The sequence below is a fragment of the Nomascus leucogenys genome, chromosome 19 (assembly GCF_006542625.1).
Source record: "Nomascus leucogenys isolate Asia chromosome 19, Asia_NLE_v1, whole genome shotgun sequence".
Classification (NCBI taxonomy): domain Eukaryota; kingdom Metazoa; phylum Chordata; class Mammalia; order Primates; family Hylobatidae; genus Nomascus; species Nomascus leucogenys.
The window spans coordinates 55,156,514-55,300,692 of record NC_044399.1 but is presented as its reverse complement, the minus strand read 5'-3'; the positions used below and the strand labels follow the sequence as shown (position 1 = coordinate 55,300,692).

General features: G+C 38.9%; 1 protein-coding gene across 1 annotated transcript; it reads right to left on the bottom strand.

The window, feature by feature from the left end:
- Positions 1 to 37,870: 37,870 nt before the first annotated feature.
- Positions 37,871 to 93,931, bottom strand: SRD5A2 (steroid 5 alpha-reductase 2). The gene is made up of 5 exons (XM_003262706.4): positions 93,611 to 93,931; positions 45,269 to 45,432; positions 43,008 to 43,109; positions 41,342 to 41,492; positions 37,871 to 38,297 (listed from the first exon to the last, which is right to left on the bottom strand). Exons 1-5 carry the CDS (start codon positions 93,889 to 93,891, stop codon positions 38,231 to 38,233), a joined length of 765 nt encoding a protein of 254 aa, XP_003262754.3. The 5' UTR covers positions 93,892 to 93,931; the 3' UTR covers positions 37,871 to 38,230.
- Between the last annotated feature and the right edge of the window lie 50,248 nt (positions 93,932 to 144,179).

Here is a 144,179-nt window from a genome sequence, read left to right as displayed (position 1 = left end):
GTTCCAGTCCAAGTCCAAAGGTCTGAGAACTTATGCAACTGTGTTAGTTCCAGCCCACGTCTATGTCTGAAGGCAGGAGAAGACTGATGTCTCAGCTCAAAGACAGTCAAGCCAAGAGTGGATTCTCCTTTACTCCACCTTTTGCTCTACTCAGGCCTTCAGTGGATTGCATAAGGCCACCTACACTGGGCAGGGAAATCTGCTTTACTTAGTCTACTGATTCAAATGTTAATTTCATCCAGAAACACGTTTGCAGACACACCTAGAATAATGTTTAACCAAATATCTGGGCACCCCATGATCCAGTCAAGTTGGCACATGAAATTAACCATCAGAGCCATCTTTTCTTTGTATCTTCTCTTGGTCTTCCTTCTGTACACGTCTGTGTCCAAATTTTCTCTTCTTATAAACACATCAGTCATACTGAGGTAGGGCCCACTCTAGTGACCTCATTTTAACTTAATCACCTCTTTAAAGACTGTCTCCAAATACAGTCACATTCTGACATAGCAGGGGTTACACCTCAATATGTGAACTTTGGGGGACAGAATTTAGTCTATAACCCCAGAAGGAGCCCATAGAAATCTGCTTCACAACTCACTCTTTCTTACAGGAGACTGTGCTGGTCTGAGTTCCATCTCCACAGGAGTCTGCACAGCCATTCAAAGGCCCCTGGAATCCACACTCACTAGAGTCCAGGCTTCTCTCTCTCTCCATGCTGCTGTGCTCTTTCTACAGGAAACTATTACCTCTATTAATGCCACTAAGGTGCATGGGAGCCAACAGTCAGTGCTGTCATAAGTGAGATCACAGCCCATGGCATTCTGGAACCACCTCCATGGCCACCACCAGTGACTCTGCTGGAGACTCCATCACTGCCAAAAATGGGGTAGCTTCTTTCTCCTTGCTTGTAATCTTGCATGAGTGTCTCCCTTGGCAGAATGTAGCTGCAAGTCTACTGGCAACAGAATCTGACTTGCAGCCCCTGCAACACAGGAGAGATATGGGCACCAACAAGGAGTGTCTGGCACAGAAGCTTTCCCAAAAACATAACATTTGAGCAGAAACCTGAAGAACAAAGGAGCAAGCTGAGCAAGATACAAAACTAGAGCATTGCCAGCAGAGGGGCTAGCAGTTGCAAACCACTGAGGTAGAATCAGTCTTATTAATTTAAGAAATCCAGAAGACTCAAACTAGTGTACCTGAAATGGAATGGACAAGGAATAGTAGTAAGAGATTAAATCAGAGAGATAGTTGGGGGACCAGACCATGAAAGCCTTGTAACTTGAGTGACAATATAATTTATCATACAAACCAAAACATTTTGAGAATGAGAATGAAGGAGGTGGTACTACTAATAATTATACTGGGACAACAGGCATAAAACAAATTATCCCAGACCAGTCAAGACATAACCACTCTACTTATAAGCCATTGTAAGGATTTCTTTTCTTTTAAGCTGAGTGACAAGGGAAGACATTGGAGGTTTTAACAACAGTGATATGATCTGACTTACATTTTTAAAGAACCACTATGAGTTTTATGCTAAGAATGGGCTGTAAAGGGGCCAAGGATCAGAGCAGTTAGAAGCTTACTGCAATCATCAAGGTGAGCGGTCATGGTGGCTGGAAGCAGGGTGATAGCTGGGGACGTGGTTAGCAGAGGGATTTGTTGATGAATAAGATACAGGGTACAGGAGGAGCAATTCTTAACACAAAAGCTAGAGTGGCCTGGGTCCATGAACCTCTTCTCTTCTCTCTCTACACTCATACCCATAGAGATATCACCCAATTTCATGGATTTCAATGCCATACATTTCTGTATATTTACCTCTGCTCATGATATCCAACTCATATATAGTATCTCTAGACTTGTAGATCCAACTCTCTTCCCAAATGTTTTACTCAAATAACTATATCAAAGTTATTCTACTTCAAACTGAACTTGTTTCTCTTCTACTTTTTCAAAAGTTTCCCTCCTCTGATATTCCTCCATAACAGTAAATTGATAGTCTTTCAATCAATTGCTCAGGCCAAAAAAAGTCTTGACATAATCTTTGACTTCTCTCTTTTTCTCACATATAACACCCAACCCATCAGCAATAATATTAGCTCTACCTTAAAACATAATCTAAATCCAACCACTTTTTATGCTCTCCATCACTACCACCACCCTGCCTCAACTACCACAGCCCTATCTTTCTGGCTGATTTCCTTAGTTCTACATTTGAGCCCTGGTTTTCTACTGTCCACACAACAAGCAAAGGCATTCTTTTAAAACAAAAGTCGGCTCATGTCTGGTGTCTTTCCACTCCCCCTCCTTACTGTATAGAACATATTGCCTTCTCCATCACTCACCATTGACATCTGTCTAAAGCAAGGAACAAAAAAACGAGGCTTCTAAACTCTTCAAAATTATCAAAGCATAAGCCTTGGCCTTCAGGAGGTTTGCAGATCTCCTTGGGCCCCAGATTTGATTATCAGACTTTTAAACAGATATTTCTTAGCCCTTCATCTTCTTAGCCTTTGAACCCCACACCTCCCTTGCACCACTTTCTCAACAGACCCCTGAATTGGTCATAATTCTCAAACTTTATGGCATGAAATATGATAAGATATACAAATATGTGATTATAGTCAGTTCTCCATAAATACTTTCTTGTTTCCTTCCCTACTCCCTTCCCCTAATATTTATTTACTTTTTCTTTCTTCTTATTTTATTCCCCATTTCTTCTTGGATCAGAGTCAACTTTGTGTACATTCACACAAAGGAGACCTTGTCCAAATAAAGTGAAAATTGAAGTACATGCCCAAGTTGTTTAGAGACTCTCAAACCTTACTTTTAATGATGTGAATGGAGACTCTCAGGTTAAAGCAGCACATTGTGCTATTTGAGGCCAGCTTGATTCTTTGGCTTCTCTTGAGTTGAGGAGACCTAGTTGGTATTCCCCTACCTGTCCAGCCTAAGTTAATATAAGGTGACCAATTTCTTCTGTTGCCGAAAGAAATGAGATCTCTAAAATCGGTCGCTCAGAGAGGGGAATTCAGTGTGGAGCTGATTTCATTTGATAAGATACTTAAATTTCAGTGCCTGCAGAGAAACTCTATTTTGTTGAAATAGAAATGTATTTGGCTCACACCATATATTTATTTCTGTAATATAGCTTAGTATAGTGGAGAAGAGAAAAAAATACTATATGTGGACCTTTTAAAAGAAATCTATTCTTAAAATGTGTTCCTCCTTTTATGATAGGAAACTGGGGAGCAGTAGGTAAACTTTGGTAAGGGAATGAAGACCTGAAGAAATTAGGTTCCTGGAGACCTTTGTATCTAGAAACTATGATTGTAACTATAACCAGGAAGTTGAAAGCAGACATGGTTGCTGGGGTGATTTGCATCCTAGTTTTATCAAAGTGGAATCCTGATTACACCTGTAAAATGTTATCAGGGAACTGAGGGATTAAACAGATCATCTACCATTTAATAGCAGTTTTCTTCTTTTATAATCTATTCCTACATGTTATTCATTCCCTGATTTAAAAATATAATAATTTTTTGTTTGGGGTTTTCAAAAACACAGTTTTCTGTTTTGTTCAGGCTTAGATTGTGTAGCCTTGGGGTCCCTGTTATAGGAAAGGCTGAGACTGCCAAACCATAATCAATGTTTCTAAAGCCTGGCACCATCTCTTCCCTGCAGGCACAGATCAGGGAGGTGATGAATCTCCAAGAAAGATGAATGACTGCTCAGTTTTCTCAGGGCTTGACTGTACTCCCACTAGAATAAGTCTGTGGTGTAGAACAGTGACACATAGTTCCTATCAAAACTAATGACCTGCAGAGCTTTGTTCAGCAACAACTCATCTGACTCAAACAAATGAGCTGGACCAAGAGAGCAAAAATCGCTGTGCATATGTGGGTGACTCAATAATTGAGCACCCATGGGGTTTTTCCATGGTCCTTGAACTAAATATTTTCTAACAAAGCTGTCTTTCTAAACACTGTGTAAGTACAAACTAATCAGACAGCTTATTTTCCAAGTTGGTAATTAACAACAGCAGGGGACAGAGAGAGCTACCAGAGATACTAAAAGGAACCAGTCTTCAATCGTGGGGAACTTGACTTCGTTTTCCTGTACTTAGAGGTTGATTTGGAGAAATGTAAAGTCCACACTTTCTATACTATCACAATATGTATCCATGTTTTTGGTATATGCAATGAATAATTCTGCAACATTTAAAAAATCAGCATGTTAACTCTAAGGCACACCTTACTACACAGTCTGTGAGAACAACAAAAAAGCTAAGCATGCCCCTGAAACCCCGAAGTTGGGGAGCAGCTGTGGTCCCATACCAGTCACTGACATGGTCAACACAGGAGCACAAAATATCAAAAAGGGAGTATGAATTTGCCTTGGGGCCACCAAGTTTTGGAGAGAAAACGAGTAACTCAAGGACATTTTCCTGGGGGTCACACCAATATTTGGGAGGCAAATAGGAAGAGGAGTGGAGACTGAGAATTAATAGTCCAAGAAGTAGAAGGCAAACCAAGAGAGAGAAAAATTGGACACCAAAATAGAAGAAGGGGTTAAGGAGGAGTGATCAGGTGAGGGAACATGGTTTTCCAGAGGAAGTGGTTCTCTAGCCCCACTTGAACTTTGAGATGGTTGTAGTTCCAACTGGCAGCTTTATTGCAAGCTTGTGAGAAACCCTGAGCCAGCACCACCCAGCTGAGTCTCTCCCAAATTCCTGATCCCCAGAAAATGTTTGTTATTGTAAATTGCGAAGTATTAGGGGTAATTAGTTACATAGCAATAGACACCTAATACAGCAACAGCCATTTCAGTAGAGCAATGGAGTGGAATCCAAGACACATTGGGCTAAATAGTGATTTAGAAAAGAGGAAATTGGAAAGCGAAATTTAGAATTCTTTCGTAAATCTTGACTGTGAGGAATTTATGAGTAATGACAAAAATAGCAAGGATTTGGCACCAGGGGAAGAGTTTGTTTTTGTTCTTTAATGGGAACCATATTTTTATTTTGAGAGGAAAAAGCCAATAGATAACAGGGTTTGAAGATAAGGATCCTGTGGGGATCTTGATGCTGATGCCATCACAGTGATGAGGAAGGGGATGGAGTGGTGCAGGTTACTGAAATAGTAGGAGGGGAAGAAGTGAAACCCTAATGGCTCCAGCATTTATAACTCTTATCTTTTGCTGGCTCTAGGTCATTCTGTAAACACCCTATCTCTAAGTTGCCTAGTCTTTTCAAATTCCAAGAACTCTTAGGTGCTCCTAACTGTCCAGCCAGGGGCCTTGGATATCAAACTGTAAGACAGGAATGAACTCACAATATGGACAATTTGGTTATGTTTTAGGCATTTAATTTCATCTGATCAAAGCTAGAATTTCATATGGTCTAAGAGCATAAGTGACATGCTGTTCTGGGGTGGTTTGCTACTGAAGGTGGAAGGACCCTATGGGAACTACAATTAAGTCCTTCAGTAAAAGTTATGGGCCCATGATTCCAATGCCATCAATTCGGATTTTAGGATAATTCCCTCCCAGCCTGAGCTTTGAATCTTTTCATGCTTTTGCTTAATGTTTTCCTCCACCTGGTATGCTAGGCTCTGCATGGTCAAACTGTAACCAGTTCAGAGGTCACACACTTCATTCTTTGTTTCCTAATGCTGCCTACTGGTTTTGACATCTCTTTTCTTTAATTCCTGTAGTGTTTTCTTTTTGACTCTTAATTTTTGTGTTGTGCCTTTTTTTTTAAGTCACTTATCTTCTTATAATAATGCCCCAGTTGCTCTATCAACACCTCTGACTCAGAGGCCAAGCTACATTGACCTCAGTATTCTTAATACTTGGCATAGCACCTAGCATATAATACTCTGTCTGAGACATGGTATATAAAATGCATTTGATGTAGTACTTGATGGATAGTAGGTTCTCCTTGAACTTCTGCCTTCCCTTTTGATTGGTTGGAAGGATGAATGACTGTTTGTATAGACGGATGTGTGAGCTGATCAATGGAGAAAGACACTCTGGCAGTTTTGCCTGTCCTTGAAGCACTCAAGTAAGTAAAATGCTATATACCTTAGGAATATGTTACTTCATTTTTTCATAACTGTAGGGAACACTTGGGACTAAACAATTGCACTGAAGATTATTTTCAATATTATTAAAAATTATTTTCTGACAGTTAGCTGTCATGATTGAGAACTGGTTTAAGGCACTCTAATTATGAAGATCCAGTATGTCTGCAGTTTCAGTTCCTGGTTTCAGAGACCCCTGTGGCTGGGCAAGTGTTCATACCATAACACAAAAAAGCTTTGGTTAAATTTCATTCTGTGAAACATGTATATTCATTATGTTGGTAGCCTTTCACTTTTCTCAGAAACAATTACTTGTGTTTATAATTTTGTTCTTATTCAGACAGTTCTCATTTTTTAGCTTTGAAGTAGGGGAGAAAGGCACAGAGTACCTAGAAGTTCTGAGGTATAAAAGGAAGGGAAGGAAAACCTGTACTAATGAACATAAGCCTACAGTTATGAAGTGCCAACTCTACCACACACTTGGCATCTACAATGTCACTTCGACCCTCATCCCAACACCGTAAGGCAAATATTGTGATCCTTATTTTACAAATGTAAAATCTAATGATGTTGAGTTATTTGCTGAAAGTTACGTAGCTAAAGAGCAGCTCAGTTAGGATCTGAATCTTTGATATCTTACTTCAAAGCTTCAGCCTTTGCCACTATACCAGACTGTATTTGTAGCTCATGGGTATGAGTAGAACACCTTCCCTGTACTTTTATTAGATTGCAATATATTTACAGAGCCTTTGAAACTCAGTCTTTTAAAAAAACTGTCTCACAAATGTAGTTTTCTCATTTACTTTTTATGATGAATTATTTTTAACTTAGAGAAAACTATAGAGAATAACACAAGCTGTATATCTGCATACACATCGACAGCTTTAACAAAGTCTGACAATTTACCATTTTTGCTCCCAAAATGTGTCTCAAAAAAAAAAAACACAGCTAGATTGAGCCTTTCATCTCACAATAATTGTACATTCAGTATTCCTATTCCATGAATTGCCTATTCAAGTTCTTTGCCATTTGGAATTATCAGTTTGTAGGAGTTTTGGACATAGGTATTGCAAATAGGTCCTTTCAGACTATGGCTTATGTTTACCTTCTCTATGGTATTCTTTTTTCTACAGAAGCTTTTTTTTCTTTAAAGATAGTGTTATCAATGATATCCTTTCTTGTCAATTTTTAGTGATTCTTGAAAGAAATTCTTGCATATCTTTTTTAAAAATCTTTTATTTTAGGTAAATGTGAATGTTTGTTATACAGGTAATTTCATTTCATGGGGGTTTGTGGTACAGATTATTTCACCAACCAGATATTAAGCTCAGTACCCAATAGTTATCTTTTCTATTCATCTTCCTCCTGCCATCTTCCACTCTCAATTAGATCCCAGTGTCTGTCGTTCCCTTCTTTGTGTTCATGGGTCCTCATCATTTAGCTCCCACTTATAAGTGAAAACATGCAGTATTTGGTTTTCTGTTCCTGCATTAGCTTGCTAAGAATAATGGCCTTTAGCTGGACCCATGTTCCCAGAAAAGAAATGATCTCATTTTTTATGGCTGCATAGTATTCCATGGTGTATATGTACCACATTGTCTGTATCCAATCTGTCATTGATGGACATTTAGATGATTCCATGTCTTTGTTACTGTAAATAGTGCTGCAATGTACATTCATGCACATGTAGAATGATTTATTCCTCTGAGTATGTACCCAGTAATGGGATTGCTGAGTCGAATATTAGTTCTGCTTTTGGCTCTTTGAGGAATTGCTATACTGCTTTCCACAATGGTTGAACTAATTTACACTCCCAGCAAGTGTATGTGTTGTCTTTTCTCTGCAACCTGGTCAGTATATGTTTTGTTTTGTTTTTACTTTTTAGTAACAGCCATTCTGACTGGTGTGAGATGGTATCTCATTGTGGTTTTGATTTGCATATCTCTAATGACTAGTGATGTTAGTATTTTTTTCATGTGCTTGTTGGCTGCATGTTTGTCTTCTGTTGAAAAGTGTCTGCTCATATCCTTTGCCCACTTTTTAATGGGGTTGTTTGTTTTTCTCTTATAAATTTAAGTTCCTTATAGATATTGAATATTGGACCTTTGTCAGATGCATAGTTTGCAAATATTTTATCCCATTCTGTAGGTTGTTTGTTTATTCTGCTTATCGTTTCTTTTGCTATGCAGAAGGTCTTTAGTTTAATTAGATCCCACACGTCAATCTTTGCTTTTGTTGTGATAGATTTGATGGCTTTGTCATGAAATGTTTGCCCATTCTTATGTCCAGGATGGTATTGCCTAGGTTGTCTTCCAGGGTTTTCATAGTTTTGGGTTTTACATTTATGTCTTCAATCCAACTTGAGTTGATTTTTGTGTATGATGTAAAAAAGAGGTCCAGCTTCAATCTTCTGCATCTGGCTAGTCAGTTATCCCCGCACCATTTATTGCATAGGAAGTCTTTTCCCCATTGCTTGTTTTTGTCACCTTTGTCGAAGATCAGGAGGTCATAGGTGTCTAGCCTTATTTCTGGGCTCTCTATTCTGTTCCACTGGTCTATGTGCCGTTTTTTGTACCAGTACCACATTGTTTTGGTTATGGGATCCCTGTAGTATAGTCTGAAGTTGGGTAACATGATGCCTCCAGTTTTGTCCTTTTTGCTTATGATTTCCTTGGCTATTTGGACTCTTTTTTGGTTCCATAAGAATTTTAAAATAGTTTTTTCTAGTTCTGTGAAGAATGTCATTGGTAGTTTGATAATAACATTCAATCTGTAAATTGCTTTGGGCAGTATGGCCATTTTCATGATATTAATTATTCCTATCCATGAGCATGGAATATTTTGTCATTTTTTTGTGTTTTCTCTGATTTCTTTCAGTGGTGTTTTGTAATTCTCATTGTAAAGATCTTTCACCTCCCTGGCTAGCTGTATTCCTAGGCATTTGTTTCTGTGTGTGTGGCAATTGTGAATGGGATTGCCTTCCTGATTTGACTCTTGGCTTGACTATTGTTGGTGTATAGGAATGCTAGTAATTTTTGTACATTGATTTTGTGTCCTGAAACTTTGCCGAAGTTGTTTATCAGCTGAAGCAGCTTTTGGGTGGAGACTATGAGATTTTCCAGATATAGAATCATGTCATCTCCAAACAAAGATAGTTTAATTTCCTCTCTTCATATTTGTATGCCATTTATTTGTTTCTTTTGCCTGATTCCTCTGGCCAGAACTTCCAATACTACGTTGAATAGGAGTGGTGAGAGTGGGCATCCTTGTTTTATGCCAATTTTCATGGGGAATGCTTCCACCATATGCTCATTTAGTATGATGTTGACTGTGAGTTTATTATAGATGGCTTTTATTATTTTAAGACATGTTCCTTCAATACTTCTTTTATTGAGAGTTCTTAACATAAAGGGATGCAGAATTTTATTGAAAGCCTTTTCTGTGTCTATTGAGATAATCATGTGGTTTTTGTCTTTAGTTCTATTTATGTCATGAGCCACATTTATTGATTTGCATATGTTGAACCAACCTTGCATCCAGGGGATGAAGCCTACTTGATTGTGGTGTATTAGCTTTTTGATGTGCTGCTGGATTCAGTTTGCCGATATTTTGTTGAGAGTTTTTGCATTAATGTTCATCAAGGATATTGGCCTGAAGTTCTCTTTTTTTTGTTGTGTCTCTGCCAAATTTTAGTATCAGGATGGTGATACTTTTACCATTGGTAATATCCTGTTACGCATATATGGTATGCAAACATCTTGAGATTTTTGTCTATACCTATAAGTTGACTATTTACAATTTTAATATCAAGGTTATTCCAGCCTCATAAAATGAGCTATGTAGCATTTCATTTGAAACAATTTGCATAAGATAGAAATCACCTGTCCCTTGGAAGTTCAGTAAAACTTACCTGTAAATCATTCTGGGTGCGATATCTTTTGGGTGTGTTGATTTTAACTAGCAATTCATTTAAATAGTGGTCATTGCTAGTGTTTCAGCTTTGGCCATTATAAACAATGTAACTATATTAATCATTCTGGGCCTCAGTTTCATCATTTATACCTACTCCACACCATTTTTATTTTTTATTTTTATTTTTATTTTTATTTATTTATTGAAACACAGTCTTGCTTTGTTGTCCAGGCTGGAGTGCAGTGGCACTATCTCAGCTCACTGCAACCTCTGCCTCCTGGGTTCAAGCAATTCTGCCTCAGCCTCCAAGTAGCTGGGATTACAGGTGCACATCACCATGCCTGACTAATTTGTTTGTATTTTTAGTAGAGATGGGGTTTCACCATGCTGGCCAGGCTGGTTTCAAACTCCTGACCTCAAGTGATCCACCCACCTTGGCCTCCCAAAGTGCTAGGATTACAGGCATGAGCCACCGCTCCTGACCTATTATTCATTTTTTTTTTTTTTTTTTTGAGACGTAGTCTCGCTCTGTTGCACAGGCTGGAGTGCAGTGGCACAATCTCAGCTCGCTGCCACCTCCGCCTCCTGGATTCAAGTGATTCTTCTGCCTCCGCCTCCCAGCTAGCTGGGAGTACAGCCGCTTACCACCATGTCCAACTAATTTTTGTATTTTTAGTAGAGACAGGGTTTCACCATATTGGCTAGGGTGATCTCAAACTCCTGACTTCATGGTCCGCCCACATTGGCCTCCCAAAGTGCTGGGATTACAGGTGCGAGCCACCACACTTGGCCCCTATTATTCATTTTTAAATGTTTCTTTTTGAGAAAATTTTGATTTTTTTATTTAAAATTTTTCGTATTTATTGGCATAAAAGTTTTTTGTTATTTGTCATATTACTTTTTTATTTGTAACTATGTCTCCTTTTATTGTTAAAAAATATACATATTTTTGCAAGATGGCCAAATAGGAAGAGCTCCAGTCTGCGGCTCCCAGTGAGATCAATGCAGAAGATGGGTGATTTCTGCATTTCCAACTGAGGTACCTGGTTCATCTCAGTGGGACTGGTTGGACACCAGGTGCAGCCCATGGAGGGCAAGCTGAAGTGGGCAGGGGGCGTTACCTCACCCAGGAAGCACAAGGGGTAGAGGGATTTCTCTTTCCTAGCCAAGGGAAGCTGGGACAGACTACAACTGGAGAAACAATACACTCCTGATCAAATACTGTGCTATTCCCATAGTCTTAGCAACTGGCAGACCAGGAGATACCCTCCCATGCCTGGCCGGGCAGATCCCATGCCCACGGAGCTTGCTTACTGCTAATACAGCAGTTTGAGATCAACCTGTGGTGCTGCAGCTTGACAGGGGGAGGGGCATCTGCCATTGCTGAGGCTTGAGTAGCTCACAGTGTAAGCAAAGCACCTGGGAAGCTGAAACTGGGAGGAGCCCACTGCAGCATAGCAAGGCCTACTGCCTCTCTAGATTCCACCTCTGGGGGCAGGGCATAGCAGAACGAAAGGCAGTAGACAGCTTCTGCAGACTTAAACATCCCTGTGTGACAGCTCTGAAGACAGCAGTGGTTCTCTCAGCATGGCGTTCAAGCTCTGAGAACAGACAGATTGCCTCCTCAAGCAGGACCCTGACCCCCGTGTAGCCTGCCTGGGCGATACCTCCCAGTAGGGGCCAACAGACACCTCAAACAGATGGGTGGCCCTCTGGGATGAAGCTTCCAGAGGAAGGATCAAGCAGCAATATTTGCTTTTCCGTAGCCTCCACTGGTGATACCCAGGCAAACAGGGTCTAGAGTGGACCTCCAGCAAACTCCAACAGACCTGCAGTGGAGCGGCCTGTTAGAAGGAAAACTAACAAACGGAAAGGAATAGCATCAACATCAACAGAAAGGACATCCACAGCAAAACCCCATGTGTAGGTCACCAACATCAAAGACCAAAGGTAGATAAAACCACAAAGATGGGGAGAAACCAGAGCAGAAAAGCTGAAAGTTCCAAAAACCAGAGAGTCTCTTCTCCTACAAAGGATCGCAGCTCCTCACCAGCAAGGGAACAAAACTGAATGGAGATTGAGTTTGACAAGCTGACAGAAGTAGGCTTCAGAAGGTCAGTAATAACAAACTTCTCCGAGATAAAGGAGCATGTTCTAACCCATTGCAAGGAAGCTAAAAACCTTGACAAAAGGTTAGACAAATGGCTAACTGGAAGAAACAGTGTAGAGAAGACCTTAAATTACCTGATGGAGCTGAAAACCACAGCACAAGAACTTCGTGACACATACACAAGCTTCAATAGCCGATTTGATCAAGTGGAAGAAAGGATATCAGTGATTGATGATCAAATTAATGAAATAAAGTGAGAAGACAAGAATAGAAAAAAAAGAGTGAAAAGAAACGAACAAAGCCTCCAAGAAATATGAGACTATGTGAAAAGACCAAATATATGTTTGATTGGTGTACTGGAAAGTGATGAGGAGAATGGAACCAAGTTAGAAAACACTCTGCAGGATATTATCCAGGAGAACTTCCCTAACCTAGCAAGGCAGGCCAACATTCAAATTCAGGAAATACATAGAACACCACAAAGATACTCCTCAAGAAGAGCAACCCCAAGACATATGATTGTTAGATTCACCAAGGTTGAAATGAAGGGGAAAAAATGTTAAGGGCAGCCAGAGAGAAAGGTCGGGTTACCCACAAAGGGAAGCCCATCAGACTAACAGCGGATCTCTCAGCAGAAACCCTACAAGCCAGAAGAGAGTGGGGGCCAATATTCAACATTCTTAAAGAAAAGAATTTTCAACCCAGAATCTCATATCCAGCCAAACTAGGTTTCATAAGTGAAGGAGAAAAAAAAATCCTTTACAGACAAGCAAATGCTGAGACATTTTGTCACCACCAGGCCTGCCTTACAAGAGCTCCTGAAGGAGGCACTAAACATGGAAAGGAACAACCAGTACCAGACACTGCAAAAACATGCTAAATTGTAAAGACCATCAACACTATGAAGAAACTGCATCAATTAACAGGCAAAATAACCAGCTAACGTCATAATGACAGGATCAAATTCAAACATAACAATATTAGCCTTAAATGTAAATGGGCTAAATGCTCCAATTAAAAGACACAGACTGGCAAATTGGATGAAGAGTCAAGACCCATCGATGTGCTGTATTCAGGAGACCCATCTCACGTGCAAAGACACACACAGGCTCAAAATAAAGGGATGGAGGAAGATCTACCAAGCAAATGGAAAGCAAAAAAAAAGTAGGGGTTGCAATCCTAGTCTCTGATAAAACAGACTTTAAACCAACAAAGATCAAAAGAGACAAAGAAGGCCACTACATAATGGTAAAGGGATCAATTCAACAAGAAGAGCTAACTATCCTAAATATATATGCACCCAATATAGGAGCACTCAGATTCATAAAGCAAGTCCTTAGAGACCTACAAAGAGACTTAGACTCCCACACAATAATAACGGGAGACTTTAACACCACACTGTCAATATTAGACAGATCAATGAGACAGAAGGTTAACAAGGATATCTATCCAGGAATTGAACTCAGCTCTGTATTAAGCAGACCTAATAGACATCTACAGAACTCTACACCCCAAATCAACAGAATGTACATTCTTCTCAGTACCACATTGCACTTATTCTAAAATTGACCACATAATTGGAAGTAAAGCACTTCTAAGCAAGTGTAAAAGAACAGACATCACAACAAACTGTCTCTCAGACCACAGTGCAATCAAATTAGAACTGAGGATTAAGAAACTCACTTAAAACCCCACAACTACATGGAAACTGAACAACCTGCTCCTGAATGACTACTGGGTAAATAACAAAATGAAGGCAGAATAAAGATGTCCTTTGAAACCAATGAGAGCAAAGACACAATGAACCAGAATCTCTGGGACACATTTAAAGCAGCATGTAGAGGGAAATTTATAGCACTAAATGCCCACAAGAGAAAGCAGGAAGATCTAAAATTGACACCCTAACATCACAATTAAAAGAACTAGAGAAGCAAGAATAAACAAATTCAAAAGCTAGCAGAAGGCAAGAAATAACTAAGATCAGAGCAGAATTGAAGGAGACAGAGACATGAAAAACCCTTAAAAAAATCAATGAATCTTTATAGCAGCAGGATTTATAATCCTTTGGGTATATACCCAGTAATGGGAAGGCTGGGTCAAATGGTATTTCTAGTTCTAGATCCTGGAGGAATCACCACACTGTCATACGTGTTTATTGTGGCACTATTCACAATAGCAAAGACTTGGAACCAACCCAAATGTTCAACAATGATAGACTGGATTAAGAAAATGTGGCACATATACACCATGAAATACTATGCAGCCATAAAAAAGGATGAGTTCATGTCCTTTGTAGGGACATGGATGACGCTGGAAACCATCATTCTGAGCAAACTATTGCAAGGACAGAAAACCAAACACTGCATGTTCTCACTCATAGGTGGGAACTGAACAAAGAGAACACTTGGACACAGGGTGGGGAACATCACATACCGGGGCCTGTCGTGGTGTGGAGGGAGCGGGGAGGGATAGCATTAGTGATATACCTAATGTAAATAATGAGTTATTGGGTGCAACACACCAACATGGCACATGTATACATACGTAACAAACCTGCACATTGTGCACATGTACTCTAGATGTCAGAATAAGTCCTGTCTGAAGCTGAGCGATCGGCCCAGCTCACCAAGTATTTGAGAGAAAAACTGGAATAGTACATACAATGTGTTTGCCTGGAGTTTTTCTCTGCACAGTTACCTGTGATGGTCCAAGTGACTAACCAGGGATCCTGGGAGCTGGCAAAAGGTCATCACAGTCGAACAAATAGCTGACCTATAAATTGATTCTCATTCCCTAGTCTCATGTTCATTATTACAATACAAACACCATGAAGACAAAAATGCCATGCCCCAAGCCCCTTAGAGTTGTCCAGCTCTCTTCCCAAGCACTTTTTTTCTCTTGTCTATGCCAGAAGGCACTGGATTAGGCAGTCTCTTGCCCATTCAAAAAGCCCTAAACTGACCCTTCTGAAGAGGATCAACTAGCAAACCAGCATTAGACTGTAATCTTTATTTCAGGCTACATCAGAATGAGGCATCCATTGACAAATGGTTATGATCAAAAGAAATAGTTGGAGAATCAATTAGTTGTCCAACTGATTATATAATTTTCTTTGCACAAAATATGGATTCAATTTCTGGTATTGAAGACCAACTCAGTAGAAAGAAGCCTTAGAGGGTTATGTCAGATTTCCCTTTATTAGATCCTTTGCTCTCCTTTGGTCTTCACATAAGCTTCAGATATATGCTGGAGAAAACCTTCAGTAAGCCATGAAGTGCCCTTTGAACATCCGTCCCTCCTGGTTGCAATATTCTGAGCAGATAAGACAGGCAATTAACTTGGTACAGAGATAAAGTTGGGGCAGGAAGCCCGGCATGATTTTAGGCTCTTGGTGAAGGAGAAGGTCAAACAACTCAGCTTATAGAAGAGAGACAACATGTTACAAGAACACACATAACCCCACTCACTACCCCATTGGGTATAGTCTTTTTCAGTCCTACATTTCTAGAAGGGAACAGCTCTGCTGTTTATACCTGTGGGAAGCATTCTGGGGCCTAGTCTACCACAGGTATTAGATCTACATGTGGTTAGCAGGAAAGTGTCCATAAATTTGCAAATCCTTCAGGAATTCACCCTATGTTTACACCTAGAATTTAGAGTTGAGTTCAAAGCTGATGAGTATAAGTTTAGCCCAAATTCAACTGAACCTAAGATTATGGATCCCGCCCTAATTTAAGGGTAAGAAAAAGAGAAGAGCAAAGATCAAGAGAACTAGAGTGAGTTTAAGGAATTCTGGAGCAACCTATCAAATTAACAGTATTTACTTAGCCTTGTGTAGCTCCACACAATGCTTTGTGTTAAAGGATTCTTAAGTGTGAGACATGGGCCCTGGACCACAGAGGGGACAAGACATGCATCCATGAGAAGATCAAGAAATCATGCTAGGCAGCGCATAATTCAGGACCAAGTTGTGTGTGATTGTTGGTGAACACATTAACAACAAATCAGCAAAGGGAGGGAGTCTGTGGCCTTCCTCCAGAGATCAGGGAAGATTTAAAGGAGGGAGTGAGACTTAAGCAGCATTCTTAAAAAGGATTTGGATTAGCTGAAAAGAAATGGAGAGAGGGAGACATTCTTGCTTTGGTCGGAAAAGGAACAAAAGCTTGGGAGGGAGGAGTGAGTGCAAAACATTCACGTGACAAGAAGGAAGTAGAGAAAGAGTGAAGTAAGGTTCATAAGATAAGAGCCAAACCATGGAGGGTCTTGTAAGCTGATGAGTTTGTTTGATTTAATGTGTTAAGAAATGCAACACCGTATTAGTAAGTCTATCCATTCAGCTGCTGACAGTGCAGGGTCAAGTGAGGCACCTGAGGTACTTGTCTCCAGTGCAAAATTTAAGGGGGCACCATAAAACTCAGTAATCAAGATAAACAATATTTTAATGCAGCATTTAAAAGATAAGATTCATGTAGAAAATCTGTAATTAATAAAATATCAAGATTTTAAAGAAAGACAGCATCAGTTAACAGTGGCATGCTAAGCCATATTAAAGCCTGAGAAAAAAGGAAAACTAAGTAATACTAACTTTGTCCTCTTTTTGGAAACTCAAAACACATATTAGTATTATTAGGGGCTTTGAAAAGTACTGCAAAAAGTTCTATTCAACTCTGTTTAGTGCTACATATCCCAAATGCATTTAACCGCACGTTTTTGCAAGCAAAATCTTTAGAATATTTTTCAGGACAAGCTAATATATTTTACTATTTTTTGACTAATAAAGAAACCAAGGCATTGAGAGTCAGCAAGATCTTTCTAGTTAACTAGGAATAAATCAATGAAAAATGTTGTGAGTGTATCAGTTCTTTTCTTGTATGGATAAGTGTGGTATAATGAATAGCTTTTAACCTTTAATTATTTTTTACAAGCCTTAGGTAACTATAATTACAAATTAATTGAGAACTGTCTATGAATATGATTGCATAAATTGTAAGGAATTGTGTTAAATCTGTGCTGACTTCAAGGTAAAAACAATACTCTTCACTGTATGGGAAATGAGCATCTAAAAAACTGAACTTGCTGCAAACAGGAGTTATAAGATCTGGACAAAATACAAAAACTTCTACACAAGACTCTGGAGACTGAACAAAAGCAAGTATTTTTTGGAGGAGAACAATGTTCCTTGCTGTAAAGCCTACAGCAAGGAACACCATGGAACATAATGAGTTTTCACTTTATGTGGCTTTCCTCTGAAGGTAATAACTAGAAGATGAATCAATAAGAAGAATCCGAACAACAGGAAAAAAGTGAACAGAACCTCACTGACTTATGGAACAACTTCAAAAGATCTAGCATATGTGGAAATGTAGTCAATAAAGGAAAGGAGAAATATAATAGGACAGTAAACATATTTCAAGAAATCATAGCCAAAAATTTCCAAAATCTGGTTAATGACTTAAATTAACAGATTAAACTAGTTTCGTGAATCTCAAGCAGGATAAATTTGAAAAGAATCATACTTAGGCACATCGTGGTCAAACAGCTGAAAAGCAAAGATAAAGAGAAAATTATGAAATCACCCCAAGAAAATGACCCACTATATTCAACACTATTTGAATAATCATGGCTTCTCATCAGAAACAAAGGAAGCATACAGTAAAACAATATCTTTAAAGCATTAGTAGAAAACAACCCTACTAACTAAGAATTTCATGTTCTGCAAAAATGTCTTTTAAGAATGAAGCTGATATATATTTTCAAATAATGAAAAACTAAGGGTATTCACTGCCACCAGACTTGTATCACAAGAAATGTTATACTGAGTTTTTTAGGCTGAAGGGAAACGATACCACAGGAAAATTCAGAAAAGAATAAACATAAGGATATTTATAAAAGACTATTTCTTCTCTCAATTTATTTATAATACAGATGACTGTTTAGAGACAAACTTTTAGCATTGCCTTATAGAATTTACAGTGTATGTATATCTAATACATATAGTAACCATAATATAGAGAATGGTAGAGGCATAAATGAATAGACCTAAATAATTGCAAGGATTATATATATTAAATAAAGTGGTATAAGACTAACTTTAAATTACTAACTCTAAATTAACTTACCCTATGAAACGCTAACCATAGTACATCAACTAGAAAGATTACACCAAGGAATATTGCTAAAAATCTAACATAGAACATTAAAATTGAATTGTAAAATACATATATAATGCAAAAGAAGGCAGAAAGAGAATAGCAAAAGAAAAATGGGCAAAGAGACCAACCAAATAAATAATAAATTGGTAGGACTAAATCCAATCATTTCAGTAATTTCATTAAGTGCTAATGTACTAAGTATGCCAAAGATTATCAGAATGGATTATTATTATTATCTTTTTTTTTTTTTTTTTTTGAGATGGAGTCTCGCTCTGTCACCCAGGCTGGAGTGCAGTGGCACGACCTCGACTCACTGCAAGCTCCTCCTCCCGGGTTCACACCATTCTCCTGCCTCAGCCTCCCAAGTAGCTGGGACTACAGGCACCTGCCACTGCGCCCAGCTAAGTTTTTGTATTTTTAGTAGAGACGGGGTTTCACGTGTTAGCCAGGATGGTCTTGATCTCCTGACCTCGTGATCCGCCCGTCTCGGCCTCCCAAAGTGCTGGGATTACAGGCGTGAGCCACCGTGCCCGGCCCAGAATGGATTATTTTAAAGGCAAGATTAAATTTATGTTGTCTACAAGAAACATGTTTTAAATATGAAGACATAGACTACTATAAAGATGGACAGTAAATAGAAGAAAAAAGAAATACCATGTAAATAGTCAGCTTAAGAAGATTGAAATTGATATATTAAAATCAGATAAAACAGACTATCAGATAAAGAGTAAAAATTACAGTATTATCAAAGATAAAGAGAGCCCTTCATAATGGTAACATTATCTATTGGGGCCTTTTTATCTCAATTAATTGGTAAGATTTAATAATAAAAAATGTGTATACACGTAATAATAGAGCCTCAAAATACAAGAAGTGAAAATTGATACAACTAAGGCAAAAATAAACAATAGAAAAATTATAGTAGGAAAATTTAACACCCTTCTCTCAGGAATTGATAGAACAACTAGACAAAAAAAAATCAACAAAATGTGATATCTCATTGTACTTTTGATTTGCAATTTCCTGGTGATTAGTGGTGTTGAGTATCTTTTCAGATATTTTTTGGCCACTTTTATGTCTTCTTTGGAAAAATGTTTATTTAAGTCCTTTGTCCATTATTTAATGGGGTTATTTGTTCTTTTGCTATTGAGTTGTATGAGTTCCTTATATATTTTGGATATTCACTCCTTATTAGATACATAGCTTGTAATTATTTTCTTCCATTATGTAAGTTGTCTTTTCATTTTCTCAAGTCCAAAAAATCATTGCCAAGACGGAAACAGAAAAACAATAGAGAAAAATCAATGAAACAAAAAGCTGGTCTTAGAAGAGATTAGTAAAATTGATGACCCTGTAGCAAGATTGGCCAAGGGAGAAAAAAAGAAAACACAGACATCAAAAGAAAAATAAGAGGATATAACAGACAATTCTATGTCCAAAAATTTGATAATTTTCATAATTAGTTCAATGTCTTGAAAGATATAGACTACCAGAACTCACTGAAGAAGAAATAAATAACTCAGATAATACTATATTTATTTTAAATTGGATTTGCAATTAAAAACCTTCCAACAAAGAAAACTACAGGCCTAGATTGTTTCACTGGTGAATTCTACAAAACATTTAAGGAAGAAATAATACTAATTGTATACCATCTCTTTAAGAAAACAGGAGAGAGGCAACTTCTTAACTAATTTTATGTGGCCAGCATTACCTTAATACTCAAACTAGACAAAGACATTACTAGAAAACAAAACTATAGACCAATATCCCTCATGAACATAAATGCAAAAATTCTCAACAAAATATTAGGAAATCAAATCCAGCAATAACTACATATGATAATATATCATAACTAATAGGTGTTTATACCAGATTTGGTTCAACATTCAGAAGTCAATCAATGTAAGTCACAATATTAACAGACTAAAGAAGAAAAACCATATGATTATGTCAATAGATACCCAAAAATATTCGGTAAAATTCAACATCTATTTATCATTTAAAAAAAAACTTTAAGGAATCTAAAAAAATAAGGAAACTTCCATACTGATAGATGGCATATCACACACACACACACACACACACATACAACATACAACAAACAAACAACTATAGCTATTAACGTTGAAAAGCTAAGCGCTTTTTCCTAAGCTTAGAAACAAGGTAATGATGCCCCCTATCACCACTCCTATTCAATATTTTACAAAAACTCCAGCCAATGTAACAAGATTTTTTTTAAAGATGATTGAAAATAAATAAAACTCCCTCTGAAAACATTATTTTTCCTCTAAAACCTTCTAAAAATCAATTTTTAAAAGGTTCATAGAACTAATAAGTGAGTTCAGGATACACAATCAAGGTACAAAGATCAATTGCATTTCTATAGGCTAGCACAGAATTCCAAAAATATAGAGTTCAAAATTTACAAAACTGTGCCACTTACAATAACATACAAAAAATGAACTAGTTAGGTGTCAGTCCTACAAAATATGTATAGAATTTGTATGCAGAAAACTACAACACATTGATAAAAGAAAACAAGTAAGATCTAAATAAATGGAGAGACATACGATGTTCATGGAATGGAAGATTTAATCTTGATAAGATATCAATTCCCTCAGATTGAGCAATAGTTACAATGCAATACAAATCAAAATCTCAAAGATCTATTTCATAGATAATAAGGAGCTGAATCTAAAACTTACATGGAAAGACAAAGGAATTAATACAGCCAGAACAGTTTTGAAAAAGAAAAAGTTGGACCACCCACACTACTTAATATAAAAACTCATAAGTTTAAAGTTATCAATATATTGTGGTATTCTTAAAAAATGTACACATACAGATCAGTCATATAAAATAAAAAACGCAGAAATAGATTCTACAAATATAGTCAACAGATTTTTGGCAAATGTGCAAAAGCAAACCAATACAGAAGAGTTCCTCTTTTCAACAAATGATGTTGAAGCAATTGGATAGTCATCAGGAAAAATGAAAGAACAAAAAGTTAACCTCAATCTGTATCTTACATCTTACACAAAAATTAACTCAAAAAGCACCATAGAATAAAATTAAAAAGTGTATCTATAAAGCATCTAAAAGAAAACAAATAAGAAAATCTTTATAACCTTGAGTTAAGCAAAGTTATTTAGCTATAACACCAGAAGTATGATCCATAAAAGAAATAAATTAATAAATTAGACTCCATTTAAATTAAAATTTTTTACCTGTTAAAAACACTCTTACACGAATGAAAAGACAAGGCACAGGCTGGTAGAAAATATTTTCGTTAGATACATTTGACTGAACACTTGTATTCAAAATATGTAAATAGCTCTCAAAACTCAACAGTAGATTGACTCAGGCCCTGAATCTCAGCAGTTTGGGAGGTTGAGATGGGAGGATATCTTGAGCCCAGTTTAAGACCAGCCTGGGCAACATAGTGAGACCCTTGTCTCTACAAAAATGTTTAAAATTAGCCAGGTGTGGTGGTGAACACCTGTAGTCTCAGCTACTCAAGAGGCTGAGGTGGGAGGATTTCTTGAGCCCAGGAGATTGAGGTTGCAGTAATCCATGATTGTGCCACTGCACTCCAGCCTAAGACCCTGTCAAAACAAACAAACAGAAAATCTCAGCAATAAGAAAACAACACGATTTTTTTTAAATGAGGAAAGATCTAGACACTTCACTAATGAGGAAATATAGATGGCAAATAAGCATATGAGAAGATGCCCAACATCATTACTCATTAAGGATTTCAAATTTAAGACAAAAAATTACTACTACATACCTATTACAGTTGCTAAAGAAAAAGGCAATATCAAGTGCTTGTGAATATGCAGAACAATTGGAACTCCCATACATTGTTGACTGAAATGGAAAATTATGCAGGTACTTTGGAAAAACTTGTTGGCAGTTTCTTAGAAACATATGCATACCTAATCCAGCAATCTCACTTCTATGTATTTACCCAAGAAATTTATTTATTTATCCATGAAATGTATGCTTGCTAAAAATCTATACACAAATATTCATAGAAGCTTTATTTATAATTGTCAAAAACTGGAAACAACTCAAGTATCCATCAAAGAATAAATAAAATGTGGTATACTTTGAGATATTTAATGCAATATTACTTAGAAAAGCAGGGAATAAACTGATACAATCAATTACATGAATTAATCTTATAATTTTTATGGTAAGTGAAGGAATCCACATATAATAGAGTGCATACTTAAGATTCCATTTAGGTAAAATGCAAACTAATACAAGAGGGAGTTGAAAAGTTTGTGAACAAAATTGAATGAAAAGATAAAATAGAAAATGTGAACTTTATTTCTCAACATAAGTTCCATCAAAGTCATGACACATTTGTATGTGATGGCATCAGACATTTAGTTCATCCCTAAAGAACTGAACGTCCTGGGAATTTAAACAATGTCAATACTGTGTTTTGTTTTGTTTTAACACTGTTAGCTGAAGAAAAATGGGTATTCTTTACAGACTTTTTTAAGATTAGGAAACAAAAAGAAGTCCGGAGCCAAATCAGGACTGTAAGCCTAACGATTTCCCATCAAAACGCTTGCAAAATTATCCTTGTCGGATGAGACGAATGAGCAGGAGCATTGTCGTGGTGAAGGACTCTCTGGTGAAGCTTTCCTGGGTATTGTTCTGCCAAAGCTTTGGCTAACTTTCTCAAAACATTTTCATAATGAGCAGATGTTACCATTATTTGACCCTCCGGAGAGTCAGCAAGCAAAATGCCTTGAGCATCCACCGAAAAACCATTACCATGACCTTTGCTCTTGACTGGTCCAATTTTGTTTTGACTGGACCATTTCCACCTGTTGGCTGCCATTATGTTGCTTGTCCTTTGTCTTTAGGATCATATTGGTAAAGCCATGTTTTACCTCCTGTTATAATTCTTCAAAGAAATGTTTCAGGATCTTGATCCCATTGTTTAAAATGTCCATTGAAAGCTCTGCTCTTGGCTCCAGCTTATGTGGGCATCTTTCAGTCAGAATATGTAAGCTGAACCAATTGAGATGTCTATGGTGCTGGCTATTGTTCATGCTGTTAATCATCGGTCCTCTTCTATTAGAGTGGAACAAGATTATTTTTTCCTGACAAATTGATGTGATGGTCTGCTACTGCAGGCTTCATCTTCAATATCATCTTGTCCCTTCTTAAAATGAGCTACCCATTTGTAACTGTGGATTTCTTTGGGGCATTGCCTCCTTAAACATTTTGTGAAGCATCAATGATTTCACCCTTCTTCCACCCAAGCTTCAGCGTCAAGTGGATGTTCGTTCTTGCTTCAATTTTAGCAGAATTCATGTTGCTGTGATAGGGGGTCTTTCAAACCTATGTCTTTCTTATCCTTCTTAGTGCCTCAAACTAGATCCTGTTCAGATATGTTATAACTACCTAGTACAAGTTAATTTTGGCACAAAAAATATTTTAAATCCATCATAGGTTTTCCATACTATGCATTTTCTGTGAATTATTTTAAGACTCCGCATATATACTGAAGAAAAGAAAATCAGTGGTTGTCTATAACCATGGGTGAAGGGGAGAATGGACTGTGGTATGAAGAAGTTTTTGAAGGTAAGGAAATATTCTGTATCTTGATTGTAGTGGTTGTGACATGGGTGTATACAACTGTCAAACTCATTGTATTGTATACTTGAAATAGATGCAGTTTATTGTAAATAAATAAATTCTTATCAAATAGATTAAACAAATTTCTCATATCATTTTTCTCTCTTATGATGTTTTTCTTTCTCCTAAAAGTAAATGAAACAGAAAGTTTTTTCTGTCTAATGAAGTGATTTGCATAATGAAGTCACTGATATACGACCCTTCTAGAGTTTCTGACCAGCCATTATAGTTTCATCTTTTTTCCCCCACCTGCTTCCTTGAATGTGAATAAAGTGTCTAAGCATTGACCCCATTTCTGTAAGCACTGTCCATCCCCCTACCACAAAGAGCCAGCGCTCCCCAAAGATGCTTCCTTGTGTCGCCCAGGTGATTGTTCACCACACTTGACTCCTAGAATAGCTGTGGCCCAGAATTTGGAAGTTAGTGCTCCAGGAGATACAGTTTTCCTTTGATTTGAACTAAACTTCTTGAGTCCTGTATTTTTTTACTGACTCATATTCAGATGTTATTGGCTCTGCCTCGGAGCTTAATGCAACTGAATTATTAATGCCTCAGAAAATTCTACACAGACCTGGATTGATTCCCATAAACCACATGAACCTACAGTCCAGGTTGGCCCGGGCAAACTGGTGAACCAGGAATTATATATTCAATGCCTGGCACTTAGAGTTATAAATCTAGAAGGAGGCTTAGAGAGCCCAAGTCCAAACTCAGGCCTCTGTTCAACCTGAGCTTCCCCAGCAAGTCATCCTCCAGGCTCTCTGGAACACTCCAGTAATGAGGAGTTCACAATCAGATGTGTTGTCTTCTTTGCAGTTAATTAAATATCTCTCCTCTGAAGTTTACTCCTAGTTACCTTCCTGGGCTCCCCAGTGTCTGGGGTGCCCAGAGTTCAGACCTCAATCCCACCTGCTCATGTTCCCATCTGTGCACCTAAGCAGTCCCTACTACCAGAGGGCACCCCAAGTACCACTCAGCCCCTTCCCTCTGCAGCCTTCTCCCCTGCTTCTGTTTCCTCACCTTGTTCTCTGCCCTGGGACAAGGGATCAACCAAACCATTTAATCCTTGCCAAGACACATTTAATTTAGAGCAATTTCAGGTCACCTGGTGCTTTAACTTACGTAAAAGTCGCTGTCTCCCAAAAAGTGCCAGGGTAGGAAATTTGATCCCACGGGTGGCTAGAAAGGAAAACATTTGTGTCATAGGACTCTTTTAGACTTCTTTGAATCAAACTGCAAGGAGAGGTAGAAAGTTAGCTTTTACAATATATAAGCCAACGACACTGTCCTCAGTGTTTAATGTGCATAAGAAGCATCTGGCCCACTCCCTTAATTAAGATCCATAGACAATCCCCTCTGTAATAGTCTGGCTCACACCGCTATAAAGAACTACCTGAGACTGGGTAATTTATGAGGAAAAGAGGTTTAATTGACTCGCAGTTCCACAGGCTTAACAGGAAGCATGCCTGAGAAGCCTCAGGAAACTTACAATTATAGTGGAAGGTGAAAGGGAAGCAAGCACATCTTACCATGGTGAAGCAAGAGAGAGTGAAGGGGGGTGTGCCACATGCCTTCAAACAACCAGATCTCATGAGAACTCACTCACTATCATGAGAACAGCAAGGGGGAAATCCACCCCCATGATCCAATCACCTCCCACCGGGCCCCTTTCCTGATGTGTGGGGATTACAATTCGACATGAGATTTGGGTGGGGACATAGAGCCAAACCACATCACTCTCTATGGGAGTTCCTTAAGAAAATGACACTTGTAATGAGACATTTTGTCACAAGATTGTTTCCCAATGTAGTGGAATTCTGTGTAGACTTTAAATATAAAGCTGAAAATGCAACATAATCATAGGACAGGTTGAATTTAGGCACCAGAATGAGAGTTGAAATGTGGAACTGTGCTTGTTTGTGTGTGTGTTTGTGTGTGCGTGTGTTTAAAGGGTTAGTGTATTACGGTTTTTTTTGTTTTGTTTTGTTTTTGTTTTTGTTTTTTTGAGATACAGTCTTGCTCTGTCGCCCAGGCTGGAGTGCAGTGGTGCCATCTCGGCTCACTGCAAGCCCCGCCTCCCGGGTTCACGCCATTCTCCTGCCTCAGCCTCTTGGGTGGCTGGGACTACAGGCGCCTGCCACCACGCCTGGCTAATTTTTTGTAATTTTTTAGTAGAGATGGGGTTTCACCATGTTAGCCAGGATGGTCTCGATCTGCTGACCTCGTGATGCGCCCTTCTTGGCGTCCCAAAGTGCTGGGATTACAGGCGTGAGCCACCGTGCCCGGCCGGGTTAGTGTATTACTTATGACCGAGCAGCCCAGCCTGAAGGCCTGGCCACAATTGACAAGTGGCCAACCTATGCCAAAAAGAAGGAGCCAAATGACTGTCTGTCCAAGACTGCCTGAGGCATCAGGACATGCACATCATCCAGTGGCCACTGCCAATCTTCCACCACACCTGCCACAACCTGCCTGGACACTCTGCTCTATGCTTGACTGGATGAGACCAGGCCCAGCCCCCTTGGAGATCCATACGCTGATGCAAACACCACCACCTTCTCTATCATGAGCAGGAGTCATGTATTAATTACCTAGAATGGCAAGATCTAGCCTTTAGAATCCCATTCAGCTTGACATCCTTTCTTTTATTCCTCCCAGGTCTCAGGATCGTGGGAAGCAGCATTAAAGTTTGTACATGTTTTAGCCATGTTTAGGAGTCCTTTTCTCTCCAAGTACCCCCCCATTTAGAGAAAGGAAAATTTGCTTCTAGCTCTTCCCGTAGTATAAATATTTAGTAAGCTCTCATTTTATGCCAGGCACCCATGCAAATACTGATGACACAGCAGAGGACAAAGCACACAAGTCCTTGCCCTCAGGTGGCTTATAGTCTAATGGGGGAAAGACAGAAAATGAACACATAAACTAGGAACTGTCTTGTGTATTAGATAGTGTAAGTGCTTTGAAAATCATTATAGGGATAAGGCAGAAAGTGTACCAAGGGTAGGAGTGGGGCACTATGTTGAACAGAATGGGCAGGAAAGACCTTTCTTACAAGGTGGTATTTGAGCAGGCACCTGAAGGAAGTGAGAGGTGAGCCACGTGAGTGTCTGAAAGAAGAGCATTCCAGGCAGAGGAGTGAGCAGGTGCAAACATCCTGGGGCTGTGGGGGTTTTGAGGATCTTCCAGGAAGTCAGCATGGTAGTGGACAGTGGGCCACATGGAGAGCAACAGGAGATAAAGTCAGAGAGGTAATGGAGCCCAGGTTCTTTAGAGCTTTGTAGGCCACTGCAAAGACTTACTCTTTTGCTGTGGATGAGATGGGAGCCCAAATACTGTTTTGAAGGTGATGCGAAAAGGTTTATAAGTACTTACAAAAGTATCACTCTGACTGCTTGCCGTATGGAGAATACACTATGGGGAAGCAAGTATGGAAGTGGGGAGATCAGTTGAGAAACTTTTATGACAATTCTGAGAGATAGTGGTGGCTCTGAAAAGGTGGGATAAAGTATGGTGAGAACCTGACTAAATGTCAAAGTAGATCAGACAGAATAGGAGCACCTTGGCAATTCTGATAGAGGGGTCCAGAAACCATACTTTGAAAAGCACAGCCATAGGGCAACTGTTGGAGGGAACGTTCATGGCTTTAGGTGCTCTGCTAGACTGTCTGGTGTTGGGGACTGTCACAGTCCTGAGCCTCCAAGTTTGTGCATCAGTCTCATAGAGCACAGAAACAAAATTACTGACCCAGGAAGCAGGCTCACAGCTCCAGCCCATCTCTGCCCTGTGGCTGGACCCCTTTGAGCCACAACTGAAACAATGGGTATAAAAGTCCAGCCTTCATCCTAGAAGGTTTAATGTGAGTACCACTTCAAATGATGTCTATGAGTGGTCTTACATAAGGTCTGGACCTCAAATTAGTCCCATTAGCTGGGCAGAGGGTGTGATATTTCACCATAAATTCATTAATGTGAAACTTGAAGACCTTCCATTATTATGCAAATATTCCTTCAATGAAATGCAAATATCCCCTGGATACAATCAGACCTTGTGCTGTCAACAGCTAACACAGTTTGGATATTCTTTAACAGGTAACCTCTTTCTTCTGGCATCATACCAGAAAGTATGATGCCAGAAGAAAGAGGATAATCATTTGCTCACATTAGATTTCATCCACTTCACAGTTTTCCAGATGAGGACTAACTCTCTGCTTTCTCTTTATGCACTTGCTTAAGAAATCTTCTCTCTCAGTGCAAATCAAAACCACAATGAGATACCATCTCACACCAGTTAGAATGGCGATCATTAAAAAGTCAGGAAACAACAGGTGCTGGAGAGGATGTGGAGAAATAGGAACACTTTTACACTGTTGGTGGGACTGTAAACTAGTTCCACCATTGTGGAAGTCAGTGTGGTGATTCCTCAGGGATCTAGAACTAGAAATACCATTTGACCCAGCCATCCCATTACTGTACCCAAAGGACTATAAATCATGCTGCTATAAAGACACATGCACACTTATGTTTATTGTGGCACTATTCACAATAGCAAAGACTTGGAACCAACCCAAATGTCCAACAATGATAGACTGGATTAAGAAAATGTGGCACATATACACCATGGAATACTCTGCAGCCATAAAAAATGATGAGTTAATGTCCTTTGTAGGGACATGGATGAAACTGGAAATCATCATTCTCAGTAAACTATCACAAGGACAAAAATCCAAACACCACATGTTCTCACTCATAGATGGGAATTGAACAATGAGAACACATGGACACAGGAAGGGGAACATCACACTCCGGGGACTGTTGTGGGGTGGAGAGAGCGGGGAGGGATAGCATTAGGAGATATACCTAATGCTAAATGACGAGTTAATGGGTGCAGCACACCAACATGGCACATGGATACATATGTAACAAACCTGCACATTGTGCACATGTACCCTAAAACCTAAAGTATAATAAAAATAATAAAATAAAAATAATAAAAAAAAGAAATCTTCTCTCTCAATTTCTCTCTCTCTCCTCTCCCCTCCCCCTTCTTCCCCCTCCCACCCTTATGGGACTCTAATTACACATATTTTTTTCTCTCTTTGTTTCAGTTTGGGTGAATCTATTGATCTGTCTTCAAATTTACTGATTTTTTACTGTATCCGGGCTGCTAAGCCCATTAATTCTTTATCTCTTGATATTGTGGGGAGATTTGTCAGCATTTCCCTTGGAATTTGTTTAGTTTTTGTCTTTCTGCTGACATTCTTCATCTGCTCGTGCATGTTGCCCACCTTTTCCTCTAGGTCCTTCTATATATTAATGATAATTAGTCTAATGTCCCTATCTGATAGTTCTAATATCTGGACCATTTCTTTGTCTCATTCTGTTGACTGCTTTATTCTCTTCACAGTGGATTATCTTTTTGTTTTTTGCCTTGTTTTATGTATGTGTATATGTGTTCATACTTTTTATTCAATGCCAAACATAAAGGAAGAGACTGAGGTAAATAGTATTTATACCCAGAATTAAGCTTGCCTTTTCTACCAGATCGTAAGTTGGGGGTTGGGGGAACAGGCTAGATTTGGGGTTTGTTTTACTGAATTAACTTGTAATGCACCACACTCTTCAGATTCTTTCCAAGATGAGCTGCTGCTGCCTTGTGCTTACTGTGAGGCCTGGAGGGCCAGAGGGGCTATTCCTTGTTTCTTCTCTACTCTCAGCTCTCAGCATGCCTGTGCCACATGCGTGGTTCTCTCTGTGTGCTCCCCAGCAGTAGAGACCAACTCATCCCGGTTTGTGGGGGACTTTTCCAGTTTAAGCATGGAAGGTCCTGTGTCCCAGGAAACCCCTCAGTCTGGGGCAGAACAGGATGCTTGGTCAACTGAGTATCTGAGGCTCCCAGGGATTCTAAATACTCATGCTAGGCCCCACTTAACTATCGATAATTTGTTGAAATTTCCCTTCTTTTCATCTTTGCTCTTGCTCATTATTGGGTGTGAGGTGTATGCTAGACTTAGGATAGTTCTTAGGCGCCCCTACTCCGGCCTCAGTCTTCGGTGAGTCCTAAGGGGCTGGGCCACTATGGTATGGAATTCCCAGCATTCCTGCACCATATCCCACACTCTGCAGCCAAATGCTGGACTGTGGGGGAGTCTTAGTCAGGAGGGACCCCTAGTGATGCAGACCTCTTCTTTGTAGCTCTGTAGGCTTCTGTCCTGATTGGGTTTCCTGTCCCCTCCTTGAGGACAGACAGCTTTTGCATCTGTGTAACATTGCCTGTCCCCTCCATCAGCATCAGTGTAACATTGCCTGAGACTGGGGCCATTTCCCGACGTCCATGCAGTAGCCTGCTAATGCTTGCTACTTGGCACAAGGCTCCTGGTGGGAGGTGGTGGATTTGCTGCCTGCTCCCCATCCACCCTCTTAGAAGAAATAGTTTTTGCTTCTACCCCTTTCTCAGTGACAGTATAGCAGGGGATTGGGCAGTTTCCTGAACGCCCTCTTCCCTGGTTCTTTTTTGCTTTATCCTGTCCCTTAGAGTCAGTGGAACTTTCCCTGGGTCTTAGAGAAGGAGAGTTTCGTATCCCTCTCCCAGAGGCTTGCAGCTTTTGCTTTCTATAACAGAAAGGCCTGGAAGAGGGTGGGTGATATAGTTTGGCTGTGTCCCCACCCAAATCTCAACTTGAATTGTATCTTTCAGAATTCCCACGTGTTGTGGGAGGGACCTAGGGGAAGGTAATTGAATCATGGGGGCCAGTCTTTCCCATGCTATTCTCCTGATAGTGAATAATTCTCATTTTTCTCTTGCCACCGCCATGTAAGAAATGCCTTTCACCTCCCACCATGATTCTGAGGCCACCCCAGCCATGTATAACTGTAAGTCCAATTAAACCTCTTTTTGTTCCCAGTTTCAGGTATGTCTTTATCAGCAGCATGAAAATGAACTAATACAGTAAATTGGTAGCAGTAGAGTGGAGCATTGCTGAAAATATACCCAAAAATGTGGAATTGGAACTGGGTAACAAGCAGAGGTTGGAACAGTTTGGAGGGCTCAGAAGAAGACAGGAAAATGTGGGAAAGTTTGGAACCTCCTAGAAACTTGTTGCATGGCTTTGCCCAAAATGCTGATAGCAATATGGACAATAAGGTCCAGGCTGGGGTGGTCTCAGATGGAGATGAGGAACTCGTTGGGAACTAGACTAAAGGTGACTCTTGTTATGTTTTAGCAAAGAGACTGGAGGCATTTTGCCCCTGCCCTAGAGATTTGTGGAACTTTGAACTTGAGAAAGATGATTTAGGATATCTGGTGGAAGAAATTTCTAAGCAACAAGGCATTCAAGAAGTGACTTGGGTACTATTAAAGGCATTCAGTTTTACAAAGGAAGCAGAGCATAAAAGTTTAGAAAATTTGCAGCCTGACAATGTGATAGAAAAGAAAAACCCATTTTCTGGGGAGATATTCAAGCCAGCTGCAGAAATTTTCATAAAGAGCAAGGAGCCTAATGTTAATCCCCAAGACCATGGGTAAAATGTCTCTAGGCCATGTCACAGACCTTCATGGCAGCTCCTCCCATCACAGGCTTGGAGGCCCAAGAGGAAAAAGTGTCTTCATGGGCTGGGCCCAGGGTCCCCATGCTGTGTGCAGCCTAGGGACTTGGTGCCTTGTGTTCCAGCTGCTCCAGCTATGGCTGAAAGGGGCCAATGTACAGCTCAGAATGTGGCTTCAGAGGGTAACAACTCCAAGCCTTGGCAGCTTCCATGTGATGTTGAGCCTGCAGGTGCACAGAAGCCAAGAACTGAGGTTTGGGAACCTCTGCATAGATTTCAGAAGATGTATGGAAACACCCGGATGCCCAGGCAAGTTTGCTGCAGGGGCAGGGCCCTTTTGAAGAAACTCTGATAGGGCAGTGTGGAAGGGAAATGTGGGGTCAAAGCCCCACACAGAGTCCCTACTGGGGCACTGCCTAGTGGAGCTGTGAGAAGAGGGCCACTGTTCTCCAGACCCCAGAATTGTAGATCCACCAACAGCTTGCACCGTGTGCCTGGAAAAGCCACAGACACTCAACACCAGCTCATGAAGTCAGCTGGAAGGGAGGCTGTACCCTGCAAAGCCACAGGGGTGGAGCTGCCCAAGACCATGGGAACCTACCTCTTGCATCAGCGTTACCTGGATGCGAGACCTGGAGTCAATGGAGATCATTTTGGAGCTTTAAAATGTGACTGACCCACTGGATTCTGGACTTGCATGGGCCCTGTAACCCCTTTGTTTTGGCCAATTTCTCCCATTTGGAGTGGCTGTATTTACCAAATACCTGTACCCACATTGTATCTAGGAAGTAACTAGCTTTCTTTTGATTTTACAGGCTCATAGGTAGAAGGGACTTGCTTTGTCTCAAATGAGTCTTTGGACTGTGGACTTTGGGTTAATGCTGAAATGAATTAACACTTTGGGGGACTGTTGGGAAGGTGTGATTGGTTTTGAAATGTGAGGACACGAGATTTGGAGGGGCCAGGGGTGGGATGATATGGTTTGGCTGTGTCCCCACCTAAATCTCAACTTGAATTGTATCTCCCAGAATTCCCGCATGTCATGGGAGGGACCCAGGGAGAGGTAATTGAATCATGGGGGCCGGTCTTTCCCATGCTATTCTCGTGATAGTGAATAAGTCTCATGAGATCTGATGGGTTTATCAGGGGTTGCCGCTTTTGCTTTTTCCTCATTTTTCTCTTGCTGCAGCCATGATTCTGAGGCCTCCCCAGCCATGTGGAACTGTAAGTCCAATTAAACCTCTTTTTGTTCCCAGTTTTGGGTATGTCTTTATCAGCAGCATGAAAACAAACTAATACAGTGGGCTTTTGTGACTATGCACCACCAAAGAAGGGCCCTCTCAGATCTCCTTCCCTGTCCCCAATCCACCTCATAAGCTCTAGGTGGAGGTCTGGGTAAAAGATCCGGCAAGCAGACTAAGGTGACCAGGTCATCCCGGTCTGCCTAGGACTTTCCCAGTTTGAGCACAGAAAGTCCTGTGTCCCAGGAAACTCCTCATCCTGGGGCAGATCTGGATGCTTGGTCAGCCAAGTGTCTGAGTCTCCCAGGGATTCTAAACTCATCCTAGGTTCCACTCAGCTATCGGTAATTCTGAAATTGAAATTTCTGTTGTTTTCTTCTTTCCCACTCTTATGGCCATTACCTCTTCCTCCTATACTCTGCTGAAAGTGAAACCGTTTGTGTGTTTCCTTTGAAATTCAGTTCTTCTGGTTGCTCTCCTATCTCAGTTCATTAAAAGGCTCGAAAAGTTATAATCTTATATACTATCTGGTTTTTTCTCATTTTTAGAGTAGGAATGGTTATCTGGTGACTTTCTACATCCTAAGTGGAAAAAAAACCTCCTCATCCCCTTTGCTTCTAAAGAATTGAGCTGAGGCATTAGAATGTTGTCCTTGTGGAAAGACATTATAAGAAGCTGCACAAAGTGACCCTTGCATTTATTGTAAAGATGTTCTCATGAACATAGTTCCCCACATCACACAGCGTAGAAATTTATCATGAGTCTCAGTACCAGTAATAGTTGTGTTTCCCTAGTCAAGTTGCTTTTCTTTTATGAATGTTGTGGATTTAGCAACTGGTAATTTCCTTCTGTACTTTGGAGACTCAGGACCCAATTTATGTTTAGATATAGCCACTGTACATGATCTTCCGGGGGGTATTTTTGCATTTTAACTTTATCTCTGGCTTTATTTTACTTTTTACTCCTATTTTTACTTCCCCTCACTTACTTACCTGTTCAGAGCTTATCCTGTTATAAACCATCACAAAGAATTATTTTAATGAAATAGTATCTGAAAGGCAACTTGTAACAAATGAAAGCATTAATACATTGACAAAATGTAATTGATTTTACAGTATTGCTTTCTAGTCAACACTTTAAAAACTCTTCTCTATAAGGAAGGATCCTTTCTGGGGGAGTGCATCTGCAGTAAAGGAAAACAAAGGCCTCGAAAAGGGGAACCCTGGCGGTTGCTTATTCCTCTGGATGCTCCCATCTCCCCATTGGCCTCAGCCGACTTGGATGCTGCCACACACTCTAAGAGCAATTACTTCACCGCTTTCTCACAATGTCACTACTATGCAGAACTAAAACTATCTTTATGAGGTGAGCAGACAGAAATACAATTATTTATGGTGAAGCACAGCCAAATGGCTTGTGTTTTTTAAAAGTCAGCTTCTTCTCTTATGAAATGGAGCTCTAACAAGTGTTTATTCTCTCTGTCAGAGGGATGTCTTTTCCTGAGAGGATGAAGAAGGGACCAGGCTTGTGCGGTCTGGACACAGGAAAGGGAGGAAGCCCACTCTGTCAGTGGGAGGCTCCTCTCTCCCAAGGGCCTTCCATTGCCAGCCCTCCCTTGGACCCTCGCTCATTACTCCCCTGCCTCCTCCACTTTCTCTGTTGTCCTCCTCCTCCCAGCCAGCTTGCCATGTCGGAAGGGATATTCACTATCCCTCCAACAAAGTATCTAGATTGTGACTGCATTGAGCAAAACCAAACCCTCAACCCAAAAAGAGAGGACTAAAGAAACTAACATAGCTTGGTGCATACTTTAACCTTCTCCAATTATTTATTTTATTCATCCAAATCTCAAGCTAAGGTTGATGGGGAGAAATGTGGCACAATGCAAATAACACAGAACTTTTTAAGATCACAACTCCATGGACTTGTACAAAGAATGAACAAATCTCTTACTTAGAAATTAAATCCACTCAATGGCTTATTAAATCACCCAAGAATTCACGTTGCCACCTGGCTGTATGCCTCTTTCTTTCATCATAGGATAGTGTAGATGCTGTAAAATAATCAGCATCCTTCTCTAGAAAAATTCACTTTACATTTGCCATTACCCTCCTTGTTTTCCCTGTGTGGACCTCAGCTCACAGCTTATTAGAGAACCAAAAGGCCAAGAGGGAAAGGAAATGAATATTCATGAGCCTATTCCTTCATGTGCCAAGAGCTTGCTCCCCTGCTTCTTAGTGAGATTGCCATGAGGTAACCACAAAAATCCAAGAGAGCTATTATCAAACTTCAGGGTTGTAAAACCACGGATTTATTTATTTGTTCCTGAAAGGGTCTAAGCCGCCTAAATAGCTGTTTAGTTGCGTATTTCTCATTAGAGCTCCTTTTTCCTTTTAGAATACAGTGGAGTCAGTGTTGTTCTTTATGAAAGTAAGCATTAGGGATAAGGGGGTTTATGACCTGAAACCTTTTCCCATGCTGAACACACATGTTGTCTTGACTACACCAATGAGGGAAAACTCTCTATTCTGTCAAATAGGTTTATGAAAGGGCATGAGCCTGATGCTCCCACAGAGCAAGGGAAGCCTCACACACAAACAGGCATGGGACAATAGGTGTATAAACTGAACTGTGCAACAGCACTTAAGCTCTGGCTATTTTTCTCCTGCATGAGCTCTGTAGAAATCCAGATGGCAGCCCTAAAGGCTGTGCCTTAACCAGAAAATGCATACGTCTGACCCTCAAAGGGACAAAATGAGATGGCTGCTCTGACCAGCTCTGTACCAGCTGTGAGGGGGCCTTTTAACTCTGTGGGTCTTAGTGTCACTACCTATAATATGAAGTGGTAGGAATAGCTGATGTCTGAGGTCTGCTTCAGCTCTTTAAGTCTAAATTCTGAAAAACAAACAAAACTCAACATTTTCTTCAAGGTTGGCAGGAAAATGCCTCTTCCGTGAAAGCTTCAGCAAGACCAAGATAGAGTATCTCGTGAGCTAGGACACTGTTAGATTATTTTAGCCAAAAAACACTCCATGGAAACCTCAATTAACTATAATTTTGTTGCACTCTATTTTTAAGAGTGGGAAGAAATACGTTTAGAGATGAGCACACGTTCAGACCTTTACTGTATTTAATCCACATACATATCCTAGCCCTAAACAATGACAAACTGTCATTGAACACAACGGCCCTAGAACACTGAGAATACCTGAATTATCAAGGGAAGGTTTCAGCTTTCATAGAGTTCACACTACCCTACCCTATATTCAGATTAACAAGTTCCACGATCATGCTAACTTGAAAGGTCCACCATCAGGCAACAGGACTGGGGTCCCCTCAATATGTTAATTACCTAATTAAGTCAAGGTTGGACTAAATACTATTTTAGAAGGCGCCCTCTTGTGGCAAAAAATGAAATTGCCAAATGGCAGTTTTGTCCTGAGACTGTGAGTACTGCCATTTATTGTATACTTATTTCATCTCGAGGACCGGCCTGGATGTTTTACATGGTAGTAAAATAAAGGACTTAAGCAAGGTAGTTTTGAATGTCATGGAGAGAACTGGAAGTCTTTTATGTCACAGAGCTCAAGCTACACCTGAAGATTTATTTCACCAAGTGTGTTCATTCCCCCTGTGTATTCCTCAGCACCAGGAGTGGCATCTAACCTCATGACATTTTCCTGCACCTTTATTGTACTTCCTTGTAGTTCTGAATTGTGGCTGAGAGGCTCTATAAGTCATACTTCTTTATTTCCAGCACACAGCCCCTAATTTCATGAAGAGAGAAGAGAAGAAAGGAAACGACACTACAGACAGAGTGAATGGGAATGGGGGACAGAGGGTACAGGGACGCACACCCCAATACCTTGTGAAAATCTCCAGAAGTCCCAGGATATTTTAATTCAAACAAAATTCCTTAACATCCATGATTTTAAAGGTATTTAATGAACAAAAAAAACATTTATTTATATGATTGTAATTTGTATTTTTCAGTAATCTACATCATCCTCACACCTTTCAAGTTTCCTATGTGACTTATATAGTGAGTTTCTGTACTTAGTGCCACTGATGCTCATTTCTCAAAACAGTTTGTTAAATATTGACAATGCATTCCACAAACATAGGCCTGAGAAGACAAATATTTTCATGTATTCCAATTAAAAGCATTCGGCCCCTTCCTTAGAAAGTCCCTATCTCAGCACTCATGCTGGGGTGACCCCTTCACAAGAGTTTGCAAACTCAAATGCTTACTAGCTACGTAGTTCCAGTTCTGGTGTGGAAATGTGGGCTCTGTATGCTCAGATCCTCCAACTTTTTAAATGAAACTAGAATGCCAGAGTTTTATGAAGGAATCTCCTGATTTTTAAGTTTTTGAAACTTCGTAAAAAAAAAAAAAAAAACTATATGTCTGAGCCAAACAAAACAGGTGTTCTGCCCAGCTGTGCCCCTCTGTCTGCAATTTTCAGTCTCTGCCTGCAGGTCGTTTGAGGGAGGCATTCAAGCTGCCCCTAGGAGACACCTTCTTGAACAGGTCCTGAGAACTACAAGTAACAACCTCCAGGAAAGGAAATTTGCTTGGGGCTTCTGCTGTACTTCATATTGTTGTGGACATCTGGTGGAGGCAAGCAGCATGTAACCTCATCATTAATTCTCTTTGTTTTACACTACTCATTATTTGGATATTGCCACTAGTTTCCAAAAACAGGAGAGTTTGCAATGTCTATTGTAAAACTGTTCTCTACCCTCTCAGTAGCCATCCAGGGTCATGCCTTTTTCCTTGTGGTTATTAAAACTTGGCCTTCAAGAATAGCCATACCAGTTTTCCGGGGATTGTGAAATCTTCTGGAAAACAGAGGCACTCATCAACTAAGACACTGCACAAATTTGAAATGAGGTCAATGCATCAGTATCTTTTCAGCACTATGAGGAGAGGGCTCCTGTATTCAAGGTCTACCTAATAATTTCTCATCTTTCCTAATTAACCAAGAAAAAGGAAGACATGACTGGAGTTTTCATTTGGGAGTGGGTTTGCTCTGGGTCTGTGTGGCTTCAGAGTTTAAATCTCTGCTACTCTGTATGTGTACAAAATGCATACCTTTAATAAGGTCTATAAGCACTGCCTTCAAGTCAAAAAATTCTTGATTACAGAGTTGTCCTACATTGACAGGGAGTGAGTATGAAGTCACATGTACTTGGATTGCCCGGTGAAAGACATAGGAGAAGTTTGTACTTTCTCAGAGCAATAGCTAAGAAGCAACTGTCGCCATTTGGAAAAGTGGCTTTTTGAAGCTTCAGTTGGAGATCAGGATAGGGGTCCCTGGAAGGGTAGGAGTAAACTCTAAGCAGACACCACTCAGAATCCCCAGGCCAGCTGGCAGAACACCAGGAGACCTACTATTGTATATACACACATACATACATGTATATGAAGGACTATTATGAAAATTACAGTTTCAGCAGCTTGACAGTTTTCATCAGCATTGTGGGAGCTCTGCTCCTTTTTAATTTGGTTTCTTTAAAAGATGAATGGAATAAGGGCTTTCCGAGATTTGGGGTAGTCCTCAAACATCTTGAGGTAGAACCTAAAAGACAAGAAAGGAATTTGTAAATATAATGGAGCAGTGGCTGACAGCTGAGGTTTGCTGTTACCAAATCTTTGTTACAAGTCAACCTACAGTTATTTTGGGCCTGACTATTTCGATGGTCATTTATGATTCTTATTTCCCCTTCCCACAGCCTATTTCTTGTAAATGTTGAAGCTTCTTTTGCTGGTAAATGAAAAGTAATAGGCAGAGGGTAGTGGTGATGGCTGTGCAACATTATGAATGTACCTAATGCCACTGAATTTTACAATTAAAAATGGCTAAAGTGGTAAAATTTTTGTTATGTATATTCTACCAGAAAAAAAAAATGTACTATCCAGAAGGAAGTACTTGTTTGGATTCAGCTGGGAAATACAGGGAACCAAAGACTATGGCAAAGTGAACCAGCAATGTTCCCAGGAAAATATCCTTTCATGAGGCCTGGGAAGGCCCGCAAAATATCACCATGTATCATGGGTTGAATTTTGTCTCATCAAAAGATATGTTGAAGTCCTAACCCCCAGTACTTGAGAGGGTAATTTTTTTTTTCTGGAACTAGGACCATTGCAGATAAAATTAAGATGAGGTCATACTGGAGCAAGGTGTGCCCTTAATCCAATATGACTGTGTCCTAAAAAGAAGAGGAGAAGAGACAAAGAGACAGAGACAGAGACACACAGGAGAGAAGGCCACGTGAAGACGGAGGCAGAGATCAGAGTGATGCAGCTATAAGCCACAGAACACCAAGAGTTGCAGGCCACCATTAGAAGCTAAAAAGAGGCAAGGAAGAATTCTTCCCTAGAGGCATCACAGGGGCCTGGCCCTGCCTACGCCTCGATTTCAAACTTCTAGCCTCCAGAACTATGAAAGGACAAATCTGTGTTGTTTTAAGCCGCCCAGTTTGTGGTAATGTATTGCAGCAGCCACAGGAGACGAATGCATCTTATAAGAATCCTGTCTCCTTAAGTTGCCAGGCTGTCCTCCTAATTAGTTGATGCTGGCAGCCCTCAAGGCATAATCAAGATGATACACTGTATTAAAGTATCTTAGTTTGAATTAGGGGGCAAATAATAAGTTACAAAAGGTGGCTGGTTTTCGGTACTGTGATTTGAGAAGTCTGGTGGGCTGCCTTCGCCCGTGCTGCCTCTGCTGTGAGTGCCTGGCTTTGTTTTATAGAAGCCTTCACAAAGTCCTGTTAGTCTATTAAAAACTACGCCTTCTGGCCCTTCTCCAGGAGGTCTGACATCACAGGATGAGGCCTCAATTTGGGTTTTGCTGTTGCAGCAGCTGAAAACGTCTGGTGGAATTACCATCCCTCCCCTAACCAAGCACAGTAGAGTCCACACTTCCCAGGGACCCTCCAAGTGCTGAGTGATGCCTTCTCTTCTCCCATTCCCGCTCTGCCTCTGGTGGGCAGCAGACCCAGCCTGAGATGGTAAGAACTGTTATGACTCTTTTATGGGCTGGGAACCCTCTGCCACCCTTCCTCACAGAGTCTAGGAGGTGGTAGGAATAGGTCACGAGCCGTTGCTTCATTTATTTCAGAACTGTTGTCCTCGAACAATTCTACTCAGAAAAAAGGAACTCATTCTTAGTTAAATCTTCAAAACTAGGCATTGAGTCATAACCCCAGGGTCCTGGTTCCAAGACCACTCATTCCGTGTTTGAGTATCCACAGTCTCTAGTAATTATAGGCTTTCTCTTTCCACAAAAGCTATTTTAGGGAAAGGATCTGAAATTTACACTTGGCAAGTTAAAGCCTGATAACAACCTAATATATTATCTTTCACTTCCAGCAATACTTTTAGTTAATTCTTTTGTCCGGACTCCACCCCAGGTTAGTGGGTTAGTGAAGCCTTAGGCCAGACCTTCAGAGGAAGGGTTCTGAAACACCTGCAATTCCTCGCATATCCCAGCAGATGGGGCAGTCCCAAGATTGCCCCATACATGCGATTTCTTGTCCTACCTTCCCCGGAAGCCAGGGTTGGCGTTGGTTATGATTTATAGAGGCTGGGTGTCAGGGAAGGAAGGCAGTACCAAAATAAACTCTGGCACTGCAGAGATTCCAGGGGAAATAATCCTTCTGGGGTTCCAGGGCTCTGTGATTACCTGAACTGTTAGCACCAAATCTTGTAGCCAAAAATAGCAGCCACATAGTCACCAAGATAGTACTTTTTCCAAGTGGCTCTCTAGCCTGCTGTGCCTCAGAACATCTGTGGAGGCCAGGCGTGGTGGCTCATGCCTGTAATCCCAGCACTTTGGGAGGCCGAGGCAGGCAGATCACTTGAGGTCATGAGTTCAAGGACAGCCTGGCCAACATGGTGAAACCTGTCTCTACTAAAAACGCAAAAAGTTAGCTGGGCATGGTGGTGGGCCTGTAGTCTCAGCCATTTGGAAGGCTGAGGTGGGAGAATCACATGAACCTGGGAGATGGAGGCTGCAGTGAGGCAAGATCGCCCCATTGCACTTCAGCCTGGGCAACAGAGTGAGACTCCGACTCAAAAATAAATAAATAAATAAATAAATAAATAAATATCTGTGGCGCTTTGGAAAGTGCTAGCCATGGTCCCACCTATGGAGCACACTTCCGGAAATGTGGTGGGAGGGGATGAAATTGAAGCATGGAAATGGAAGCAGCTTCTTCTGCTTCTTGAGGCTTTATCTAACCATCTCCAGGTAAGCCTGCCTGGTGGGCACAAAGCCTGGGTCAGCTAACTCATGAAGGTGCAAGGCACTTCTCGCTGGACAGCCTTCTTCAACAAGACAGGCACAGGACCTTCCCAGCCACCTCCTCAGTTGCCTCTGTTTACATGGACTTACGTTTGTTCTTAGAAAAAATTTCATTACTGCTACTCTCATCCAGCTAACTTCCAACTTCAATACAAGCCCAGTAAGTCAGAATATGCTAACCCAGATTATTGTATCAACCTTCCCTTAAAAAATTAAATATCTTCGGTTTCTAAATCTTCCTCTGCGGGTTAAAAAAGCCTGTTTGGAAAAGAAGAGAGCTACGTGAATGCTGCCACTTTTATTGAAAAGTTTACCTGTGGTGGTGAAAAGCTCGCAGCCCAAGGAAACAAAGTGAGAAAAATGCAAATGCAATTGCTGGGAGGGACCAAGTGGCCAGGGCATAGCCGATCCATTCAATGATCTCACCAAGGAAATTGGCTCCAGAAACATACGTAAACAAGCCACCTGCATGCAGAAGAATCGGAAGGTCAATCATTGCAACTGAATCATTGTGACATTAAACCCATCTGTGCTGTTCCAAAATACACAAAGGCAGCAAGAACAAATGTGGGGCTGGAGACTCCCTCCACAGTTGTAGGAGTTTGGTGGAATCCTCTTGGGGAGAAGGGGAGACAAAGCAACAACAGCCTGTTGCCTGGAGAACATTCTGGAGTCACAAAGAGTGGCCTCAACTGCTTAACAGGCTCCATCCAAATCTGTAACAACTGCTGGACCATTAGCCTTGGGTAGGACAAGGGAGAGGTGTAGGAGGTCTGGTTTTTGTTTTGTTCTATTAAGGAAGGTTTTTGGGCCACCTCTTACCTCCCCACTCCTTTCCTGGACACACACACTTTCACATTCACAGTCCCAAAATGTGAAACTGCGCACTACATTAAAATAATAAAAATCTGAACTCAAGGGAGAAGGAATTTAGATTCTCTTCTGGGATTTGCCCCTCCCCACCCTTCTGCAAAGCACTCTCCTCTGTTCATATCTAAAGTAGAGAGTAGGAGCTGCAGGTATTTGTCCTGCTGGAGGCTGGTGAAGTCGGCTTCTAGATTTTAAATGTTTTATTTTCTATCCAACCAGGTATTTCTTCCCTCAGGACTGTATCTAGAAATCAGCATATTTCTAATGATATTAAATATATCCACACTCAAATTTTATTACCCACATTAAACTGGGGATGTTTCAACCGAAACAATTTTGTTCTTTCTATAGTTATATAAAAATATTTTGTTTTAAATCATTCTCTATTGTAATTCAAAAGTTGGAAACTAATCTTGGCAACTGGTTTTTAAGCGCTTTCTCTGCTCTTATTTATCTAGTTATGGAGTGGATGTTTTTAAAATCAAAGCCCCTTAGAGTTGAATCTTTCTTGAAGATGAGACTGCATCAGTGGTTCCCAACATGTGATTCTCTAGGCCCTGGGAGGAACCATGGACCTAATGCAAAGGGCCTATAAATTGTCTATGAATACAGTAAATGGCACATCTTGACCTTCTAAATTATTTTTGTTTGATGTAGGTACTGTTAGGATATTAACAACATTCAAATTCATTTGAATATGTCATTGAATTCATAGTAACTTTGTCATTAATTTCTTAATCAATGACTAATAATGTGCACTAACATCATCTCATAATTGAGGAAATTTTTTGATGTAAATAAAGGGTTGTATTTACATCAAAAACGGTGGGTTCCAACCCTACTCAAATCTCCGACTCTCTCCCACCTTCTGGGTATTGTGGTCTCGCACCTTCCTGAGGGCTCTGGTAGCTCTCTGGAGCTTCTGGGTTCAGATTAGAAATGCAGACGTACTGTGATGGGACTGGGTTTGCAGGGGAAGTCAAGAGCAAGCTGAGAGGTATTGTATCATTCGTGCACTCACTATCCCCTCTCCATCTACTACCATAGCATCATCATCCCTGGGACAGGCTCCAGGGAAGAGTGAGAGTCTGGGGGCAGGGGAGACATTACCTTGTGGAATCCTGTAGCTGATTTCTCCAGGCTTCCTGAGCTGGCGCAATATATAGTCACTATGAATGTTGATTCCCATTCCCAAAATAAATAAGAAGACACCTTGACAAAGAAGAGAGAAAGGAGAAATTTTTTAAAAAATGTGTCCAGATTGTGGTGCTTTTTTCACAAACTAAGCTAAAATGAAAGGAGGGGCATTTAATTCCATAAAATGAAGGGAAGGGCATCTAATTTCTAAATCTAAGAATGGTCCTAAGATATGGCAGAAAGCGGACAGGGCAATGAGTCCTGGTCCTGAACGGGGAGCACTGGGTGTGCTGTTTCCTAGACTCAGGCTGAAAGTACACAGTGGCACCATCGATGGAGACAGATCAGAAAAGAGAGGAGAGCAAGAGGCAGCACCATTGTCCAGTATTTAAATAGATAAACAAATAAATGAATGGATCATAATAGTAAGCCTTTAGCTCATTCACAAACAGTCAAATCGAGATTGCATATCTCAACAGCCGATTCCAGCCCCTTTTCTTTTGCCATCCCCCACTACAGAGGTTGGACTGAGAAAGGTGGTCACGTGAGCTAGTTCCACCAATAAGATGTAAAGTGAAGTCTTGGTGGGGGGACTTCCTTGGAAATCGTTTGCTTTTCTGATAAAAGGTGCAGGCCAGACCGGTGCCCCTACTTCCTCTTTCTTCCTGTCTTGATTGCCAGATGTAATGCCTTGAGCTACAGTCAACATCTTGCAACCATGAAGTGATGAATAAGAGGACCACAGGTAAACATGCTAAGAATAGGGGAGACAGAAAGTGCCTGAGTTATTAATGGTGTCGGTAAGCAACCACAGGAATGCAGAAGCCACCTACTTCGACACTTGTTGTTAGGTAAGAACTATGAATTCTGAATTATTCCAGTCACTATTATATGGTTTTCTGAACACATTCCTGACTGAAACACCCACTCTCATGAAATAACATAAGCTAGTTTGGAGGCGTGGCCACTAACAAACTGACTTCCATCACTGCCAGTTCACACACACACACACACACACACACACACACATTCTGACATTAAAAGTAGCATACTACACACACTGTTCACATCTTTATTTATTTTACTTAGCCACATATCCTGGAGGTGTCTCTATGTGCACTATCCACTGGTGCAGAAAGGGCCCTGTTCTGAGGTGAGGACAGCCAGGATCAGGGATGCTAGATCCTGCATCCCAGAAGGCATTATTACAGCCCAGAAACACTCACCACCCCACAGAGAGGCCCAGCCCAACCTGTCAGCAAAGCACATTGGTGCTTTTCAAAATATGTCAGGCAAAAAGCAAAAACAGTTTAGTTAAAACAATCGAGTCTATTCTCACCTTATTTGATTCGATATAAAACAAGGATTTTCTACCTTGTCTAGTCAAAAGATCATTAGCCTGGAAGAAAGGGTATCGGAGGGGGGGATGGTAGGGGAGCGGGGAGGGAAGGGGGACAGCACACACAGCAGTGTCTCCAACTATTTTAGATAGGGTGGTCAGGAAAAGTCCCTTTGAGGAGGTGCAAATTGGTGGGAAACTAAATAAAGTGAGGAACCAACCCCCATGAATACATGGGGGCAAAGCCTTCTAGGCCAAGCTTGTCCAAACTGTAGCCTGTGGGCCACATGCAGCCCAGGACAGTTTGGATGTGGCCCAACACAAATTCATACACTTTCTTAAAACATTATGAAATTTTTTTAAGCTCATCAGCTATCATTGATGTTGGTGAATTATATGTGTAGCCCAAGTCAATTCTTCTTTTTCCAATGTAGTCCAGGGAAGCCAAAAGACTGGACACCCCTGTACTAGGACATCCCTGTAGAGGGAACAGTCCTATACAAAAACACTGGGGCTGGACAAGCTTGACAGCTTGTGGCACAGCAGGAAGGCCACTGGCACTGGAACAGAGAAAAGGAGGTGCAGGGAGCCAGGAAAAGAGATTGGGAAATTGGAAAGACCAAGAATATTTAGGATTTAAAGGCAGTGGGAAGGAATTTGTATTTTATTTTGAGAATAAAGGAAATCTACTGGAGAGTTTTGTGATGGGAAATGGCATGATATGTATTTAAACAATCTCTCTGGCTACCATATGGAGAAAAGACCAGGGTAGGGGTGAGGGAGGGGAAGATGGGATCATTACGAGGTCATTGCAGTAGGGAGAGGCCATGGCGATGTAGATTGTGGGAAGGGTTGTTAGCTGGGAAGTAGGTGAGAAGTGGCCAGATTCACTTACCCAAGCTAAACCGTATGTCTGTGTACCACCCATCAGGGTATTCAGCACAGTAAATCAGATAGTAGCCTTGAAGAACTCCATTTCCAGTGCAGAAGGCAATGCCTCTGAGAATGAGTATAGCTGGATAAGGCCTCCCTCGATTGAGCAGTGAGTACACAAATGTCCTGGGACACATGGGGAGGAAAGGTTAGGATTCACTGTTAAAAAAGAACATGGTCTCATCCCCACCTCTTTCTTAAGCTAACACCAGAAGGTTCAAAAACCAGGCTCTGCCATTTCGCCTTCACCCAATACAAATTATCTTCTCCAGGAGGATGTATATCACAGGCCAAAATAATTACATACCTGAAAAGTACAACCACTAAGAAATAATCAACAATATGTAATATATAAATAATTTATGTAATAAATAATGAATAACATGTACCATGCAAAGTGGAATTATCATGACAGAACAACAATTTTAAATAAGTACAATAAATATCCTTAAAGAAATGTTTCCTTCAAAGCAGAAAAAAATACTCACTTGAAAAAGAACTAAATAAAAATAATTTATCAAAAATTATAAAGCCTATTAGTGATAGAGTAAGAGCAAGATCTAGTTCTTCTGATAATCCCAGTTTTCTACATTAAACCTTTCTAATTACTCTTGAATTGGCATTTTCAAAAAGATGTACTGTCACTGTATGTGAATGAGTGATAGACTCAAAAAAGAGAATCCATAGTTAAGTAAGCTTGGGATCTATAACATCAGACAAGACCTAATATTTATTCATTGTGGGATTTCTTCAAGCCATGGCATACTAAGGATATGATGACTGTCTGAGAAGGAACCCCTAGTTTGGCACATTCATCACAGAGTTGGAGCTCCACTCCAGAAAACACTTTCCTAAACAGGGCAGATAATCCTATACACACAACTGGATCCTGAAGCTTTGAAAACTGATATTTGATTCTGTAAATTTTATATTCATTTTTCTTTCTTTGTCTCTTACACAAAAACACACACACATATGCATGCACACACACATGTACAAATGCACACGCACATGCTCATGCTAGACAACCACACACATCTCCAGAGCATTCATCTGATCTTTTGCAGACAAGAAAGAGCAGACAAGATCTGCAGATTTCACAGATAATCACAGTTGCATTTTGGATAAAAACACCTATCCTTCAAAGTCTGGGAGGTTTGTCTTAGATTTCCTTCTCAAAAACAGGAAGTCTAAGAAATGCCCTGGGCTTCATGTCAGGGATGTGGGTCACCATTTTTTTACCTGGATCATATGTGAGTGTTGCCTCCTAAAATTGCTGAGGATGCAATTATCTAATTTGATGCTTCCTATGAAGAAGCACATTTTAAACTATGGAGTGATTGGCAAAAGTATGCAGACAGGTGTTGCATTATGAGTGAGTCAATTTTTTTTTTTTTTTTTGAGATAGAGTCTTATTCTGTTGCCCAGGCTGGAGTGCAGTGGCGCGATCTCGGCTCACTGCAACCTCCACCTCCAGGGTTCAAGCAATTCTCCTGCCTCAGCCTCCCAAGCAGCTGGGACTACAGGCGCCCGCCACCACGCCCAGCTAATTTTTGTATGTCATATTTCACCACATTGGCCAGGCTGGTCTGGAACTCTTGACCTCGTGATCCACCTGCTTCAGCCTCCCAAAGTGCTGGGATTACAGGCATGAGCCACCGCACCCAGCTGAGCCAAATTTTATAAACATAAAACATCAAGGTGGTATTGAAGACCTGCACTTTCCCCCTTGGCAACAGCAGTTCCACATCTTTCCTCTCTTGGCTTAAATATTGACAATTCTGTTGGAACAGGGAGGCTGCTCAGGTGTTCTCAGGATGCCGAAACTTCTCACCTCTACCATCTGCTCTCCTGGCTAGTTAATGGACTATGAGGATCTTTAATTGTTTGTATTAAAAAGTTGAAGGCGAAGGAAAGGTTAGTTTCCTATGCTGTCTCCCTAGAAAGTAAATGCTGTCTGCTGTTTCCCTCTCCCCTTCACACCTGGACTCAGGTCTACTATGTAATCTGCAGAATGCCTGCCACCCCACCCAATCACAACAGTGCCTACAATTCATGTCTTTCAGTAAATAATTACCTTCTCTGTTTCTCACCTCCTTGAAAACACAAATACACACAACAAGGGAAAGGAAATTGAGTCTCTAATACCAGAGTGTGCATAAGTGAATTAGATTCATGAGTTTTACTTCCTTCCCCAGAGGGAAAAAGAACAGAGTGAAGATATAGTGGGAGAGCAAGTGCTCTGTGGTTAAAAAGGTCAGGCTCGAAGGATTTCACTATTTCATCTGTGATCTTGGACAAACTCCTTCATCTGTAAACTGAGGTTAATTATTAACCTCATTGGATTATGAGGTTGGACTCATTGGATTACTGTTTTATGAGAATCATTGGATTCCTATCAAATTAAATAAGATGATGCAGGAAAAAGTAACTGCTATTTGTTTCTCCTTGCATTCACACTCCATGAGAGCTTTGGGAGCCTGAAGGTGACTTCTTAAAAGGAAAGGATCCTGAAAGGCTACAGAAAGGTATTTTTTTTAAAGTTGTATTTTTGTAATACTTGTAGTAGAAGTATGTATTAATCAGGGCAGGCTCACTACTGTAACAAACAAATACGAAGTATCAAAAGATATAATAAAAGCTCATTTCTTGCTCATGCCACAGTAAGATGCTATTCAAGCTTCTGCTCCACAGCCATTCAGGACCCAGGACCTTCCAAGGAATCTTCTGCATTTATCCAGCAGGCAAAGGAAGAGAAGACAAGGAGGATTGTGTAGAAGATTTTCTTAATGGCCATGCTTCAGGCTGGAAGTGGCATAAATTTCACCCTCATTCTTCTGGCCCCACCCAACTGCAAAGGAAGCTGGGAAATGTAGCCAATTGGGTTTCCCAGCAGGAAAAAGAAGGAGGTTTGGTGAACACATGGTACAGACAGAAGACTTTGGAGAACTAGAAGTCCCGGAGAACAAATAAAGTTCATCTAATCTGAATAACTTTGCTATTGGAAAGCTAGAAATAGTTCAAAGCTTGTTTCACTGTAGAAAAAGACAAAGACAATGACGAGAAGCCGGAGAGAATCTATTAGCCCAAGAGGCTGGCAATTGGTGCTGTAGAGTTGTAGGTGAGTTTCCCCTTCAGATCCCATGCTCCACCTATGGTCTGAGACTCAGTTTCCCTGGTTTGGGACCACATCACTTTAATTACCTCCTACACCTCTAATGTAAATTTTCATTCTTTTATGTTTGTTCTTATACCGAGACTGATAAGTACTCTGTAAATATAAAGTTTTTTTTATCATTGCTAAGTAAATATTCATTTGGGGGGATTCATTGGAAAGGGTTAACTGAAATTGCAAATCCAAATTAAACCAAAGAAAAAAAGCTTTAAAATTACACATCTTGCATAGACCAACTCATATTTAACTAAGTCTTCTTCAAATATAAATGCTATTGCTAAGATTATCAAGCCAATTGAAGACTTTTCACTATATGAAATTTTAGACTCATTGTCAATCAAAATAAATTCAAACTCTATATATAAATACAAAGTTTCCATGTATATATTTAACTGTTCTGTATAGTAATTACTCCTTTCTTGACCCTGTAACCTTGTTCATCTACTACTCCATTTTCCTGCTTTCCTTTATAGCAACTCCAGAGAGTTGCCTATGCTCGCCATCTCTGTCTTCTCCTCCACTTCTTTCCTCCTTCCTCCTCCTCCCATAGAAACAAATCTTGGTGGGGCCACCAGAGACCATCACATTCCCAAACCCAAGAATCAGTTTACAACTCTCTTCTTATTTGACAAATTAATCACTCCCTCTTTCTGGAAACACTTTCTTTACCAGCTTCCAGCACATCACACTCTCTTGGTTCTTCTGCTTCACTGATCTGTTCTCATTTTCCTTTGCTGGTTTCTCCTCATCCTCCTGACCTCTAAATATGAGAGTGCCCCCAGAACTCAGGACTCTTTTTCTTCTTTATTTACAGTCTCTGTCTATGTGATCACATCTAGACATATCATTAAATATCATTCCTATAATCTGAATGTGTCCCCCAAAATTTGTGTGCTGGAAATTTAATCCCCAATGCAACAGTGCTGAAAGGTGGGGCCTTTTAGGAGGTGTTTAGGTCATGAGGGCTCTGCCAACATGAATGGATTAATGCTGCTATAAATAGGACTTGAGGGAGTGGATTTGCTCATTCTTGCCCTTTCACCTTCTGCCTTCCTCCATGTGAGAATACACCAAGAAGGCCTCCATCAGATGCTGGCACCTTGGTCTTGTACATCCCAGCCTCTAGAACCGCATGAAATAGATTTCCGCTCTTTGTAAATTACCCAGTCTCAGGTATTCTGTTACAGCAGCACAAAACGGACAAAAACAATTATTTATAGGACAGCAAGTCCCAAATTGATATCTCCAGACAGGATATCTGCAGTCCTTAAACTCAGACTCATATGGGCAACCTCCTACTATACCTCTAGTTTCATGGATATTTCCATTTTAACACAGTCAAACCCAAACCTCTGATTCCCCATTCTTCTCCAAACTTGCTCTTCCCTCAGTCTTCCCCATCTCAGTAAATGCCAAGTTTATTCTTCCAATTGCTTAAGCCAAAGACCTTAGACCATCTTTGATCTCTCTCTCTCTCTCTCTCTCATTCTCTCATATCCCACATAAAATCTGTTAGCAAGTTCTGTCATGTTTATCTGCAAAATATTTTCAGAATCTGGCCACATCTCACCAACTCCACTATTCCATCTGAGTTTAATCTCTCATTAAACCTCTCCTGGGTATTTGTAAAAGCCTCCTCCATTTGACCACCACATTTACTCCACTGCAATCTATTCTCATACAGCAGACCAAGTAAAGCTGTAAACTGGATTATATTACTTCTCTCTGAAAACCTCCTTCATGACTAAATGAAAGCCCAAATTCTTGACTGCCTTAAAGACCCTAGACAGTCTGATTCCCCAACTACATCTCTGCTCTCTTCTACCACTTTTATCTTTGTCCATCTCACTGCAGCCACTCTGCTCAAATATTAGCTTCCCTGACCACCTTATGTAAAAGAAATAACCTCCAATGCCTCCAGCACTCACCAGCTTCATGAATCTACTTTACTTTTTCCAGTAGCATTTTTTACTAACATATTCTGCTTTCTGTGTTTATTGTCCACCTCTTCCCACAAGAATGTATGCACCATAAAGAGAGGAATGTTATCTATTTTGTTCATCACTATATCTGCAATGCCTTGAACAGTGCCTGGCACACAGTAGGCCCGGAATTAATTTTGAATGAAAGAGAGCCTATCATGTGCTATAAGTGGCACACATCATATGCATGCAGAGCTTCAAATTTTATCTCACTGTATATGCATCATAACTTTTACTTCCGGGAGGGTGTGAAGTAGAGATGCTTTTCCACATTCCTCCCGCTACATATAATTGAGTCTCTGGACATTATTTAAAAAGCAAACATGAGAAGATTCTAAAAGTTGGAGAGAACAAGGCACATGGGCTAGAGACCTTAGAATTTGAAGAAAAACAAAGCAGTGTATTCCTGGGTTTTCATTTTGCCTCATATATTCCAGATTTAGAGCTGATGAAGTTGGCAACCATAAAATGGAACCGTCACAGATCAAAAAGGCCAAACAAAATCTTACTTTCTCTAGCCAAGGAATGAGAAAAAGGGAAAAACCAGAAAGACAAAAACTTTTAGAATATAGTTGCTCTGCTATAGCAAACACCACAGAAAAACTGGCTCACTCTCACCCCACCAGCAAAGTCTGAGGGAAGTGCAGAAGCCTGTGCTTCCCCCTTACCAAGCTGTGATAGGCTCTCTAACCCCTTGCCAGGCTGTGTCAGGAAAGGCTGGGTAGGGAGTCAGGAATTCCTACTGGGAAGTAACAAGCTCATCCCACTTCTCCACAGTGTTAGTAGAGACCACATAGGGAGCCAGGACTTCTTAACTCCACATCTTCCTGCTGGCCTGGGTAGTATCAGAGAAGCCCTAGTGGAGAGTTGGAATATTCACCGTTTCCCAGTGACAACAAGGCCACCTCCCCTCCTCCACTGCATTCCATGGTGTCGGTAGAAACCAGTTGGGAGGTGAAAGGAAACATTCCCAACTCTCTCAGCCAAACAGTTATCAGTGGAGGACTAACAGGGAGCCAAAAATCCCACCACCACACAAAAGTAACAAGAGGCCTCCACATTCAGGTTTCAAAATGTCCAGGTTTCAACTGAAAATAACTTAACATACCAAGAATCAAGAAGGTCTCAAACTGAATTTTTAAAAATCAATAGATGCCAATACACTGTATTATGTAATTCTAAATGTACGAAGGGGGAATATTTAAGACAATTATATTATAAATGAGGAAGAAAAAAGTGGCATTGCGGGAAGTATGTTTTCTACACCCAAACTGGTAAAATGACAACACTTTTAAACTGTGAAAAATTGTGCATATATAATTTAACACCAAGAGCAATCACTAAAAAACTATATGAAAGAGATTCTCTTGTATCAAATCTAAGGATAAATCAAAATGAAATTCTAAAAAATGTTCCTATAATCACCAGGAAGCATAAAAAAAGAAAGCACATAGAAAAACAGAGAGCACAAATATAAAACAAAAAATAAAATTTCAGACTTAAGCATTAATACGTTAATAATTACAATAAATGTAAAGAATTCAAATCATTGTAAAGACAAGAGTTGTCTAAAGACAATTAAAAGACAAGAGTTGACTAAAACATAACCAAACAATAGGTTGATGACAAGAAACTCACTCAAATATAATAATATAGTCAGAGTAAAAGTAATAAAAAGGGGAAAAGATGTATTATAGAAACATTAAATAAAGGAAGGTAGGGAGAGCATCCTGGGGAGCTGGAAGAGTAAGAAACATGAGGAATCTGTCTCCCTGCTTAGGCAATAATTGCACTGACAGAGTATGATTGATATAACTGTTTGGAAATCTGGAGTCTATTGAAGGCTTGCAACTTTCAGGGAAACATTTGGATGGTACATTGCAGTTACCTTTGATTTCAGCTCAACTCAATACTCTTAGCACAGTAACAGCTACCCATTTCCTATCCCCACCCCTGTGGCAGGCAGCTGTGCATGTATTCCTGCAGCAGCTTGCACACAGCTTGAAGGAGCCAAGATAAGCAAAAAGGATCCTGTCCTTTAAGTATCAGGCATATGTGCTTAGATTGATGATTGCTGCTTCTGATTAGACAGATACAGACAAAGAGGTGGTGGGTCTTTGCTGTTACACCTTATTCCATTGTTGCAAACCCCTCCCCATCCAGCTGAAATGACTACCAGAGATTTAAAGGGCTGGCACCCTATTTCCACTCCCTTTTTCATTTTTCTCTTTTTCTCCTTTTGGGAGCCAGATATTAAAGATAAGGACATTCACAAACAACTGAATATATGGGGAAAATTAGAAAGTTAACACACATGACCACAGAAAGATGCAAGCTCAGAGAATACTAGTAAAGACCTTATGTTTACACCTCAGGCTGATCCTTGGCACAGAGACAGCCTAAAGCAATTTTTATAAACAAACAAAACAATAACAAAAAGCAAACAACCTTGAGGAAAAAGAAGAGTCTGCATTCCAGAGTTACCACATCATTAAATTCAAATACCCAACTTTCAACAAAAAAAAATCACAAGGCATTCAAAAAAAAGAGGAAAACATAGCCCATTCAAAGGAAAAAATACTCAACAGAAACTGCCCCTGAAAAAGACCTAACAGCAGATCTACTCAAAAAAGACTTTAATAACTGTCTTGAAGATACTTTAAGAACTGGAAAAGAGGGAGGGTGGAGCAAGATGGCCAAACAGAAGCCTTCAACAATGATCCCCACTGCAGGAAAACCAATTTAACAACTATCTACAGACACAAAAAGCACCTTCGTAAAAACAGAAAATCAGATAAGCAATCACAGTAGTTGGTTTTAACTTCATATTGCTGAAAGAGGCACTGAAGAAGGTAAGAAACATAGTCTTGAATTGCCAGTGATGCCCCTCCACTATCCCTCTGGCAGCAGCCACATAGCACAGAGAGAGAATCTGTAAACCTGGGGAATGGAAAGTGCAGTGATTGTGGGGCTCTGCATTGAACTCAGTGCTGCCCTGTCACAATGGAAAGTAAAACTGGGCTAAACTCAGCCAATGCCAACACACACAGGGAGCATATGGATCAGCCCTAGCCAGAGGGGAATCACCCATCCCAGCAGTTGGAACTTGAATTTTCACAAGACTTACCACCATGAGCTAAAGTGCTCTGGGATCCTAAACAAACTTGAAAGGCAGTCTAGGCCACAAGGACTGCAATTCCTAGGCAAGTCCTAGTGCTGTGCTGGGCTTAGAGTCAGTGAACATGGGACACCAGCCAGGGTGGCTAAGGAAGTGCTTGTGCCATTCCTCCTGCAACACCAGGCAACACAGCTCACAACAAAATTTACTCCCACCATCTGCTTAAGGAAAGGAGAGCAGAGAGTAAAGAGGGCTTTATTTTGTATCTTGGAAGTGATTATTATGCACTGTATGCCTGTATCAAAATACTTCATGTACCTCATGAATACATACACCTACTACATACCCACAAAAATAAAATTTAAAAGCCTAGGCAACATAGTGAGACCTCATCTCTATTAAATTTATTTATTTATTTATCCAGGCGTGGATGGCATGCATCTGTAGTCCTAGCTACTCAAGAGGCTAAGGCAGAAGGATCACCTGAGCCATGGAGGTTGAGGCTGCAGTGAGCTAACTGAACCATGTACTACAGCCTGGATGACAGAGCAAGAACCTGTCTCAAAAAATAAATAAATAAGTAAACTAAAAGTAAATGTGGATGAAGTCAAGAAAATAATGTATAAAACAAAATGACAATACAAATAAAGATTTTGAAAACCTAAAAAGAACATCTGGAGCTAAAAATTAAAATAACAGAAATGAAAAATTTACTAGAGGGCTTCGAGGGAAGATATGAGTAGGCAAAAGAAAGAATCAGAGAACTCAAAGATAAGGCAATGGAAATCATCAAGTCTGAGGAACAAAAAGAAAACAAAATTGAAGAAAAGTGAGCAGAGCCCAAGAGACCTGTGAGACATCATCAAGGGGCCCAACATACACACTGTGAGAGTCCCAGACGAAGCAGAGAGAAAGAAAGGAGTAGAGAGAATATTGGAAGAAATCATGGTGAAAAATTCTTCGAATTTGAAAAAAGACATGAATATAAACCTCCAAGAAGCTCAATTAACTCCAAGTAAGATGAATTCATAGATACCCACATGGATATACATTATAATCAAACTTTCCAAATACAAAGGCAAAGAGAAAATCTTGAAAGCAGCAAGAGACAGAAATGACTTGTCACATACAAATCATCTGCAATAAGATTATCTACAAATTTCTCATCAGAAACTTTAGAGATAAGAAGGCAGTGGGCTGATATTTTCAAAGTGCTAATATAAAAAAGAAACTGTCAAGCAAGAATACCATATCTGTCAAAACTTGAAAGTGAGGAGAAACTTAAGACATTCCCAGATAAACAAAGGCTGAGATAGTTTGCTACACTACATCTGCCATGCAAAAACTGCTAAAGGGAGTCCTGAAGGTTAAAATGAAAGCATACTATACAGTAACTAGAATCTATATAAAGAAATAAAAATATCAATGAAGGTAAACATAGGGACATTGTAAAAGGTGGTATTATTATAACAATGTTTCTTGACTTTGTGTTCTCTACATGATTTAAGAAACTAATACTTTTTAAAAAACAATTATTAGTCTAAAAGTTAATATCACTGAAACTATGGTTTCTAACTCATTATTTTTTTCCATATAAGAGTTTAATGCATTTCAAGGAATTATTTATGTTTTGTGACACATGATATATAAAGTTGCAATTTTGTGACATTAACAATCAAAAAGAGATGGGAAGGGAGCTGTTAAAGTAGCAGAGTTTTATGTTATTGAAGTTAAGCTGGTTTATAAGTTAGAATGTTATAAATTTAGGATGTTAAATGTAATTCCAATGGTAACTGCAAAGAAAATAGCTATAGAATATATACAAAAGGGAACAAGAGATGGGGAGTTATAAGGTGTATAGAAAACGAATATAAAAATTATAGAAGTAAGTTCCTCCTTTTCAGTAATAACATACATGAAAATGTATTAAACTCTTCAACCAATATAGACGAGCAGAATGGATTTTTTAAATGATCCAAATATATGCTCTCTACAAGAGACTCATTTTAGCTCCAAAGACACAGATAAATTGAAAGTGAAAAAATGGAAGATGATATTTCATGCAAATGGAAATGAAAAAAGAGCAGATGTGGCTGCACTAACAGACAAAATAGACTTTAAATTTTTTTAAAAAATGGTTACAAGAAACAAAAAAAGTACTTAATATTAAAAGGTTCAGTATAGCAAGAAAGTAGAAGACTTATGAGCATTTATGCACCTAATGACAGACCATCAAAATAAAGACTGCAAAAACTTCAGAATTGAAGGAAAGAGAGACATTTCTGCAATAATAGTTAAAGAATTCAATACCACACTGTCAAAAATGAATAGAATAACTAGATAGAATATAAGTAATGACATAGAGGACTTAACATAATGAACCAACTAGATCTAACAGAAATATACAAAACAACCCTGACCACACCACAACAGGATAAAGTTAGAAATCAGTAACAAAAGTAAAACTGAAAAATCTATAAATATGTGAAAATTTTAAAACACATTCTTTAAAAAAAATCAACGGATCAAAAGAGAAAGCAAAGGAAAATTAGAAAATACTTAGATATGAATGAAAATGAAAACATAACATACTAAAACTTATAGGATGCAGCAAAAGTAGTGTTAAGCATGAAATTTGAAACTACAAATGATTATATTAGAAACAAGGAAGATCCTATATCAACCACCTAACTTTACAACTTAAGGAGCTAGAAAAGAATAAGCTAAACCCAAAGCTACCAGAAAGAAGGAATAATTAATATTAGAACAAAGATCAAAGAAATCAAGAATAGAAAAACAAGGGTAAAACCAATAAAACCAAATGCTCCTTCTTTAAAAAAATTTTTTTTAAATGACAATTCTACACTTAGATTGACTAAGAAAAATAGAGACAAGACTCAAATTACTAAAATCAGAAATAAAAGTGGGACATTACTACTTATTCTATGGGAATAAAAAGAATTCTAAGAGAGCACTATGAACAATTGTACCCCCCAAAATTGGATAACCTACATGAAATGTTCAAATTCCTAGAAATACTAAACCTACCAAGACTAAATCATGAAGAAATAGAAAATTTGAAAAGACCTATAACTAGTAAGGAGATTACATAAGTAATCAAAAATCAAAATCTCATAATGAAAAAAAAAGCCCTTGATCTGACAGTTTCACTGGTGAATTCTACCAGTAGTAGAAATACTTCTACCATTTGAAGAACTAACCCCAATTGTTCTCAAACTTTTCCAAAAAAAAAAAAAATTAAAGAGGAGAGAGGAGAGAACACTTCCTGACTTATTCTATGAGGTCAGCATTATCCTGACACCAAACTTAGACAGAGACACTACCAGAAAAAAAAAAATTATACAGCAGTATTTTTTATGAACATCAAAGCAATTTTTTAAACAAAATACTAGCAAACCAAATTCAGCAGCATATAAACAGAATTATAGACCATGATCAAGTAAGACTTAATTCTAGAATGCAAGGATAACTCAAGATACAAAAATCAATCAACATAATCCATAGCGTTGTCAGGCTTACAGAGGGTAAAACACATGGTCAATTAATTGATGCAGAAAAAGCATTTGAAAAATTCACTCTTTCATGATAAAAGCACCAACCAAACTGAGAATGGAAGGAAACTCCCTCAACATAATAAAATCTGTATATTAAAAACCCAAAGCAAACATACTCAAAGATGAAAGCTCTTCTTTTAAGATCAGGAACAAGGCAAGGGTGCTGCTTTTGCCATTTCCTTTTTTTTTTAATCAGTTAATAGGATCTATATTTATTTTATAGTCCATATTTTAATTATTTATTATAAAGTGGCAACAGTATATATCTGCCTCACGTATCTTGTATAAATATGAGGACAATTTGTATATTTTCTTTTTTTTTATTTTTTATTATTATACTTTAGGTTTTAGGGTACATGTGCACAATGTGCAGGTTTGTTACATATGTATCCATGTGCCATGTTGATTTCCTGCACCCATTAACTCGTCATTTAGCATTAGGTATATCTCCTAATGCTGTCCCTCCCCCCTCCCACCCCCCCACAACGGTCCCCCAAGTGTGATGTTCCCCTTCCTGTGTCCATGAGTTCTCATTGTTCAATTCCCACCTATGAGTGAGAACATGCGGTGTTTGGTTTTTTGTCCTAGCGATAGTTTACTGAGAATGATGTTTTCCAGTTTCATCCATGTCCCTACAAAGGACATGAACTCATCATTTTTTATGTCTGCATAGTATTCCATGGTGTATATGTGCCACATTTTCTTAATCCAGTCTATCGTTGTTGGACATTTGGGATGGTTCCAAGTCTTTGCTATTGTGAATAGTGCCGCAATAAACATATGTGTGTGTGTGTCTTTATAGCAGCATGATTTATAGTCCTTTGGGTATATACCCAGTAATGGGATGGCTGGGTCAAATGGTATTTCTAGTTCTAGATCCCTGAGGAATCGCCACACTGACTTCCACAATGGTTGAACTAGTTTACAGTCCTACCAACAGTGTAAAAGTGTTCCTATTTCTCCACATCCTCTCCAGCACCTGTTGTTTCCTGGCTTTTTAATGATGGCCATTCTAACTGGTGTGAGATGGTATCTCACTGTGGTTTTGACTTGCATTTCTCTGATGGCCAGTGATGATGAGCATTTTTTCATGTGTTTTTTGGCTGCATAAATATCTTCTTTTGAGAAGTGTCTGTTCATGTCCTTCGCCCACTTTTTGATGGGGTTGTTTGTTTTTTTCTTATAAATTTGTTTGAGTTCATTGTAGATTCTGGATATTAGCCCTTTGTCAGATGAGTAGGTTGCAAAAATTTTCTCCCATTCTGTAGGTTGCCTGTTCACTCTGAGGGTGGTCTCTTTTGCTGTGCAGAAGCTCTTTAGTTTAATTAGATCCCATTTGTCAATTTTGGCTTTTGTTGCCATTGCTTTTGGTGTTTTAGACATGAAGTCCTTAGACAAAAACCACATGATTATCTCAATAGATGCAGAAAAGGTCTTTGACAAAATTCAACAACGCTTCATGCTAAAAACTCACAATAAATTAGGTGTTGATGGGACGTATCTCAAAATAATAAGAGCTATCTATGACAAACCCACAGCCAATATCATACTGAATGGGCAAAAACTGGAAGCATTCCCTTTGAAAACTGGCACAAGACAGGGATGCCCTCTCTCACCACTCCTATTCAACATAGTGCTGGAAGTTCTGGCCAGAGCAATCAGGCAGGAGAAGGAAATAAAGGGTATTCAATTTAGGAAAAGAGGAAGTCAAATTGTCCCTGTTTGCAGATGACATGATTGTATATCTAGAAAACCCCATCGTCTCAGCCCAAAATCTCCTTAAGCTGATTAGCAACTTCAGCAAAGTCTCAGGATACAAAATCAATGTACAGAAATCACAAGCATTCTTATACACCAATCACAGACAGAGAGCCAAATCATGAGTGAACTCCCATTCACAATTGCCTCAAAGAGAATAAAATACCTAGGAATCCAACTTACAAGGGATGTGAAGGACCTCTTCAAGGAGAACTACAAACCACTGCTCAATGAAATAAAAGAGGATACAAACAAATGGAAGAACATTCCATGCTCATGGGTTGGAAGAATCAATATTGTGAAAATGGCCATACTGCCCAAGGTAATTTATAGATTCAATGCCATCCCCATCAAGCTACCAATGACTTTCTTCACAGAATTGGAAAAAACTACTTTAAAGTTCATATGGAACCAAAAAAGAGCCCACATCGCCAAGTCAATCCTAAACCAAAAGAACAAAGCTGGAGGCATCACGCTACCTGACTTCAAACTATACTACAAGGCTACAGTAACCAAAACAGCATGGTACTGGTACCACAACACAGACATAGATCAATGGAACAGAACAGAGTCCTCAGAAATGATGCCGCTTATCTACAACTATCTGGTCTTTGACAAACCTGACAAAAACAAGAAATGGGGAAAGGATTCCCTATTTAATAAATGGTGCTGGGAAAACTGGCTAGCCATATGTAGAAAGCTGAAACTGGATCCCTTCCTTACACCTTATACAAAAATTAATTCAAGATGAATTAAAGACTTAAATGTTAGACCTAAAACCATTAAAATCCTACAAGAAAACCTAAGCAATACCATTCAGGATATAGGCATGGGCAAGGACTTCATGCTTTTGCCATTTCTATTCAACATAGTGCTAGAAGTTTTAGCCAGAGCAATTAGACAAGGAAAATAAATCAAAGAGATACAAATCAGAAAGGAGGAACTAAAATTATCTCTGCTTACAGATGATATGATCATGTGTCTAGAACACTCTAAAGATTCTACATACATTTTTAAAAAACTGTTAATAGATGAATTAAGCAAAGTAGCAGGATAGAGAGTTGACACACAAAAATCAGTTGCATTTCTATACACTTACAATAAAAAATGTGAAAAGGATATTAAGAAAGTCTCATTTACAATAGCATCAAAAGGAAGAAAATACTTAGGAATTAACTAAACACGTGAAAGGCTTGTATAGTAAAAAATCATAAAATATTGCTGAAAGAAGTTAAAGAAGAATATAAAAATGGAAAACATTCCATGTTCATGGACTAGAAGACAATATTTTTCAACTGTCCACACTACCAACACAATCTATTGACTCAATACAATCCCTATCAAAATTCCAATGACGTTTCTTTTTTTGCAGAAATAAAACAGTCCACTCTAAAATTCAAATGGAATCTCAAGAGACATCAAAAAGCCAAAACAATTTTGAAAAAGAAGAAAAAATATTGAGGACTCACATTTCCTGATTTCAAATCTTACTAAAAACTATAGTAACCAAAGCAATATAGTACTGGCATACAGACAATAGAAGTCTATAAAGACAAAGACATGCAGTCAACCTAGATGCCCATTACTGATGGACTGGATAAAGAAAATATGTTACATATACATCTTGGAATACTATGCAGCCATAAAAAATTAAATTATGTCCTTTGCAGCAACATGGATGTAGCTAGAGGCCTTTATCCTAAGCAAATTAATACAGGAGCAGAAAACAAATACTGCACATTCTCACTTATAAGTAGGAGCTAAACGTTGAGTACACCTGAACATAAAGACATGAAGAACAGACACTGGGGACTAATAAAGTGGGAAGGGTGAGAGGGAGCTGAGGGCTAAAAAACTACCAGTTGGCTACTATGCTCACTAACTGGGTGACGGGATCATTTGTACACCAAACCTCAGCAACGTGCAACTTACCCATGTAATAAACCTGTACATGGGCCCCCTCAACTTTATCTTAAAGTTAAAAAAAAATAAAAATAGGCTGGGCACGGTGGCTCACGCCTGTAATCTCAACACTTTGGGAGGCCAAGGAGGGAGGATCACCTGAGGTCAGGAATTCGAGACCAGCCTGACCAACATGGAGAAACCCTATCTCTACTAAAAATAAGAAAAATTAGCCAGGCGTGGTGGCACATGCCTGTAATCCCACTTACTAGGGAGCGTGAGGCAGGAGAATCACTTGAACCTGGGAGGCAGAGGTTGCGGTGAGCCGAGATCACGCCATTGCACTCCAGCCTGGGCAACAACAGCGAAACTCTGTCTCAAAAAAAAATAAAATAAAAATAAAAATCTAAAAAGGCACATAGACTAATGAAATACAATAGAGAGTCCAGAAATAAACCCTAATATATATGGTTAAATGATTTTTGACAAGGGTGCTATGATGGTTGATTTTGGATGTGACCTTGACTGGATTAAGGGATACCCAGCAGCTGATAAAGTACTAATTATTCTCAATGCTTCAGTAGAAACTGATCACGTCTCCCTTCTGTAAAAGGGAAACCCAAGTGATTTAGCATTTGATTCGAATGATTGGGCTACCCCAGGTGTATCTGTGAGGGTGTTTCTGGAAGAGATTGGCATTTGAGTTGGTGGACTGGGTAAAGAAGATCTGCCCTCAATGTGGGTGATGGAATAAAAATGTAAAGGAAGGGCAAATTCTTGATCTGTCTTCTGGAGCCAGAATTCATTTCTTCTACTCTTTTCAAGTGTACATGGGCTATATACCATGGTAGATAATATCTTGCATCATGAGACAAGTTCAGATTATCTGGTCTTTGGACTCTAGGACTTTCACCAGCAATTCTCCAGGCTCTCAGGCTTTCAGTCCTGGACTGAGAATTGCAACATTGGCTTCCATGGTTCTAAGGCCATCAGACTCGGAATGAGCCATGCTACCAGCTTCCCTGGCACTCCAGCTTACAGATGATCTGTTATGAAACTTCTCAGCCTACATAATCAAGTGAGTCAATTCCCCAATAAATCCTTTCTTATATCTCCCCCTGCCTCTCTCTACATAGATAGATAGATGGATGTAGGTATAGTTAGATAGATACAGATATAGATATATATCTATCTCCTATTAATTCTGTCTCTCTGAAGAACCCTGATTAAAACAGATGTCAAGACCATTCAATGGAGAAAGAACAGTCTTTTCAGCAAATGATGCTGGGAAAACTGGTTATCTATATGCAGAATAAATAAATTGGACCCTTACCTAATACTATATAGAAAAATTAACTCAAAATTGATCAAAGACCTAAATATAAGAAAAAAACTATAAAATTCTTAAAAGAAAACATAGGACAAAAGCATCATGATACTGTATCTGGCAGTGATTTCTTGGATATGTTACCAAAGGTGCAGCCAACAAAAGAAAAAACAGAAAAACTGGACTTCATGGAGAATCTTTAAAATTGTGCATCAAAAACACTATTAATAGAGGAAAAAGGCAACCCACAGAATGGGAGAAAATATTTGCAAAGCATTTATCTGACAAGAGATTGACATCCAGAATATATAAAGCACTCCTAAAACTCAACAACAACAACAACAACAAAATTGGGCAATGGACTTGAATAAATGTTTCTCCAAAGAAGCTAAGCAAATGGCCCATAAGAACCTGAAAAGATGCTCAACATCACTAATCATTAGGGAAACTAAAATCAAAACTATAATGAGATACCATCTCCAACCAAACCAATTAAGATGGCTACTATTAAGAAAACAAAAAATAACAAGTCTTGGCAAAGATGTGGAGAAACTGGAACACTTGTGCCCTGATAGTAGAAATGTAAAATGGTGCAGCCACTAAGGAAAACAATATAGTGGTTCCTCAAAAATTAAAAACAGAATTACTACATGATACAGCAAATCTACTTCTGAATATGCATCCAAACGAATTGAAAACAGGGTCTTGAAGCAACATTTGTGCACATATTTATAGAAGCATTATTCACAATAGCTAAAATGTGGAAGCAATCAAGTGTCCATTGACAGATGAATAAATGGATAAGCAAAATGTGGTATATACTTACAATGGCTTTATAAAGGAAGAAAATTCTAATACATACTATAACATGGATGAACCCTGAGAGCAACGTGCTAAGTGAAATAAGCCAGTCACAAGAAGACAAATTCCATATGATTCACTTATATGAGGTAGTTAAAAGTAGTCAAAAGCATAGAAACAGAAAGTAGAATGGTGGCTTCCAGAGGCTGGAAGTAGAGGGAATTATTATTATTATTATTATTATTATTTGAGATGGAATCTCACTCTGTCACCCAGGCTGGGGCGCAGTGGCACAATCTCAGCTCACTGCAACCGCTGCCTCCCAGGTCCAAGCGATTTTCCTGCCTCAGCCTCCCGAGTAGCTGGGACTACAGGTGCCCACCACCACACCAGTCTAATTTTTTGTATATTTAATAGAGACGGGGTTTCACCATATTAGCCAGGTTGGTCTCAACCTCCTTACCTCGTGATCTGCCCGCCTCGGCCTTCCAAAGTGCTAGGATTACAGGCATGAATTATTTTCTTAATAGGTACAGAGTTTCAGTTTTATAAGATGAAGAGTCATGAGCTGAATAGAAGTGATGGTTGTGCAACATTAAGAATGTATTTAATGTCACTCAAAATGGTTCAAATGTTAAGTTCTATTATGTGTATTTTGCCACAATAAAAAATAATAAATGTTAAAAGTAAAAATGAAGTAGAGTTACTATACTAATTTCAGATAAAGTAGACTTTGAGCAAATAAAATTACCAGAATTAGAGAGGAACATTATATAATGACAAAATGGTAAGTTCACTATAAGGATATAGAAGTTTTAAATGTGTGTGCATCAAGCAACAAAGCTGCAAATTATATGAAGCAAAACCAAAAGGAAAAATAAATAGATCTACTATTAAAGCTGAAGGTTTCAACACCCATTTCTAAACCATAGATAGGAAAACCAGAAAACCAGGAAAACTAGAAAATCAGCAAAGATATAAAAGAACTCAACAACACTATCAACCAACAAGATATAATCAACATTTCTATTACACAGCATCAAACAACAGCAGAATACACATTCTTTTCAAGTGGCCATGGGATATATACCATGGTAGACCACATCTTATATCATAAGGCAACCCTAGACAAATTTTTAAAAAGTAAAATTATGTAGAATATGTTACCTGGCCATAATAGAATCAAAACAGAGATCAGACATAAAAATAAGAAATTCTCCAAAACTTAGAAACTAAACAGCATACTTTTAAATAATTCATGGATCAAAGACAAAGTCTCAAGGTAAATTAAAAACTACATTCATCTTTGTTTTTTGTAACCACTTTATAAAATAAACTAGGTAATTTATTTCTTAATTTTCAATATCCCCAAAATAGAGATATCCCGGTCCAGATGGCTTTACTGGAGAATTCTACCAAACATTTAAATAATTAGTACCAATTCTATGTGATTTCTTCCAAAAAATAGAAGAGCTTCTCAATTCATTTTATAAAGCTTGTATTACCCTAATCCAAAAAAAAAAAAGATAAAGATAAACCAGATAAAGACAGTGCAAAGAAGAACAAGAAAAAAATTACAGGCTACTAGTCCCCATAAAAATTGATGCAAAAACATTTAACAAACAGAATTCAGTAATTCTATATGAAGAATTATATAGCAAAACCAACTGGAGATACAGTTCAGAGATGCAAGGCTGGAATATTTAAAAATCAATTGATGTAACCCACCTTATTAACAGAATAAAAAAAGAGAAATAACCTGATTATATCAATAATTTAAAAATTTTATAAAATTGTATTTCTATTAATGATAAAATTATAAGAAATAGAAAATAAGAGTAGAGGAAAACTTCCTGAACTTGATAAAGAACATCTACAGCTAACATTATATTGAATAGTCAATAACTGAATCTTTTTTCCTTAAGACTGTGAACAAGACAAAGATGTGCATTCTTACTACTTTTATTCAACAACATGCTGGAAATTCTAGTCAGTGTAATAAGGTAAGAAAAAAAATTTATAGATTAGAAAAGAAGAAATAAAAGTCATTTGCAAATCACATGATTATCTATGTGGGAAATCCCCAAAAATATACAGAAAAAAACCCTCACTTCTAATAAATTATTTCAGTGAATTTGCAGGATACAAAATATACAATTAAATTTCTATTTGCTATTAATGAATATGTTGACACTGAAATTTAAAAATATCACAAAATTTACAATGACCCAAAAACTACCATCTTTTGTTGTAAATCTAACCAAACATGTACAAGGGTTCTATAGTGAAAACTCCAAAGAATTAATAAAATAAATTAAAGATCTTTTTAAAATGGTGACATATCATGTTCATGGAATAAAAGACTCAATATAGTAAGGATATTAATTCTCCCCCAAAATGACAATGCAATTTTTATTACATCCCAGAAATTTTTAAATAAATATAGACAAGATAATTCTAAAATGTATGCATGCTCCTCAACTTACAATGAGATTACTTCCTGATAAAACCATTGTTTTTAATATACCAGAAGTTGAAAATACATTTAATACACCTAATCCACCAAATATAACAGCCTAGCTTGCTTTACCTTAAACTTACTCAGAACACTTACATTAACCTACAGTTCAGCAAAATAATCTAGCACAAAGCCTATTTTATAATAAAGTGTTGAATATGTCATGCAATTTATTTAATAGTACTGTGCTAAAAGTGAAAAACAGAACAGTGTGTGGACACTGAATATGGTTTCTACTGAATGCATTTTGCTTTCACACCTTCATATAGTCAAAAAGTTTTAAGAAGAACCATTGAATTTCGGGGACCATCTGTATATGGAAAGTCAAAGGAACTTGGATAACTAAAACAATTGGGAAAAAAAAGAGTTCCTACCAGATTTAAGACTTATTAAATAGTTATAGTGATCAAGACTATGTGCTGTTGGTGGTGGGATAGACACATGGATTGATAAAACAGAATATAGAACCCAGAAATAGAGCCACAGAAATAGTCTCAAATGATTTTTTATAAAGGTGGAGAAGCAAATCAATGAAGGAAAATTAGCCTTTCAGTCAGGAGACAATCCTCAGGATCTAGGACTAAGCAAAGAGGTCTTAGACTTGACACCAAAAGCACCATCCATAAAAGGAAAATTCATAAATTGGACTTCATCAAAATTTAAAACTTTTGCACTTCAGGAGAGTGATATCAGCAAGATGGTAGAATAAATAGTCCCTCCCCTTATTATTCCACAGAAACATCAAGCTAACAATAATATACACACCAAAATACCTTTGTGAGACTACTTTTATGAGAAGTTGCAAGTATCCTAGATGAGCATAAAATGAAGAACAGCCACATTAAAACAAATAAGAAAAGCAATTACACTTTACTTATGTCAGCCTCTCCCCAAAGCCAGCACAGATCAATGCCAAGGGATATGGCCTCAACCCACACTTCTCTCATTAGGAGGGGGAGAGAAGTGGAATGACCATCTGGCATCCCAGCCTTTCAGTGAATTGTCCAAGGGGACAGTTTCTATCTTGCCTCACATGGAACATTGACAGTACTGCCATAGTTTGGACCCCTGGGTCAACTCAACAATGGAAAGGGCATAAACAGATTGTTACAGGATAGCAGAGCTCTGTGAGATTGGGAGAAATTGCAGAACCTAGGCATCTCACCAAGAAGAGAATGAGAAGAGTGGTGTATACCTCCAACCTCTTGGTCTTTCACTACATTGCCAGAAGAATGCCAGTCCCTGTTCCACTCAACCCAAAGGACTGACAGAATGAGTACAGTTTGATGGGGGCAGCTAAGAACAAAGGAAAAGAGGCAGTCAGCTTGCTATGTGAGAAGCTCTACAAATCTCTAGCTGGGCTAATTGATGAAGGTTTTTAACTGTCAACACCACTCCATAAAGACTGGGAGAGATGGCTGTTTTTTCAAATGTGCAGACACCAAGGCAAAGCTACAAGAAACATAAAAAATCTAGGAAACATGACACAATCAAAGGAAAAAACAAATCTCCAGCAACCAACCCTACAGAAGTGGAGATCTTTTAGATGCCTGACAAAGAATTCAAAATACTTATAAAGAAGTTTAATGAGTTACAAGAGAAAACATATGAACAACCAAAGGAAATCAGGAAAGTAATACCCGAAAAATGAGATTCTCAGTAAAAAGATAGGAACTATAAAAAGAACCAAACAAATTCTGCATCCGAGGAATCTAATTGCTGAAAGAAAAAAAATCAATAGAAAGCTTCAAAAACAGAATTGATCAAACCTAAGAAGGAATCAGTGAACTCAAAGACAAGTTATTTGAAATTATCCAGTTAGAGGTGCAAAAGAAAAAAGAATGAAAGAGTTAAGAAAGCCTAAGGGACATATGAGACATCATCAAGACAACAAATATATTCATTATGGTGATTCTAGAAGGAAAGCAGAGAGACAATAGGACAAAAAGCTTATTTAAAGAAATAATGACTGAAAATTTCCCAAATTCCAGAAGGGAAATGAACACTCAGATTCATGAAGCTCAAAGCACCACAAATAGGATGAATATAAAGAAATCTAGACCAAGACACATTACAATCAAATTGCCAAAATACAGAGACAAAGAAATTGTTGAAGGCAGCAAGAGAAATGTGATATGTCGCGTACAAGGACACATCTATAATACTATCAGATTTCTCAAAAGAAACCTTACACACCAGAAAATAGTGGAATGATACATTCAAGTGGCTGAAGAAAAATAAAACTGCCAATTCAACTGAGGTAGGTCCACACCACAGAATACTACTCTGTAATCTAAAGGAAGGATATTTGAGGAGTTTGGACAAAGGAATAGTAAGCATAATAAGCAATATATAAATATTAGTTGTCTGTGGTCCTTTGCTGGCATTTCCCTTACTGGATGTCTGAACTAAAATTGATTTCAATGGCCTAATATAACTCCAACAAGGTATATTAGCTCCCTGTGGCTGCTGTAACAGGGGTTACGGAGGTTTGGACAAAGGAATAGTAAGGGGTTTGGACAAAGGAGTAGTAAGTTTTGATAAAAGAACTGAAAAGACTTGAAGGCTAGGCAATTTCTAGGAAAAATAAACCTTTTGGAGCATGATAGTGCACGTCTGTGAGGGATCTTGAGATAATTCCTACCCGTAGGAATTCCTTCCTACCCATAATAGGAAGGATCATTCTACTACCTGTTATCTTCTAAGTGATAGCTAAAACCTATGGCCAACAATCTTTTAGAAGTAGAATACCACATAACATCTGTTGTGAGTACACTTGCAACTGATCTAGGAGAATGGGAAAAAGACCCGGGTATCTTTCTCAAAAAATCTCTTACCTCAGTCTAGAAGATTGAAGGTAAACACTAACTCCCTGAAAAAAAAAGTCGAGCCTGTCACTCACACATGCTTAATATGAATGCTTTAATCAAATCATAATCAGATGGTACTTGTCCTACCTAATAGCGACTCCACTGTGAAAATGAGCACTGTGATTATGGAGATGAAGAGGTCATTTTTGCAACTGGAGACAACTTGGAGAAAGAAGAGCTCTAGGTATAGTTTTTCAATATGGACATTCCCTGTGGTATTGGATATCCCCAGGGAACACTGCCTCAGGAGAAGCAGTTACAGAAGAATCCTAAAACAAATGTGGAAAAACAGAAAGATCATTTTGCCTGAAGTCTCTTGATGGTTGCCTTGCATGTTGAGAATGATCACACAAGGTGACTTTGGCTCATCCCTTCTAAGGTGGCGGATAAGGAGTAGTCAGTGATGCAGGATTTCATTTTGCTTCTCCCTGGCATCAATTTGCATTTTTCACCTGGCTCTCTGGAAACATGTTGCTTTAAACATTCCTTCCATTACTCGAATGGTAGAAATTTCCAACATGTTTCAGGACCATGAAAAAGATGTAGGGACAGATGGTTCTTTGGTATCAATCAGACTGTGTTCAGGTGGGCTTATTCTGTTTATGTGCCCTGGTGATGAATGGTCCTAGTAAGATGGCCTCTATCCTGATCGTGTGTGTGTGTGTGTGTGTGTGTGTGTGTGTGTGTGTGTGTGTGTGTGTGTCTGTGTGTGTGTGTGTGTGTGTGTTACCACCAGGCCAGTGAAGAATTTAAAGCTCACAGAGATAAGGTAATGTGCCTAAGGCCACACAGCTACAGAGGCAGCAGAGATGGAATTTAAATATGGGTCTTCTGCTTCAAAATAACTCACTTATTTCCAAGTGGAAAGGGAAATTGTGACCAACATATATAACTAGAAAAAAAAAAAATCCCACAAGTCCTCCAAGAAAACGCAGGTTTGGATTTCAGACATTTTAGTCCAAGGACCTAATTGCATCTACAGTGGTCATCTGTTGTATTTGCCACCCAATATTCATTCTCCCTTCTGATGGTACCTACACTGGTTCTTCAGAACAGACCTACCTCTTTCCTCAGTCTTAGCCCACATATTAAGAGGGGTCATCCTTTCCAAGGTCCTCAGCCAAACAGAACAGGAGGGGGTGCTATCACATTGGTTGTCTCAGGCATGAGTATTCAACCCAACAAATCTCGGTGAGGTTTTGCTTACATTTTTTTCTAGGACTGTTTATTTTCATGTGCCTTGAACCTGAGAGAATGTAGGTCTTAGATACTACAGTTGTCTTGCCAGTACCTAAGGACAGCCCTTCTAAAACTACAGCCAGCAAAAGTAGAGCCAAGAGCTGGAGAAAGAAACCAGGTCCTGATAGTATCTTTGGAACCACTGCATTGATCTGGACCTGAAGCTGGAATTTTCCACTTATGAGAGTTAATAAATTAGGGTTTCACTTAAGCCTATTCAGATTGATTTTTCTATCACTTGGGACAGAGAAAATGTCCTGATAATGTAGCATCGCCCTGTTCTCTTTTAAAATAAGCATCAGACTTTTCCAAATGTAAACCCAAAATTAGCCAGGCATAGTCATGCAGCCTTTAGTCCTAGCTACTCCGGAGGCTAAAGTAGGAAGATCTCTTGAGCCCAGGAGTTCAAGGCCAGTCTGGGCAATATAGTGAGACCCCATCTCTAAAATGAAAACAAAAACAAAAACAGCCATCATTGGTGAGATTTTGGGTACACACTTAAGCACAAAATAGAGTTTCTCAAAAATTGTTCTCTTTGGAGCAAAACCACCAAGAAGCCTTTCCTTGTTGGAGCTCTCTATAAGCCAGAGGCCTTTGGGACAACCAGTCCTCTGAGCACTTGCTCCTCTTCTGTGGGTCCTTGCCGAGAAGTAACCACAAACATTGACAATAAATAGTCACTTGTTTGTATATTTGGATGGTACCTGTTGTGTAAATAATGGTTTTAGACATATTAGAGAATGGGATGTGCAGGCCAAATGTGAAGTCCACTAAAGACAGAATGAGTCAGTGATGTCTCCCATCCAAGCTTACTTTTTCTTATGCCATCTTTTATAGCGGGTTGAATGGTAGACCCCAAAAAGATATCTCTAAGTCCTAATTCCAGGAACTTATGAATAGTACCTTATGATAGCAAAAAAAAAAAGTGAATATTATCTACTATGGCAAAAGATGTGACTACATTAAGAATCCTTAGAAAAGGAGCTCATCCTGTATAATCCATGTGGGCCCTAGATGCAATCACATGGATTCTTATACAAGAAAGACCAGGAGAAGAAAGACACACAGAGAAGGAAGTAATATGAAGATGAAGCAAAGAGAGGTGTGACCACAAGCCAAGGAATGCCAATAGCCACCAGAAGCTGAAAGAGGAAAGGAGCAGGTTTTCCTTCAGAGCTTCCAGAGGAAGTATGGCCCTGCTGACACCTTGATTTCAGACTTCTGGCCTTCAGAATAGTAACAGTAAGATTTATTTTGTTTTAAGCCACTTTGCGGTAATTTATTACAGCAGTCACAGGAAGTTAATATAACTTGCTGGAGTAATATTAGACTATTGAGATCAATTTCAGTTCAGGCATCCACTAAGGGAAATGTCAGCAAAGGACCACAGACAACTAATATTTATATGTTGCTTACTATGCTCCAGGCAATGTTCTAAGTACTTTGCCCATATTAACTCATTTAATCTTTATAACAACCCTAGGAGATAGGTATTATTTTCCCATTCTACAAAGAAGGAAACTGAGGCACAATAAGATTAAGTTAGCCCGAGGTCACATAATTATTAGGTATCGGAGTTGGGATTCAAGTCCAGGTGGCACTGATTCCAGAGTATCTGCTCTCTAGCATTTTCCTCTATTTCAGTCACATGTCCACATCAGAGGATTACACCCCTGGTTGCACAAGCAAGTCACCTGAGTGGCTTTGGAAATATTAAAGGGGAGGAATCACCCTGAAGACAAATTAATCACAATCTTGGGCACATGACTTTGAGCAGAAGTCATTTTTAAGGGTTCCACCAGATGATTTTAATGTGCAGCAGGTTAAAAGCCAATGACATAATGACTCCCAGTGGCAGATTTAACTAATTTGTTTAAATTTGCATTGCTTAGATGTTTTGGCTTTTCCGAGTTTATGTCTACACAGAGAAATTGGACCGCAAAACCTAGTAAAAGGCTTAACTCAGTAAAACCATAATTTTTTTTCTTGTAATGGTCTGGTTGATCAATTTTTTTCAAGGGTTATACCATAGGAAAAACTCAATGTGAAGGCTACCTAGTAATCAACAATTTGTTTTAATTTTGGTATTGAGGGAGTAGGAATGGAGAATGATAAAATGGAGATGGAGTAGGAATGGATGAGAAATGGAAATTCATCCACATCCCCAGAACCCATTCTGGCCAATTTCTGGTCAACTCTGATCTGGATATCTGTGACCTAGAAATCCAGAGTATAGCACCTTGGGGATTCTTGATTTTGGAGTTGCCCTAGAGCAAACTCGAAGGCTATTATTGCTTCTAAAACAGGACCAGCTTCCTTATATTCTCCTGAACAAAGAGGAACTCATCATGAAAGCAGCCTCCCAGAGCCTGCTCCAGGCCTGACACAGGTCAGTGCTGCCTGACCTTCTGATGCAGAGTCTCAGGTTGAACAATCGTCTGATAGGGCTAGTGCTATCTCACTTTCAGATCAGCACTATGAAGCACTTTCGAAACTAGGCTCTACAGAGTCTAAATCTGCCGATAATACCAATGGATTTTAAAGCTTTTAGCCATGGAGCATTTTCTTCAATGGAAATCTTACTTGGAAGGCCAGCAAACATAAAAATCGGGGAGAGTTTCTATACTTGAAGAGAATCTGAACCCCTACTTGGCCAGACCTTTAGTGTAGGAAAATACAAAGAGCCTTTGCCAAGAGAGGGCCAAGTAAACATCAAGAACTACTCTGACATTGTAAATAATTCTAGTAACAGGAAACCTATTTGGTTATCCCTTGACCTGTCCTGCTCTGAAGTGTGCCTGGTGTTAATTTCCTAGGCTGCCATAACAAATTGCCACAGACTGGATAGCTTAAAACAATAGAAATGTATTGTCTCACAGTTCTGAAGACTGGAAGTATGAGATCAAGGGGTTGGCAGAGCCATGCTTCCTCTAAAGGCTCTAGGGAGGAGTCCTTACTTGAGTGTTCCTAGCTTCTCGCAATGGTTTGCAGTCCTTGGCATTCCTTGGCTTGTCATTGCATCACTCCAATGTTTGCCTCTGTCTTCAGATGGCCATCGTCCCGGTGCTTCCCTGTGTTTGTGTCTGTTTCTCTCCTCTTATGAGGACACTAGTCACATTGGATTTAGAACCTACCTAATCCAGTATGACCTCATCTTAACTACAGTCATGCATCATAATGACATTTCGGTCAATGGCAGACTAAATATATGATTATGGTCTCATTAGATTATTGTACCCCAATTGCCTACAGTAGTCAGTACAGTAACAGGCTGTAGAGGTTTGTAGCCTAGGAACAATAGGATATACTATATAGTCTAGGTGTTTAGTAGACTGTACCATCTAGGTTTGTGTGAGTACCCTCTGTGATGTTTGGACAATGATGAAATCACCTAACAACACATTACTCGGAATGTAACCACAATGTTAAGCAATGCCTGACGTCGCAAAGACCCTATTTCCAAATAAGGTCATAGTCTAAGGTTCTAGAGAAAACATGAATTTAGGAGAGACACACTTCAACCCAGTACACAGCTCCAGTTCTACCTCTGAACTTGTTTACATGGCTGGGCCCCACTACCACGGCCAGATCTCCCCCAGCAGCTACCCTGACACCAGATACCAGTGGCGCAGCTTTTTGTCTTCCATCAGCTTTTATTGCCTAAATGTTTGAGCTCCCAGACTGTTTGATCTCCAGGCTGCAAATGTTGCCACTTTGGCTTGACCTGCTGCCGAGTCCAGAATGGAATGTTTTCTTGCATGTTTTCCTTTCCAGATTTCAATCAAGAAAAAAATGAGTAAGCTGTCTGCAGAAAATCCTATGGTATCTTTCCTGACAAAGAAAGACTTTCCTGGAAACCACTCTTTGACTTATTCAATATCCCTCTTTTTCTTAATTATGGCTAACATAAATTGTTTTTTAGAAAGTGTTTCTTACTAAGCGATACCATATTTTAACTGAGTCATGCTAGAACCTACTATTATTCTTTCAAAAACCTCTTTATTCTTTGAATATTTTAACATACATTTGCATAAAAGAAAAAATGTTAATTTGTATTTCAATTTTATTTTAGTTAATCCCAAATTGCTCTAAAAAGAAGAAAAAGAAAAGATTTAAGGCCATAAACATAGATGTATAAAGTGCTGCAAGATGGCCTAAAATTTAAAGAAAAAGGAGGCAAATGAAAATAAAGATATGAAAGTAAAGTGAATTGACTAATGAAGTCAGCACCTAGACTCTGTGTCAACAAGTCAGTTGTGTTTGTCTACTGAATAGGACAAAAATTTATCTATGAACTTTCTAGTAACCAATACATCAGTGCCCATAAGTAAAAGTAAACAAACCAACACACACACATACACACATACACACACACACACACACAAAGCCAAACAACACACTCCAACCACCAAAGTCAGCTCTGAAGAGTAATCTCAAAGTTTCCTCCAGGAACTGTTAAGATTTAAGTAGAACAGAGTGGTTTGTGAAGGTACCTATAGAACTTTATCATCACCTTTTAAAAAATTGTACGTTCCCATAATATCTACGTACATACCAATCCCCCCCTTTTTAAAAAAAAGTCATTGACCATTGGGAATCAAGTATTTTAGGTAGGTGAGAGGACAGGTGCTCCGGGATATTCTATGACACGTGATTAATATATATGAACTCTTTCTGAAGTCCTGGCCCTATATCCTCTAATGGGACATTCCATTCTTCTTTCCATCTTGTTGCTACTGCTACTTAGAAATCTATCAAGCAAGCATTGCCTTTGATGTAAGCATCTAGGTAGACTGTGGGGATGGGGAGAGAGTTCTGACCAATGAACCTGAAACCAAGATGTCTAAGGGTATGCAGAGCTCCTATCTTCCTGTCCCTCTTCCCCTGATTTTCCCTCTATATCTCACAGTTCCCCTGAACTTCTCCAGCACTTTTTGTATTTCTGTTTAACTATCCTGGTCAATGGCACTGATTCTTAATAAGCCCTTGTTATTTGAGAACAGGCACCTGATTTCAGGCTCCTGGTCTTTGGGTGTAACTTGTTCAATGCTTTGCCCAATATAGGCCCCTGGAAAACCTGCATCAGCACTCTCTCTTCTTTTTCCATCTTTTTTGCTGTGCTTCCTTTCTCCTTTCCCAGCTTTTCTTCTTTTTACTGTTGTATCTCCTTTCAACCTCTTTCCCCATTTCCTTTTACTCCCCTTTCCCTGTTCCTTTTATGCACCTGCTCTTTTTCTTCATACCCTTGCCCTCTCTCTGAGTAGCTTCTCTATAATCCTATAGCCCTACAGAGCTTGTCACACATTACTTCAAGACTTTGTTACTCGGTGTCTCCACAAGAATGGCCTGCAGGAAGACAAGCAAAATAAACTGGATACCAAGTTTAGGGAGAAGATCAGAAGATAGTATCCTAAGGGCTGTTGCCGAGAAAGGCAGCAACTCATCTAGTTTCTTGGATGGGTGCCCTCCCTAAAATATTACTCAAAGTCCCCAGAATATTATTTTATAAATTCTAGAATCAAACCTTCTATATACCTATCTCAACCCTAGAAAAGCAATAGAGAAATGTCTCCCTGGGGAAAGCAAAGTGATTCCCTCCACATCTAATCCCTTTTTCTAAAATGAAGGCTCAACACCTTTCCAAGAGCTCAATAATAATGCAATGAGATTTGTAAAAGAGCACACTTGACTCCTCTCCTTTCCCTAACTGGGGAAACACACGGCCTCCAGTATTTACACTGTGGATTAGCCCAGTTTTCAGGCTCCAAGACAATATTAGCACAGCAATATTAACCTAATTACTTTCTCTAGTAAGAGAAATATTAAGGCCTCATAGACATATAATGATATTTTCCCCAAAGAGCAATGACTTCAGATTTCTTCCCATCTTACTCTGCCATGCTGGAAGACAGGGCAGCCACATCCCATTGTCAACCCCATGCAAATGTTATCTGGTTTTAATTATCTAATGGTCCTAATCTGGCAGATCCATTTAAATCATGCATAATCTTTGAGATGATTAGCTTGTGAAGATCTAAAATACAGCATAAAACTTTTAGGTTCCCTGTTTATGTTTTTAAGTATTTATGGCATGTCCTGGTAATATTGGGAGACCTTGGAACTGTCCACTCAGTATCTTTCTTCCTGCCTCTACATTAAAATAGATGTTCAATCCAAACATCTAATGAATTACCAAGGTTTTAAAAAACTTTGAGGATTCCCCTGAACGATAGAAAGAATAATGATCATTGGAGTGAAACCTCCTATAAGAGACATGCTATTGACCACTGGCTCCACTTTAAAAAAATTTTTAATACCCCAGAAGATCAGAATCAAAGAGAATCAGATCAACTTCTTGGCCTGAGTAACTAAATCAACTTATTTGAATAACTAGTTTACCTTTTTCTATAAACTGATCAACTTGGGGTGGATATTGGCATCGTGAAGCAACATTTGCTCAGCCACTCATACTAACTGATTATTACCAAATAAAGAAAATATAAACACTGACATGGTGTGGTTTTCAGCTTGAAGTACAAAGCTCAGCAAGCCTATAAAGATAGGCTAAGAACATAACAGGCACTTTCACTGTTGGATAAATATATGCCATTTCTCTCAGCTATAATTTTGTCTACTTTATTTCTCAATGTTTGCAAAAAGAAAATTGTTGTTTTCTAATTTCAGTTGTTTAGCTTCTTAGTGCAGCCCAGGTTTACAGTTCTTTTTTCCTTTTTAAAAATTTTTTATGTTTAATATTTGTGGGTACATAGTGTATACATTTATGTGGTACATGAGATATTTTGATACAGGGATGCAATGTGTAATAATCACATTAAGGTAAAATGGGGTATCCACCACCTCAAGTATTTATCCTTACTGTTACAAACAATCCAATTATACTATTTTAGTTATCTTTAAATGAGTAATAAATTATTATTGACTGTAATCAGTCTGTATCAAATACTAGAACTTATTCATTCAATCTAATTATATTAATGTACCCATTAACAATCCCAAGTCTTCTGATGTTATTTGGAAGCAAACAGCTCTGTACAGTTTTGCAGCAATGAGGCCTAGATATTATCAATTTGAGAACTTTTAAAGAGTTTCCACCTACATTTCAATATTGTCTGATACAAAGATGGGAACAATACACACCAGGGATTCCAAAAGGGAAAAGGAGGGAGAGGGGCAAGGGTTGAAAAACTACCTATTGGGTACTATGTTCACCACTTGGGTGATGGGATCATTAGAAGCCCAAACCTCAGCATCATACAATATACCCATGTAACAAACCTGTACATATACCCCCTGAATTAAATTTTTAAAACAAATAAATGTCCAGGGATTCAGCAGCCCTGATCAAAGGCAACATTCAAAGATTGATCCACCTCAGCATATCTCCCTCCTACATCTACCTCCATTCCATTGTTCATTTGGACCAAACAAAAAAAGAACAAAAGCACATTCTGAGGTTTCTGCAACATAATTTTCCATGTGAAAGTTTCAAACCAATCATTCATAAGCATCTGTTAGTATCTCCCACTCTTTATCTCCTACTCTATAGTCCTACAGCCACCTTCCCAGCTGCAGCTACATGGAGCCACAGGACTCATGTAAAGGAAGACATCATTCTGCTATCCCACTTAGTCTTCTAAGTAAAATACATCCCAAAGCACTATACGTCAAGCCTGAAGATGGAAAGTTTGGGGAAAAAAAACATGACATTGAGTACAAGTAGAGGTCACTAAAACCAATAAATCAACCAGTATTGCAGATTATCAAATTAGCAAAGATAAATACTAAAACCCATTGGAGACACTTCTGCTCCCAGTCAAGGAGGAATAACAGGAATTGGATTTATCCTCCAGGCTAGAAAAAAAAGACAAGTTACATGAAATAATTATTTCAAAACACTGGATATTAGGCAATGAAAAACAGTGAGTGGCAAGAAAAAAATGACACCACTTCATAACTGACCCAGCTTCTTGTTTTGAGAAAACTTCCAGGCTGAGATACAGGGAAGGGGATCCCAGGGAGAAGCTAAAAGACTTCTTGAGTTGAGAAAACAAAATTGAGATTTCAAGAAATCAAGACATCTAGAATTTTCAAGACAGAGTGCTGAAAAGGAGAGAGACACACAGAGACCTGCAGAGAATTTTCCTCAAGTATTAGCAGAGTGTTAATTCGTGCATTTGTGTGAGGAAAGAATCGCCCAAAAGAATTAAAGGGAACAGTATCACACATGGCCACAAATAGAGCCTGTACCCAAAAGCCAGATAGAGAAGCTCATATGAGACATTGGGTAGAATACTCAAGAAGGCTTTACCTCAGAGGAAATTATTAATTAGCTCTAGCATTAACACTCTTCTGGAACCACTGAACAAATCAGATCAAGACCTGAAAGGATCAAATTGTTTCCAAGTAACTTAACTGCATCCCAGAACAAAGCTCAAGAATATTTATAGAAACACAAAAATATCCAACACCCGACGAGGTACAATTTCTGACCCTCCAGTCAAGATTACCAGGGATGCAAAAAGGAGGGAAAACACTGCCTATTATAGGAAAAATAATTAATCAATCAAAACTGACACTGAAATGACACAGATATTAGGTTAGCAATGAAATTAAAACAGCTGTTATAACTGCATTCTATGTGTTCACAAAATTAAGTAGAGACATGGAAGAGAGAAAAAAAGACCAAAATCCAAAATTCTAGAGATGGAAACTACAATCCCTGAGATAAAAATACCAGAGATGGGATTAGCAACAGATAAGATATTGTAGAAGAAAAGATTATGAACTTGAAGAATAGCAATAGAAATTACCCAAAAGAAGCACACAGAAAAAAAAAGAGTCCACAAAAATGAAAAGAGCATCAGTGAGTTGTAGGACAGTTTAATATACATGTAGGTCTCACAGATATTTTCCTCAATAAAAGAAAGGAGAGGAGAAGTTGGGGGGGAATGAAGAGTAGTGTATGAAAATCGTCCAATTTTGATGAAAGCCTTAAGCTCACGGATTCAAGTTTAAGGAACCCCAGAATAAGAAACATAAATACACCAAGGAATATAGTAACCCAACATCTCAAATCCAGTGATAACATGAAAATATTAAAAGTAGGCAAAGATAAGAAGACACGTTAAGTACAGAGGACAAGGATAAGGGCAATAACAGATTTCTTGTTGGAAATAATGCAAGCAAGATGACAGTGAAACATCTTTAAAGTAATGAAAGAAAGCAGCTGTCAATCTGGATTGCTATATCCTAGAATTTTGTATCTTTGAAAACAAAGAAGAAATAAAAACACTTTCAGAAATATAAATTCTGATTTCAGGTAAAAGGAAAAAATGATACCACATAGAAACATAAATCAACCCTCAAAAATGAAGAGCATCAAATATGGCAACCACATAAGTAAATATATAACTTTTTTATTATCTTATTTAAAACTGTTTAAAAGATAATTGACTATTTAAACAAAAATAATAGTAATAAGTTGAGGCTTTTATAGCACGTATATAAGTAAAACAACAAAAATAACATAAGGGCAAGAGAGAAGAAATGGAAGTACATTATCTCAGATTTTTATACCATACTTGAAGCGGTATAATATCACCTTAAGGTAGACTGATAAATTTAAGATATATGCAATAAATCTTTAAGCAAATTAACAAAAGAGTTATAATGAATAAACTGACAACAATATAAATTGAAATCAAATAACACTCAATCCAAAAGATGGAATATAAATAGGAACAAATAACAGAGACACAAATGGAAACAAATAGCAAGATGATAGACATAATTCAAACTATATAAATAATCTCATTAAATATAAACATTCTAACATCCCAGTTAAAAATCAGAGATTGTGAGAATGGCAGGGGCGGGGGGAAAGAAAAATTGAACAGTATGCCACCTTTGAGACACAAACATTAAATCTAAAGACAGAAACAGATTAAAAGTAAAATGTTGGAATAAATGTAGATACATATACCATGTTAACCCTAGTAAAAAGAAATCTGTAGTGACTAAGTTAATATAAGACAAAAGTAGATTTCAAAGCAAAATATTACCAAGAATAAAGAAGATTGTTTCATCACGATAAAAGGATCAATTCATCACGAGGACATACGAATTCTGTCTCTATGCATGTAATAATAGACTATATTATTATATACATGAAGCAAAAACTGATAGAGCTGTAAGAAAAAAAAGCAAGTCTACAATTTTGATCAGATATCTCAATACTCTTCTCTCAATAATTGGTAGAATAGGTAGAGAGAAAATCATCAGGATATAGAAATTTGAAGCACACTAACAATCAAAATAACCTATGGATAATTTTAGAACACTCCTCCTCTTGGCAGTATACACGTTCTTTTCATGTTTACTCAGAACAATTATTATGATTGATAGACCCAATTCTGGGCCATAAAACAAGTTTTAAATTCAGTAAGTTTAAAAGGATGTATGTCATACAAAGTATGCTATCTATCCACAGTGGAATTAAATTAGAAATGAATACAGAACATGTCTGGAAAATTCCTAAACATTTGGAAACTAAATAACACCCTTCTAAATAACCCATAGATATGAGAATAAATCAAAGGAGAAATTAAAATATTTGAAATAAATTAAAATGGTAACAACATGTCAGAATCTGTGAGGTGCCATAAAACAATATTTAGGATGAAATTCAAAGCAACAAATGCCCACATTAGAAGAAAGAGAAAGTCTCCATTTATAACCTTGGCTTCCACCTTAAGAAAAATAGAAAAAGGAGAGCAAATTAAATTCAAAGTAAGCATAAGAAAAAAACATAATAAAGATCAAAACAGAAAACAATTAAATGTAAAACGAAATCAATAGTGAAACTCAATGAAATAAAAATCTAGTTCTGAGATGATCAATACAATTTCTAAAGCTCTAGTCAAAAAGATCTGGAAAAAATGTGGAAAACATAAATTACCATGATTAAGGATGAAAGAGATGAGATCCTCTCGGATTCAAAATATTAAAAGGAGAATAGTTTGGACTTTGCCAAGCGCTACTTTGCCAGGTAACATGATTGCATGTTAAGGGATCTTCAACATCTTGATACAAAGGAGAAATAGAAAGATGACAATTTCATAAGTGGGTGGTGTCATAGCAGCTCAGTGAGGGAGATCTCACACACGAAGCGTGACTTTTAAAATCCCTCAGAACAGTAACTACTTATGGGGTGTCATATCTCTGCTGAGATTTAATTGCATGGTCAGTTTGTAAAATACATCTTAAAATTTTGTAATACAGTATTATTTCTTCTATTAGGTATAATAGGAGTTAAATAATTAAATACTTTAATAATACTACAAGAAAAAATACAAACCTAAATTATCAGCTATTTACATCACTTTATATTCCAATGATGGTCAATTTTCATTTGTACATGTCAACATGGATTAAATCAGAGTGTACTCTTTATGTGCTACTTTTTAACTAAATGCTTAATATATTTATTTCCATACACAGATATAGTCCAGGCAACTAATATTTTTGAAGTATATATGGTAATTTAATCATATTGATTACAATCAATCCCCAGTTGTAGAGCATTTAGATAACTTCCAGTGTTTCACAGTTGTGAACAGTAATACTATAACTTTGTGTAGACTGATTTCTTCCTTTTGGATTATTTCCCTTGAGTAGAATTCCTGGCCCTCCTCCTACTCGCACCTCAAAAAAATGAAACAGCTTATCGGCACTTGTTGAACATTTCCAGATGAACTTCACAGAAACTTCGAACAACTCTCAGTGACACAGGGCCACATATACATATAATTTTTTCACAGGCCTACCTAGTTTTCTTATTTTTATTGAAGTAAATTACTATACAGTCAACTGAACATATTTAAAGGGTGCAATTTGGTGTGTGTGTGTGTGTTTATATATATACCAGTGCAATTTGGTAGATATATTTTATGTCACATGGCTTCATGTGACATAAAAATAATGAACATATCCATCACAACAAAAGGTTCTTCACACCCTTTGTAGTTCTACCTTCTTGTCCCTCTTGTGCCCTCAGGAAACCACTGATGTACTTTGTGTCACCATAGATTATTTTGAATTTCATAGAATTTTATATAAACATAATCGTAAAGCATGTACTCTTTCTAGTTTTTGGCTTCTACAGATAAAGCTACTACAAACATTTGTATACAAGTCTTTGTGTCACGAGATCCTTGGGGTGTCACTTCACCAGCTGGAAACCTCTGTGGCCAGCAGTGCCTTCTGCCTGAGCGTTGGTCATGCCCACTGAGCTCAATCTGTTCACACAGCCTGGCAGGCTGCACTTGGCTCATACTACAGGCCTGGATCCCACACCTGCCAAGGGTGAGCCAGGCACAGAACGATGAGGGGTGTGTTTGTGAGTGAGCGCAGGGTCCAGCCACTGTGCACAGCCAGGCACACCGGTTGCTGTGACAGGGCGAGCAGCTCCAGATGACAGCATAAGTGCCGGCTCCACGTGAGGCTGTGGTTGGACCAGATGTACCCCAAGTGGCTTCCACTGTGGGCACCCACATCTGGATGAAAGCAACATGGTGGTGCCTGGAAGCTTGGAGATGCCAGGAACCACAAAGCCCCAAAGAGGGTGTCATAGCCCTGGCTCGGGGCTCCCCTAGTTCTGGGCTCCCCGAAGGGTCCCAGCTCTTCTCTCCTGCTTGTTGCCTGCAATGTGACAAGCAGGGGGGCATGTTTCAGACCTGTTTGTGTTACAGCTCTTTCAGTCCCCGCATTCAGCAGGTCCTGATTTCTTGTCTCATGTCCAGGAACAATGAGGTATGCAGACAACTGGAGGATGAGCAAGGCAGAGAGGATCTTCATTGAGTGACAGAGCAGCTCTTGGCAGACCCAAAGTGGGCAGTTCCTTCCCACAGCTGGTAGTCCTGATGTCTGTCCAAGGCTAGATGAGTCCAGAGTTTTTATAGCCTCAGAAGGAAGCGCGTGCTGATTGGTCCATGGGCGACCATGAGCGGGTTCAGAAAAAGCACCATAAATTGTGACTCTGGGCCACTGACTCCATCCAGAATTGACAGCCCAGCACCCAGGCTTCAGGCCATCCCTGGCTTGAAGGTGGGGTTTCACCCGACACCTGCCCCTTTCCACCCAGGAGCCTGTCTGCCTCCTGCCACGATCCACATGCCATCCATGGTGCCCAGGCTGTTAGTGCCAAGGGGTGCTTGCAAGCCTGCACTAAGCCACCCTCAGCCCCCACTTGCCCCTCCTCCCATGCTCATCAGCACCCAAAGTCTGGAGGGGGCCGAGGAGGCAGGGGGCTGGTGTGTCAATGCCGCCCTGAGCTTGCATATGCCAGGCCGGGCAACAGCACCTTGGCTCAGCCACAACTTTGCTCCACCCCAGAGCAGGCGCCTAGAGCGGGAAGAGGCCAAGGATTAGGAGCAGGTACTTCCAAGTCTTCAGAGGCAGGGGCGCTTCCCAGGCCCCTGAGAGCACAGGGAAGTCCGGGTCCAGAGCCATGGCTGGGTGGCTGCAGCTGCGCCCAGGAGCACTGGCCTTCTGCACCACCAACTTGGTAGGGGATGGGGCTCATGCCTGTTCCTGGCCATGCCAGCTCTGCGAAGTGCGCAGCCCCAGTCACGCCTCTTCCACTGCAGCCGCTCCAGTCGGGCTGCTCCTACCATCATTTGTATGAACACATGCTTTCATTTTTCTTGGAAAAATAACCAGAAATGCAATGGCTAGGTTATATGATAGGTATATGTTTCACTTTTTAAGAAACTATCAAACATTTTCCAAAGTGGTTGTCATTTAAATTCCCATCAAAGGTATGAGAGTTCCAGTTCTTCCACATCCTCACAAACACGTGGTATGGTCAGTATTTTTTATTTGAGCCATTCTATCAGACACATAGTGATACCCCATTGTGGTTTAATTTGCATTTCCCTAATCACTAATAATGAGCATCCTTTCATGTTCTTATTTGCCAAACGTGTTTTCTTTAACAAAGTATCTGTTCACATAATTCTCCTATTTTTAAAGTTAGGGTGCAAAGCCAGTTCATTGGAGAAAAAGTAGTATCTTCAACAAATGGTACTAAAACAATTGGCTGTCCACATGCAAAAAAAAAAAAAAAAAAAAAAAAAAAAAACTTTGATTCACATTTGGAACCCTACTTTAAAAATTAATTCAAAATGTATCATAGACCTGAAATTAAAACCTAAAACTACACATCTTGTAGATGGAAATATAAGAGAAAATCACTGTGACCTTAGATTAGGCAAAAATTTTTTAGATATGGCATCAAAAGCCAAAGAAAAATGGAAAAATCAGATTTCATCAAAATTAAACATTTCTGTTTTTCTAAAGACACTTAAGACAAATTATACCAGATGTGTAAAGAAGAGCTGGTACCATTCCTACTTAAACTACTCCAAAAAACTGAGGAAGAGAGACTCCTCCCCAACTCATTCTATGAGGCCAGCATCATCCTCATACCAAAACCTCACAGAGACACAACAGAAAAAGAAAACTTCAGGCCAATATCCCTGATGAACATCAAGACAAAAATCCTCAACAAAACACTGGCAAACTGAATCTGGTAGGACATCAAAAAGCTAATCCACCACCATCAAGCAGGCTTTATCCCTGGGATGCAAGGGTGAGTCAACATATGCAAATCAGTAAATGTGATTTACATAAACAGAACTAAAAACAAAAACTACATGGCTATCTTAATAGATGTAGAAAAGGCTTTCAATACAACTAAACACCTCATCACGTTAAAAACCCTCAACAAATGAGGCATTAAAGAAACATAATTCAAAATAACAAGAGCCATCAATGACATACCCACAGCTAACATCATACTGAATAGGCAAAAGCTGGAAGCATTCCCCTTGAAAACTAGAACAAGATAAGGATACCCTCTCTCACCGCTCCTTTTCAACATAGTACTGGAAATCCTGGCCAGAGCAATCAGGTAAGAGAAAGAAATAAGAGGCATCCAAATAGGAAGAGAAGAGGTTAAACTATCCCTGTTTGCAGATGATGTGATTCTATACCTGGAACACCCCATGGTCTCTTCCCAAAAGCTTCTTGGTCTGATAAACAACTTCAATAAAGTTTCAGGATACAAAATCAATGTACAAAAATTACTAGCATTCCTATACACCAACAACATCCAAACTGACAGCCAAATCAAGAATGCAATCTCTTTCATGATTGCAGCAAAGAGAATAAAATACCTAGGAATGCAACTAACCAGGGAGGTGAAAGATCTCTACAATGAGAATGACAAAACACTGCTGAAACAAATCAGAGATGACACAAAGAGAAAAACATTCCATGCTCATGGATAGAAAGAATCAATATTGTTAAAATGGCCATACTGCCAAAGTGATTTACATATTAAATGCTATTCCTATCAAACTACTGATGACATTCTTCACTGAATTAGAAAAAAACTATTTTAAAATTCATATGGAATCAAAAAAGACCTGGGATAGCCAGGCAATCCTAAGAAAAAAGAACAAAGCTGGAGGCATCACATTACCTGACTTCAAACTACACTACAAGGCTACAGTAACCAAAACAGCATGGCACTGGTACAAAAACAGACATATAGACCAATGGAACAGGATAGAGTGCCCAGAAACAATGCTGCACACCAACGATCATCTGATATTTAATAAAGTTGACAAAAACAAGTAACAGGGAAAGGACTCCCTATTCAAAATGGTGCTGGAATAACTGACTAGCCATATGCAGAAAATTGGAACTGGACCTCTACCTTACACCACATACAAAAATAAACTCAAGATGAATTAAAGACTTAAATTCAAAACCTAAAACCATAAACACCCTAGAAGAAAACCTAGAAAATGCCATTCTGGACATAGGACCTGTAAAAGACTTCATGACAAAGACACCAAAAGCAATTGCAACGTAACCAAAAATTGACAAATAGGACCAATTAAATTAAGAGCTTCTGCACAGGAAAAAAAAACTATCAAGAGAGTAAACATGCAACTTACAGAATGGGAAAAAATATCTACAAACTGTGCATCTGACAAAGGTCTAATATCCAGCATCTATAAGGAACTTAAACTAATTTACAAGCAAAAACCAAACAATCCAGTTAAAAGTGGGCAAAAGACATCAACAGATACTTTTCAAAAGAAGATATATGTGGCCAACAAGGATATGAAAAAATGCTCTGCATCACTAATCGTTAGAGAAATGCAAATCAAAACCACCATAAAATATCATCTCATATCAATCAGAATAGCTACTATTAAAAAGCCAAAAATAATAAATGCTGGCAAGGTTATGGAGAAAAGGGAATGCCTATACACTGCTAGAAAGAATTTCTCAAATAATTTAAAACAGAATCACCATTCAACTCAGCAATCCCATTATTGGGTATATCCCCAAAGGAATATATATTGTTCTACCATAAAGACACATGCATGTGCATGCTCATTGCAGCAGTATTCACAACAGCAAAGACAGGAAATCAACCTAAATGTCCATCAATGGTGGACTAGATAAAGAAAATGTGGTACATATACACCATGGAATATTATGCAGCCATGAAAAATAATGAGATCATGTCCTTTGCAGGTCATTATCCTCAGCAAACTAACAGAGAAACAGAAAACCAACTGCATATCCTCACTTATAAATGGGAGCTAAACACCAAGTACATATGGATACTAAGAAAACAACAGAACCGGGGTCTACTTGAGGGTGGAGGATGGAAGGAGGGTGATGATTCAAAAAATACCTATCGGGTCATATGCTTATTACTGGGGTGATGAAATAATTTGTACACCAAACCCCTGAGACATGTAGTTTACCTGTATAACAGAACTGCATATGTAAACTTGAACCTAAAAATAATTTTTTTAAAAGACAGCTAAGAGAATAAAAGAGACAAGTCACAAACTAAGAGAAAGTATTTGCTAAGTTTATACCCGGCAAAATACCTCTATCCAGAATACATAAACAACTTTTAAAACTCAATAATAAGAAAACAAACAACCCAATACACTAGAACTTAGATTTGTTTATCACATAAGTAACTTTTGGCAAGTAAAGAGCATTGAATGAAAACATGAGACACAGAGTTAAGTTTTAAAAGATAGAAGTAAGATCATGTACTGCTGATACAAGAGGGCAGGCAGAGAGGCAAGAGAGAACAAGAGTCTGTACATGAAAAAAGATCTTGGGATGTTTCATGGCTAGAAAGAAAAACTGTCAAAAGCAGATTACCCTATTTTCTTCACAGTAACTTCTAGGATCAGCCTTAACAATATGGAGCAAATATAAAAAAAAAGAAATTGAAAGTGGCCCAGAGCCTAATTTAAGACTTAGGTAGTAGGACTGGATGATATGGCATACAGAAGATGTTTGGAATCTAAAAGTAGAGAGATATTCCAAGACTGAGTATACAAAGTATAAGGAAAATTTAAGTCACAGATCACTAAATGGGCCACTTTTCCCAACAGACATCGTGTCCACACCCAGAAATCTGGGAACAGGCCATTCTTCAAGGACCAGGTCAAGTCTCCCATCCTCACTCCCACTCACTCCACCAATGCTCTACACTGCAATCACTTGTAAAATAGCACTAATAACAGGGATTGCCTCAAGGACAAAATGAGATAGCCAATGCAAAGAACATAATATAATGCCTGGAACACCCAGAGCTCAATAAATATTGGTTTCCCTTCTTTCCCTTCTATAACCAAATGGAGGACAAATTGCACTGTTGGCCCTAGTTCAGGGGTTTTTAAAATTTAGAGCTCCTATGTTGAGCTGAGTCTCATTAAAGGCTCCTGGGTTGAGCACAGAAACTTTTTAAACAACTTGAGTCCAGACTTTGATGTCCCCATTGCCATACATGGCAGGGAGTCAACAGCAGAATGGGAAGTACCCCAAGTTGCAGAAACAAGTTGCCAGGCTGTGGAAAAATTCAATAAGTAGACAACTTTTGTATTCCATCTAGTAACAAAAAATATTTATGCTCCCCCTCTAGCTGTCTGAGGGCCTTTAGAGCATCACTGCAAGTCTTTCCACTGTCCCTCACCCATTCCTCCTCCAGCAAGGAAATGTGAATTCCCTGATGGGTCAATCTGGGAGCAGAACCTACCAAAGGATGTGTACAGCTCAGCCCTTCTGCTGTCTTTTCAGAACAGGCACCACTGTGAGAGGCCTGTGGTTGCCCAGCCATGATCGTAGCTAATTATTTCTGAGGTACTGTGTTAGAAGGCCCACATAATCCAAAAATATAAGCCACATTCCCCCAAACCAGCTTTACCAGTAATAAAAGGTGGTAATATGTCTCTAGTTACCTAATTCCTGGATCTCTCAGTTAGTTTTGAACTTGAATGGAGAAGAAGGGTGCCATTTTGAGGCCCCCTCAACACCTACCCACCTATCTGCCCCCTGTCCCATGCACAATCAAACATAGACAGGCACTAGGGCCCTCTCAGATGAATGTTCAGTGGCCTGGCTGTGGCCCATGCTAACCAGGCCTCTTTCCCCCTCAGTTTACATTTTCCCATCTGCCTGATATTGTCAGACTGACATTGCTGCCACTCAAGTTTCACACCAGAAAGAGTGAGAAGCACACAATGAAGGTTCTTGCCTGCCTTCTTCCTAGAGGGCAAGCACTAGGCATTGTACTCCTATGACTCCCATGAGACCTAGCATAGTTCTGAGCCTGTAGAACTCCGAAAAAAGATCAGGAGACCTGGCTTCGAGCTCCACTCTGCCCTTTCTTGCCATGTAACTTGGTACATGTCATTTTGCCAGTCTGAATCCTTGAATTCCAATCATAATTCTTTATTTTGTTTGTTCTTTTTAAGTGACATTAAATTAGATTTTAAATGGACAAAAAGTTGGTCCTTTCTTCAATGTGGTAAAAGTGAAATGGTCACGATCTCCAAAGCTGGTTTATATTTTTGGCAAACATAGCTATATATTTTTCAGATGTGCTTATGATGTCATTCCATTTAGAATGAAAACTCTGAGACTCCTACTATTTTCCAATAAAAGTTCAAATAAAAACTTAGAACCCAAGAATTGTCAGAAAACAATATTTACTACCAAGTCCCCACTTACATGTAGCAGAAATTTTCTAAAATATGCCTGCTGCTTTGCTATAGAATTTAACCAAATTTTATTATAGAATTATCAGGCCACTGAATGTAAAGCTACGCCATTCATAGTTTTCTTAAGAAGGGATTGGTAAACTATGGCCCATAGGCCAAATATGGCCCACTGCTTGTTTTTGTAAATAAAGCTTTATTGGAATACAACCACATTCATCTGTTTACATAGTGTCTGTAGCCGCTTTCCCGCTATAAGAATAGGGGTGAGTTGCTGCAATAGAGATCATGACCTGGCTTTTTTTTTTTATTATTATTATACTTTAAGTTTTAGGGTACATGTGCACAATGTGCAGGTTTGTTACATATGTATACATGTGCCATGTTGGTGTGCTGCACCCATTAACTCGTCATTTAACATTAGGTATATGTCCTAATGCTATCCCTCCCCCCTCCCCCCACCCCCAGAAAAAGTTTGCTGACTCCCATTCTAAAAAAATCTTTCAATTAATCTTAATTGATTCAAATTATGACTCAGGAACATCCTTAACACATGATTAAGTGATCGCAGGAATGTTGCTTATCTTGTTTGGGCTTTTTTTTCTTAATCTGTAAGAGGAGAGATTTGTCTACTGTTTCCAATGTAGCCATTAATTCTCATTCTGATTCTCAGCAGATGAGTAGTTTCCTTAGTGAGGTCTGATTACTTCTGAATAGTTGAGACATCTGCACCTCTCATGAAATAAGAGAAGCATTGGCAGGGGCTCATGACGAGACTCAAGTTCCAACTCCTTGATTTCCCCCTAACTGACCCAACCTTTTGTGCTTTGCTTCTGTAAAATGAAGAGGCTGGGCAGATGAGAACTACGTTTCCTTAGAACAGATAATTATGATCCAGTGTGTGAAATGCCTCATGGAAAGCCACACTGACTACTATAAAGCCCAAAGAACAGCATCACGACTGGATTTAGAGAAAAGACAAGACTCAGACAAGGCTTCTTGGAGGAAAGGATGCCTGACCTGAATCTTGAAGGATGAGGAGAAATTCTGCTGGGGGATGAACTAATAAAGCAAGAAGGCACCTTATTGAAGCCATCATTTTATTTGGCTAATCAAAAAAATGTTTCAGCATCTAAACCTCAGGGAACATCTCTCTGAATTCAAGCAGACTCTAATGTGTGCATTATACTCTGCTTCTAGATGTATATCATGGAAGTTACATTGCCCAAAACCTTTTCACAATATAGTCACTTTTTCTCTGGAAAAAAAAAAAATGTTTCTTTGTCTTGTTCATTCAATTCAGTTATCAAGGACCCATCAAAGTCTTGAAAAATACATCAGCCACCACATGCATAAGTGGTGTGATTGACCACTGTATGGAACACCAAGACTTCCTGGGAAAGTGCAGATCAATCAGAGAGTTTAGACAAGGGGTCATTCCACAGCTGTAATCACAGTCAACAAGAGGTGAGATAACTCTTGACTTCAAATGACTTTGGCAGTGGGATTAGGCAACATGCTTAGGCAGCAGTCATTTCCATGTGGCTAAAGAATCCAAACAGCCACAACAATAGATTCTGAAGAGAGGAAAGTTATCTGAATTGACCTAACTATGCAATCTCAGCAATTATGATTCCCAAGTAATTGGTAGCTCTCCTACAATTCTGTCTGTACTGTTGTTGTAAGTAGAGCTCATTCATGCATTCAACAAATTCTAGTGAGTACCAACTATGTACCAGCTCCTTGTATACAATGGGGATACAGCCATAAAAAAGTGAGACAAAAACCTTTGAACCTGTGGAATCTACATTCTTGTGTGCCATCCTTGTATTGAGAAAAGTGCAATGAGTTTTAACTTCTATTTGATGGGACATATTGCTGCTTTGAACAGTCCCCAATGGACATTTTGCAAAAGAGTCTGAGCCAAACCTGAGCCATCCTTTCTCCTTGTCTCTCCATCTTATTCTCTGTCTTAGCAACACACAGGACAAGATAAAGCCAAGACAGCCTGATGCTTGTTCCTTAATGCCCCCTCAGTATCAAGCCAAATGACTCCTTAAGCCTCGAAACAGATATGTATGATTATATCAAGACCCTAAAGAATGTTCATAACCTTTGAACCACTTCTGGGAATCCTAAGAAAATAGACCTAAACTTAGAAAAGAATTTAGATGCAAAAAATGTACATCACAGCTTCAATGAACCTAGCTTCACCCCAAGACAAATTAAATGTCCAACTATAAATGAATATATAGGTAAATTATTATTTTTACAGTAGATGAAATAAGCAGATATTAAGAAATCTATGATAATGTTGGAAAATACTATAAAATGTTAGGTAATTAAACAGAACTAAAAAACCATATACTCAACATAACGAGCATGTGTGAAAATCTACTAAGGAAAAAGATTTGATAGAAATTCTCTAAAACATTAATATTTAATATACTTAGATGTAATTATGAGTATTTTCTACTTTTGGGATTTTTCCATTTTTCGTTAGGAAAAATTGTTTTTATAATTTAAAAAATTTTTATATAATAATTTTAAGAATAAATATAGTTTTTAAAAAGCAAGAATGAGGTCGCATTTATCCAGCAAGTATAAAACAGTTTATTATCATACCTGAAGAGCCTGAGATCTGGATTCATACTGCATGGGTTTGAACTCTGATTCCTTGTTATTGTGTGACCTTGGGCAAGTAAGTTATTTAACCTTTTCTTGCTCCAGTTTCCCACCTTTAAAATGGGCATGCCTACCTAAATGGGTTGGTATGGGGATGAGCAAATTATTTACTCAGAGTGTTTGGCACAGAGTGTAACACCCTGTAAGCACTCAAATAATAACAGATCAAACACTCCAGTGGGCTCAAAGAAAGAATTCAAAAAAGAGGAAAGACAAACATCAGATCCTGATGCCTCAGGGACAAGTAACTCAAGAGTGTACTTCCAGTGGGCAATTTTCCCTCAGGCAGAATGAATCTCCAAGTCCTTTCCTAATATTTTAAAATTTCCTCTGAAGAAGGACAATATGTAGATAGGTATTTTATGCATAATTACTCCTTTGGGGTTTTTTTAAAATGCGCTGGTCATAATTTATTGTGCAAAGTGCCTTTTGATTTCAAAAACAAGCCTAAAGTTTATGTTAATAGGATTGTCACAAAACACTAATCATTAAGATGAAATGACCTCATAAAAATATTGCTTATGTTGTCAACATACAGTAGTTAATTTGAAGATAAAAATAATTGTTGATAAAAATCACATTTCTCTGTGAAATGTCTGTTCAAAAATCAGTGAAATAAAAAACTAATCTCTTATCTCCTGTATCCAACATCTTTCTTTCTGTGCAAATTAAACCATCTAAATGTGAGTAAAATAAAATCTGTGTAAAATAAAGAATCTTGTTCACAACAGGCTTTTAGTAAATATTTGTTGAAAGGATACAGTTTAGTTATTATTACTTGACAACATTTGCCTTTTTAAAAGAGTAAGAATTCAGTTAAGATTGCATAAATATTAAATCTTGACCAATAAAGAAGATTCAGAGGATAAGAGGAAATTAAGAAAGCCAGTTTGAAATTTGTCTCTGACACCTTCTTCTCTCAAAATGAGGCATCACTTTCTCTTTACGAGAGAGATTATGCCAGAGGCATTCTTTATCCTAATCTCTAATCCAAACTTCCTTGATCTTTTGACCCTAGGAAACTTCTATTCAAAATAAGGCAAAACCTTCAAGGTTTTGATTTTGTTTGATAACTTTTCTCTGTTTATGGGCTCTGTTCTCTTCTTGCATAGAATATATGCCTACTTAAAATGGCTAAAAGGTCTTAAACCTCAGAGATTCACAAGCTCAGATTTGTATCTTAGCGGGCACCAGCTGTATTGTCTTCTTTCAGTCCCATAACCTTACTCAGCCTCAGTTTCTTTGTAAAGTGGACATAATAAATATCTCTCAAAGGGTTACAACAGAGTTAAGTGAGACCATAGATACTAAACGATTGGGCATGGTAGGCAATTTAACAATGTGTTCGTTCTTCCCTTTCCCTGTGAGACTTTACTGAGGCTGGACAGTCTTTCTCTGAACCCTGACATCCTTTGGTCTCTTTCCTGTCTTTCCTTCCCAGAGCAGAAAGCAAAGTTCTCCTGAACCCGGATTTTTTAATCTAGAAGAACTTTTGAACTGTAAGTTACCCACTCACATTTCAAGTCCCAGGGAAATTGGAAAGGTAGATGAATTGGTGGTGTGCTTGGTCCCTTTTGGGAGGTGCCTAAGAAGCGGGGACCCTCGCTTGAGTCAGTGGGATCTCACTATATTCTCTTCCCCATCTGTGAAGTCTGGATTTGGGCTCTACCCACCTTCCTCCTTAGACCTGCAAAGACTAAATCGATGAGAACCTCTGAGCTGAGTTTCCCTCGGGAGATGCCAAACGCGTAAGACTCTCCCAGGATCCCAGAACTAACCCGTCCCCACCCTGCAAGGAAAAGGTGAAGGAAGAAAGAGAAGCGGGGCGGGGCGCGAGATGCCACAGGTAACCGCCGACTGCGCGCAGTTGGTTAAGGAACAGCCCTGTCCAATAGATCTCCCCAACCTGAGCCTTCCAGGTCTCCTCCCGCCCGCAAGACCTCTTTCTCTCGAGCAGCCAGAGGATTTGGAGCTGCTGAGAGCAGATGAGGTCCTGGGGGAGTGAAGGCGGCATCTGTCCCGCAGCCGCTTGTAAACTCTCTAGCGTCCAGGCCCCGGCCCCGGCCCCGGCCCCAGCCAGGTGCGCCCGGCAGGCTGGCCTCTGCGTTCCTCACACCGCTCCGCGCTGCCTCCTTGGCGTTCCTCGGTGCGCGCCCCACGCTGCGCTCCTGGACGCCGCGAGCAGGGTAGTGCGCTGCACTGGGCGCCCGCAGGGGAAAAACGCTACCTGTGGAAGTAATGTACGCAGAAGAGGCCCAGAAGCACCGTCCCAGGTGGCCCAAAGAGGGAGAGGGGCTGCCGGGCGAGGATCCCCGCGGGCACCGCGAAGGAGGGCAGCTCTTGCAGGAACCAGGCGACGCGGGCTGGCAGGCGGGTAGCCGCGGGCGTCAGGCTCTCCGTGTGCTTCCCGTAGCCGGAGGGCTTCGCGACGTACAAGACCAGTGCCCCAAGGGCGACCAAAGTGGCGCTGCCTGCCAGCACTGGGCTCTGCTGGCACTGAACCTGCATCGCGCCGTGTTCCTCGCCGGTGGCCGCTGCCCTTGCAGAAGAGAGCGCGTCCCCCGCAACCCCTTTATGGAGCACCAGACGCCACCCCATGTCCGCCCCCTCGGCCTTGGCTCCCGCCCCTCCATCCTGCCTCCCACCTCGCCGCGGCCAGCCCTGGCGCGGCTTCGCAGCAATACCCCTTTCTCAAGGATGCAGCCGCGGGGGCGGAAGGTGAACGAAGGCCTTCTTAGTTCCACAAGGTGTCTGCGCCCTCGCGCCCGCCCTCTCCACCGCTTTACATTCACCTCCCCCTTAGGCTGTCCTTGCATGACTTGTTCCTCAACTATTAGCCTCTGATGCGGCAACTTCTGGAACTAAGACAGGGGAAGAAAACCCCACGGGGACGATTCAGCTGGGGTGGTTCTTCCGCCCCAATACACACCCTCTGTGCCGTTGGTCACCACGCAGCCCCACCCTCAAACACCCAAGCCAGGGTCTTTCCAGCTCCTCCAGTTCCTTATGCACCTTCACTGCCCCACAGCTCCCACTCAACATATGACCTTCCTTGGACCCTGAACCATCCTGGCTTTCCGAGCTTCTGCCAGCCCTTCTGCTCTGTGGCGCCGCGCTCCTTAGCCACTCTCAGCATCAGTGCCAGCTCTGCCCCACCACGCGCCCCCGGCAGGTACCAGTCTCTCCCGGCCCTAATTCCTCAGCGGTTTCTCTCTGCATCCCCGCAGGCGTCCCTGAGCCGCCTGCCTGGGTCAGAGAGGAGCGTCCGCTGAGCTCGGGTGATCATGCACAGATTGGGGCCAGAAGTCGAGATTCTGCCCGTCCTCTCCCGCCACCCCACTCCCGGTCCCCTAGAGTGGCCCAGACTCAGGCTAAAGTCTAGGGCTTCTTTCCTGGGATGCCCTTTCCCAGATCCTAGAACCAATGAGCCGTGGCCCATAAGGTGGTGGCCTGGCGACCCCGCTGCTCTCTGAACTCCTGTCTAGCCGTCATACACCCAGACGCGGTTCTTTCTCTCTTGCGTTTCCCACCTTTATCTTATCCTCCAGCCCCTCCTTCTCCTACCTCTTCCTTTCTATGATTCAGCTTCCAGGTTTTCTTGGCTGCCTCCTCCTCTGCTTCCCATCCCTTCTCTTCGTCTCTCCCTTCTTTCTTCGACCTGGCTTTCTCCTTTAGGTTGACCTCCTCTTCCCACCTGCTGTTTACCTCATTCTTTCATCTTCCTGTCCCATCTCCCTTGATTACTTTATCCCTGTTTTCTCCTCTGGTCCCTACTTGGGGCTCCACCCCAGTCCTTCCCACTTTTCACTCTTCCCTTACTTTGGAGGTCTCTTCTCTTCCTTCCCCTTCAACTCACGCCTCCCAGGAGCCCCCATTCAGTGTATCTTCATCCACTTCTGCTGGATCAGGCCAGCTGGTCCAATGACAGTCACACTCCCTCATTGGCTCCAGTTTGGGGTGTCTCCTGATTCTTGGCACACATGGTATATGGTGATGCTTTAGCACTACAGGGCACCCTCTGCTTGCTGACCAAGAGTCGTTTATCATATTCCCATTGGGTTATAATTAATGCTAATCATCCTTCAGTTTTTAATTGACCACCACTTCAGAATCACTCATACTGACTGAAGCATTTTTCATGGAATAACCTGGTCTTAGCTATCACAGCCGTTTCAAGCTTTTTTTACACTGGCTTTAGAGGGCAAGTCCAGTCCCAGCTTCCTCAGCTACAACCTGCTTGTTGAAGATACCCAAATCTAGATCTCCAGCAAAGATATGAGCTTTAGCTCTGCGTTTTCTCCCTGCTGGAAAACTCCACTTACATGTCCTTCAGAGACCTCAAAACCAGCCCTACCCAAAACTAAACCCAGTTATTTTTCCCTCCACCCACTTGGACCCAAATTCTCCTTCTACATTCCTGAGTGTTACCTCTTCCCTGTCCTCAATTGCCATAGCCTCCCTAGGAAGCTGGCTCATAGACTCAGTAAACAATAGATTTCATGATACCATACAGCATTAGGAGAACAGGCAGTGCGCTATTTCAAACCCCGCTCAATGGAATAATTTTTTTAAATGAAACGTCTTCTGTCTCAATTTCTTCCTCTCTTTTCTTCTAACTGCCCAATTTTTGTCCTCATGTTCTTTTCTCCACTATTATAACAATTAGCTTGATAAAACCAGTCATCTTCAGCTTATGCATCTGTGGGTTGGCTGTAGGTCAGAAATCTGGGCTGGGCTTGACTTATCTTGACAATGTTCACTCATTCATCTGTGTAACAACTTAGAGCCCAGCTCCAGGCTGTGTTTGGATGGAGCAACTTAGCTGAGACTGTCATCCTGGGATGAGTGAGCTAGCTCCACCATGTCTATATAATGTTAATAACAAAAGCACAAGAGTAGAAGAAACACACAAGGCCTCTTGAGGCTCAGGCCAAGAACAAGCACACCCTTACTTCCTATTTATTGTATTGGCCAAATCAAGCCATATGGTGGATTCTAGAGCCAGAGTGAGAGAGTATTTGTAAAGTTACATGTTAAAGGGCAGGGATATAGGGGGAGGTAGAAAATTGGAACCAATAATGCATGTATGACATGCAAGAAGAAAGTGCCCAAATTATAAATATACAGCTTGGTTGATTTGCACAAACTAAACACCCTCTTGCAAGCTGCACCTAGGTCAAGAAACAGATTGTCAGCATATCAGGATCTGTGCTCCTGCCTCCTTACATCCTCCTTCCAGGAAAAAAAAACACTACCCTGACTTCTAACACCATAAGTTAATTTTGTCTGCTTTTGAATTTCAGGTAAATGGAATCATACAGTACTTATTCTTTTTAATCAATGTGGTAACACATGCAGACATAGAAATGACTAAAATGACTATCGTTAAGGAAAAGGTTTATATCGACAGATCCCTACAAACAGAAGACACAGCACACCACCCAAGACCACATGGAGAAGCACCAGTGTTAGGAGGCAGCTGGAGTGAGGGGTCAAGGTGGGCAAGAGCCTTTACTGTAGTTTCTGCAGGAAAGAGTGGGCATGACAAGGTAATCAGGCTTAGGATTAGCTAGTTTGAATACTTTTAGCAGGCTCTGGGGTAGAGCGGCTGTCTTTAGTTTTCTGTTGCCTGGACCTGGCTGAAAAGGGCAGGAGAATAGTGGCCCAGGGCGTAGAGTCCTGATAAAGGAAGCGGTTGGGGAACATATGAGCCCTGAATTAGTTGATTTGCACCTGAAAGATGTGTTAGAGTCATTTACAATCTCCAGGAAACAGCTAGCTGGGAGATCCCAGAAGGCCATGGTTTAGTAGTAGAAATGATCTATAGAGTATTAGAATTAGGTAGAATAAAAGCTATCTTCTTAACAAAACATAAAATCAATCCCCCAAATGATCAAGATGACTCACAAGTAACCTAACACAGTCCAACACTGTTTAAAGGAAGTCAATTAAATCCAGACAAGTAAGAATATAGCCTTTACAATATCCAGCATTCCTAAAATTACTAGGCATGTTACATCAACTTTTGACACCAACTACTAGAGTTGAGCCAAACTTCAAAAGTTAAGGACACGGTCCTCCATAACACTGTCCTTACTTCAGACATCAGTTGCAAGTTCAAGGTTATGTAAGCCACCTATACTTCTAAACAGCTGGCTACCATATTTAGGAATCCCCACTAACCCTTCAAGCTTGATAATTCACTAAAAAAAAAAAGTAAAGAACTCTGGAAAGCACTATACTTATGACTACAGTTTTATTATAGCAAAAATATCCAACCAGAACTAGCCAAAAGAAGAGATGTATAGTACTATGGGAGGTGGAGCAAGACAGTGGAATAGAAGGCTCCACTGATTGTTCCCCCAACAAGGACACCAATTTAACAACTATCTATGCAAGCAAAGCTCCTTCACAAGAATCAAAACTCAGGTGAGCACTTGCAGTATCTGCTTTTAACTTTGTGTCGCTGCAAGAGGCACTGAAAAGGTTGCAGAAGGAGTCTTGAATCACTGAAGCCACCCCTCCATCACACCCTGGCAGCTGTGGTGTGGTGCAAAGAGCATTTTCGTGCACTGGGTGAAGGAGAACACATCAATTGTGAGGCATTAAACTCAGTGTTATCCTGTTACAGCAAAAAGGAAAGCCAGACAAAGTTCAGCTGATGCCCACACGTAAAGGGAGCATTCAAACCAGGCCCAGCCAAAGGGGAATCACTAATTCCAGCAGTCAGAATTTCAGTTCCCATAAACCTCACCACTGAGGGCTGAAGTGCTGTGGATCTCTAACTAAACTTGAAAGGCAGTTTAGGCCAAAAGAACTGCAATTCTTAGACAAGTCCTAGTACTGAACTAGGGCCAGAGACAGTGGACTGGGGGGTGCAAAATATAGTGAGACACCAGCTGCGGCAGCCAAGGGAGTGCTGGCATCACCCCTCCCCAACCCCAGGCTGCACAACTCACAGATCTAAAAGAGACCCCTTCCTGCTGCTTGAGGAGAGGAAAGAGTTGGGGAGGACTCTGCCTTGCATCTTGGATACCAGCTCAGCCACAACAGATATGGCACCAGTCAGAATAATGAGGTCCCTGTTCCAGGCCCTAGCTTCCAAGTGACATTCCTAGAAACACCCTGGGCCAGAAGGAAACCCACTGCTTTGACGGGAAAGACCCAGTCGTGGCAGCATTCATCACCTGCTAGCTGAAAAGCCCTTTGGCTCTGAATAACCAGCAGTGATACCCAGATACTACATCAAGGGCCTTGGGTGAGCCTCTGAGACTAGCTGGTTTCAGGTACTGGCTCAGCCACAGGGAGGTAAAGCACCAAGCAAGCTCTTGGGGTCCTTGATTCCAAAAGTTGACTCTCCAACAGCATTTCTAGACCTTTCCTGGGCCACAGGGAAGCCCACTGCCCCAAAGAGTGAGTCCCAGGCCAGGCAGCAATCACCACAACTGACTTAATACGCTTTCTACCTTAAATGAATACCTGTGATAATCCAGCAGTACTTCTTGTGGGCCATGGAGTGAGGCTCCTCTGCCTTTGGAAAGGGGAGGAAAGAGTGGGAAAGACTGTGTTTTGTGGTTTGAGTGCCAGCTCAGTGTTTTTATTTATTCATTTTATTATAATTTATTATTATTATTATTTCAATAGGTTTTTGGGGAACAGAGGGTGTTTGGTTACATGGATAAGTTCTTCAGTGGTGATTTCTGAGATTTTGGTGCCCATCACCCAAGCAGTGTACACTGTACCCAATGTGTAGTCTTTTATCCCTTACTCCCCTCCCACACTTTCCCCCGAGTCCCCTCAGCTCAGTTTTAATGCAATAGAATACCAGGTAGACTTCAAACGTTTTTTACTCTAGTCCCTGACTCCTAGACAACATCTCTGGACCCATCTGTGGCTTGGGGGAACTTGCCACCCTGAAGGGAAGGGCACAGACCTGGATGGCTTTTCCACCTGTTCATCGTAGAGCCCCAAGGCCTTGAGCAAACATAGGCAGTGGCCAGGGAGTGGTTACAGCAGGCAAGACCCAGTGTTGTGCTGGCTTCAAGTCTGACTGAGCACAGTCATAGTGGTGGTGTCCTCAGGGATGCTGGTTTCACTCCACTCCCAGCTTCAGGTGTCTCAGAACTGAGAGAGGGACTCTGTTTGGGAGAAAGTAAGGAAAGAAAATAAGAGTATCTGCCTGGTAATCCAGAGAATTCTCCTGGATCTTGTCCAAGACCATCAAAGCAGTACATCTATGAAACTGCAAGAACCACAGCATTACTGGGATTGTGGTACCCTCTAAAGCAGATACAGCATAGATCAAAATACTCCAGTCTTTTCAAATATCTGAAAATCCATCCCAAGGAGGACAGGAACAAAAAAACCCAGACAGTGAAGACTACAATAAATCCTAACACCAAAGAACATTTACAAGTATCAAGATAATCCAGGAAAACATGACTTCACCAAATGAACTAAGTAAGGCACCATAGACCAATCCTGGAGAAACAAGACATAGGACCATTCAGACAGAGAATTCAAAATAGCTGCTTTGAGAAATCTCAAAGAAATTAAAGATAACACATAGAAGAAATTCAGAATTCTATCAGATAAATTTAACAAAGAGATTAAAATACTTAAAAAGAATCAAACAGAAACCCCATCAAAAAGTAGATGAAGGATATGAAAAGATACTTCTCAAAAGAAGACATTTATGCGGCCAACAAACATATGAAAAAAGAGCTCATCATCACTGATCATTAGAGAAATGCAAATCAAAACCACAATAAGATACCATCTCATTGGTATCTCCTAACCAGTTAGAATGGTGATCATTAAAAAGTCAGGAAACAACAGATGCTGGCAAAGCTGTGGAGAAATAGGAACGCTTTTACATTGTTGGTGGGAGTGTAAATTAGTTCGACCATTGTGGAAGACAGTGTGGTGATTCCTCAAGGCTCTAGAACCAGAAATATCATTTGACCCAGCAATCCCATTACTGGGTATATATCCAAAGGATCATAAATCATTCTACTATAAAGACACATGCACACGTATGTTCATGGCAGCACTATTTACAACAGCAAAGTCATGGAACCAACCCAGATGCCCATCAATGATAGATTGGATAAGGAAAATGTGGTACATATACACAATGGAATACTATGCAGCCATTAAAAAAATGAGTTCATGTCCCTTGCAGGGACATGGATGAAGCTGTAAGCCATCATTCTCAGCAAACGAACACAGGAACAGAAAATCAAACACCCCATGTGTTCACTCATAAGTGGCAGTTGAACAACGAGAACACATGGATACAGGGAGGGGAACATTATACACCAGGACATGTCAAGGGGTTGGGGGCAAGGGGAGGGAGAGCATTAGGACAAATACCTAATGCATGTGGGGCTTAAAACCTAGATGACGGGTTGAAGGTGCAGCAAACCACCATGGCACATGTATACCTATGTAACAAACCTGTATGTTCTGCACATGTATCCCAGAACTTAAAGTAGAATTTTTAAAAATTTTAAAAAGAATCAGAAATTCTGGAGCTCAAAACACAATTGGCATATTGAAGAATGCATCAGAATCTTTTCATAGCAGAATTGATCAAGCAGAAGAATTAGTGAGCTTGAAGAAAAGCTATTTGAAAATACACAGTCAGAGGAGACAAAAGAAAAAAGAATCGAAAAGAATGAAGCATGCCTACAGCATCTAGAAAACAGCTTCAAAAGGGCAAATCTAAGAGTTATTGGTCTAAAGAGGACATAGAGAAAGAGAGAGGGGTGGAAAGTTTATTCAAAGGGATAATAACAGAAAACTTCCCAAACCTAGAGAAAGATATCAATATTCAAGTACAAGAAGGTTATAGAACATTAAGCAGATTCAATCCAAAGGAGACTACCTCAAGGCATTTAATAATTAAACTCGCAAAGATCAAGGATAAAGAAAGAATCATAAAACAAGAGAGAGAAAAGAAACAAATAACATACAATGGGGCTCCAATACATCTGGCAGCAGTCCTCACAGTAGAAACCTTACCTTACAGGCAAGGAGAGAATGGCATGATATATTTAAAATGCTGAAGGAAAAATCTTTTACCTTAGAATAATATATCTAGTGAAAATATTATGCAAACATGGAGGAGAGAAATAAAGACTTTCCAAAACAAAAGCTGAGGAATTTCATTAACACCAGACCTGTCCTACAAGAAATGCTAAAGGGAATACTTCAATCAAAAAGAAAAGGACATTAATGAGCCGTAAGTAATCACTTATTAAGTAATAATAAGTAATATGAAGATACAAAACAAACTGGTAATAGTAAGTACACAGAAAAACACTAAATATTATAACACTAACTGCAGTGTGTACACTACTCTTGTCCTAAATAGAAAAACAAAACGACAAACCAATAAAAAAATCATAACTATATCACAAAATTGGAAAACGGTGGATAGCAGAGAGAATTAACATGCAGCTCCTGCTTGGATGGACAGAACAGTGTGTGGAGGCTCACATTGTGAGCTTTTGCTGCAAGAACCACCACAGGAACATACCAGGAAAACTGAAAGAATTCACAGATCCTTTGAAAGAAGCAGTTTTACTGTTGCAAACTCTATGAGACAGCCAAAAAACTTTGAGTTCCCAAAGTGTGAGCAGGGAAAAGTTTGCCTCTGAACACACATCCCCAATGGGGAACCTGAAAATCCAGATCACAGGAAAAGGATTTAACCTTACCCAGAGCTGAAACAGATTTAGGATGCCAAGCAAAACATAAAAGTAGAAGAAGCAATGGGAAGAGCCCTGCAGGCACTTCCACTGAGCTGCGCATGTCAAGAGAGCTTGTACAGTGTACAGATAGCACCCAGCCCCTGGGCCCTCATCCAGCACAGGCTTTCACAAGGTGGAGCTCATTCCCAGCTGTTGGGATAATGAATTTACATGAGCTGATAATGTAGACATGAATTCAGTCAGTGGCCATGAGTGCAGAAGTTAATAAATACCTCTCTAGTGAGGGCAGGAAGGTGTGCTCTCCCAGGGCCTCCTTCTCCCCTCTGCCCGGATGCTCCTGGGGACTCCACAGACACCTTGGCACCTGCCCTGGCTCAGCCAGAGAACACCTCCATTGGGGAAAGACTCTCATCTGCATCCCTAGGGAGGGCTGGGGCCCTTGTGCAGAGGGCTGGGGGAGCCCAGGGAAACCATTCCTGGCCTCATCTCACAGAGCTTCTTCAGGAAGGGAAGGCAGCCAGTAGAACTGGGGAGGGGCCACAGGGTGAAGGAAGCTCCTAGCTCATCTTTGTTATAATTTTGGCTGAGCATGAATTTTCCTGAGCACAATCAGGGTGGGGAGCAAATGGGAAGTGCACATACAATTGCAGAAGCTGCAGCTGAATGTAAGGGCAGGCAGGGAAGGGAGGCCTGAGAGCCCTGCTTGCTTTCTCAGTGAGAAGGATTGTAGCCTGGGGAAAGATCTCAGCCCTGCTCAAAGGCTGCCTGGATATAAACTCAGTGCTGTTGGAGGGGCATGGCAGGAGTCAGAGTGGCCTTGCTGGCTGCATGAGAGCTGAGTGAGGCCCATCACTGCCTGTATTCCCCTGCTTCCCTGGTGACATGTATAATGCAGTAGAGGCAGCCATAATCGCCCTGGGAACATAACACCATTGGCTTAAGAACCACCTCTCTGTCCTCCACAGCGTCTGCAGCAAGCCCTGCCCAAGGAGTGTCAGACCTGCCCAATCCTGCCCCCAACCCCCAATGGTTTTTCTCTACCCACCCTGGTAGCTGAAAACAAAAGACATAAACTCTTGGGAGGTCTACGGCCCCGCTCATCACCTGAGAAACCTGAGTACTAATCCTGGCCAACATAGGGCAAGATTATATCCCCCATGAGCATGGAATATTCTTCCATTTGTTTGTATCCTCTTTTATTTCATTGAGCAGTGGTTTGTAGTTCTCCTTGAAGAGGTCCTTCACGTCCCTTGTAAGTTGGATTCCTAGGTATTTTAATCTCTTTGAAGCAATTGTGAATGGGAGTTCACTCATGATGCGTAGGAAGAATCAATTTCGTGAAAATGGCCATACTGCCCAAGGTAACTTATAGATTCAATGCCATCCCCATCAAGCTACCAATGACTTTCTTCACAGAATTGGAAAAAACTACTTTAAAGTTCATATGGAACCAAAAAAGAGCCTGCATTGCCAAGTCAATCCTAAGTCAAAAGAACAAAGCTGAAGGCATCACAGTACCTGACTTTAAACTATACTACAAGGCTACAGTAACCAAAACAGCATGGTACTGGTACCAAAACAGAGATATAGACCAATGGAACAGAACACAGCCCTCAGAAATAATGCCACATATCTACAACTATCTGATCTTTGACAAACCTGACAAAACAAGAAATGGGGAAAGGATTCCCTATTTAATAAATGATGCTGGTTCTGGGAAAACTGGCTAGCCATATGTAGAAAGCTGAAACTGGATCCCTGCCTTACACCTTATACAAAAGTTAATTCAAGATGGATTAAAGACTTAAATGTTAGACCTAAAATGATAAAAAACCTAGAAGAAAACCTAGGCAATACTATTCAGGACATAGGCATGGGCAAGGACTTCATGTCTAAAACAACAAAAGCAATGGCAACAAAAGCCAAAATTGACAAATGAGATCTAATTAAACTAAAGAGCTTCTGCACAGCAAAAGAAACTACCATCAGAGTGAACAGGCAACCTACAGAATGAGAGAAAATTTTTGCAATCTACTCATCTGACAAAGGGCTAATATCCAGAATCTACAATGAACTCAAACAAATTTACGAGAAAAAACCAAATAACCCCATCAAAAAGTGGGTGAAGGATGTGAACAGACATTTCTCAAAAGAAGACATTTATGCAGCCAAAAGACACGAAAAAATGCTCATCATCACTGGGCCATCAGAGAAATGCAAATCAAAACCACAATGAGATACCATCTCACACCAGTTAGAATGGTGATCATTAACAAGTCAGGAAAAAACAGGTGCTGGAGAGGATGTGGAGAAATAGGAACACTTTTACACTATTGGTGGGACTGTAAACTAGTTCAACCATTGTGGAAGTTGGTGTGGTGATTCCTCAGGGATCTAGAACTAGAAATACCATTTGACCCAGCCATCCCATTACTGGGTATATACCCAAAGGATTACAAATCATGCTGCTATAAAGACACATGCACCCGTATGTTTATTGTGGCACTATTCACAATAGCAAAGACTTGGAACCAAGCCAAATGTCCAACAATGATAGACTGGATCAAGAAAATGTGGCACATATACACCATGGAATACTATGCAGCCATAAATAATGATGAGTTCATGTCTTTGGAGGGACATGGATGAAGCTGGAGACCATGTTTCTCAGCAAACTATTGCCAGGACAAAAAACCAAACACCGCATGTTCTTACTCACAGGTGGGAATTGAACAATGAGAACACATGGACACAGGAAGGGGAACATCACACACCGGGGCCTGTTGTGGGGTGGGGGGAGGGGGGAGGGATAGCATTAGAAGATATACCTCATTGAAATGACGAGTTAATGGGTGCAGCACACCAACATGGCACATGTATACGTATGTAACAAACCTGCACATTGTGCACATGTACTCTAAAACTTAAAAGTATAATAAACAAAAACAAAAACAGCTCCCAAAAAAAGAATATAAAAACACAGGATTTTCAGCAATAAAAAAAAAAGAGAGATTCTATCCCCCTTCTACTACCACAGCTGGTGGTCTTTTGAAAGTGCCACCTCCTGGCTGGAGGCCATCCAACTCAAGCCATTACAGCAACCCATAACAGAACAAACCTGATCCTAGGAAGGAGAAAACAACAGCTAATTCCACCACCTACAACACCCTGACTAACCAGAAGTCCTGAGCCTGTCCATGTGACAACTTCACTGCTAGCATAACCAGCATTTGAGAAAACCAGTGCACTAAACAGAACTAATACCAAGGACTCCCACAGAGTCCACTTCACTTCCCTGACACCTCCACCAGAGCAGACACTGGTATTCACAGCTGAGAGACCTGAAGCTGGGCCACACCACAGGACTCTTTGTAGACATTCTTCAGCACCAGCCCAGAGCCCAGTAGTCCCACTGGGTGGCTAGACCCAGAAAGGCAATAGCAATCACTCCAGTCCAGCTCTAAAGAAGCCCCATCCCTGGGGGATAGGGTAGAGCACCCCATCCCTGGGGCATAGGGTAGAGTACCACATCAAGGGATCATCTGTGGGACAAAATAATCTGAACAGCAGGCCTTGACTTCCAGATCTTTCCACTGACATAGTCTACTCAAATAAGAAGGAACCAGACACGACAAAACGAGATTCCATAACACCCCCAAAAGATCACACCAGCTCTCCGGCAATGGACCCAAACCAAGAATAAATCTTTGAATTACCAGATAAAGAATTTAGAATGTTAATTATCAAGCTACTCAAGGAGGCATCAGTGAAAAGTGAAAACCAATTTAAAGAAATGTTCAAAAAAATACAAAATATGGATGAAAAATTCTTCAGAGAAATATATATCATAAAGAAAAGACAATCACAACTTCTTGAAATAAAAGACACACTTAAAGACATGCGAAATACACTGGAAAGTTTCAACAATAGACTCAAATAAGTAGAAAAAAGAACTTCAGAGCTCAAAGACAAGGCTTTTGAATTAACCCAATCTGACAAAAACAAAGAAAGAAAGAACTGAAACAATGAACAAAACCTCCAAGAAATTTTAGATTTGTTAAACAACCAAAGATAAGAATAATTGGTGTTCTTTGTTCTTGAGGAAGAAGAGAAATCTAAGTTTGGAAAATTTATTTGAGGGAGTAACTGAGGAAAACTTCCCTAATCTTCCTAGAGATCTAGACATCCAAATACAAGAAGTTCAAAGAACACCCAGGAAATTCATTGCAAAAAGATAATCACCAAGGAAGATAGCCACTAGGTTATCTAAAGTCAAGATGAAGGAAAGAATCTTAACTGTGAAGCAAAATCATCAAGTAATTTATAAAGGAAAACCTGTCAGATTAACAGAAGATTTATAAGCAGAAACTCTGCAAGCCAGAAGAGATTGGGGTCCTATCTTTGGACTCCTTAAACAAAATAATTATCAGCCAAGAATTTTGAATCCAGTGAAACTAACGTTCGTAAATGAAGGGAGATAAAGTCTTTTCCAAACAAATGCTGAGAGAATTTGCCACTACCAAGCCAGTACTAAAAGAAATGCTAAAAGAAATTCTAAATATTGCAACAAAAACTCAAAATACACTAAAATAGAACCTCCTTAAAGCATAAATCTCACAGGGCCTATAAAATCATGACACAATGAAAAATAAAAAAGATATTCTGGCAACAACTGCATGATGAACACAACAGTACCTCATATATCAAAACTAACGTTGAAGGCAAAGTGGTCTAAATGTTCCACTTAAAAAATACAGAATGACAGATAAAAATCCACCAACCAAGTATCTGCTATCTTTAAGAGACTCACCATACACATAAAGACTCACATAAACTTAAAGTAAAAGTGAAGGAAAAGACATTCTATGCAAATGGAAACCAAAAGTGAGCAGGATTAGCTATTCTTATATCAGACAAAACAGACTTTAAAACAATAACAGTTTAAAAAGACAAAGAGAGACGGTATATAATGACAAAAAGATCACTCCAACAGGAAAATATAACAATTCTAAATATATATGCACCTAACACTGGAGTTCCCAAATTTATAAAACAATTACTACCAGAACTAAGAACTGAAATAGATAGCAACAGAGTAATAGTGGGGAACTTCAACAGAATACTCCTCTGACAGCATTAGACAAGTCATCAAGACAGAAAGACAACAAAAAAACAGTGAACTTAAACTATACCCTATAACAAATGGACTTAACAGGTATTTACAAACATTCTACCCAACAAATGCAGAATACACATTCTTTTCATCAGAACATGGAATATTCTCCATGATAGATCATATGAGAGGCCACAAAACAAATCTCAATAAATTTAAGACAATTGAAATTATAGCAAGTACTCTGTCATACTGCAGTAGAATAAAATTGGAAATTAACTCCAAAAAGGAATGCTCAAAACTATACAAATACATGGAAATTCAATAATCTGCTTCCGAATAATTTTTGAGTCAATAAAGAAATGAAAATGGAAATTTCTAAAATTCCTTGATCTGAAAGATAATAGTGACACAACGTATCAAAACCTCTGGGATACAGCAAAAGCAGTACTAAGAGGAAAGTTCATAGCATAAAATGCTTACATCAAAAAGTCTGAAAGACCACAAATAGACAATCTAAGCTCACACCTCAAAAAGCTACAGAAAATAGAACAAACAAAACCCAAACCCAGCAGAAGAAAGAAAATAAAAAGATCAGTGCAAAACTAAATAAAATTGAAACAAAAAATCAACACAAAAGATAAATGAAACAAAAAGTTGATTCTTTGAAAAGATAAACAAAATTGACAGACTCTTAGTGAAATTAACCAAGAAAAGAAGAGAGAAGATCCAAGCAAGCTCAATTAGAAATGAAATGGCAGATATCACAATGGACACCACAGAAATACAAAAGATCATTCAAGGCTACTATGAACACCTTTATGGGCACAAACTAAAAAACCTAAGGGGATGGATAAATTTCTGGCAATATACAATCCTCCCAGATTAAACCAGAAAGAAATAGAAACTCTTAACAGACAAATAACAAGTACTGAGATTGAAACAGTGAGAAAAATTTGCCAAGGAAAAAAAAAATTCAGGACCAGATGGATTCACACCTGAATTCTGTCAGCATTCAAAGAAGAACTGGTGCCAATCTTACTGAAACTATTCCAAATGGAAGAGAAAGAGAGAGTCCTCCCTACATCATTTTATGAAGCCAGTATTACCCTGTCACCAAGACCAGGAAAGGACATAACAAATAAAGAAAACTACAAACTAATATTCCTGGTGAGCACAGATGCAAAAATCTTCAATAAAATACTAGCCAACAGAATCCAACAGCATATCAAAAAGATGATCCACCATAATCAAGTGGGTTTCATAGCTAGGATACAGGGTTGGCTTAATATATGCAAGTCAATAAATGTGATGCACCACATAAACAAATTTATAGACAAAAATCATATTATCATCTCAAGAGAGGCAGAAACAGCATTTGACAAAACCCAGCATCCCTTTATCATTAAAACCCTCAGCAAAATCAGCATAGAAGAGACATACCTTAAGGTAATAAAAGCCATATATGAAAACCCACAGCCAACAATATATTGATTGAGGAAGAGTTGAAAGCATTCTTCTGAAAGGTATGGTGCTCATGCCTGTAATCTCAGCACTTTGGGAGGCCAAGGAGTTCGAGACCAGCCTGACCAATATGGTGAAACCCCGTCTCTACTAAATTTACAAAAATTAGCTGGGCATGGTGGTGGGCACCTGTAGTCCCAGCTACTTGAGAGGCTGAGACAGGAGAATCACTTGAACCCTGGAGATGGAGGTTGCAGTGAGCCAAGATCATGCCACTGCGCTCCAGCATGGGTGACAGAGCGAGACTCCATCAAAAAAAAAAAAAACATTCCCCCTGCAGACTGGAACAGGACAAAGATGCCCACTTTTACCACTTCTATTTAACATAGTACTGGAAGTCTTAGCCAGAGTAATCAAACAAGAGAAAGAAATAAAGGGTACCCAAACAGGCAAAGAGGAAATCAAACTGTCATTGTTTGCTGATGATATAATTGCATACCTAGAAAACCCTAAATACTCATCCAAAAAGCTCCTAGGACTGGTAAATGAACTCAGCAAAGTTTCAGAATACAAAATTAATGTCCACAAATCAGTAGCTCTGCTATACATCATCAGAGACCAAGCTGAGAATCAAATTAAGAACATAATCCCTTTCAGAATAGCTGCAAAAAATAAAATAAAATACATAGAAGTATACTGAACAAAGGACGTGAAAGACCTCTACAAGGAAAGCTATGAAATACTGCTGAAAGGAATCATAGATGACACAAACGAATGGAAACATAGCTCAAGCTCATGGATGGGTAGAATCAATATTGTGAAAGTGACCACCCTGCCAAAAGCAATCTACAAATTCAATGAAATTCCCATCAAAATACCACTACCATTTTTCACAGAATTTAAAAAAATACTAAAATATATGGAACCAAAAAAGGGCCCACTCAACCAAATCAAGAATAAACCAAAAGAGCAAGTCTGGAGGCATCACATTACGCAACTTCAAACTATAATACAGTCATGGGACTGATTTAAAAACAGACACATCAATTGGATCAAGTTGATTGACAGTGATGTTTAGGTCATCTACATCTTTACTGATTTTCTGCCTGGTTGATATATCAGTTACTAATAAACTCTGTTGAAGTCTCTGACTAAAAAAAATAAAAATAAAAATAAAAACAGACACATAGACCAATGGAACAAAATGGATAACTCAGAAATAAAGCCAAATACTTATAGCCAACTGATCTTTGACAAAGCAAACAGAAACAAAGTGGAGAAAGAACACCCTACTCAACAAATGGTGCTGGGATAATTGGCAAACCACATGTAGAAGAATGAAACTAGATCTGCATCTCTCACCTAATACAAATTCAACTGAAGATGGATCAAAAACTTAATTCAAAGATACGAAACCATAAAAATTCTAGAAGATAAAATCAAAAAAACTCTTCTAGACATTGCCTTAGTCAAAGAGTTCATGAGTAAAAATCCAAAAACAAATGCAACAAAAACAAAGATAAATATATGGAACTTAAACTGAAAAGCTTCTGCATAGCAAAAGAAATAATCAGCAGAGTAAACAGCCAATGCAAAGAGTGGGAGAAAATCTTCACAATCTATACATCCAACAAAGGACTGATATCCAGAATATACAAGGAACTCAAACAAATCAACAAGAAAAAAAACAATCTCATCAAAAAGTGGGCTAAGGACATGATTAGACAATTTTCAAAAGAAAATACACAAATGGCCAACAAACATATAAAAAAGTGCTCAACATCACTAATGATCAGGGAAATGCAAAGCAAAACCACAATGCAATACCACCTTACCCCAGCAAGATTGGCCATAATTTAAAAATGAAAAAATAATAGATGTTGGTGTCGATGTGGTGAAAAGGGAACTCTTGTACACTGCTGGTGGGAATGTAAACTAGTACAACCACTGTGGAAAGCAGTATGGAGATTCCTTAAAGAACTAAAAGTAGAACTACCATTTGACCCAACAATCCCACTACTGGGTGTCTACCCAGAGGAAAAGAAATTATTATAGCAAAAAGATACTTGCACACACGTTTATAGCAGCACAATTCATAATTGCAAAAATATGAAACCAACCTAAATGCCCACCAACCAATGAATGGATAAAGAAAATGTGGTACATATACCATGGAATACTACTCCTCAATAAAAATGAATAAAATAACGGCATTCACAGCAACCTGGATGTAGCTGGATACCATTATTTAAATGAAGTAACTTAGGAATGAAAAACCAAGCATTGCATGTTCTCATAAGTAGGAGCTAAGCTATAAGAATGCAAAGGCATAAGAACGATATAATGGGCTCTGGGGACTTGGTAGGAAAGGTGCAAGGGGGGGTGAGAAATAAAAGACTACACAATGGGTGCAGTGTACCCTGCTTGGATGATGAGTGCATCAAAATCTCAGAAATCACCACTAAAGAACTTATCCATGTAATGAAACACCACCTGTTTTCCCAAAACTATAGAAATAATAATAATAACTACAACAACTTTTCAAGACATAGTACAATAAGATAAAAACAAAAAAAAGAAGGGGGAAAAATAAGAAATACAGTTTCTATTAGTTTTATTTTTTTGCTTTCTTGTTTTTTTTTATGCAAATAATGTTATCAGCTTAATATAGTGGGTTATCTGGTAGTATTTGCAAGCCTCATGGTAACCTCACACCAAAAAACTTACAATAGATAAACAAAAAATCAGAAATAAGAAACTAAATCATATCACCAGAGAAAATGATCTTTACTAAAGGAAGACAGGAAGGAAAGAAAGAAGGAAGAGAAGAACACAAAACAAACGGGAAACAAATAAAAATATGGCAGATGTAAGTCCTTACTTATCAAGAATAACATTGAATATAAATTGAGTAAATTCTGCAATCAAAAGACATAAAGTGGCTGAACAGGTGAAAAAACAAGATCCACTGATATGTTGCATACAATAAACACACTTCACCTATACAGATACAAATACATTGAAAATAAATGAATGGAAAAAGATATTCCATGCCAATGGAAACCAAAAAAGAGCAGAAGTGCTATACTTATATCAGACAAAGATTTCAAGGCAAAAATTATAAGAGACAAAGATGGCCATTATATAATGATAAAGGGATCAATTCAACAAGAGGATATAACAATTGTAAATATACATGCACCCAACACTGGAACATCCAGATACATAAAGAAAATACTAGAGCAAAAGTGAGAGAGGTCCCAGAACAATAATAGCTGGAGACTTTAGCACCCCACTTTCAGCATTGGAAATCAACAGACAGAAAATCAACCAAGAAATGTCAGACTTAATCTACACTATAGACCAAAAGGATCTAATACATGTTTATGGAACATATTATCCAACGGCTACAGAATATACTTTATTTTCCTCAGCATATGGATTATCCTCAAAATGGGTCATACATTAGGTCACAAAACAAGTTTTAAAACCTTCAAAAAATGAAATAATATCAAGCATTTTCTCTGACCACAATGGAATAAATCTAGAATTCAGTAACAAGAGGAATTTTGGAAACTATACAAATACATGGAAATTAAACAACACTTTTCTGAATGAACAGTGGGCCAATGAAAAATTAAGAAGGAAATTGAAACATTTCTTTAAGCAAATGATAACGGAAATATAAAATACTGAAACCTATGGGATACAGCAAAAGCAGTGCATTAAGAGGAAAGTTTATAGCTATAAGTGCCTACATCAAAACAGAGGAAAAACTTCAAATGAACAAACTAGAAAAGCAAGATCAAACCAAACCCAAAATTAGTATGAGAAAATAAATAATAAAGATCAGAGCTGAAATAAATGAAATGAAGAAAACAATGTAAAAGATTTTTTTCTTTTTTAATCTTAAGTTCTGAGGTAAATGAGCTGGTTTGTAACATAGGTAAACTCTTATCCTGGAGGGTTGTTGTACAGATATTTAATCACCCGGGTATTAAGCCTAGTAACCATTAGTTATTTTTCCTGATCCTCTCCTTCTTCCCACCCTCCACCTCAAGTAGGCCCCAATGTCTGTTGTTCTCCTCTGTGTGTTCATGTGTTCTCATCATTTAGCTCCCACTGATAAGTGGAACATACAGTATTTGGTTTTCTGTTCCTGCATTAGTTTGCTAAGTATAGTGGCCTCCAGCTCCACCCATGTTCTTGCACAGGATATGATCTTGTTCCTTTTTATGGCTACACAGTATCACATGGTATATATGTACCACATTTTTTTATCCAGTCTGCCATTTGTGGGCATTTAGGTTAATTCCATGTTTTTTCTATTGTAAATATTGCTGCAATAAACATATAAGTGCACACGTCTTTATGATAGAATGATTTATATTCCTTTGGTAATATATCTAGTAGTAATGAAATTGTCAGGTCAAATGGTATTTTGGTTTCACCTCTTTGAGGAATCACTACACACTGCTTTCCACAAGCATTGAACTAATTTACACTCCCATCATCATTGTAAAAGTGTTCTGTTTTCTCTGCAACATAACCAGCATCTGTTATTTTTTCACTTTTTAGTCATAGCAATTCTGACTGGTGTGAGATGGTATCTCATTGTTGTTTTGATTTGCATTTCTCTAATGATTGCGGATGTTGAGCTTTTTTTAAATGCCTGTTGGCCACATGTATACCAAACTTTTAAAGAACAACTAATACCAGTCCTACTCAAATAGCTCTGAAAAAATAGAGACTAGAATACTTCCAAATGCATTCTATGAGGCCAGTGTTACCCTTATAGCAAAACCAGACAAATATGAATCAAAAAAAGAAATCTACAAGCCAATCTCTCTAATGAATATTGATGCAAAAATTCTCAACAAAACATTAATAAGCCAAATTCAACAATACTTTAAAAAGAGCATTCATTATGACCAAGTGGGATTTCTTCCAGGGATGCAAGGATAGCTAATAATATGCAGTGTGATACATTGTATCTACAGAATAAAGGATAAAAATGGTATGATCATTTCAATTCATGCTAAAAAGGCATTTGATAAAACTCAATATCACAACTAAAAGAACTAGAGAACCAAGAGGAAGCAAACCCCAAAGCTAGCAGAAGACAAGAAATAACCAAGATCAGACCTGAACTGAAGGAGACGGAGACATGAAAAATCCTTCAAAAAATCAACCAATCTAGAAGCTGGATTTTTGAAAAAAATAATAAAATAAATAGGTCACTAGCTAACCTAATAAAGAAAAGAGAGAAGATTCAAAGGAACACAATCAAAAATGATAAGGGGGATATCATCTCCTACCCCACAGAAATAAAAACAACCATAGAGAATACTATAAACATCTCTATGCACATAAACTAGAAAATCTAGAAGAAATGGAAAAAGTCATGGACACATATGCCCTCCCAAGACTGAACCAGGAAGAAATTGAATCCCTGAATAGACCAAAAATGAGTTCTGAAACTGAAGCAGTAGTAAATAGCCTACCAACTAAAAAATGCCCAGGCCAGACAGATTCACAGCTTAATTCTACAAGAGGTACAAGGAAGACCTGGTACCATTTCTACTGAAACTGTTCCAAAACATTGAAAAAGAGGGACTCCTCCCTAACTCATTCTATGAGGCCAACGTCATTCTGATACCAAAACCTGGCAGAGATACAACAAAAAAACTTCAGGCCAATATTCCTGCTGAACACTGATGTAAAACTCCTCAATAAAGTACTGGCAAACTGAATCCAGCAACACATCCAAAAGCTTATCCATCATAATCAAGTAGGCTTCAACACCAGTTGCAAGGTGAGTCCAACATATGCAAATCCATCAATGTGATTCATCACATAAACAGAATGAAAGACAAAAAACACAATTTTTTCAATCAATGCAGAAAGGGCCTTCAATAAAATTCAACATCCTTCATGTTAAAAACTCTCAATAAACTAGGTATTGAGCCTATATCATACTGAATGGGCAAAAGCTGGAAGCATTCCCCTTGAAAAACAACACAAGAAAAGGATGCCCACTCTCACCACTCCTATTCAACATAGTATTGGAAGTTCTGGCCAGGCCAATCAGGCAAGAAAAAGAAATAAAGTGTATTCAAATAGGAAGAGAGGAACTCACTTAATCTTTGTTTGCAGATGACATGATTCTATATTTAGAAAACCCCATTGTCTCAGCCCCAAAGCTTCTTAAGCTGATAGCAACTTCAGCAAACTTTCAGGATACAAAAATCAATGTGCAAAAATCACTAGCTTTCCTATACACCAACAACAGGCAAGCAGACAGACAAATCATGACTGAACTCCCATTCACAATTGCCACAAAAAGAATAAAATGCCTAGAAATACTGCTAACAAAGGAAGTGAAGGATCAAGGAGAACTACCAACCACTGCTCAAAGAAATAAGAGAGGACACAAACAAATGGAAAAGCATTCCATGCTCATGAATAGGAAGAATCAATATTGTGAAAATGGTCATACTGCCCAAAGTAATTTATACATTCAATGCTATTCCCATTAAACTACTATTGCCATTCTTCACAGAATTAGAAAAAAACTATTTAAAAATTCATACGGAACCAAAAAAGAGCCTGAATAGCCAAGATAATTCTAAGCAAAAAGAACAAAGCTGGCAACATCATGCTACCCAACTTCAAACTATACTACAAGGCTACAGCAACCCAAACAACACAGTACTGGTAGAAGAACAGATACATGGAACAACCAAACAGAATAGAGAACCCAGAAATAAGACCTCACACCTACAATCATCTGAACTTTGACAAACCTGACAAAAAAAAAAAAAAAAAAAAACAGCAATGGGAAAAGGATTTCCTATTTAGTAAATTGTGCTGGAAGAACTCACTAGCCATATGCAGAAAATTGAAACTGGACCCCTTCCTTACATCTTACACAAAAATTAATTCAAGATGGATTAAAGACTTAAATGTAAAACACCAAACTATAAAAACCCTAGAAAAAAACCTAGGCAATACCATTCAGGACATAGGCATGGGCAAATATTTCATGGTGAAGATGTCAAAACTAATTGCAGGCTGGGCACGGTGGCTCACGCCTGTAATCCCAGCACTTTGAGAGGCCAAGGCGGGCGGATCACGAGGTCAGGAGATCGAGACCATCCTGGCTAACACAGTGAAACCCTGTCTCTACTAAAAATACAAAAAATTAGCCAGGCGTGGTGGGGGGTGCCTGTAGTCCCAGCTACTCGGGAGGCTGAGGCAGGAGAATGGCATGAACCCTGGGGGGCGGAGCCTGCAGTGAGCCGAGATCGCACCATTGCACTCCAGCCTGGGTGACAGCGAGACTCTGTCTCAAAAAAAAAAAAAGAAAAAAAAAAAACTAATTGCAAAAACACCAACATTGACAAATGTGATCTAATTAAACTAAAGAGCTTTTGCACAGCAAAAGAAACTATCATCAAAGTAAACAGACAACCTAGAGAAGAGGAGAAAAATTTTTCAATCTATCCATCTGACAAAGGTCTAATATCCAGCATCTACAAAGAACTTAAGCAAATTTACAAAAAATAAAAAATAAAAAGTGGGCAAAGGATATGAACAGACGCTTCTCAAAAGAAGACATACATGCTGTCAACAAATGTAGGGAAAAAAGCTTAATATCACTGATCATTAGAGAAATGCAAATAAAAACCACAGTGAGGTACTATCTCATGCCAGTCAGAATGGCTATTAAGAAGTCAAAAAACAACAGAGATTCAAGAGAAAAAGAAATGTGTTTACGCTTTTGGTGGGAGTGTAAATTAGTTCAACCATTATGGAAGACACCATAGCAATTCCTCAAAGACCTAGAGGCAAAAATACCATTTGACCCAGCAATTCCATTACTGGATATATATCCAAAAGAATATAAATCATTCTTTTATAAAGATACATGCATGTGTATGTACATTGCAGCACTATTCACAATAGCAAAGACATGGAATCAACCTAAATACTCATCATTTATAGATTGGATAAACAAAATGTGGTACATATACAACATGGAATACTATGCAGCCATAAAAAGGAATGAGACCATGTCCCATGCAAGGACATGGATGGAGCTGGAAACCATTATTCTCAGCAAACTAACACAGGAACAGAAAACCAAATACCACATGTTCTGACTTATATGTGGGAATTGAATGATAAGAACACAAGGACACATTGGAGGAAACAACATACACTGAGGCCTGTCAGAGGGTGTGGGGTGGAAAGAGAGAGAGCATCAGGAAGAATAACTAATGGATTCTGGGCTTAATACCTAGGTGATGGGATGATCTGTGCAGCAAACCACCATGGCACGCATTTATCTATGTAAAAAACCTGCACATCCTGCACATATATCCCTGAACTTAAAAGAAAATTGGAAATTTGAAAAAAGTCAATATTTCTTCATAATAAAATTGCTCAAAAACTGGGCATAGAAGGAACATACCTCAACATAGCAAAAGCTATATATGACAGACTCACAGCTAGTATCACACTGAATGGGGAAAAACTGAAGTCTTTCCTCTAAGATCTGGAATGTGACTAGGATGCCCACTTTCACCACTGTTCTTCAACATAGTAATGGAAGTTCTAGCTAGAACAATTGGACAAAAGAAAGAAATACAGGGCCTCCAAATTGAAAAGGAAGAAGTCATATTATTTTTGCTTCAGATGATATGTTCTTATATTTAGAAAAATGTAAAAACTCCACACAAAAAATATTAGAACTAATAAACAAATTCAGTTAAGTCGCAGAATACAAAATCAACATACAAAATTCAGTAACATTTCTATATCCCAACAGTGAACAATCTGAAAAAGAAATAAAAGGTGTAATCCCATTTATGATAGCCTTACATAAAATTAAACACTTAGGAACTAACTTAATCAAAGAAGTGAAAGATCTCTACAATAAAAACTACAAAACACTGAGGAAAGAAGTTGAAGAAGACTCCAAAAAATGGAAAGATATTCCATGTTCAGGGATTAGAAGAATCGATATTGTTAAAATGCCCATACTACCCAAAGCAACCTACAGAGTCAATGCAATTCCTATCAAAATACCAATGACATTCTTCACAGAAATGAAAAAAAATCCTAAAGTGTATATGGATTCACAAAAGACCCAGAATAGCCAAAGCTATCCTAAGCAAAAAGAAGAAAACTGAGGAATCACATTATCTGAGTAAAAATTATACTACAGAGGTATAGTAACCAAAACAGCATGGTACTGGCATAAAAAGACACAGAGACCAATGGAATGGAATAGAGAACCTAGAAACAAATCCTACACACCTACAATGAACTGATTTTCAAAACAAGACTGGGGAAAATACAGTCTTTTCAATAAATTGTGTTGGGAAAACTCAATATCAATAGGCAAAAAATAAAACTAGATCCCTATCTCTCACCTTGTACAAAAATCAAATAAAAACAAAGACTTAATTCTAAGACCTCAAACAATAAAACTACTACAAGAAGACATTAGGGAAACTCTCTAGGACATTGGTCTGGGGAAAGAAATCTTTCTTAAGTAATACCCACAAGCACAGGAAACCAAAGCAAAAATGGACAAATGGGATCACATCAAGTTAAAAAGCTTCTTCACAGTAAAGGAAGCAAACAGCAGAGTGAAGAGACAACCCACAGAATGGAAGAAAATATTTGCAAAGTGTTCATCTGACAAGGTATTCACTACCAGAATATATAAGGAGCTCAAACAACTCTGTAGGAAAAAAAAAAACCTAATAACTCAATTAAAAATGGGCAAAATATCTGAATAGACATTTCTCAAAATAAAACATACAAATGGCAAACTGGCCTATGAAAAGGTGCTCAACATCATTAATCATTAGGATAATACAAATGAAAACTACAATGAGATATCATCTCATCGCAGTTAAAATGGTTTATATCCAAAGGCAATAACAAATGCTGGTGAGAATATGGAGAAAAGGGAACATTTGTACGCTGCTGGTGGGACTGAAAATTAATATAACCACTATGGCGAACAGTTTGGAGGATTAAAAAAAAAAAACTAAAAATTGAGCTACTATATGATCCAGCAATCCCACTGCTGGGTACATACCCAAAAGAAAGGAAATCTTTATATCAAAGAGATATCTGCACTCTCATGTTTGTTGTAGCACTGTTCATAATATTCAAGATTTCGAAGCAATCTAAATGTCCATTAATATATGAATTAATAAAGAAAATGTGGGACATATACACAATGAAGTACTATTCGGCCATAAAAATATGAGATCTTGTCATTTGCAACAAGATGGATGGAACTGGAGGTTATTATGTTAAGTAAAATAAGCCTGACACAGAAAGACATACATCACGTGTTCTCACTTATTTCTGAGATCTAAAAATCAAAACAATTGAACTCATGGAGATAAACAGTAGAAGCATGGTTACCAGAGGCTGGGAAAGGTAGTGAGTGGTGGAAAGGAGATAGGTTAATGGGTACAAAATGTAGAAAGAATGAGTAAGACCTACTAACTGATAGCACAACAGGATGGCTATAGTCAATAACAATTTAATTGTACACTTTGAAATAATTAAAAGAGCATAACTGGATTGTTTGTAACACAAGGCATAAATGCTTGAGGGGATGGACACCCCATTCTCCACGATATGACTATTAGGCATTGCATGCCTATATCAAAACATCTCATGTACCCCTTAAATATATACACCTATCATGTACCCACAAAAATTAAAAATAGAAAGGAAGAGAGGTAGAGAGTGAAGTCTGGCGGAGTCTCAAACATGAAACTTCCTTGTTCTTTCCCCATGCAGTCAGTATGCACTACCTTTCCAGCATCTGAGTGTGACAATATGCAGTATATTGGCAACCAGGAAAGCTGACTCAAGCTTCAGTGTCTAGCATTTTTAGCAAGGTTTTACTATGTAGGGATGATAGACTGAATCATTATCCATGTGATTGAACTCAGTCTCTAGCCACTTTCCCTTTGCAAAAGTCAGGCTGATAATATGTTGCTCAAAGCCCCAGCCCTCTAATCATCTCCATTCTGAGTCACATCATTGGCATAAACAATTAGCCCATATTAGCTTGCTAAGGCTGCTGTAACAAACTGTCACAAATTAGGTCGATTAAACAATAGAAATTTATTTTCTAACAGTACTGGAGGCTAGAGGTCTGAGATCAATGTGTCAGCAGCACTGGTTCCTCTGAGGGTTGTGACAGATAATCTTTCACATGCTTTCAATTCATGAATATCTCAACAGAGAAATGAGAAATCACAGCAGAGATGTGAAACACTTTTAAGATGGAAATTCTAGAACCAAAAAATATTTTTTGAAATAAAAAATTACGAATTACACATAACAGTTGAATAAGGAAGAAGAGTGATAATTTAAAGATATGTCATTAGAAAAAGACGGAAAAAAACATAGCATCAGTTATCTTATAGATGAAATCCAACAGTCAAATGTATATGTAACTGTAATTACTAAAAGGAGAAGAAAGACCTATTAAAAGTATGCAAGGAAATAATGACTGAAATATTTCCAAATTTGATAAAAGGCAAAAGTCTACAGATTCAAGGTTCTCAACAAGCAACAAACAGAAAAACACAATGAAGCCCACAGTGAAGCACATTATATTTAAATATGGAAAAGTGAAGACAAAGAGGAAACCTTAAAGTCAGTAATAGAAAAACAGCATATTATCTACAGAAGCAGCATTCTGATCAACAGCTGATTTCTCATCATAAAACCTGTAGATGAGAAGAAAGTGGAACAACATTCTTAAAATACTGAAAAAAAAAAGCTCAGCATTTTACCTATATCCAGCAAAAATATCATTCAGTAATGAAGGCAAAATAAGGACTTTTTCAGATAAACAACATATAAGAGGATTCATAGTTATACTCAATAAATGTTAAAGTTCTTCTGACTAAAAGGAAAAGAGGCCTGGTGAAAATGTGTCCTCAGCAAAAAATGCAGAGCATCAGAAATTGACATCTGGGTAAATGCAAAAACAAACAAAATATATTTTTTTATTTTCCTCTTAAAATTGTGTAATCCATATGTTAGGAACTGAATGTTTGTATCCTCCAAAATTCATACACTGAAATTCTCACCCCACCCCAGTGTGATAGTATTAGGAAGTGGGGATTTGGGGAGATAATTATTAGCTCATGAGGGTGGAGCCCTCATGAATAGCATTAGTGCCCTTGTAAGAAGACAATGATCTCTCTTTCTCAGCTATGTAAGGGTACAATGAGAAGACAGCCATCTACAGAAAGATACGCCCTCACCAGACACTGAACCTGTTGGCACCTTCATCTTTGGATTCCCAGAGTCCAAAATTGCAAGTAATATATGTTTGCTGTTTAAGCTGACCAGTCTATAGTATTCCATTATAGCAGCCCAAACTGATGAAGACACCATTTAACTGCTTATAATTTTATTATAACATTGTCTTATAAAATTTATAATATATGTTGGTGTACCACATATACAATTATATCATAAGAGATAGATGAATTTACAAAGTGGTAAGATTTCTATTTTTTATGTGCAGTAGTGCATTGTAACTATATACTGTGAAAGTTATGAATGTATATTGAAAGCTCTAAAGCACCCCTATAAAATGAAATTATAAACAATAACTAAAATTCAACAGGAAAATTAAGATAAAATCTAAAAACTAATAGAATAATACAAAATGGGGCAGGAAAGGAAAACCAAAACACAGAAGTAAATGGTTGGAACTGTTGGAAAGAAAGACATAAGCTATATATTTTCAGATGGCATGATTATGATCTTGTTTATAAGATACTAAAAATAAAAATTAGAAATAATATATAAATTCAACAAGCTTACAAAATACAGGATTAATATATAAAATCAGTTGTATTCCTATACATTAGAAAAGAAAACCTGAAATGAAATTACAAAAACAATCCATTTACAATAGCACCAAACAGAACAAAATACTTAGATACAAATTTAACAAAAGGAGTGCAAGACTTGTACACTAAAAACTCCAAAACATTGTTGAAAGAAATTAAAGAAAACTTAAATAAGTGAAAAGATATCCCATGTCCATGGATTGGAAGACTTACTATTGTTAGAAATCATACTCCCTGCTATGGACTAAATTATGTTCCCCCAAAATTTATATGTGGAAGTTTTAACCTGCAATGTGACTATATATGGAAATACAGTCTTTAGGATGTACTTAAGGTTAAGTAAGATCATAAGAGTACAGCCCAAATCCAATAGGACTGTGGCCTTAGTTTTCTAAGAAGAGAGAGAGAGGGAGATCTTTTTCTCTACCATATGAGAACACAATAAAAAAATAGCCATCTGCAACCCAAGAAGAAAGCCCTCACCAGACATTGAGTCCACGGACACCTTCACCTTGGATTTCCACTCTCTGGAATGTGAAAAATAAATTCCTGTTTTTTAAGCCACACACTCTATGATATTTGGTTACAACAGCCTGAGCAAACTAAGATATTATTCAAACTGATCTATAGATTCAATTCAATCCCTGTCAGAATCCCAGCTGACTTTTTTCAGAAATAGGAAAGTTGATATAGCATAGACAAAATAATCTTTAAAAAGAAAAAAAACTGAAGGACTCACATTACCCGATTATAAAACTTAGTACAAAATGACAGTAATAAAGATAGTGTGGTACTAACATAAAAATATATACATTTATTAATGGAATAGAATTATGAGTCCAAAAATCAATGTATACATCTATGGTCAACTGATTTTCAACAAGCTTGTCAAGATCATTCGATGGGGAAAGAATAGCCTTTTTAACAAATGATGTTGGTACAACTAGATAGCTAGATGTAGAAAGTAAAATAAAATTGGACCCTTATTTCACCCCACATGCAAAAATTAACTGAAAGTGGATCAAACATATTAGTGTAAAAGTCAAAACTATAAAACCCTTAGAAGAATACATAGGTGTAAATCTTTATGATTTTAAATTAGGCAGTGGTTTCTTAGATAGGACCAAAGCCTTCATTCAGAAAAAAACTTTCATTCTGAAAATACTACCTTCAAGAAAGTGAAAAGATGGCCTACAAAATGGGAGAAATATTTACAAGTTATATCATTGATAAGGACCTAGTATCTAGAATATGTATTTTTTTAATTCAAGTTCAATAATGAAGAGATAAATAGCCCAATTTTAAATATGGCAAAAAAAAAAGAAATGGATGAATTCCTAGAAACCTGCAACCTGCCAAGACTGAATCAGAAGAAATAGAAATCTAAACAGAACAATAACAAATAAAGAGACTGAATCAATAATAAAAAGGTTCCCATCAAAGAAAAGCACAGGACCCCAAAGGCTTCACTGTTAAGTTCTGCTAAACATTTCGAGAACTAGTACCAATGTTTCTCAAATGCTTCCCAGAAATTGAAGAGGAGGGAATATTTTCAAATTTATTTTATATGGTCAGCATTATCCTGATACCAAAGCCAGATAAGGATACTACAAGAAAGAAAACTACAGGCCAATATACTGATGAACACAGTTTCAAAAATTCTCAACAAACTTGCACGTTGTGCACATGTACCCTAAAATTTAAAGTATGATAATAATAAATTTAAAAAAAAATTCTCAACAACCAGAAAAAAAGCTAGCAAACTAAATCCATCAGTACGTTACAAACATCATTTACCATTGTCAAACGTAATTTATCCCAGGGATGCAGAGATGCTTCAACATATATAGATCAATAAATGTGATATCATATTAACAATGTAGAAAAATAGTTTGATAAAACTCAACAACTGCTTACATTTTTAAAACTCTCAAAAAATAGGTAGAAAAGAATGTACCTCAACATAATACAGGTCATGTATGACAAGCCCACAGCTATCATACTCAATGCTGAAAGATGAAAAGCTTTTCTTCTAAGATCAGGAACAATACAAAGATGCCCACGCTTGCCACTGCTAATTAACATAGTACTAGAAGTCCCAGCCAAAACAATTAGACAAGAAAAAGAAATAAAAGGCATTCACACAGAAAAAGAAAAAGTAAAATTATCTTTTTTTGCTGGTGACATGATCTTTTATGAGGAAAACTCAAAAGATTCCCCCAAAAACCTGTAAGAACTGATCAACAAATTCAATAAAGTTTCAGATTACAAAATCAACATACAAAAGTCAGTAGTTGCCAGGCACGGTGGCTCATGCCTGTAATCCCAGCACTTTGGGAGGCCAAGGAGGGTGGATAACCTGAGGTCAGGAGTTTGAGACCAGCGTGACCAACATGGTGAAACCCCATCTCTACTAAATAATACAAAAATTAGCCAGGCATGGTGGTGAGCACCTGTAATCCCAGCTACTCAGGAGGCTGAGGCAGGAGAATCACTTGAACCTAGGAGGCAGAGGTTGCAGTGAGCCAAGATTGTGCCATTGCACTCTAGCCTAGGCAACAGAGCAAGACTCCATCTAAAAAACAAAAATAAATTAAAAAAAATAAAGTCAGTAGTCAGAATCAACTTCCAGACATACACCTTCAGATGATTTTAGCCCCCAGCCTTTCAGCCACCCAGATGACATCAAAGGGAACAGAAGTAAGCTATCCATACTGAGTCCTACCAAAATTATAGATTCATAAGTAAAATAAATGTTGTCATTATTTTAAGCCAAAAAATTTGAGATAGTTTGTTATGCAACCATAGTAACTGCAGCACTGTCAAAATAAAAAACAATTCTGAAACTCAAGACACCATTAAGAAATTGAATTGATAATCCACAGATTGGAAACAAATACAATACAAATATCTTACAAAGGATATGTATCCATCATACATAAAGAATGCTTACAAATTAAAATTTTGAAAACCAATAGCCCTATAAAAATAGGCAAAAGACTTAAAAAGATATCTCACAAAATGAGAGACACAAAATACCAATTAAGTATGAAAAGTGCTCAACATAATCCTGAAAGTGCAAATTAAAAACATAATTTCACACCAACTAGCAGAATTAAAATGATAATGCCAAATGAAGACAATATGCAGTAAAACTCTTATATATTGTTTGGTGGAAGTATAAAATGATACAACGACTTTGGAGAACTGTTTGGCTATTTTTTATACAGTTAAATAGACATCTACCCTAAGACCCAGAAATTTCACTACTTATTTACCCAAGAAAAATGAAAGCATGTTTCCAAAATAAGACTTGTAAGTGAATGTTCATAACATTTTTATTCATAATAGCAAAAAACTGGAAACTACTCAACTATCTGAATATAGGAGAATAGAAAAACAAGTTGGGGCATATCCATACAATGAAATACAACTTAACAGTATATATTAAGAATAAACTAGCCAACTGTGGTGGCTCATGCCTGTAATCCCAGCACTTTGAGAAGCCAAGGCAAGTGGATCACTTGAGGCCAGAAGTTTTAGACCAGCCTGGCCAACATGGTGAAACCCTGACTCTACTAAAAATAAAAAATAAAATAGCCAGGTATGGTGGAACCTGCCTGCAGTCCCAGCTACATGGGAGGCTGAGGCATGAGAATCACCTGGACCTAGGAGGCAGAGTTTGCAGTGAGCTGAGATCATGCCACTGCATTCCAGCCTGGGTGACAAAGCAAGACTCTGTCTCAAAATTTAAAAAAAAAAAAAGAAAGATAAAGAAAAAAAGAATAAACTATTGAGTTATGCAACAACAACAACAAAAATTTCAGTAGTGTTTCTATATACTAACAGTGAACTATCCAAAGAATTTTTAAAATCTGAATTACAATAGCATCAAAAAATAAATAACATACTTACGAGTAAATTTAGCCATGGAGCTGAAAGATTTGTATACTTAAAATGATAAAACATTGATGAAAGAAATTGAAGATAGAAGTAAAAAGAAATATAATCCATGTTCATGGATTGGAAGAATTAATATTGTTAAAATGTCTACACTAACCAAAGTAATCTGCATATTTAATGCAATTTATATTAGAATTCCATGTCATTTTTCACAGAAATGGAAAAAACTATCCTAAAATTTATACGGAGTTACAAAAGACTGTAAATGATCAAAGCAATCTTAAGCAAAAAGAACAATGCTGGAAGGATCACACTGACAGATTTCAAAATACATTACAAACCTATTGTAATCAAAATGGCATGCTATTGGAATTTTAAAAAGGCACTTTGACCAATGGAACAGGATAGAAAGCCCAGATATAAACTTAAATATTTGCAGTTAATTGATTTTCAACAAAGGTGCCAAGAATACACCATAGGGAAAGAACAGTCTCTTCAATAAATGGTGTAGAGAAACTGGATATCCACATGCAGAAAATGAAATTGGACCCTTATCTCATACCATATACAAAAATTAACTCAAAATGGATAAAAGACTGAAATGTAAGCCTTTAAACTGTAAAGCTACTGAAAGAAAACAGAAGGGTAAAACTTCATGACATTGAGCTGGGCAATGACTTCTTGGATAGGACTCCAAAAGTACATGAAACAGAAGCAAAAATATACAAACGGGATTGTATCAAACTAAAAACCTTCTGCACAACAAAGGAAACAATTAACAGAATAAAGAGACAACCCACAGATTGGGAGAAAATATTTACAAACCATACATCTGATAAAGAACTAACATAAAAAACATGTAAGAATCTCAAACAACTCAATAAATAAAAAACAAAACCCAAATAAAAAATGAGCAAAGAATCTGAACAGACATTTCTCAAAAGAAGAGATATGAATAGCCAACAGATATACGAAAAATGCTCAATATCATTAGTCATCAGGGAAATGCAAATTAAAACCACAATGAGATATCACCTCACATCTTTTAGAATGGTTATTACTCAAAAAGACAAATGATGACAAATGTTGACAAGAATGTGGAGAAAATAAAACCCTTGTGCACTGTTGGTGAGAATGTAAATTAGTATAGCCATTTTGGAAAGTAGTATGGAAGTTCTTCAAAAAACTAAAAATGGAATATGCATATGATCCAGCAATTCCATTTCTGGGTATGTACCTGAATTAGTCTGTTCTCACTCTGCTAATAAAGACATACCCAAGACTGGGTAATCTATAAAGAAAAAGAGGCTTAATGGACTCATAGTTCCACATGGCTGGAGAGGCCTCACAATCATGGTGGAGGGCAAAGGGGAAGCAAGACACGTCTTGCATGGTGGCAGGCAAGAGGGAGCATGTGCAGGGGAACTCTCATTTATAAAACCATCAGATCTGATGACACTTATTCACTACCACAAGAAAAGCATAGGGGAAACCACTCCCATGATTCACTAATCTTCACCTGGCCCCACCCTTGACATGTGGGGATGATTACAATTCAAGATAAGATTTGAGTGGCAACACAGCACACCATATTATTCTGCACCTGTCCCCTCTCAAATCTCATGTCCTCACGTTTTGAAACTAATCATGCCTTCCCAGAAGCTCCTCAAAGTAATAATTCATTTCAGCATTAACTCAAAAGTCCACAGTCAAAGTCTTATCTGAGACATGGCAAGTCCCTTCAGCCTATGAGCCTGTAAAATCAAGTTAGTTACTTCCTAGATACAGTGGGGACATAAGCATTGGATAAATACACTCATTCCAAATGGGAGAAATTGTCCAAAACACAGGGACTACAGGTCCCATATGAGTCCAAAGTCCAATGGGGCAATCAAATCTTAAAGCTCCAGAATTATCTCCTTTGCCTCCATGTCTCACATCTAGGTGATGCTGATGCAAGTGGTGGGCTCCTATGTCCTTGGGCAGCTGTGCCCCTGTGGCTTTGCAGGGTACAGCTCCTCTCCTGGCTGCTTTCACAGGCTGGCATTGAGTGTCTCTGGTTTTTCCAGGTACACAGGCAAGCTCTCAGTAGATCTACCATTCTGGGGTCTGTAGGACAGTGGCCCTCTTCTCACAGCTCCACTAGGCAGTGCCCCAGTCAGGACTCTGTGTGGGGGCTTCAACCCCATGTTTCTCTTCCACACTGCCCTAGCAGAGATTCTCCATGAGAGCTCTGTCACTGCAGAAAACTTCTGCCTGGATATCCAGGCATTTCCATACATCCTCTGACATCTAAGCGGAGGTTCCAAAACTTTAATTCTTGACTTCTGTGCATGTGAACCCCTAGCACCATGTAAGCCAATGATATGGTTTGGTGGTGTCCCCATCCCAATCTTATCTTTAATTGTAGCTCCCATAATTCCCATGTGTTGTGGGAGGGGTACAGTGGGAGATAACTGAATCATGGGGGCAGTTTCCCTCATACTGTTTGCATAGTAGTGAATAAGCCTCATGAGGTCCAACGGTTTTATAAATGGAAACCCCCTTCACTTGGTTCCCATTCTCTCTTGCCTGCCACCATGTAAGACATGACTTTCATCTTCTGCCATGATTGTGAGGCCTCCCCAGCCACGTGGAACTGTGAGTCTATTAAATTTCTTTAAAAAAATAAATAAATTACCCAGTCTCAGGTATGTCTTTATCAGTAGCATGAGAACAGACTAATACAGTAAATTGGAACTGGTAGAGTGGGGTGCTGCTGTTAAGATACCCAAAAATGTGGAAGTGACTTTAGAACTGGGTAACAGAGGTTGGAGCAGGTTGGAGGACTAAGAAGAAGACAGGAAAATGTGGGAAAGTTTGAAACTTCCTAGAGACTTGTTGAATGGCTTTGACCAAAATGCTGATAGTGATATGGACAATAAGGCCCAGGCTGAGGCAGTCTCAGATGGAGATGAGAAGCTAGTTGGGAACTGGAGTAAAGGTAACTCTTGCTATGTTTTAGCAAAGAGACTGGTGGCATTTTCCCCCTGCCCTGGAGATCTGTGGAACTTTGAACTTGAGGGAAATTATTTAGGGTATCTGGCAGAAGGAATTTCTGAGCAGCAAAGCATTCAAGACATGACTTGGTGCTGTTAAAAGCATTCAGTTTTAAAAAGGGAAACAGCATAAAATTTTGGAAAATTTCCAGACTGGCAATGTGATAGAAAAGAAAAACCCCATTTGCTGAGGAGAAATTCAAGCTAGCTGTAGAAATTTGCATAAGTAATGAGGAGCCAAATTTTAATCCCCAAGACAATGGGGAAAATGTCTCCAAGGCATGTCAAAGGTCTTCACGGCAGCTTGTCCAATCAGAAGCCCAAAGGCCTAGGAGGAAAAAATGGTTTCATGGGCCAGACCCAGGGCCACCCTGCTGTGTGCAGCCTAGGGACTTGGTGTCCTGCATCCCAACTGCTCTAGCCATGGCTAATAGGGGCCAAGGTACAGCTCAGGCCATGGTTTCAGAGGGTTCAAGTACCAAGCCTTGGCAGCTTCCACTTGTTGAGCCTGCCAGTGCACAGAAGCCAAGAATTTAGGTTCAGGAACATGCACCTAAATCTCAGAGGATGCATGGAAATGCCTGGATGTCCAGGCAGAAGTTTGCTGCAGGGGTGAGCACAGAAGTCAAGAATTTAGGTTTGGGAACCTGCACCTAGATCTCAGAGGATGCATGGAAATGCCTGGATGTCCAGGCAGAAGTTTGCTACAGGGGTGGGACCCTCATGGAGAACCTCCGCTAAGGCAGTGTGGAAAGGGAATGTAGGGTTGAAGCCCATACACAGAGTTCCAACTGGGGCACTGGCTAGTGGTGCTGTGAGAAGAGGGCCACCATGCTCCAGATCCCAGAATGGTAGATCTACTAGCAATAGACACTCAATGCCAGCCCATGAAAGCAGCCAGGAGGGGAGATGTACCCTGCAAAGCCACAGGCACAGTGCTACCCAAGGCCATAGGTGCCCACCTCTTACATCAGCATGACCTGGATATGAGACATGGAGCCAAAGAAGATCATTTTGGAGCTTTAAGATATGACTGCCCCACTGAATTTTAGACTTCCATGGGGCCTGTAGCCCCCTTTGTTTTGGCCAATTTCTCCCATTTGGAATGGCTGTATTTACCCAATGGCTCTACCCCCATTGTATCTAGGAAGTAACTAATTTCCTTTTGATTTTACAGGCTCATAGAGGTGAAAGGGACTTGCCTTGCCTCAGACGAGACTTTGGACTGTGGACTTTGAGTTAATGCTGACATGAGTTAAGACTTTGGGGGACTGTTGGGAAGGCATGATTGGTTTTGAAATGTGAGGACATGAGATTTGGGAGGGGCCAGGTACAAAATAAATATGGTTTGGTTGTGTCCTCACCCAAATCTTATCTTTAATTGTAGCTCCCATAATTCCTATGTGTCGTGGGAGGAAACTGGTGGGAGATAATTGAGTCATGGGGGCAGTTCCTTCATACTGTTCTTGTGGTAGTGAATAAGTCTCATGAGATCTGATGATGGTTTTATAAGGGGAAGCTCCTTTCTTTAGTTATTCTCTCTTGCCTGCCACTGTGTAAGACATGCTTTTTAACTTCCACCATGATTATGAGGCTTCCCCAGCCATGAGGAACTGTGAGTCCATTAAATCTCTTTTTCTTTATAAATTACCCAGTCTCAGGTACGTCTTTATCAGCAGCATGAAAACAGACTAATACAGCCACCAAGGCTTGGGATTGTAACATCTGAAAGCCTGAGCTGTGCGTTGACCCCTTATAGCCACAGCTGGTGCAACTGGAACACAGGACAACAGGTCCTGAGGCAGCACACAGCAGGGGGCCCCTGGGTCCAGCCCTGGAAACCATTTTTTCCTCCTAGATCTCTGGGCTGGTGATGGGAGGAGCTGCCACAAAGGTCTCTGACATGCCCTGGAGACATTTTCCCCATTGTCTTGGAGATTAGCATTAGGCTCCTTATTACTCATGCAAATTTCTGCAGCAGGCTTGAATTTCTCCCCAGAAAATAAGGTTTTCTTTTCTATTGCATCATCAGGCTGCAAATTTTCCAAACTTTCCTGCGGTGCTTCCTCTTGAATGCTTCACTCCTTAGAAATTTCTTCCCCACGATGCCCTAAATCATCTACCTCAGGATGAAAGTTCCACAGATCTCTAGGACAGGGGCAAAAGGCCACCAGTCTCTTTGCTAAAACACAACAAGCATCACCTTTATTCCAGTTCCCAACAAGCTCCACATCTACATCTGAGACCACCTCAGCCTGGGCCTTATTGTCCATATCACTATCAGCATTTTGGTCAAAAACATTCAACAAGTCTCCAGGAAGTTCCAAACGTTCCCACATTTTCCTGTCTTCTTTTGAGCCCTCCAAAGTATTTCAACCTCTGCCTGCCACCCAGTTCCAAAGTCACTTCCACATTTGTTGAGTATCTTAACAGCAGCACCCCGCTCTACTGGTACCAATGTACTGTATTAGTCTGTTCTCATGATACTGATAAAGACATACCTGAAACTGGGTACTTTATAAAGGAAAGAGGATTAATTGACTCACAGTTTTACATGACTGGGGAGGCCTCACAATCATGGCAGAAGGAGAATGAGGAACAGAGTAAGGTCTTACATGGCAGCAGGCAAGAGAGCTTGTGCAGAGGAACTCCCATTTATAAAACTATGAGATCTTGTGAGACTTATTCACTAACACAAGAACAGTATGGGGGAAACTGTCTCCATGATTCAATTATCTCCACCTGGCCTTGCCCTTGACACATGAGGATTAATACAATTCAAGGTGAGATTTGGGTGGGAACACAGCCAAACCATATCAGTATCCAAAGGAAATAAAATTGATATGTTGAAGAGGTATCTGCACTCCTATTTTCAGCATTATTCATAATAGCCAAGATATGGAATCAACTTAAGTTTCCATTAACACATGAATGGACAAAGTAAATATGTTATATATACACAATGGAATACTATACAGCTTTTAAAAGAAAGAAATATATCATTTGCAACAACATGGATGGTACAGGAAGACATTATTTTAAATAAAATAAGCCAGACACAGAAATACATATACTACATGATCTTACACATATGTGGAATCTGAAAAAATCAATCTCATAAAAACAGAGAGTAGAAGGGTGGTTACCTGAGGCTAAGGGTAAGAGGGAGAGAGGAAGAGAGGGAAGATGCTGATCAAAGGATACAAAGTTTTAGTTAGATTGGAAAAATAAGTTTCAGTAATATATTAAAATGCATAGTGACCACAGTTAGTAATAATGTGTGGTATATTTCAAAATTGCTTACCTAGATTTTTAATGTTCTCACCAAAAAAAGAGATAAATATGTGAGTTCATGGATACATTAATAACTTAATTGAACATTTCTGTAATGTATACATAGATCAAAACATCACATTGTACCTGATAAATCTACACAATTATTAGTGAATTAATAATTTTCCCTCCAAAATTTTAAGTGTGCAAAGAATCTGAATAAACATTTTTCCAAAGCATATATACAAATGGCCAATAAATACATGAAAAGATGCCCAGCATCATTAGTCATTAAGGGAATGCAAATCAAAATCACATTTAGAAACCACTTCACACTTCTCAGGATAGCTATAATCAAAAAGACAGACAATAACAAATATTAACAAGGATACAGGGAAATTAGAACTCTCATACATTGCTAGTGGGGATATAAAATGGTGTAGCCACTTTGGGAAACAATTTGGCAGTTCCTCAAAAAGTTTAGAGTTACCACATGACCCAGTAATTCTATTTCTAAGTATGTACCACATTTTCTTTATCCAGTCTATCACTGATGGGCATTTAGGTTGATTCCATATCTTTGCTATTGTGAATAGTGCTGTAATGAACATACACATGCATGTGTCTTTAAAACAGAATGATTTATATTCCTTTAGGTATATACCCAGTAATGGGATTTCTGGATCAAATGGTGTTTCTGTCTTTAGGTCTTTGAAGAATTGCCACACTGTCTTCCACAAAGACTGAACTAATTTTACACTCCCACCAACAGCGTAAAATTGCTTTCTTTTCTCCACAACCTCACCAGCATCTGCTTTTTGTGACTTTTTAGTAATAGCCATTCAGACTGGTGTGAGGTGATATCTCATTATGGTTTTGATTTACATTTCTCTGATGATCAGTGATGAGCTTTTTTTCATATGATTGTTGGCCATATGTGTGTCTTTTTTTGAAAAGTATCTGTCCATGTCCTTTGCCCACTTTTTTATGGGGTTGTTTGTTTGTTTCTTATAAATTTATAAATTTGTTTAAGCTCCTTATACATGCTGGATATTAGACCTTTGTCAGATGTATAGTTTGCAAAATATTTCTCCCATTCTTCAGGTTATCTGTTTATTCTGTTGAGAGTTTCTTTTGCTGTGCAGAAGCTCTTTAGTTTAATTAGATCTCATTTGTCAATTTTTGCTTTTGTTACAATTGCTTTTGGCACAATTGCTTTTGGCATCTTTGTCCTGAAATCTTTGTCAGTGCCTATGTCCTGAATGGTATCGCTTATGTTGTCTTCCAGGTTTTTATAGTTTTGGGTTTTTCATTTAAGTCTTTAATCCATCTTGAGATGCAGAAAAGGCTTTTGATAAAATTCAACATCCCTTCATGTTAAAAACTCTCAATAAACTATATATTGAAGGAACATACCTCAAAATAATAAGAGCCATCTATGACAAACCCACAGCAAACATCATACCGAAATGAGCAAAAGCTGGAAGCATTCCCCTTGAAAACGAGCACAAAACAAGGATGCCCTCTCTCACCATTCCTATTCAGCACAGTATTGGAATTTCTGGCCAGGGCAATCAGGCAAGAGAGAAATAAAGTGCATTCAAATAGGAGGAGAGGAAGTCAAACTACCTTTGTTTGCAGATGACATTATTCTATATGTAGAAAACCCCATCGTCTTGGCACAAAAGCTTCTTAACCTGATAAGCAACTTCAGCAAAGTCTCAGGATACAAAATCAATGTACAAAAATCGCTAGTACTTCTTTTTTTCAATGTGACTTGCTTTATTGTGATATTTGCTTTATTGTGGTGGTCTGGAATTGAACCCACAATATCTCCAAGGTGCCTACATTAGTATACCTACATTAGTAATGCCTACATTAGTGTATACTTAGTATAATTGGTCTTTGTATTAATACGCAAATAGTATTGACACTTAAATGCTCTGAAAAGGTCTCTGTAGAGAACTCTTTGAGAACTGCCATCTAGAGGAAAGGATGGGTGGCATATCCACCAGATAATTTTACAGGCATATTTTGTATATTTTATATATATTTATTTATTTCCATAAAACTGCATGTGAATCCATGATGGTTTCAAAATATAAAATTTAATTTTAAAAATCCATTATATTTACTATCTGACCCTTTAAAATTATATATAATTATATTTTATATAAATACAATTAATATAATATATAAATTATATATAATATATTTTATATAAATATAATTAACATAATATATAAATTATATATAATATGTAATTTTTAAGGATCAGATAGTAAATAATGGATTTTTAAAGTTAAATTTTATATTTTGAGACCATCATGGATTCATATGCATTTTAAAAAAATAATAGGAAGAGATCCTGTGCATTCTTTGCCTAGTTTCCCTCAATAGTAACATCTTCCAAAACTACAGTAAAATAGCACAACCAGATTACTGACATTGATACAATCAAAATACAGAATAGTGTCATCACCACAAAGGTTCCTTATTTTGCCCTCTCATAGTCACACTCACGTTACTCCTTTCCATTGCTCCTCATCTCCCATCTCTGACACCTAGAAATTATTAATCTGTTTCTATTTGTAAATGTTGTCATTTCAGTAAGATTATCTGAATGGAATAATATGGTATGTAACCATTTGGGATTTTCAATCAGCATAATTCCTTGAGGATTCATCCATGTAGTATAAATATTTTGTTCATATTTATTGCTGAGTAGTATTATATTACATGAATATTGCAGTTTGTTTATTAATTCATCCTTTGAAAGGCATTTCAGTCAGGTTTTGGTTATTACAAGTAAGCTGCTATGAAGATTAATGTATAGCTTTTTGTGTGAATGTAAGTTGTCAGTTCTCTGGGATATATGCAGGTTTTTGTTTTGTTTTGTTTTGGTTTGTTTTGTTTAAAGACATGGTCTCACTCTATCACCCAGACTAGAGTGCAGTGGCATGATCATAGCTCACTGTAACTTGAATTCCTGGGCTCAAGCCATCTGCCTGCCTCAGCCTCTGAACTGGAGTAGCTAGAACTACAGGTATATACCACCACCCGTGGCTAATTTTTAAAAAATTATTTTTTGTAGAGATGAGGTCTTGCTATGTTGGCCAAGCTGGTCTCAAACTCATGGCCTCAAGTGATTCTCCCACCCCCGCCTCCCAAAGACTTGGAAGTACAAGCATGAGCCACTGTGCCCTGCCAGGTTTGTAATTTTTTATTTTAATTTTTTTCTTCAACTTTTGTTTTAAGTCAGGGGTACATGTACAGGACGTGCATGTTTGTTACCTAAGTAAACAAGTGCCATGGTGGTTTGCTGCTCAGATTATCCCATCACCTATGTATTATACCCAGCATCCATTAGCTATTCTTCCTGATGCTCTCCCTCCCCCCACTCCAACCTCTGACAGGCCCCAGTGTATGTTGTTTTCCCCCATGTGTCCATGTGTTCTCATCATTCAGCTCCCACTTATAAGTGAGAACATGCAGTATTTGGTATTCTGCTTCTGTGTTAGTTTGCTGAGGATAATGGCTTCCAGCTCCATCCATGTCCCTACACAGGACCTGATCTCATTCCTTTTTCTGGCTGCATAGTATTCCATATTGTATATATGTTCCACATTTTCTTTATTCAATCTATAATTGATGGGCATTTAGGTTGATTCCATGTGTTTTCTATTATAAATAGTGCTTCAAAAAATTGTTGAAATACTTGAAGAAGTGGTAGTCAGTTGGCAAGAGGTCAGGTGAATATGATGGAAGAGGTAAAATTTTGTAGCCCAATTCATTCAACTTTTGAAGCACTGTTTGTGCAATGTGCAGTTGGGCATCATCGTGGAGAAGAATTGGACCCTTCCTATTGACCAATGGCTGCAGGCATTGCAGTTTTTAGTGCATCTCATCGATTTGCTGAGCATACTTCTCAAATGTAATGGTTTTACTGGGATTCAGAAAGCCATAGTAGATCAGACCAGCAGCAAACAACCATACAGTGACCATGAACTTTTTTTGGTATAAGTTTGGCTTTGGGAAGTGCTTTGGCACTTCTCAGTCCAACCGCTGAGCTGGTCATCACCAGTTGTCAAATAAAATCCACTTTTCATCACACATCACAAGTTGATTGAGAATGATTCCTCGTAGCATAGAATAAGAGAAGAAAATGCTTCAAAATGATATTTTTGATTTTCGCTCAGCTCCTGAGGCATCCACTTATCAAGTTTTTTCACCTCCTTTTTCACCTGCTTCAAATGCCAAATGAGTTCTTCAGCAACTTCTCATGTAGCTGTAAGAGGATCAACTTCAATGATTGCTCTCAATTGATCATTGTCAAATTCTGATTGCCGGCCACTATGCTTCTCTCATCTCCTTTGCAAAACTTCTTGAACCACCACTTCACTGTACACTCATTAGTCATTCCTGGGCCAAAGGTGTTGTTGATGTTGCAAATTGTCTCTAATGCTTTACAACCTATTTTGAACTCGAATAATAAAATCGCTCAAATTTCCTTTTTGTCTAACATCATTTCCATACTCTAAGATAAGTATAAAATAAACAGCAAGTAATAAGTCATTTGCAAAAAAACATAAAGCAAGAAATGTGCATTAAAATCATATATAACATAAACACATTTACTTAGGAATGTATTCCAATATCGAATGCAAATTTCAACAATGCAAAAACCTCAATTATGTTTCCACCATCTCAGCCTCAGACCAGTTCTCTGCCCTTGCTAGAGAGGTGTTGCAGTCACTTGGAGGAGAAGAGGCACTCTGGCTTTTTGAGTTTTTAGTGTTTTTGCATCGATTATTTCTCATCTTTGTGGGCTTATCTACCTTTGATTTTTGAGAGTGTTGACCTCTGAATCAGGATTTTCTGGAGTCTCCTATGTTGAATAGGAGTGGTGAGTGAGGGCCTCCTTGTCTTGTGCCACTTTTCAAGGGGAATGCTTCCAGTTTTTGCACATTCAGTATGATATTGGCTGTGGGCTTGTCATAAATAGCTCTTATGATTTTGAGATACGTCCCATCAATACCTAACTTATTGAGAGTTTTTAGCATGAAGGGTTGTTGAATTTTGTCAAAGGCCTTTTCTGCATCTATTGAGATACTCAAGTGGCTTTTGTCTTTGGTTCTGTTTATATGCTGGATTACATTTATTGATTTGCGTATGTTGAACCAGCCTTGCATCCCAGGGATGAAGCCCACTTGATCATGTTGGATAAGCTTTTTGATGTGCTGCTGGATTCGGTTTGCCAGTATTTTATTGAGGATTTTTGCATCAATGTTCATCAAGGACATTGGTCTGAAATACTCTTTTTTGGTTATGTCTCTGCCAGGCTTTGGTATCAGGACGATGCTGGCTTCATAAAATGTGTTAGGGAGGATTCCCTCTTTTTCTATCAATTGGAATAGTTTCAGAAGGAATGGTACCAGTTCCTCCTTGTACGTCTGGTAGAATTCGGCTGTGAATCCATCAGGTCCTGGACTCTTTTTGGTTGGTAAGCTGTTGATTATTGCCACAATTTCAGAACCTGTTATTGGTCTATTCAGAGATTCAACTTCTTCCTGGTTTAGTCTTGGGAGGGTGTATTTGTCGAGGAATTTATCCATTTCTTCTAGATTTTCTAGTTTATTTGCATAGAGGTGTTTGTAGTATTCTCTGATGGTAGATTGTATTTCTGTGGGATCAGTGGTGATATCCCCTTTTTCATTTTTTATTGCATCTATTTGATTCTTCTCTCTTTTCTTCTTTATTAGTCTTGATAGCAGTCTATCAATTTTGTTGATCTTTTCAAAAAACCAGCTCCTGGATTCATTAATTTTTTGAAGGGTTTTTTGTGTCTCTATTTCCTTCAGTTCTGCTCTGATTTCAGTTATTTCTAGCCTTCTGCTAGCTTTTGAATGTGTTTGCTCTTGCTTTTCTAGTTCTTTTAATTGTGATGTTAGGGTGTCAATTTTGGATCTTTCCTCCTTTCTCTTGTGGGCATTTAGTGTTATAAATTTCCCTCTACACACTGCTTTGAATGTGTCCCAGAGATTCTGGTATGTTGTGTCTTTGTTCTTGTTGGCTTCAAAGAACATCTTTATTTCTGCCTTCATTTCATTATATACCCAATAGTCATTCAGGAGCAGGTTGTTCAGTTTCCACGTAGTTGAGCGGTTTTGAGTGAGTTTCTTAATCCTGAGTTCTAGTTTGATTGCACTGTGGTCTGAGAGACAGTTTGCTATAATTTCTGTTCTTTTACATTTGCTGAGGAGAGCTTTACTTCCAACTATGTGGTCAATTTTGGAATAGGTGTGGTGTGGTGCTGAAAAAAATGTATATTCTGTTGATTTGGGGTGGAGAGTTCTGCAGATGTCTGTTAGGTCCACTTGGTGCAGAGCTGAGTTCAAATCCTGGATATCCTTGTTAACTTTCTGTCTCGTTGATCTGTCTAATGTTGACAGTGGGGTGTTAAAATCTCCCATTATTATTGTGTGGGAGTTTAAGTCCCTTTGTAGGTCACTCAGGACTTGCCTTATGAATCTGGGTGCTCTTGTGTTGGGTGCATATATATTTAGGATAGTTAGCTCTTCTTGTTGAATTGATCCCTTTACCATTATGTAATGGCCTTCTTTGTCTCTTTTGATCTTTGTTGGTTTAAAGTCTATTTTATCAGAGACTAGGATTGCAACCCCTGCCTTTTTTTGTTTTCCAGTTGCTTGATAGATCTTCCTCCATCCCTTTATTTTGAGTCTATGTGTGTATCTGCACGTGAGATGGGTTTCCTGAATACAGCACACTGATGGGTCTTGACTCCTTATCCAGTTTGCCAGTCTGTGTCTTTTAATTGGAGCATTTAGCTCATTTACATTTAAAGTTAATATTGTTATGTGTGAATCTGATCCTGTCATTATGATGTTAGTTGGTTATTTTGCTCGTTAGTTGATGCAGTTTCTTCCCAGCTTTGAAGGTCTTTACAATTCGGCATGTTTTTGCAGGGGCTGGTACCGGTTGTTCCTTTCCATGTTTAGTGCTTCCTTCAGGAGCTCTTTTAGGGCAGGCCTGGTGGTGACAAAATCACTCAGCATTTGCTTGTCTGTAAAGTATTTTATTTCTCCTTCACTTATGAAGCTTAGTTTGGCTGGATATGAAATTCTGGGTTGAAAATTCTTTTCTTTAAGAATGTTGAATATCGGCCCCCACTCTCTTCTGGCTTGTAGAGTTTCTGCCAAGAGATCAGCTGTTAGTCTGATGGGCTTCCCTTTGTGGGTAACCCGACCTTTCTCTCTGGTTGCCCTTAACATTTTTTCCTTCATTTCAACTTTGGTGAATCTGACAATTATGTGTCTTGGAGTTGCTCTTCTCGAGGAGTATCTTTGTGGCATTCTCTGTATTTCCTGAATCTGAATGTTGGCCTGCCTTGCTAGATGGGGGAAGTTCTCTTGGATAATATCCTGCAGAGTGTTTTCCAACTTGGTTCCATTCTCCCCGTCATTTTCAGGTACACCAATCAGACGTAGGTTTGGTCTTTTCACATAGCCCCAAATTTCTTGGAGGCTTTGTTCATTTTTTTATTCTTTTTTCTCTAAACTTCCCTTCTTGCTTCATTTCATTCATTTCCTCTTCTATCAGCGATACCCTTTCTTCCAGTTGATCGCATCTGCTACCAAGGCTTCTGCAATCTTCACGTAGTTCTCGATACTTGCCTTTCAGCTCCATCAGCTCCTTTACGCCCTTCTCTCCATTGGTTATTCTAGTTATCCATTTGTCCAATTTTTTTTCAAAGTTTTTAACTTCTTTGCTATTGTTTTGAATTTCCTCCTGTAGCTCGGAGTAGTTTGATCATCTGAAGCCTTCTTCTCTCAACTCGTCAAAGTCATCCTCCATCCAGCTTTGTTCCGTTGCTGGTGAGGAACTGTGTTCCTTTGGAGGAGAAGAGGTGCTCTGCTTTTTAGAGTTTCCAGTTTTTCTGCTCTGTTTTTTCCCCATCTTTGTGGTTTTATCTACTTTTGGTCTTTGATGACGGTGATGTACAGATGGGTTTTTGGTGTGGATGTCCTTTCTGTTTGTCAGTTTTCCTTCTACCAGACAGGACCCTCAGCTGCAGGTCTGTTGGAGTTTACTAGAGGTCCACTCCAGACCCTGTTTGGCTGGGTGTCAGCAGCGGTGGCTGCAGAACAGCGGATTTTCGTGAGACCACAAATTCAGCTGTCTGATAGTTCCTCTGGAAGTTTTGCCTCAGAGGAGTACCCGGCCAAGTGAGGTGTCAGTCTGTCCCTACTGGGGGATGCCTCCCAGTTAGGGTGCTCGGGGGTCAGGGACCCACTTTAGGAGGCAGTCTGTCCGTTCTCAGATCTCCAGCTGCGTGCTGGGAGAACCACTACTCTCTTCAAAGCTGTCAGTCAGACAGGGACAGTTAAGTCTGCGGAGGTTCCTGCTGAATTTTTGTTTGTCTGTGCCCTGCCCCCAGAGGTGGAGCCTACAGAGGCAGGCAGGCCTCCTTGAGCTGTGGTGGGCTCCACCCACTTCGAGCTTCCTGGCTGCTTTGTTTACCTAAGCAAGCCTGGGCAATGGCGGGCGCCCCTCCCCCAGCCTTGCTGCGGCCTTGCAGTTTGATCTCAGACTGCTGTGCTAGCAATCAGCGAGACTCCGTGGGCATAGGACCCTCCGAGCCAGGTGCGGGACACAATCTCCTAGTGTGCCGTTTTCCAGGCCCGTTGGAAAAGCGCAGTATTAGGGTGGGACTGACCCGATTTTCCAGGTGCCGTCTGTTACCCCTTTCTTTGACTAGGAAAGGGAACTCCCTGACCCTTTGCACTTCCCGAGTGAGGCAATGCCTCGCCCTGCTTTGGCTCACACACAGTGCACTTCACCGACGGTCCTGCACCCACTGTTTGGCACTCCCTAGTGAGATGAAACCGGTACCTCAAACAGAAATGCAGAAATCACCCATCTTCTGTGTCGCTCAGGCTGGGAGCTGTAGACCGGAGCTGTTCCTATTTGGCCATCTTGGCTCCACCCCAATTTTTAATATCTTGCAGGCAGTCTTTGCTCCTTTCATTCTTTCTTCTTTTTTCTCCTATGACTGTGTATTTTCTAATAACAGGTCTTTGAGTTCATTCATTGTTTCTTTTGCTTAGTTCATTTTGCTATTTAGAGCCTCTAAAGAGTTCTTCAGTTCAGCATATGCATTTCTCAGTTCTCAGCTTTCTGTGTGTTTTTTTTTATTTTAATCTCTTTGTCCAATTTTTCTGATACATTTTTGAATTTCTTTTCTGTATTATCTTAAAGATCACCAAGTTTTTTTAAAATTGCTATTTTGAACTCTTGTTCAGAGAGCTTACAAATCACCTTCTTGTTAGGGTCAGTCACTGGATTTTTTCTTTGTCCTTTTGGGGAGTTTGTGGTTCCTTGTTTGTTATCGTTTCTTGTGAGTTTTTATTTATGTCTTTGCATTTTAGGATTAGTTATTAATCCCTAAATTCTCTGACAGGCTTGTTTTGGTTTTCATTTAGTATATCTGCTTAGTAAACCTTTACCACTATGTCTCTGCCTCCTTTTCAGCTCTAGATAGTCCCTTTAGACCACATTTGCCATGGCTCTATTAAATAGTTGGAGCATTGCCTGTTCCAAATATGGTAGGTCCAAAGGGATTATCTGGCAGTGTGGAAAGGCTGGCCAGGGGTTCATGTTCAGGGACCTGTGAACCATACCTCCTACAGCATAGTGCCACTGAACAGCCATTCTGATTTGGTGTCTCCTTTGGCCAAGTTGCAAAGCAGAGTCTCCAGGGATGGGGATGGTAGTCCTACCTGCCCGCTTTGTCCCAGCCTGTCCTCAGAGATATTTCTCTTTGGGGCACTCATGATGCTTCCTGTGGTTTAAGGTAAAAAAAAATGTCTCCTGCCAGGGAACCCAAGAAGGTGGAAAAGATAATTGGTTACCTCAATTTCACTTCTTCCCGTGAAGAAACGGTGAGTTAGGTGGAGATTTTCTGTGTGTTGGTGCTGAGCAGAATATGGGGAATGGTAATGCAAATGTAAAAGTCTTATTATTCTCCTCCCATCTACTCATTTTTCCACTTCTCTATGGCCCTGGGAACTGTCTCATCCTCATATTTGAGCTTTAGGTTGTTGCTGGTAAAAATCTCACTGTTGTATATTTGTTTTTAGTTTTCTATGACAGGGAGCAAAGCCAACAGAAGACCCTCTATATTTAAACTTCTGAAGACCAAAACTGTAGATGAAATATCAAAGACATACAGAGTAAAAAAAATCATTTCATAAAGAGGAACAGACTTCTTGTCAGAAACTGTGCAAGCAAGATGATGGAGCGACATCTTTAAAGTATGTAAGGAAAATATTGTTAGCCATAATTCTATGTGCAGTAAAAGTGTCTTTGAAAAATGAGGGTAAAATAATTTTTCAGGCTTTCAAAAGCTGAGACAATTCATTTCTGACAGGGCTTACATTACAAGAAATAGTAAAGGAAGTTCTTCAGGCATAAAGAATGTTATACAAGACATAAACTTGTGACCATCCTTTACAATATCTCTTATAAAAATCCTCAACAATATATTAACAAATCAAATACAGAAATATATTTAAAAGGTAATAGATTATGAACACGTGGTATTATTCCTAAGATAGAAAGGTTGGCTCTACATTTGAAAATCAATTAATGTAATTCACAGATTAAGAGAGTAAAGAGAAAAGCTATATAATCATTTCAATGAACACAGAAAAAGTTTGGACAGAATTCAAGATCCATTTCTGGGGGAAAAGAAACAACACTCTTTGGATCACTCAACATTGTTAAAATATCACTTAACTTCCAATTAATCTACAGATTCATTGCAATCTCCATCAAAATCTCAACAGGATTTTCAGTAGAATTATTAAGCTTCTAAGCTTATATGGAAAAGCAAAGCAACTAGAATAGCCAAATAAGTTTGGAAAAAAAGAACAAAGTTAAAGGGCTTACACAAGCTGATTTCAAGACATACTAAAAAGATATCACAATAAAGGTGATATGGTATTGGTGAAAAGATAGAAACATAGAATATTGTAACAAAATATAGCCCGGAAATAGATCCACAAATGTGATCAAGTGAGACAGACAAAAGCTTAAAGGTAATTTAACTGAGAAAGGAAAGTCTTCGGTAAATAGTGTGGAAAAATTAGATGTCCATATACCAAACATATGGATTTTTTACCTATAATTCACAGCATACACAAAAATTAATTCAAAGTGGATCAGAAAGCTAAATTTAAAACCTGAAACTGTAAAACTTCAAGAAGAAAACATAGGAGACAATTTTTTTGACCTTTCTGACCAAGTACTTTTTGACCAAGTCCTTGCATCTGAATCTATAGAGAACTCTTACAACTCAATATTAAAAAGACAAAAACCCCATTAAAATATAGGTGAAATACTTGAACAAACACTTCACAAAAGAAGATATAAAAATAGCTCATAATCAAAAAAGTTATCAATATCATTAGTCATCAGATAAGCTAAAATTAAAACCACTACATAATGCCATTACACATTTACTAGAATGTCTGAAAATAAAAAGAATAACACCAAAAAAGTTAACAAAAATGTTGACAGTTTTATAAAGTTAAAATACACCTACTTTATGATCCAACAATTCAATGCCAAGGTATTCATCCCCCCAAAAAATGAAAAGTCCACAAACATACTCATACAAGAAAGTACATGGAAACTTTACTAATAATAACCTAAAACTATAAACAACCCAAATGTCCACTAAGAGGAGAATAGACTCCAAAAATTGTATTCTATATATTCCAACAACTTAGCCAAACTACTACTCAGACAAAAAGCAACTACTACTGATACTATTGACACATGCAAAATCGTGGATTCATCTCACAGACATTATGCTATGTATGCAAATGTATATATTGAGTGCTTCCATTTATATAATGTTCCAAAGCAGGTAAAATTAATCTATGGTGGAAAAAAAAAAGATCAGAAAAATAGTTATCTGGGCAGGAGGGACACTGCATGGGAAGGGACATGGAAATCTTTCTGGCATGATAAAAACATTCTGTATCTTGATACAGGTTTGAGTTACATAAGTGCACACATTCATAAAAATTCATCAAATAGTCCTCTTAAGATTTGCACATTTCATTATATGTGAAATTTACCTCAAGGAAATTGGCAAATTTTAATATAATTGTTATATTTGCTTTGCACAGAAGTATGGATTAGAGATTATCAAACCACTCCTTGTGTCTTCTTGGTTTGAGCAAATGTATAAATATATTCAAGACAATTCGAGCCAGTTTTCTCATTGTTAAAGAAATTACAAGTATGGAAAAAGAAGAGATGAAAATGTAGTATGCAATGT

What these genes read in the sequence shown, in the direction of transcription:
- SRD5A2 (XM_003262706.4), bottom strand. Translation starts at nt 93,891, where the DNA reads ATGCAGGTTCAGTGCCAGCAGAGCCCAGTGCTGGCAGGCAGCGCCACT. An exon ending in TGCGTACATTACTTCCACAG is followed by an intron (nt 45,433 to 93,610) that starts GTAGCGTTTTTC and finishes CATGTGTCCCAG; the next exon opens with GACATTTGTGTACTCACTGC. An exon ending in AGACATACGGTTTAGCTTGG is followed by an intron (nt 43,110 to 45,268) that starts GTAAGTGAATCT and finishes TTCTTTGTCAAG; the next exon opens with GTGTCTTCTTATTTATTTTG.